At 44.3% G+C, this 144,179-nt stretch overlaps 3 protein-coding genes and 2 long non-coding RNA genes across 12 annotated transcripts in view; 2 read left to right on the top strand and 3 right to left on the bottom strand.

The window, feature by feature from the left end:
* The window catches only part of DMPK (DM1 protein kinase), a 60,560-nt gene extending 18,810 nt beyond the window's left edge, over window positions 1–41,750 (bottom strand). For 2 of the 5 annotated variants that reach the window (XM_056541072.1, XM_056541074.1), the window contains exons 1-8: window positions 34,148–34,650; window positions 28,995–29,086; window positions 10,004–10,087; window positions 9,794–9,889; window positions 6,491–6,639; window positions 6,304–6,397; window positions 6,012–6,212; window positions 1,136–1,399 (exon numbers count right to left, since the gene is read on the bottom strand). In XM_056541072.1, the coding sequence (XP_056397047.1) occupies window positions 1,136–1,399; window positions 6,012–6,212; window positions 6,304–6,397; window positions 6,491–6,639; window positions 9,794–9,889; window positions 10,004–10,087; window positions 28,995–29,086; window positions 34,148–34,280 (1,113 nt within the window). In that variant the 5' untranslated portion in view covers window positions 34,281–34,650. Of the gene's footprint in view, window positions 1–1,135; window positions 1,400–6,011; window positions 6,213–6,303; window positions 6,398–6,490; window positions 6,640–9,793; window positions 9,890–9,975; window positions 10,088–28,994; window positions 29,087–34,147; window positions 34,651–39,940; window positions 40,147–41,713 lie in introns of those variants that run through there. The other 3 variants (XM_056541076.1, XM_056541075.1, XM_056541077.1) reach the window with 3 other exon arrangements.
* Window positions 41,751–47,320: 5,570 nt separating this feature from the next.
* On the bottom strand, window positions 47,321–77,942 carry CCDC61 (coiled-coil domain containing 61). Its single transcript, XM_056541078.1, has 14 exons — window positions 77,824–77,942; window positions 75,797–75,953; window positions 72,317–72,399; window positions 70,399–70,559; window positions 70,168–70,320; window positions 69,289–69,499; window positions 63,125–63,207; window positions 62,354–62,547; window positions 61,562–61,640; window positions 56,836–56,894; window positions 54,471–54,546; window positions 54,243–54,312; window positions 54,050–54,122; window positions 47,321–47,798 (listed from the first exon to the last, which is right to left on the bottom strand). The coding sequence occupies exons 2-14, from the start codon at window positions 75,942–75,944 to the stop codon at window positions 47,704–47,706; spliced, it is 1,485 nt and encodes a 494-aa protein (XP_056397053.1). The 5' UTR covers window positions 75,945–75,953; window positions 77,824–77,942; the 3' UTR covers window positions 47,321–47,703.
* A 72-nt stretch (window positions 77,943–78,014) lies between these two features.
* Window positions 78,015–110,937, top strand: LOC130291799 (uncharacterized). 4 transcript variants are annotated; one of them, XR_008848035.1, is made up of 6 exons: window positions 78,015–78,124; window positions 90,478–90,608; window positions 91,231–91,281; window positions 93,956–94,028; window positions 107,037–107,198; window positions 110,159–110,937. It is a non-coding gene; the product is annotated as an uncharacterized LOC130291799 (long non-coding RNA). The 4 variants fall into 4 exon arrangements; XR_008848037.1 differs by lacking the exons at window positions 107,037–107,198; window positions 110,159–110,937 and adding an exon at window positions 109,504–110,152 and having other exon boundaries at window positions 78,017–78,124; XR_008848036.1 differs by lacking the exon at window positions 107,037–107,198 and having other exon boundaries at window positions 78,018–78,124.
* On the bottom strand, window positions 94,186–95,777 carry LOC130291798 (uncharacterized). Its single transcript, XM_056541079.1, has one exon. The coding sequence runs from the start codon at window positions 94,912–94,914 to the stop codon at window positions 94,234–94,236; it is 681 nt and encodes a 226-aa protein (XP_056397054.1). The 5' UTR covers window positions 94,915–95,777; the 3' UTR covers window positions 94,186–94,233.
* A 2,456-nt stretch (window positions 110,938–113,393) lies between the features above and the next one.
* Window positions 113,394–133,470, top strand: LOC130291819 (uncharacterized). Its single transcript, XR_008848039.1, has 3 exons — window positions 113,394–113,478; window positions 132,935–133,020; window positions 133,386–133,470. It is a non-coding gene; the product is annotated as an uncharacterized LOC130291819 (long non-coding RNA).
* The last annotated feature ends 10,709 nt before the right edge of the window (window positions 133,471–144,179 follow it).

The following is a 144,179-nucleotide window of genomic DNA, read 5'->3' as shown; positions in this document are numbered from 1 at the left end:
GATGCATGGCGGAGGCTTGTGACGTCACGGTCACGCCGCTCCCAAAGACTTGCATTGGGGGGCATGGCCGTGACATCATGAGTGGGGCACGACCGCGACGTCACGAGCCTCCGGCGCTGCACCTGATGCTCTAAACGAACGCCGGGTGCAGCAGGGAAGTTCCTGGGGGTCTCCAGATACAGGACACCCGCGATCAGACATCTTATCAATATCCTTTGGATGGGGATAAGATGTCTAGGGGCTGAGTACCCCTTTAAGGGCATTTCATTTCCTTGTTCTTTATTGCATAATCTGACAGCAGGTGCTCAATAGCCCTACAGCATCCCCACAGGATAAATAAAGTATTACATAGTTCTCATTAAATTCAATTGTCTATTTCTTCAATACATGGATGCTCTGAGTCCTCCAGAGAGGGAAAGAAATTCTGTTTGCAGTCATGCTCCTCTCTGGATATATGATGAGGATCAATCAAGAACAAGCTGCGCTCTTATATTAAAGGAGTAGTCCAGCAAAAACATTTTTATATAAATGTGCCCAGGCCAGCCTTTCTTATCAGGGCACCCAGTCTCTGTTGAACTGCACTTCCCAGAGCTGGAGGTGGCACAACACACTTTTAGCCAATCACTGGCTGCAGCATTGTTCTGCCTCAGCCAGCGATTGGCTAAGTGGCAATGTGTCGTGCCGTCTGCAGCACCAGGAAGTAAAGCAATTGCTGGCGATCACTAGGACCAGGAATCTAGGGCACTTGCCTTAATTTTCTGGCTAGTAAGCACCGCTTCCAATTGCAAAAGTATCCTTAGGATGTGCTTGCAGGTGAAAGCTTACCCGCAGGTGGTCTTGGGCCTCCAGTGTAGAGGATGCTGGAAGCAGCACAGGACCTCTGCATGTATTTTCGGTAAGGTTCTAATTGTCTGATCTGCCTATGGCACCAAAATACCTTGTCCTGGTCCTGACCGACCGAGCTAGCGGGGTATTGTACTTCGCTATCTCTGTCAGTACCATAGACTTTTAATAGGGTAGCAATGTGCATTGTTTTTTTTTGTTGTTTTTTTGTGTGTTGCTTGGTTCAATGCAAAGCTTGCCCAATAAGAAGAAATAAAAATTATGTAATACAATAAAACATAAAGATACTTACTCCTCCCCCACTGATCATTTCTGATAGCTGATCCTCTACAACATCAAAATTGGAAGTGTCTGTGGCACCCACTGACTCAGGGGTAAAAGGTGGCATGCTTTCCCGTAATCTTTCCCAGTCAATATCGGCAAAGAGGGGATGGCTTGTAAAATCCTGAAGTCCACCAATGCCCAAGCGAGATTCACGATCACAAAGTAGGGATGAGATGAAGTCTAAGGCCTCTGGTGATAGGTCTGCCACTGAGGAGGGAAAGTTAAAGTGCTCCTGTAAAGGAAATGAAAGAGTCAACTGGGCCTGCTCTTTGGCCTGATATTTTATAAATGTCACATTAAAAATGAATTATGTTATAGAACAGAAGTAGTAAAGCATTCTGTAAAGATTCTGTGTAACTTGTATCCTGTTGATCTAAATCCCTTTTCATTCTGGGCTTGGGAGTTTTTGGGCGGTCCTAATCAGAGATTGACAGACTCCTCTGTTTAGGAGATACTTGTCAATCACTGATTAGGACCGCCCACTCATGAGCCTAGAATGAGAATAGATTTAGATCAATAAATGACAAGTTATCCTATATCTTTTCCCATAAAACAATATATTAGTCTACTCATGCTCTATAAAACGGAGCCGGCTAAATGGAGGTTATTTTTAACGTGACAGTTTCCCTTTAACCCCTTAAGGACTCAGACAATTTTATTTTACGTTTTCGTTTTTTCCTCCTCGTCTTCAAAAAATCATAACTCTTTTATATTTTCATCCACAGACTAGTATGAGGGCTTGTTTTTTGTGCGACCAGTTGTCCATTGTAATGCCATCACTTCTTTTACCATAAAATGTATGGCGCAACCAAAAAAATACTATTTGTGTGGGGAAATTAAAAAGAAAATCGCAATTTTGCTAATTTTTGATGGTTTCGTTTTCACGCCGTACAATTTACGGTAAAAATTACATGTGTTTTTTATTCTCTGGGTCAATACAATTAAAATGATATCCATTATAACATACTTTTCTATTACTGTTGCGCTTAAAAAAAATCGCAAGCTTTTTAACCAAATTAGTACGTTTAAAATCCTTCTATTTTGAAGACCTATAACTTTTTCATTTTTCCGTATAAGCGGCGGTATGAGGGCTCATTTTTGCGCCGTTATCTGTACTTTTTATTGAAACCATATTTGCTTATATAAAACTTTTAACCCATTTTTATTAATTTTTTTGGAATAAAATGTTATTAAAAAAAAGGCAGCTATTTTGGACTTTTTTTTTTACACGTTCACACTGTTCACCGTACGGTATCATTAACATTTTATTTTAATAGTTCAGATATTTAAGCACGCGGCAATACCAAATATGTATATAAAATATTTTTTTAACACTTTTTGGGGGTGAAATAGGGAAAATTAGACAATTTACGTTTTTATTAGGGAAGGGGGTTTTTCAAATTTTTTTTACTTAATTTTTTTACTTTTTTTACTTAAATTTTTACACTTTAATAGTCCCCATAGGAGACTATTTATAGCAATCATTCGATTGCTAATACTGTTCAGTGCTATGTTTAGGACATAGCACTGATCAGGGTTATCGGTCATCTTCTGCTCTGGTCTGCGGGAAGGTAGATCAGAGCAGAAGATGCCGGGAAGGCAGCGGAGGCAGGTGAGGGGACCTCCGTCTGCCGTGTTGGATGATCGGATCGCTGCGGGCAATCTGATCATCCATTTTAGTGACCGCGATGCTGCAGATGCCGTGATCTGTATTGATCACGGCATCTGAGGGGTTAATGGCGGACATTCGCGGGATCAGCAGCCGGGACCTGCCGCGCATGATGCGAGCATCGCTCCGATGCTCGCGGTTATGCTTAGGACGTAAATGTACGTCCTGGAGCGTTAAGTACCGGCTCACCAGGACGTACATTTAACCCATTTTCAAATACCCTCTTAGGACACTTTGATTTAGTAGATTGGAGTCCCTCTGTCATGACCGACTGGGGTACAGGGAGAGTGAACCCTAAAATGACCCTAAAAACACTCTCCGTGTCTACTTGACTCATCCATCCTAAGCAATGGATTGACAACTTGGACCCTGTCCCTGCCTGCGCTAAAGTGCAGTGTCGTAAAAACAAATAATATACCAGATATACCAGACAGGATACAAATACTAACAGGGCAGAATATAAACAGGCAAACTGATCAGGAACATAGGACACTGTTCACAAACAGATACAAGTACAAAGGACAAAGATCAGATCAACCAAACAGGATATAAATATAGAAGACTGTTCACACTGGAAACAGATAACTAACAAACAGATTAGGTCCAGAACACAAGACTGGGAAACGGATGAGTCAGCATAGACTCCAGGGACAAACAGGAATAAAAACTCAATCCTCCAGAAAACACGGGAATATCTTGATACTAGAACTCAATCTCCACCATGGATCATGGAGATATCTTGTACTAAATCTCAATTCCCCAGAGTCCCATTAAAAGGTAACAGGGATGTCTTGTTACAAAAAACTCATAAAACGGATACAATAAAACTCAGTGTGAACAGCGACTAGATGAACGGAAATACAATCCTAAAAACCGACTAATGAAACAAAGACTAAAATCTACTAAACAAGACTAATTAATCATGGCTAAAAAATCAAATAACAAGATAGATACAAGGTAAATGATCAAGCAGACATAATAGTATTATTGCACAAACAGACAAAGAATATTACACTAACAGACATCATAGTATTGCACTCAATAACCAGCACCGAATGCAGGAGAAGTCTGGCTTAAAATAGACACACCTGAGTTCTCAATCGTTCAGAGCATTAACCATTCCCTATCCAGGGAGAATAGAAAACTGCTCTGACCATCCTAGTGTGAAAATACACACCTAAACAGAAAAATACAAAAACAAATAAACAGACATTACACCCACACTTATATATTAGCCCGAGAAGAAATTAGCCACAAAAGTCTATTGCTCTGAAGGACTCAGCATGTCCATGCATTAAATAAACAATCCATTGTTGTTAATGGTAACATTGTGAAACACCATTTGCCCTGTGGAGGCACTGTGGAGAAATTCAAGACTTGCTTCCAAGTACCTATACAGTTTAGAGTTGATCGCTGTGTCAGGGAACACTTCTAACAAACATGGACAACTCCTTTAAAGGGGTATTCCAGGAATCAAAATAATAGGCCTTTTTTTCTTTCAAAGACCTCTTGCTGGTTGTCTCCAGGTTGTGTGTGGTTCTGCAGCTCAGTTCTGTTGAAGTGAATGGAGCCAAGTTGTAATACCACACCCAAAGTAGAGACAAGGAGGGCGCTGTGAAAAAATGCCTGTTTTTTGATTCTTGGAATACCCCTTTAAGTATTTCTTTTTATGTTTGTACCTCATTAGAGTCTACTACCCCAAGGTCCACGTAGGTCCAGATGACTTTTTCATTCAGGCATTTCCTAGACACATTTCTGTATTTTCTACTTCATAGACATAATATACCAAATCCCTACCTGTATCTCCGAAATACATTGAAAACACATTCCTCCGGTTCTTAGAATTTGTTATCATTCCGCAAATAAATTAAACTTCTTTCAGGCTTTTACATATCACCATGTAAATTAAACATGTCCATTTACTAACAAATCTTTTCCATATCAACAATTATATAATATAAGTTATATTCTAGTGTAGTATTCTCCAACATGCGGCACGCCTTCTGTTGAAAAACTACAATTCCCAGCATGTCCTGACAGCTCTATTTGGCACAGTTAGAGAGCCATAGGTTGGATACAACTGATATAGAACAGTAAATGGATGTAGTAAAATAATCCCTGTTCATTGACCTAGGAAACGGAAAGAACCAGTTGTTCATACTGGAGCAATTACAGGGGTATTTCTATCTCAACTTGTTATCCATTATCCATAGGAATGGGCGATAACAAGCAGAGCGCTGGGGGGTCCAACCATCGAACCACCACTGATCGCGAAAACGAGGATATAATTAATAATCAGCAACCCAGTTCCCCATTCTAAAGTGTCCTAGTCCCCACTCATTACCACTTTTTTCTTGTCAGCGAGAAGCCATGCAAGGTGAGTCTTAAAGGAGATATCAAGAATTGAAAAATTATCCCCTATCCTGGACCCCCCTGTGATCTCCCGTACGGGGCCCCCGACAGCCCGCGGGAAGGAGGCATGTGGACCACCGCACAAAGCGGCGGCTGACATGCCCCCTCAATACAGCTCTATGGCAGAGCAGGAGTGCTGCCCTTGGTAATCTCCGGCTCTGCCATAGCGCTGTATTGAGGGGGCATGTCGGCCACCGCTTCGTGCAGTGGTCAACACGCGCTATCTGGCCAGAGAGCCAGGGCTTCGTACGGGAGATTGCGGGGGGTCCCAGTGGTCGGACCCGCCAGCGTTCTGAAACTCATCCCCTATCTTTAGTATAGGGGCTAAGTTTTTTTAATCCTGGACATCTCCTTTAATTCTTTATTATTTTTAAACTACCCCCAGCTATATATATATATATATATATATATATATATATAATATTCCTGGAAAACCCCTTTACATCCCTACTTGTTAGAAGAATCTTTGACAAGAAGCAGATCACAGAGAGCTTCCGCTCCTTACAGCTGTAATCTGGGGGAAACCTGGCAGTAAATGCTTGCTTTCTCTACAGCGCCACCTCAAGGAATATTAGATATTACACAGTAGCCATTCAAATCAGTTGTTTGTCTAGGTAATGCAGGGAACAGCATGTCCTCCAGAGCCCGAACATGGAGGTCCCCTGTAATATCTAAATAAAAACCTTGTAGAGTGTATCAAAATAAGTTTTATAAACTGGACAATCCCTTTAGTAGTTATTGAAAATGCACAAAGTTTACTCACTTTATAATGAAGAATCTTTCCATATGTCTCCACAACGGATTCAGCATAAAAGGGAGGGTGTCCGAAGAACATCTCGTAGGCACAGGCCCCTATAGACCACCAATCACATTCAACACCATAGGATACTGTATCATCTTCAAGGGCATGAAGAATTTCTGGAGATAGGTAGTCAGGAGTTCCCACAGCAATAGAGCAGGACACCTTCAAGAAAAGTCAAAAGTCTTCAGTACAATCTGGTATATTATTGTGAACTATTAATGGCCACCAGTAGTGTGGTCTAGATTGAACATACCGTGCCATCTGGACGTAGTTTCAAACAAGAACCGAAATCTCCAAGATGGATATGACCAGACCGGTTTAACAGCATGTTGTCTGGCTTTATATCTCTGAAAAGAAAGAAAGAACATAGGGATTAATAATAATGATTTCTAGGTAAAGGAGTTATAGTAAAAGTCTGAAATAATTTGCACATTTCTCACCTATGTATATAGCCCAGAGAGTGGACGGAATTAACAGCCATGACCATCTCCGCCAAGTAGAAGATTGCCATTTGTGGAGGAAAACCCTCTGGGAACTTACTGAGCAGAGATAGAAGGTCACCTCCCACATAATAATCCATCACAAGGTACTAAGAAGAAGAACATATCTTACTATAGGACCAGTCTAATAAACAGTACTTCATATACCTTTCATTAAACACTGTTCAGAACCCCAAAGATTATGTAAGACTTCTGCCAATGCCTCCATCTTCATTGAGTTGTACTCACCAGGACCAGTATGTTGAGATTTAGGGTGCACATCAGTGGGAATACCTTCTCAAAGAGCACCATAGATCTCAGCTTCCCAGACTTCTTATTTGGGTGTTAGAATAGGGAAACTGGAGTTGAATAGCGTCAAATGAAATATCAGGTTTTGGTGAATCTGCGGTGCCATTAACCGTAATATATCCACAAAAGAAACGCTTGATGGCACTCACCACTGAAGCAGGTAAAATGTATTTTCAATCATAAGGGGGGAAAAGCAACCCATAGGAAGTGCTCTAAAATGTAACTTTTAATGGTATACATATAAAATCCACCAGTAGTGACCCATATAAAATAGAATTAAATATATTAATGCACCAATATGAATATATATAGGGCTTTGAACTACCGTATATTCATATTGGTGCATTAATATATTTAATTCTATTTTATATGGGTCACTACTGGTGGATTTTATATGTATACCATTAAAAGTTACATTTTAGAGCACTTCCTATGGGTTGCTTTTCCCCCCTTATGATTAAATATGATTGCTGGGAAGATTTATCATCTGAACCTTCTATAGGGTCCTCATCTACTATAGATCTATTATTTAAAATGTATTTTCAGTCAGGTATCAGGATGCATACAATGGCCGTCGGCCATCAAGAGTTTCTTTTGTGGATATTTTATAGAGCACCGCCGAAGATAAGCAGAGGGATAACAAGGCACGTGGTGTTTGGTATAATTGGGAATTGTTACTAGGAGAGGAGCAGTGCCGGCAGGACTTTGTTCTATACAGATTAACTGTAATATGGTTGAGTTGCAATAACAAAAAAACACTGCCCACAGAGCTTGTTTTTCAAGATTATAAATTTTGATCTTATGAATTTTGATCCAAATGCTGGGGCCCCCAAGATCACAATAACAGGAGTCATATTATAATCTAGCTGTGGGACTACTGAGAGCTGTACTTGGTTATCTTTGGCAGTCCCCTAGTGGAGAGGCAGCGTGCATGCTTGACCACTGCTCCACTCACTTAGGGGACCCACATTATTATGATTTATGAACATACTCCTGCTTCTGGTGCAACCTGTCTGCTCTATTGTCTTCATTGCCCCACTTCTTGGCTACTGTACATCCTGTAATGTGTAACAGTGTCTCACAATGACACCAATGGTTGAGCCTTCAAATGTAGTGCAGGTGTCTGTAGTATATGGTGAAAAAAAGAGCTATGTATATTACATATATACAGTGTATATATATATATATATATATATATATATATATATATATACTTATATATATATGTCAGGTCTGAAACATTAGATGATCAACCATGGAATAAATAGATAAATATTAGTATAATAATTCACATTGTATCCCGGGTGGTATTTCCTGAACAATGGCAGCAGATAGTAAATTCATTCCAGGTTTTTAGTTTTTTTTTGCTCATATAGAATGTGGAAGAATTAACCAATGTCCCCCATTAATCAAACTCTACTTAATGGGCACTCTCAGTCTCTTTACCTTTAAAGCTTGTTTTTATCGGATTAGTCAACCTTTGGTTGCCCCTGTTCTTGACATGAATTCCTATTTAACTTAGCTTTATTGGTCTTTAATTGGCCTATATGCACCTGTTCTACTGGTAATACTTTGCAAAAATTTATTTTTGTTTTTAGCCAATAAGATGTTGTCTTTTAACTGTGGCCCTTTTATATGTTCCACCCAGTCTCTCATTCAGACCCAGATCACAATTCCGGCTCCTTAGTACCCATGAAAGCCTGTGGCTTATTCAGCTACTTTTTAATCTATTCATGATTTTTATTAGTGCAAAGAGTCTGTGGTCATTAAAAAAAATGTTTGAAGGTAAGGGCAAGAAAAATAAATAAATAAAAGCTCAAGTTTATTCTGTTGGCGATCTGGTCTCCCATTCAAACTCTGATCACAATTCTAACTGCATAGCTTTGTTTGGACTCCTAAGTTTCACCTGCTGATAGGATAATTATTCTAGGAATTTAAAGGAGTACTCCGTCCCTAGACATCTTATCCCCTATCCGAAGGATAGGGGATAAGATGTCTGATCACGCGGGTCCCGCCACTGCAGTACCAGATGGTCGTTGCAGTACCCTACAGTACCCGATGGTCGTTAAGAATGCTAGGTGCGGGCGGCTGGGGTCGTGATGTCATGGCCAAGCTCCTCGTGATGTCACACCACGCCCCCTCAATGCAAGTCTATGGGAAGGGGCGTGGTGTCCGCCAAGCCCCCTCCCATAGACTTGCATTGAGGGGACGTGGTGTGACATCACAATGGGCAAGGTAGTGACGTCACAACCCCGCCGCTCCGCTCCAAACATTCAGAAAAATGTTCCAAACACTGGGGCAGCAGAGTAACCCTTTAAGTCTACTATCTGTTGCCATTGGTCAGAAAATACTGCCCAGGAAACAAAATGGACTTTACCGTTAATAGGCAGCACCCTATCCCTTCCACCAATTTGTATCTACTTAATCCAAGATTGTCCATCTGACCTGACAAAGTGTTTGATAAATACGTAGTCTACTATACCCATCCTGTAGGTCCAAAGGTTTGTATGTTAATACCGCAAAGTGTCGGCTTGGACGTTTTTTTTTCACAATAAACCAAAGACACCTACAATACATCTGAAGGCTTATCTTTTTGTGATGGTGTTATTGTGAGACCCCAGATATTGTGTATCACTAGACAGAATGTGGGGTAATGAAGACAACAAGGCAGACAATTTACATCAGGAGTAGAAGAAATAGCTGAAAACAATTGAGAATGGGTTTCATTGTCGGAAAACTCCTTTGGGTTGCGGATTCTGCTACGAACAGACACACAAGGCTACCCTGCCGCTGGCCCACCTCCAAACCTTACTGCACACACAAGGCTGTGGCTTGGTAGCCCTATGTGTGTCTGCTTGTAGTAGAATCCATAGTAGATTTCCGTGCTGTGTGTGACCGTACCCATAGGGCTCATTATCCTTCCCATAGTGTCCTTTTGTATAAATGAAAACTTACAAGATAATTATCATCTTGAAAGGCAAAGTGCAATTGTGTTATCCATCTCCTGTCTCCATTCACCAGAACTTCTCGCTCTTCTCTATAGCAGGCAACCTAGATACAGAAAATGGAGATGAACAACACGTGACCTCTTCACTTTCTATCGTTGGTCCATATTCTGCCCACTAGTCCCCACACACCATCCCTCTATATGTCCTCTCCTCTCACATCTGATCTTTTTAGAAGGTCCCACTTGTTCATTATCTTCAGGGCGTAAACTTGAGCGTTGCTTCTCTTACGCACAACTGCAACCTGAAGAAGACAGAACCACCAAAAAGAGAGAGATTTAGAAAATCTTCTAGTAACTAGATAATAACAGTATATACACTATATATAGAGCAATACAAAGTTTACACCTATTTGCTGGTGGGCCTCGGTAATTTTTCTTTGCATAATCATTGACTAGAATAGCACAAAAAAGATCAGCCAATGGTAAAGGTCAATTGAAGGCAATTTATGTCCCTAACTACAAGTATGAACAAAGATCATTTATAGGTCATTCCCTTCTAAAATCTCAATTTAAAGAGTAACCAGATAAGTCAATGGTTTACCCAACCCTTGTGCACTCACTTGCATAATTGTCCTTAGGGACTAACGTAATACTCTCCCTACTATAATCCATCCATTTAGGAAGCAATCCCAGGGATCATGAATGCTGTCCTGATGTTCTTTTGAAACGTGAAAAACATTGGTGACACAATAACTCTAGAGAAGCCCGGAAACTAGTAGCTTGAGGTGCAGATGTGCCCCAGCAATAGTGACCTTTGAGTGCCTGACACCACTGGGAATAGGATCCTTCATTTACATTAATTTCACTAACACTCTTTTGAGCACGACTACTTGCCCCTGGCAAGTAGCCGTGTTCAAAAGAGTGATAGTGAAATGTATTTAAATGAAGGATCCTATTCCCAATGGTGTCAGGCACCCAAAGGTCAAAGGGTTGTGGAATAGGTTGTGGCCCGTCTCGGATTGCGATAGGTTGTATCCTTGAAAAATGTTTTAGCACGTTGGGGACAAAGACATGTAGAATTTTATGAAGAAATAGGTCGCAATGTAAAAACCCATGCATAGAACAGGAGTGATTCATTTGTCTAGTCCTGTCCTGGAGTTAGGTTGACATAAACTTTCCCTACAACTCATAGTATTAGTGTCCTATGTCCTTATAGTAAACAGTTTATTGGAGTGCGGTAAATATCCCTTATAAATGCTTAGTGACACATAGTGAAAGGTCATAAGATCTGTTAATAGGATACTAAGGCATTTCAAAAGAATTAAGTCTGCTTCTTCTGTTCCTTTTTCCACCCTATTGTTCAGTCAGCTGGAAAAGAATGATGTTCTGGCAGTCAATGATTGCACAACAGGAACAACTGAGGACACATCTGGGATGTCACACACTCCAACACTACAGAAAAATTTCAATGGTTATGTCATGTCTAGGATGTGCAAACAAGAGGCATATTATAGGGGTTTGCACCTGATGAAGAGGATGATTCTTCCTCGAAACGTGTTGTTCGTGCTTGGAATAAAGAAAAACTTTGACTGAAGTCTGGGCAGCACTTCTGTTATAGTGGATTTTTCAGTGTCAAGGTTATGGCACATTTAGGATGTGCAATCCTAAGGGGATTACTATAGGGGGTATAGAGGTTGCAGTCAGTGGCATCTGGGCCCTGGTGTCTAAAGATACCAATACATCTTATTCTAAAATTGGCTGAACCAGCAGCTTTGGCCCACTGTCTAAAGTGTATGGGGACCTCATGAATCTCCATTGAAAGATGATGTTTGTGAAGAGAAGGGTCTGGAAGGGATAGTTCAGCACCAAAGCTGTCTGGCTCAAGCTCACTCTCTCCTCCCCATAGGGGAAATATATACTTTCAGCCATGTCGAACATTCATGTGTATGAGTAACTAATGATAGTTATTAAAAATGTTTGGCCACTTCTTAAGGGACCCAATTTACCTTGCTGTCTCAAAAGAAGGCACAGTACTATAGTAGCAACAGAAGAATGCAGCAGCACACTGCCAGCACAAAGATATAGATGAAACATGAATATGCAGTTAAAACATGGAGAGCTCTACAGCTATGGTGTAATAGATGCAAATGTGAAACTATGAAATAGTGAGGCACTTAGCTCGCAAATTTGTCTCCGCCGGCGGTCAAATAGCTTGGACCGTCCCCCACCGCGATAAGGTGGCCTCATTGGGACAGACCCTACACTGCCATGCTTACTGAACTGTTTACACAGAGGCATATTCACAGTGTAGGGTCCTTCCCAATGAGGCCACCTTATCGCGGTGGGATGGTCCAAGCTATTTGACCGCCGGCGGAGACAAATTTGCGAGCTAAGTGCCTCACTATTTCATAGTTTCACATTTGCATCTATTACACCATAGCTGTATAGCTCTCCATGTTTTAACTGCATATTCATGTTGCACCTATATCTTTGTGCTGGCAGTGTGCTGCTGCATTCTTCTGTTGCTGTATATCTAGCCTAGTAGCGTGCACCTGTAGGCCAGGTCCATATAATAGTTTGGTATCAACTAAAGTGCTGGCTGACTTATTCTTTGTCTGTATTGCACAGTACTATAGTAGATATATCCCACTTAAAGGGGTACTCCGGCGAAAAACATCTTATCCCCTATCCGAATGATACTCAGCTCCGTGCCGGATGACTGGCAACTACAACTGCCACGCCCCCTCCATTCATTAATATGGGAGGAGGCGTAATGGCTGTGTACGTAGACATGAATTTAGGGGGCGTGGCATGACGCCACGAACACAGAAGCTCCAAGCTTCCGTGTTCCGGGCGTTGCCGCTGCCGACTCAGAAATCGCGGTGGTCCCCAGCGGCAGGACCCCTGCGATCAGACATCTTATCCCCTATCCGAAGGATAGGGGATAAAATGTTTTTTACCAGAATACCCCTTTAAGGAGGAGCCTTGTTAAAGACTCCACAACGCCATATTGAGGTTTTATAGTTTCACAACCAGAGGTATTTTATTTTTCTTAGTACAGATTTGTACTGCTGTTACTGATATGTTGCAGGGATGTCTAGGAACGTTCTTGCAGAGTTTGTTAGGTTGTGTGATGGTCAACAAGTGGTGAAAGAGAACCGGTCAGCATCTTGGTGCCTTACACACCGACCCCCAGGACCTGACAGGTTAGAAGAACAGCGTTTTGAAGGTGGACTTTACAGAGGGAGGCTTTTTTGCTTCAGGGAAACTGAAGTATTACATAGTCATGCAGATGATTAGCCATGTATGTAACACAAGGATGAATCAAGTCTGCCAAAACAGGAGCCGATCTCATAGAATAGCTCTATAACTCATAGAGGGGGCCCCTGTATGATGTTCATCGGCCCTTATAGACAGGAGGTCTCATCAGTCACTGAGGTTCAGCAGCTCAAACCCCTAGCAGCAGTCCCACCAGCTTTCCTCTTATCTCCTTCTAGATAGTCTAAGAACTGTGGTAGCTAGGTACTACTATAAGCACTATAATATGGCATTTGCCAATTGGTTCAATCTTGAATTTGATATCCCTGAGCATTCTAAACCATCACCAATGTAGACTATGGCAAAAGTCATCTACCCTTTTTTTATCACCATTTCTTTACAACTTTCTCAGTATGTATCACCAGACTCTGCTGATCTACAATGGAAGTTATTCCATGTATAAAAGGGTCAATACATTAGTACTTTATGGCTTACTAAAAATAAAATTGACTTCAGGGTGGATAGTGTATTGAATAAAATGTGACATTTTGAGAGAGTAACCAACATTCAGCATTATTCATGCCAATGTAATGCTTGATATGCTGCGTTTCCGAGATACTCAAAGTGCCCACAAAAGGCTTGCTTCCTTTAGGAGTTGGTGGAGCTTATGAGGTTTTCCATAAACATGTAATAAATAAGTTATTTGGGTCTGGAATTGAAAACCATAAACAGGCAAAAATGATCCAAAACGAAAGATTTTGATGGGTTTGGTCAATGATCTAATGTGTATGGTTATGTTCTGACAGCAAATGTCAAGAGTAAGAAGAGGGCATGATGGATTTTAACATGGTTCTTCCTTTCTTCCTACAGAAGATAAGTGCTGTTAGGAGTATGAAAAGAAGGCTAAAGACATACGGTATTCACATAGAAGATTTATCATTCTTTTCAAACGTATGGCTTTTATATGACAATTTTTTTTAATTTACTTTTGTTTACATGCAGCCTATTTATAAAATAGTCGCACGACCTTGATAAATAAATCACACGTAAGCAAAACCCAGGAAACCCGCTTAAAAAAGCATTTTTTGAAGCAGAAAAGTTTTCCCTTATGTTAATAGCCGAAGTTCTTTATCTACCCTTTATTACCAGTAGCGTTGCTAGAGAGTGACAGGGAGGAGGGGGAGGGGGCGTACTGCATCGGGTGACACCCTGACTGGCCTGCCTGGCACTAAATAGCTGTACTCCAACTATCCTGCAACAACCCATCCACCCTCCTCAGAAACGAAAAAATATTAAAAACATACTATGCCACACCATGAATATCCATACTTTTTTGGTTAAATTTTGAGCCCGCATTTTGTGACGGTGGAGGGCGGAGTCTTGCGTCGCAGCGCTGAGGCCAGAGTTTATGTCAGGAAGGAAGACAGCGCAGCACTAACAGGCACAAAAACAATAGTGCAGCCACACAAAAAAAAAAAAAACGGCTCGGTGCGTTACCCACCCCAAAATGTGCATAAAGCTGTATTACTTTTTAAAGGAAAAATTTTGTGCCACATATGGGTTATTTTACATAGTCTGTAAAAATTCTTACACAATTATTTTGTGCCTTATTATAATTTAACACAACATTCATTTTAAAATTTAGTGGGTACGCCAGCATATACGTGTCCTAAAATTAACAAGGTGTGCAGTGTGTATTTTCAACCTTAAAATTTATAGTTATTAGTTATATAATGAATTTTTTCTATAATTAACATTAACATTAGAGTAGTAGTTTTCTTTCATGATGCAAAACAAGAACAGTTGTTAAAGTGGGTCTTAATGTCCTTTTCTGCAGACGTATGCACTTTTGGACCTGGAATACATATGCGACTTTTAAATGGAGATGCAACTTTTTTTAGTTCATAAATAGCGACTATCGCATTTGATAAATACATGACCACTGCAAAAAAATTACTATGTGAGCAGATTTCAGAAATGTGCTTTGGAATAAGCAAAAATTAAAAAGTCGCAGGGTGTATAGAAAAGTCACACGTGCACAAGTATGCACGTATGCCAAAAAAAAATCTACTACATAGAGCATATCAGTTGCAGAACATTCTACTATTCTGAATGAAGTTTTTTTTAACAGCTAGCACGTGGATTTCTGCAAATTCCATTCAGATGAATGGGACAGGACCGGAACTTTCTGTAACAAATCTGTTCTTCACACCATGATCAACTAAGTAGGGCTTTTGTTTTTCTCTCTATTTTAGATTATGCATACTGACTAATATTGTAACATTTGTGCCAAGCCAAAATTAGCATTGCCTTGTAAAGACTTGTCCTACTATTTCTTACTTCATAAGGAGATTATACATGGTCCTAACATGAAGGTTTCCTTGGTATAGTCAACGGAAGTCATGTAGAAATGAAAAATCACAATTTTATAAAATCACCTACAATACAATGTAAAATCTATCCAATGCTGTAAATTAGGGTACATGGCAATACAGCAGCAAGTACAAGTGTCCTCAGGGTATATTCATACAAGACATACTGTGTTTGTTGAAGACATTTCTACGATGGTCCCTTTCATCTGAATGGAACTGGTTGTTTGATGTCAAGACAACCACATTCAGATGAAAGGAACTAGTTTTCATTCACAGAAATTTAAGCACCAGATCTGCCACGAGTGAATATATATTCTAGAGCTGGAAAAAGACAGGGTTTTTTTTTTTCTTTCTCAAAAGCCCCCTACAAATTTGCCAAACTCACTTAAAGGGTTATTCCGGATTTATACATCTTATCCCCTATCCAAAGGATAGGGGATAAGATGTATGATCGCAGGCATCCCGTCGCTGGGAACCCCCGCAATCTCGGTGCACCCCCTGCCATTCTGTGTCGAGTGCTGCTTCTGAGATGGGGACGTGACATCACAATCACGCCCCCTAGTGACGTCACTAGTCACGCTCCCTTCCATAGACATGAATTGAGGGAGCGTGCCGTGACCGCGACGTCACGTCCCCGTCTCAGAAGCAGTGCCCTTGCGATCATACACCTTTACCTATCCTTTAGATAGGGGATAAGAGGTACAAACCCAGAATAACCCTTTAATGTCCTTTTTTTTTGGGGGGGGGGGGTCAAAAACACTGTGCCCAGATCTTAGCTGAGAGTCAATAGGGAAATACGGACTTCCATACCTACATGGTACTTTTTAACCCTTCTGTGATATTATTAGGCTAAGTGACAGTTTTTCAAAATCGCAGTATTCTGTGGCTATGGCGTTTTTTGTTTCCAAAGGAGGAAAAATGCCCAAAAAAAATGTACATGTATGTGGGTGTTTTACAAATTTTTTTAGAAAACCACTAGTTGCCGGCCAAATGCCTGTTCAGAAGACAGGTTTTCTTTTTGGCTGCCCCCACACATATGTATGCTCATTAAACCAAGTGTGCAAATGTTTTCAAGGTGGAGAATAAGACACCTCCTGGGGTGGCTTATCTCCTGTAAGAACAAAGGATAGGGAATGATGAAGTCCAACATTTCCCAGACTTCTTGTTCTTGACATCTGCAATCGTATAGAAAGAGTCAAGGCACCCCCATACATATTAGATGGTCCACTATTCCCACCGAAATTTGGTAGATTCGGCCAACTTTCATGTAATGCGTATGCCTTTAGAAACAAAGAACACAATAACTCAATTCATATAATAATAGATGACAAAATACAATTCTATTCTGAGAATCCAGCTATGTTGGTTGAAGTGATTCCTGTTCACAAAGACAACATGAGTCAGTGTCAAGCAGCAGTAACATTCCATACCCCTTATCACATTCCGTATCACTATACACACATCTCAGGTCTACCAATGTCAGGCCTACACTGTTATTATTACTACTCAGACATCGCTTTTATTTCATGTTGTCCAAAGCATCACGTTACAGCCTTCACCCAGACTTCCATTCACAATACTAAAAGCTACAGAACTAAAATCTTCCAACATTTCTCGCTTTTCCTCCCAGCATCATTCTGCTTTTTTGGAGGGGAAAGTACCAGTTATTTCAGTCAAACCCAGCAGTGGGTCCAAGGAGGAGAAGAATACGTCCTTCTTTTGTATTTCCCATTTCTTTTGAAACCACTTCTAGTTTTGGTGCAAAAAGTGAACAGTATTTTTCCAAAAATACCCTTAATATTCAAAATTTTTTGGGAAACCTCCCTTTTTCTCATCAGTCAACAATGCAATGCTTTTGGGTATCTTGAGGATATTTCCCGGGACTGCCCCATCCTACTTACTTTCTGAAGGCAGGAACGTTCCCTTGGCCAAAATGATTATACTAGGCTCTTTGTTACATTTTTTCTAATGCTTCCAACACAGGTTCAGTTGAAATTAAGAACCAGGCTGCTCCTCCAAGATTTTATTTATAAAGCGTAACAGTGGGTGCTATTACTTTACCAAACCCTGAGTCTCCAAATAATGGAGAGTCACAAATTTTTGGGTTAAAATAAAAGGGATTTTTATACCCCGTGATCCATTCATTTAGAGACTTGGGGTTTGATATAGTAGTTTGATTTCCCCGTCCCTACCTTGGGGCATTTTAATAAATATATATATAGCAGGTGCTATTGTCACAATGGCTGAAAGGCACCACATACTGCCATGTCGTTATAGTGTCTCTTGGCCAAATGACCAGAATATTGTGAAGCTTCTGAATGCTACATACACTCAGTAAGGCCACTCCAGCTATAAAAATACCTCAAGGCAAGTCAAAGCACCATTTTTTATTACTTCAATAATAGTATGCCGAAAAGTGGAAACAAATGTAGATGTAAAGGGGACATGAATCTCTTGAAATATACAGTGGAAAGAGGTCAGCTGAGCTAAACCTGATTCATGGCAAAAAATGCTACAGTAGAGAGGCAAGCAGGCCAGACAAGTTGTGCTGAACATAGATGGCTGAACTTGCCAATTTTGGTGGAGTTGGCTGACCATCTATATGGTAGCCTCTGAACTCTCTATCAACAGCAGATGTCAAGGGAGAGAAGAATCCGATTTTTTTTATCTCAAGGAAATAAGCCACAGGCAGAGGTGTCTGGAGGCGGCTTTCTCTCCTCTACCCATTGAGAACACACATGGGGGGGATCAAGAGAGATGCTGTCGCATTGGGGATTCCACAGCAGCATCGTCCTATTGATTGCATAGGAATTCTGCTGCGTGGTTCACATAGCAGAATTTCTGCTCCAGAAACATCTGGCGCAGAAATTGAAATTCCGGTGTCCGCAGAAAGAATAGACATGTGTATTCTTTCTACAGACAACGCACGGAATGCATTGCAGTCTATAAGACGGCGCATTCCCAAACGGTGCAAGCAGTCCTTAGGCTATGTTCACAAGGGCAATGTCCGCACAGAAAATCTCCATGGGGATATTGCACCTGACAATGATAAACATGTCAGCACTCCACTGTCAGGGGCAATGTCCGCACAGAGATTTTCCGTGTGAACATAGACTTGGTCAACTGATCCCACTGAAATTGGCTGGGGTTGTCAACTTTTTTCTCAGGTGTATGTGAGCTTAAAGGGGTACTCCTCCCCTAGACATCTTATCCCCTATCCAAAGGATAGGGGATAAGATGTCTGATTGCGGGGGGTCCCGTCACTGGGGACCCCCGCGATCTCCCTGTTGAACCCAGCATTTGTTTAGAGCATCGGGTGCAGCATCGGAGGCTCATGACCTCATGGCCACGCCCCCTCAATGCAAGTCTATGGGAGGGGATGTGACGGCCATCACACCCCCTCCCATAAACTTGCATTGAGGGGGCGTGGCTGTGATGTCACGAATGGCGTGTGACCGTGATTTCACGAGCCTCTGCCCTGCATCCGCCCCTTTTAGATAGGGGATAAGATGTCTAGGGACAGAGTAAGCATTTAAATCTCTTTCCTCATGAAAGTTATAGTGGCCAAACAACTTTCCACACAAATACAATACCTGCTCAGAAGACAGCTATTCCTCCCAGCTGCCCCATACATATGAATACTCACAAAGCCAAGCATGCAAATGTTCTCAAGGTGAAGAGGGAAAGAACCCTACACCACACACCTCTGTTGGTGGATTATGGTAGGAAAAGAAAGGACAGGTCATGATTAAATCAAGCATGGCCGATCCTTCTTATTCCTGACATCTGCAATCGTATTGAGAGTCAAGGCACCCCAATACACATTAGATGGTCAGGCACTCCTACTGAAATGGGCAGATTGAGCCAACTAATGCATGTGGCTTTAGAAACAAAGAAAGCAATAACTCAGTTCATAATAATAGATGACAAAACACAATTCTGAGAATCCAGCTATGTTGGTTAAGGTGATCCCTATTCACAAGGACATCATGAGTCAGGCCAAGCAGCAGTAACATTCCATAACCCTTATCACATTCCGTATCACTATACACACATAGTCATACAGGTCTACGAATATAAGGTCTACACTGTTATTACTATTCAGACTACAAAGCATCAAGTTACAGCTTTAGAGCTAAAATCTCCCAGCATTTCTTGCTGGCTTCATATGTTCACAAAGCATCTTACACCAGGCAATGTACAGAAATCTAATGTAGAGAAAACATAGTAAAACAGAATGTGTCGGCAGATAAGAACCATTTGGCCCATCGAGTCTGCCCAATGTTCTGAATACTATCAATAGTTCCTGGCCCTATCTTATATGAAGGAAACCCTTATGCCTATCCCATGCATGCTAAAATGGGCAATGTCAGAGCCCAAAACTTTTACATGTTGTTACTGTTGAAAATTAAAGACCTATTTTTTATTTAATAAAGAAAACGGGATTTAAAAATCCCACCACTAGTGGTCCCCATACCTACTGGGACACTGAAACTAGTTCTGCAGCAGCATCAGGCTTGTCCATGAGTCATGGACAAGGCTGCATGAGCAGACGGACCAATCACCTCCCACCACCACAGGGGGGGACATGCCCTCTTTCCCTGAGAGGATTTCTAACACTGAAAGAAGTATCACCGAAGTATCACCGAATATATCACCGGATTTCTAACACTGTGAGCTAATGAAAAGAGGGATTTTTTATAACAAATATAGGTGATATATGCATAAGAATTAGATGTACATGGTCAGGATTAGGTACTGAAGAACATATAATTTTTTTTTTTTTTTTTTTTTTTTTGTGGGATCTGACAGATACGTTTTAAACTCCTTGACTGTATTTGCCGTTACCACTTCTGCAGGAAGGCTATTCCATGCATCCACTACTCTTTCAATAAAGTAATACTCCCTGATATTACTACAGAAATCATTCCCTTCTAATATAAAACAATGTTCTCTTATGGCAGTTTTTCTGCTTTTAAAATCCTTTCTATACTATGTTGATTCTGTTTATGTATATGAAATTTTCTATCATATTCCCTCTGTCTCGTCTTTCTTCTATACATGTTAAGGTCCTTTAACCTTTCCTTGTAAGTTTTATCCTGCAATCCATGTACTAGTTTAGTTTCTTCTCTGAACGCTCTCCAATGTTTCTATATTCTTCTGGGAATACAGTTTCCAGTACTGCGCACAATACCCCACATGAGGTCTCAACAGTGCTCTGTACTTCCCTCTTTCTACTGCTTATACGGTATCTCTCCCTATACACCCATGAGCAACTTCCTCTTTCTACTGCTAATGCCTCTTTCTATACACCCATAAACACTTTCCTCTCTACAGCTAATACCTCTCCCAATACACCCATAAGCACTTAACTCTCTACTGATAATACCTCTGCCTATACACCCATAAACACTTCCCTCTCTTCTGCTAATACCTCTCCCTATACACCCAAGTATTATGCTAGCAAACAGCACCACTGAATTATAGAAGTTCAACCAATTTTGCAGGACTGGCCAACTGTCCAATGTGTATGGTGGTCTCCCAACTCTAACCCGACCGGGGACATCAGTAGAGAGAAGGATCTGGCATGTTTGATTTCAACTGCCCAAACTTTTTACTTAGCGAGATTAGCCACTGCCAGAGAAGTCTGACTACAACTTTCCCCTCCTCTCACCATTCTGAACGCATGGACACTTAGTCGAGCCAAACCTTAATGAGTATGAAGGAATCTGGAAAGACAGCTGTCAGCCAAACAAATGTTTTGGATATGGATGAGGAGAAAAAACCTTTGCCAGCAGACACTCAGAAGTCCATGGAAGATATCACACTTGAGTCACGTAGATAAAGTATATGCAACTTTATTGATGTACAGTAATGATGCATTTTGGGGTACACACTACACCTTCTTCAGATTGACATAGTACATGGACTTCTGAGCACCTGCTGGCAAAGGTATTTTCTCCTCATCCATATCCCAGTTATCTACAGGACACCGACTGGTACTCCTGGACCTTGGGCTGCACAGAATCCACATTCATTCCATACCTCTACACGGGGATTTCCTATATGCCTAAGGTGAGCGTCCACTCTATAGAGCCTGCACCTCCCTCCTGCTATCTCCCCCCCCCCCCCCCCCACCCACTGCTATCTGGGGTAACCCACAAGGCGCTGTCCTTCGGTCCTTTCCTTTTTCTACTATTATGCAAACAAATGTTTGGGTATCTGTCACATGTGTATAACCACCATAATACAGGCTGGAGGATCTATTCAAGATATATACTAGAAACTCATAAAAGGAACACCCCACTGTGCCTAAGAAATCCATACTTCTTCAAGTGTCTACACATAGACCACCAATATGTTGTGTTTCAGAACTTAAAGTATCTTACTCAAGATACTCATCACGAACAAAGCTTCTGAAATTGAGCTGTTAAACAATACTTGGGCACCCATATTAAAATGCAGATAAGCCAAAATTATCGTAATCCAATAAAAGGGACAATGAGAGCGTGATATATACCTAATGGTCATGGGAAAAGCCGTGCTGACCTAGATCTCGAAAAAACTAACTGTACCTGTCTAACCACCGATGGAAAGCTTTTCATTCTACTATACCAGCGCAAACAATAGGAGTTTATTATTTATTTTTATTTTAATAAAATAGTTTTATTGAAGGTTTTCAAAGCTATAAACAGGGACAAACGTACAATATTAGAGTCAGAGACAATGCAGTTTCATATACAAGAATGACAGTGATCATTTTTGGTATCACAAAGAAAGTAGACAACGGAATAACAAATAACAATACAGAACTTTCAGTGGTGAGCATGTGATAATCGCCCCTTGGGTGATGTAGTGAACATAAGAGATAATGCTCCAGTTGGCAGATAAACTGTAGTTATGAACAGGGCAAAGTACACAAATAATGAACAGCCGAAATGTATAGTTACAATATACAATACTGTAGAGTGTGAATGGTGTCTGCTGGGAGAAACAGGAAGGATATAATGCGGTTTGGGTATGTCTTGGGTTAGGGTGTAGATCGTAATAAATCAGATATCTTTACAATGTGTGGATTTCATCCAACATTGCCAACGTTTCTCAAAGGTCGCGTTTTTTCGAAAGAATAGGTGGTATTGACCTTTGCTATTACAAGAAAAAAGAAAGATAGCCAGCACAACAGCCTAATACACGGGTGCTCACTGCCATGGCATATACAGAGTATACAAAAAAAAGAGGATTGCAGCAGCACTCATTGGTCAAAAAATTGGAGGCTCTTAGCGCACTTTTTGATCAAAACGTGTCCCCCATCCACCACGGGGAGGTGGCCTCATTTAGGATGGGAACCTAGCACAAATTCTGAGCCTAACACTCAACTATCCACTCACCTCTGCTGGGCATATAGCCTCTGACTGGGTGACATGCTGGATCCATTTAAAACTCCACCTTTGAGAAAGGGGGAGGGGTGCACAGCTAAAGAGGGTGCCATTTCCCCCTGAATTGTACATACAAGAAAAAAGAAAGATAGCCGGCACAACAGCCTAATACACGGGTGCACACTGCCATGGCATATACAGAGTATACAAAAAAAGAGGATTGCAGCAGCACTCATTGGTCAAAAAACCTTTGCTATTATGTATTCTAGGGTCGGAATGTTGGTAGTCTTTCAATTGCTAATTATAGCTATTTTTGCTAAGATGCACACTATGCAATAGAGATCCCTGAGGTGGCGAGGTAGTGTATGTAGCTTGATAAATAGTAAGAAAGATTGGGCCGACCAGGGAGGATTGCAGCCCAGGTTTTTGTACAGTAGGGTCTTTCAGGAAGTCCAGAAGGGATTAACTGCTGGACAATCCACAAAACATGGTAGAGAGAGCCGCGTGAGCCACAGCCTCGCCAGCACAAGTGGGAGGTGCCCGGATATATGATGGATAGTTTGTCAGGGGTATAGATCCAGTGTAATACTGTCTTGAATGCCGATTCTATCTGTGAGGAGCATTGGAATGAAACATGAATAGTTTTAAAAGCTAAACGCCAATCGCCCGCTGAGAATTCCAGAACCCAGCTCCCTCTCCCAATGTCTAAGCGGATAAGATTTAGAGAAGGTGTTAGATCTTGGCAAATTGTCATACCAAGGTCTTAAACCTTTGAGTGGAGAAATTAACAGGCGTATGGCTGAGTAACTCCTAGGGCCATCTCTCAGATGCAAGTCTTGTAGAAAATGACGGATTTGCAAGTATTTATAAAAATCCGTGGAGGGGAGGTGATAAGTGGTGGCTAGTGTTTGAAACGTGTTAAGGGAGTTCCCAGTATACAGATCCCCAACTTTTGTAGCCCCCTGTGAGATCCAAGGATGTATATCAAGGTCAGGTATTGAAGCTTGTAAGGAGGGTAGTGGGAGGTCTGTATGGAGGGCAGTCCCCAGGCAGTCACCCAGGCTGCATAGGAAGCATGTACAAGGGGATTGTGAAGTAGTGGGACTGGGATATTCCAGAATGGGAGGTAGAAGTGTTCTTTGGTCGAGTAAGGTGCTATGGAAAAATGTTCTATTTCAACCCAAGGAAGGTCGGAGGAGCTGCTCCACCAATGCCGAAGCATAGAGACCAGTGTAGCAATATAATAAAAAGGGATATTAGGGGAACCTAGACTACCTTAAATTTCGTCCTGGTAAGGATACTCGCAGATAATCTTGGTCGCCCACCCGCCCATATGAAGGAGGAAAGTAAGGAGTGAGCCTCAGTAAAAAAAAAAAAGGGTAGAAGGAAGGTGAATAGGGAGGGTGCGAAAGAGGTAAAGAAATTTGGGAAGTAAGAAAATCTTGAAAGTCGCCACTCTGCCTACCTAGGAGACGTCAGTGGACTTCAATATATTGACTTCTGTGGTTATGGATGCAAGCAGTGGTTACATAGTTCATAAGGTTGAAAAAAGACCAGAGTCCATCAAGTTCAACCTATAACCCTAATGAGTCCCTACTGAGTTGATCCAGAGCAAGGCAAAAAAAAAACTCATACTCAAGGTAAAAATTCCTTCCCGACTCCAAATATGGCATCAGAATAAATCCCTGGATCAACCTTCTGTCCCTATAAATCTAGAATCCATAACCTGTAATGTGATTACTCTCCAAAAATGCATCCAGACCCCTTTTCAATTCTTTTACCGAGTTAACCAAGACCACCTCCTCAGGCAGAGAATTCCATGCTCTTACTGCTCTTACAGTAAAGAACCCCTGTCTGTGCTGGTGTAGAAACCTTCTTTCCTCTAAATGTAGAGGATGCAACCTTGTTATAGATACAGTCATATAGTAACAGGTTTGGAGAGGGTGGCTATGGTGGCCTGAAGATTTTCACTTGGGAAATCCCCACGGGAAATGGCTGTCAGGCAAAAGTCCCAGAGGTAAGGAGCTAATATATCTTAACATTTTTTAAAGTTAACAAAACCATCAGGGCCCGGGGCTTTTTCAAAAGGTAGAGAATTCTTCTAGTGTGATGTCGTTGTTTAGAGAAGATAACTGTTCTGAGGACAGAGTTGGAAGGTGAAGTCGAGTTAGATAGTCCTGAGTGATATCGGGGAGGTCTAATGGAGTGGGGATGATGTATCGGAGATTATAGAGGTGGGCATAAAATTATTTAAACCCGTTTGCAATATCCATTGGTGTGTATAGTTTATCCATCGCAATTGGGTTTATCAAGTATGGGATTTGAGACAGCCGTCACGCCCCCTCCCATTGACTTGCATTGAGGGGGCGTGGCCATGACATCACGAGGGGCGCAGCCGACCCCCTCAGCGCGAAAACAGCATTTGGAACATTTACTTTGGAATGCTGGCCAGTGGAGTACCCCTTTAACACTGAATACTGGCATTGGTTGAGGAGTCAAGGCATAAAGCAGTGCCTGTAGTACTGCGCAGCACAGGTACACAGAAATACAGTAAAAGTAATAACCAATAAATGTAATAAATACTGCCCTACTAAAATTGTTCATCACCTATCCTTAGTATAGGGGGTAAATATATGATCAGTTGGGGGTCCGAACACTGGGAATGTGAATGGAGCAGTAATACACCTACATAACCACTTGTCCATTTCCTGCCAATGGTACAAACCAAGATAGTCAAGTATTGGTCTTTGCCATCACTGTCAGTCACTGAAATACCCTAAAGATGATTCCATCCCACTAAAAAGTTATAAAATCAGTTTCTAGATGCTCCTTCTGACTATTAATAGGGGTATTCCAGGAAAAAACTTTTTTTTTTATATATATCAACAGGCTTCAGAAAGTTAAACAGATTTGTAAATTACTTCTATTAAAAAGTCTTAATCCTTTCAGTACTTATGAGCTTCTGAAGTTAAGGTTGTTCTTTTCTGTCAAAGTAATCTCTGATGACACGTGTCTCGGGAAACGCCCAGTTTAGAAGATGTTTACTATGGGGATTTGCTTCTAAACTGGGCGTTTCCCGAGACACGTGTCATCAGAGAGCACTTAGACAGAAAAGAACAACCTTAACTTCAGAAGCTCATAAGTACTGAAAGGATTAAGATTTTTTAATAGAAGTAATTTACAAATCTGTTTAACTTTCTGGAGCCAGTTGATATATAAAAAAAAGTTTTTTCCTGGATAACCCCTTTAAGGATTTGGTTTATCAATACAGTGATCCCTCAACTTACAATGGCCTCAGGTTACTATATTTTCAACATACAATGGTCTTTACTGGACCATTGTAACCTGAATCCAGACTCAACATACAATGGTACAGCCAGTCCAGATCTGGGAAACATGTCAATGGCTGGAAGAACCGACGAATCAGAATGGACATTTCACTGGTAAACACCTGTATTAATGAAGTGCATGCACTGACTGGTGTCTGGTAGCGCCCCCTACAGTACAAAGAGGTACTACATGTCCTACACTGCTCCTTTGGACACAAGGTGGGGACCCTGTGTGTACTGTACAGGACCCTGAAGAAGCTCCTGTCCTCTACATAGACAGTGATTACAGCTCCCAGCAGATCTTTATTATTTATATATATAAGGACTTGTTTTATCTATATTAGTTATTACTTATTTTTCTTTAATCCTCACTTTTTCTTATTTTTGGATGACATTTTGGTGGCTTCAGAACCAAATACCAGGTTTCCATAGAGTTTTAGTCTTAACATACAATGGTCGTCCTGGAACCAACTATAATTGTATCTTGAGGGACCACTGTACTGTATTAGTTTTGAGCCTATTTTTCTTTATTCTCCATGTGTTCTTATTTCAGGATGACATTTTGTTTTTTTAAACCAGTTACCAGTTTTCCATAGAGTTTTGGTTGAGGGGTTATCCAGGAAAAAACTTTTTTTATATATATATATCAACTGCCTCCAGAAAGTTAAACAGATTTGTAAATTACTTCTATTAAAAAATCTTAATCCTTTCAGTACTTATGAGCTTCTGAAGTTAAGGTTGTTCTTTTCTGTCTAAGTCCTCTCTGATGACACCTGTCTCGGGAAACGCCCAGTTTAGACGCAAACCCCATAGCAAACCTCTTCTAAACTGGGCGGTTCCCGAGACAGGTGTCATCAGAGAGCACTGAGACAGAAAAGAACAACCTTAACTTCAGACGCTCATAAGTACTGAAAGGATTAAGATTTTTAATAGAAGTATTTTACAAATCTGTTTAACTTTCTGGAGCCAGTTGATATATAAAAAAAAAGTTTTTTCCTGGAATAACCATTTAACATTCAATGGTTGGCCTGAAAATGATTAATATTGTATGTTGAGGGACCATTGTAACTGATAAATAGGATTCTTAACATGACACAATAAGACAACTCAAGGAATTATTTTAGGATTTTATTTTCTGTGCAAATCCCAATCCACTGGTTTAAAGGGGTACTCCGCCCCTAGACATCTTATTCCCTATCTAAAGGATAGGGGATAAGATGTCTGTTTGCGGGGGTCCCGCCGCTGGAGACCCCTGCGATCTCGGCTGCAGCCCCCCAGACATCCAGAGCACGGAGCGAACTTCTCTCCGTGCCGGATGACTGGCGATGCGGGGCGGAGGATTGTGACGTCATGGCCATGCTCCCTTAATGCAAGTCTATTGGGGGCGTGATGGCCACCACACCCCCTCCCATAAACTTGCATTGAGGGGGCGCGGCCGTGACACCAGGAGCCTCCAGCGCTCCGACGTTGCACCTGACGCTCTAAACGTATGCAGGGTGCAGCAGGGGGGTAGCGGGGGTCCCCAGCGATCAGACATTTTATCCCCTATCCTTTGGATAGGGGATAAGATGTCGAGGGGCGGAGTACCCCTTTAATATTAAGGTCAAATTCGCATTATGGATTATTTACATGGGAAAATCAAATGAGGATTTGTAGGAGAATCAGTGGCAGAAATCTGAGGCTAACCCTCAGAAACCTGCGTCAAAGGTAACCCTCGAGAAAGAGTGATCTGCTCGCCCCTTGGTGCCAGGATGGCACCCAGGAAACATGTACCGGCCGGTGTCCCATCAAAAGCTGATAGCAGAAGAGATCACTTATTGATATTTTTAGGAAGGGTATTTCAGGCCTAACTGCGTTATTAGTGCTTATTGATAATAGGAGATGAAAAGGGGCATCTTTGTGCCCTAAGCAGCTATGGAGGGGTCCTTCTGAGCCCAATGTATCTCAGATGTTCCCCATATAGCAGGAAGCAGCCCAGAGTCCTGGAGGCTATTTTACAAAGCAGGAACGTTAGTAAAGCTGGATATAGCTCAGTCCAATTCTACATTTAATTCTTAATCTACCGTGGTATTTCTAGAACATTCTCTACATGCCAACGTTAAACATTAGACACAGATTAGTCACTATATAAAGATCGACATACCGTATTTTTGCCGTATAAGACGAACTTTTTCTTCCCCAAAACTGGGGGGGGAAAAGTTGGTGCGTCTTATACGGCGAATACCTGCGGCCATCAACGGCCGGGACCCGCGGCTAATAGAGGACATCACTGATCGCGGTGATGCCCTGTATTAACCCTTCAGACACGGCGATCAAATCTGACCGCAGTGTCTGAAGCGAAAATAACACTAAGCCGGCTGCTTAGTCGGGCTGTTCGGGACTCCACCGCGGCGTCCCGAACAGCTTACAGGACACCGGGAGGGACCTTACCTGCCTCCTCAGTGTCTGCTCCGTGCTGGGATCCCCCGCATGGCCGGCGCTCTCCTTCGTCGCCATCACGTTGTCGCGCATGCCGTCCCGTCATCCATTAGGAGCGGCATGCGTAGTGACGTGATGGTGGCGACGGAGAGTGTGGATCCCGGGGAAGAAGACGTCTGGAGCGTCGGGGACACCACGGGGACGCGGTGACAGCGAGGGAGCGACATCCAGGGCAGCGGTGACGGGTCCAGAGCGGCGGGGACACGTGAGTATTACCTACTATACCAGTGGTCTTCAACCTGCGGACCTCCAGATGTTGCAAAACTACAACTCCCAGCATGCCCGGACAGCCAACGGACCTTTAAAATAGGGTGCGTTTTATATGCCGGTGCGTCCTATAGGGCGAAAAATACGGTACATATATATTTAAATATATAGATGAAGTGCAGCTCTTACCTCACTGAATGCTCCCCGTCCAATCACTTTGATGATGTCAAAGTCACTTCTCTTCATCCTCTGCTCTCGTATGTTCTGGACCAGGGGCTCAGCTGCCAACCAAGAAATGAGTAAAGATGTTATAGCGTGAACGTGGCATCTCTCACATGTACATATGATGGTATGGTATATAATTGTATATATTGTCCATGTCTGGATCTAGGGGAACTCTACTCCGCATGATGAAGTATCCTGTACAACAGTGGTCTCCAACCTGCGGACCTCCAGATGTTCCAAAACTACAACTCCCACCACTGCTGTACAATATAGGAATAGTAGATTTTACAAAGGAGTTCGGTGGCCATAGAAAACCATAAGGCCCCAGATAGAGCTTAAATGACTACTCTGGGATAGAAAAATTGATCCCCTATTCTAAAGATAGGGTTTAACTGTGAGATCGCAGGGGGTCCAACCGCTGGGACCCCCCACCCACTTTCTCCCGCCTGGTGCCTCAGCTCTGCTCCTGAATAGGGCATGTAGGGGATGAAGTTTTCTATCCCGGAGTGCTTCTTTAAAGGATTACTCCAGTGGAAAAAAAAAAATATTCAAATGAACTGGTGCCAGAAAGTTAAACAGTTTTGTAAACGACTTCTATTAAAAATCCTAGTCCTTCCAATACTTATCAGCTGCTGTATACTACAGAGGAAGTTGAGTTGTTCCTTTCTGTCTGACATCAGTGCTCTCTGCTGACACCTCTGTCCATGTCAGGAACTGTCCTGAGCAGGATAGGTTTGCTATGGGCATTTGCTCCTACTCTGGACAGTTCCTGACACGGACAGAGGTGTCAGTAGAGAGCACTGTGGTCAGACAGAAAAGAACAACTCAACTTCCTCTGAAGTAAACAGCAGCTGATAAGTACCGGAAGGATTAAGATTTTTTTTAATAGAAGTAACTTACAAATCTGTTTAACTTTCTGAAGCAGGTTGATATGAAAAAAAAAATGTTTTCCACCGGAGTACCCCTTTAATCATAGAAATGTATGAAAATTGTTTGGCATATCCTGTAGATAGGCTATAAATGTTTGAGATGAAACATGCCTTTTAAGTGTACCTGTCACTTTAAAAAACTCTTGAGATGCCCTAGAGACGTGTGAAAAGTTTTGATTGGTCTGGGTCTGAATGTTCAGACCCCGACCAACTGTTAGAACGAGCCAGGGGGAAAGTGCAGCTGACTGAGACAATCTCATAGACTTACATTATAAGTTTATATTGCTTAGCATGCTCTTCTCCCAACCAGTTCTAGCTATTACTGCATAACTGAAAGCTCTTTTGGCTTCAATGTACACAACCCATTGAAATAAAACGTAGGTATAAAAGTTGCAACATAAATTAGCAATGAATCTATTGCCCAAAATGTGCAGCAATTGAACACCAATAAAAAATAAATAAAAAAAACACAGGCTAAAACCAATGATATATTCCCGCCCCAAAATCTTTCCTCTAATTATTTTACACCACTATCTTAACCTTGGATTTTTCCTGGACAAAGTGATAAGGAATGCAGGTGCTATGGCTAAGTATTAGTTTGTTTAGTTTTTCCTTTGTTGGAATTTGAAAGAATAAAATCCTCTAGATAAGTTTATCACTTACCGCTCCCTATGCCTCAGCTAGAATAGAGTTACCTAAAATATAGACAAACCACATGGCTCGAAAACTAAGTTGGTGCAGGGTATGTGGAAAGAAAGAAGGACCAGAGAGAGAGCAAAGAACACAGTTAAGTAGAATTTACCATACAGTTCCAGTAAAGGACATCTGCATTGAAAACAACCTATCCCCTATGCACAGGATAGGGAATAAGTGTTTGATCACGGGGGTCCGACTACCCCCCAACCCCCACCCCCCCAGCGATCTCCCAAACGGGCACTGGCATTGCCGCTCTGAGAGAGTGGCTAATGAGCGTAATGTTAACCTCAGTGAGGTCGACAGTACGCCCCCTCCCCATACAGCTCTATGGGAGAGGCGGGGAGGCAAGAAACGCTGCATACCCGTCCCTCCCATAGAACTACATGGAGGAGGCGTATCGGCCGCGACATCATGCTAAGGCCGATATACCTCCTGCAGAGCCGTGGCCCTGTGCAGGAGATCGCGGGGGTCCCAGCGTTCAGAGCCTCCGCGATCAAACACTTATCCCATATCCTGTGGCTAGGGGATAAGTTGTTTTTTCTACAGATTTCCTTCCTTTAATACTCTTTGCTTATTTAGGGATGCGATTAATTTAGCAAAAATTACATTTACACAAAAGCATATAAAAATCCAAAAAGTATCTTAATTTCACCGACGTGGCACAGCTAGGCCTTAGATCTTGTAAATGTGTCCACGGTCAGATGATAAAATGTCATTTACATCTAATTTGTACTGACCGGTTATTGTTACACTTTTACTCATTACAGTGGGCCAATATATGCATAAATACGGTCTACAAAGCATTATTTGAATAAACCTTAGACATGTTGACCAGACACATCAAAAGTTTAGATCGCACCAGGTCTCAGCCCTGAGACCCGCTGCGATCTCAAGTTATAACCCTGTGTAACCACACTTTAATTCACCCTATCCCCCCCCCCCCCCCCAATTCCTCCCCCCCCCCCCCCTTCCAGCTGGACGCTCTGTCTGACCTTTTCCCTCCATGCAGTGAAACAGTCTGGTTTGGGTGACACTAGGGTAGTGACACATGCCCCCGCAATGCACTTTACCCGGCTGTAAATCGTGATCGCAGCAGGTCTCAGGACAGATACATGGTGCGATCTAAACTTTATAATGTCAAAAGTGAATCCAAATGACGGTGCCGCTTTGATTGTAAATAGGAAGCATCATATAAGGTGTGACAGTAGGTGTGAGGGCCAATAGGACTCTCATCAATACTATGGATTTCCCTTATCCCGATTTCTATGAAGGATAAGACAACATCACATACTACTCCTCCGTAAAGGATTTACAGAAACATCATAAAATTGTTGTACTGGAAACCCCTTTAGGAAACACTAAATCCAAAAAAGAAAGATGATATAAACAAGCCATGTTGGGGGGTTTACTGGTTATCGCACCCTACGTAAGCAGTTCCATGCAAAGTATTGCAGTGATTTAGTCTTTTTCCATTCGTAACCACCCGAGGTATGTTTGGTTGCCCCACCAGTATCACTCATAACAACATCTAGCGCTAGTGCCAAATCTATTCCTATGAGATAGTGATGACAAGCACGATGTGACTGCTGCCAAGTTATTTCCCCCTTGTCTGAGAAGTGTCAATCCCTCATTGAGCGGATCAGCTGAGTCATGGCTGACCATCTGATTTCTAGGGTAAACTGCCTAACAACCATAGTCTTTTCATTAGTTTGTTGGATAGCCTGCCCATTACAACCAGTCTTGTTGAAGGAGCAGATTTTAGTGGGGGTAAAGCCCTGGACTGATACACCATTACCCTCAAGACAATGATGGAAGAAAAGATCCCTCTTGAGACTGAGCATTTTACATCGTAACCCAAAGAGTAGGCTCTTACCGAACATCCTAATTGGAACAGACAAGGGCTCCGATTCTGAGCACCTTATGTCCTTAGTAGGCCATCCATTCCTAATCACACAAATAAGACTATGCACACACTTTGCACACCTAATCTCACTTGCTCACACATTTAAGGGAGCGTTGAGAAGTACAATCTGTCAATGAAGAATGAAGTGGGGAATCTTAAGTGAAGTGTTCTAGCCAAGGAACATCTTAACAAGTTGAGATAACAATGTATGTCTAAAGAGAGTGCATGTCCGGAACTAATGAACATGGTGCAATATATCCAGATGTTGGTGGTCCACAGGGGTAGCTTAATAATACTAAGGAATAAGAATGCAGCTACTGATGGCCAATGGGCAACCAGTGCAGTGTGCCCGGGGAGCAGTGAAGGATGGCTGGGTGTGGGGACAGTGGTATGAGCACTTAGTCCAGGGGGGGGGGGGGGTGAAGCATAAGACCTCTTCCTTATATGGACTGTGTCAGTCGGTACTCTTACAGACTCCACATATGGCTAATGTAATAATGTTACCTCCCCGTCTGTGGAATTAACTCGTTCCCACTCTCTAGGAGACAAGAGACTGTATGGTCACCTCTATCTGAGGATCTAGTCGTCAGTATAAGACTCATCTTATAAGGAGATGGGATAACTCATTGGACATACTCCTGTCATTGTCATTCGCTCGGATGGGACTAAGAGAGGAGGGACAGAAGCCTAGTAGCTGTTTTCGCTGGCAGGTGGAGGTACTTTCTCGCACGCTTTGGCCTCCTGTCATGGTACAGGGACCAACTCCCAGGAGGTATTTGGCATGAAGCACTAGAACAACGCTCCAAAGTACCGATTAAGTGTGCCAACATGAAAAACATGGAGGCCACCCTCTGCTCTTGTTGCCCTGTGGAAGGTGTGCCAGGCCATGAATCCTAAACTTTACAACTATCATCTAGGCAGATATGCCCGACTGTTACCCTGTTAGGGGAACGGACTCGGATTGTGTCAGTCCATGCAGCAGCCAGACATGTATGTATAATTACAGGGCGTTCTGCTGCAGACACCGGCACTCCCTGTGTTATGAACCAACCCTTCCAGTCAGACTAGTGTACGTATAAACATATACAGATTATATACCGTAACTATGCATGCGATAGTTAAATGGGTTATAGAAGCAGCTACTACATATAGGGGGCAAAGATCATGTACAAAAAAAATACTGCATGTCTACCATGTTCGGATTATGGCAGCAGTCTCAAACTGTGGCCCTCCAGATGTTGCAAAACTTCAACTCCCAGCATGCCCGGACAGCCAACGGCTGTCCGGGCATGCTGGGAGTTGAAGTTTTGCAACATCTGGAGGGCCTCAGTTTGAGACCACTGTTTTATGGAGAATGTGTAGAAGAGATAAAGCACAAGTAAGTGAATCTATGTGAATTGCCGGCCCAAAGTAAATCACAGCCGGTCTATGGGCATGTTCACACTGGACTGAAATACCGCAACAATCCCGCAACATTTCCGTTGTGTCAACATACCCCAGATCACAATTTACAAGTTGGCAAAAAGTCAGTTTTGGAGTTCGATTTTCATACATTGCTACGACATATATTTATAATAAAAGGCACTCACCCCAGTGTAGGAAATCTGCTATATGGGTCTCACTGACCAATGGCGACGTGACCAACTCGTGACACACGCAGAGCATGAGATCCAGCAGAGCATCCAGACTCAGGAGAGCTGGTGGCAGGAGCGTCTGATCCATCCTGTAAGGACTGGTACTCGATGTTCACGGCCACCTGTCCATGTCACATCGGCTGACGGCTCATCTTATGCCCATAAAGTCTATACCCCAGGCTAAATAACATAGGAGACCATAGTCAATGTGCGTTGCGAACTGCCCCTTGACAAGGATGGACTCTAGTTCTTCCTTAATAAACTCTAATAGACAACGTGACTTCTTCTCATGGCTACCAGATAATACTTCTTACTATAGCGACAAGCATTGTAAGTTAGTCGTGCCGTGGAATGTCCTCACAAGTTCTGTGTCAGAGTCTTCACACCTCTCGCCCTTTGGTGTTCCTCAGATCTAGCAGGTTCTCTCACACCTTATTCCTTGACTTGGCAATCCTCATTCTCCGCTTCTCTCTCCCTATCCTCTAAATTCTGCATTCTGTCCCACCCTTTTCTCCCTCCTTCCTGTCACTATCCAACCCCCCTTTTCTCCACCTCCCTTGTCCCTTTAACTCCTCCAAGCTTGAATTACTCACTTCTTTTTCTCAAAGTCTACTCATTCTCTTTCTCCGGTTCTTCCCTGTCGTACCCAGTCAGGTTTTTCCAGTCATCTCTTTTCCAGTCTCGCTGTTGTATCCTTCTCCTTGGTGTCCATTCCTTCTTTCCCTCTTCTCCTCATGTCTTTTCGCAGTCCTGATGTTCCCCATCTCCCCTCTTCCTCCTTTAGTTCCCACCTTGCTTTCCCATTGACCATAATTCTCATACCATACAAGTGAAACTCGAAAAATTAGAATATCATGCAAAAGTCCATTGTATTTCATTAAAGCAACTTAAAGGGGTACTCCGGTGGAAAACTTTTTTTTTTTTTCATTAAATGAACTGGTGCCAGATAGTTAAACAGATTTGTAAATTACTTCTATAAAAAAATTTTTTTACCCTTCCAGTACTTTTTAGCAGCTGACTGCTACAGAGGAAATTCTTTTCTTTTTGAATTTCTTTATTGTCTTGTCCACAGTGCTCTCTGCTGACACCTCTGCCCGTGTCAGGAACTGTCCATAGCAGGAGAGGTTTGCTATGGAGATTTTCTCCTGCTCTGGACAGTTCCTGATACGGGCATCAGGTGTCAGCAGAAATTCAGCAGAAATTCAAAAAGAAAATAATTTCCTTTGTAGCATACAGCTGCTAAAAAGTACTGGAAGGGTAAAGATTTTTTTTATAGAAGACATTTACAAATCTGTTTAACTTTCTGGCACCAGTTGATTAAAAAAAAAAATGTTTTACACCGTAAGCATGAAGTGCTCCAAAATCCCCTGGTAGATGGATGCGTTGACCCTGGACTTAAAGGGGTACTCCGGTGGAAATTATTTTTTTTTTTTAATCAACTGGTGCCAGAAAGTTAAACAGATTTGTAAATTACTTCTATTAAAAAAATATTTATCCTTCCAGTAATTATTAGTGGCTGTATATTACAGAAAAAGTTCCTTTCTTTTTGGATTTCTTTTTTTTTCTGTCCACGGTGCTCTCTGCTGACACCTCTGTCCATATCAGGAACTGTCCAGAGCAGGAGCAAATCTTCATATCAAACCTATCCTGCTCTTGACAGTTCCTGATACGGACAGAGGTGTCAGCAGAGAGCACTGTGGACAGAAAAAAAAAAAAGAAAGGAACTTTCTCTGTAATATACAACTACTAATAAGTACTGGAAGGATAAATTTTTTTTTAATAGAAGTAATTTACAAAGCTGTTTAATTTTCTGGCACCAGTTTATTAAAAAAAAAAATGTTCCACTGGAGTACCTCTTTGATGAAATACAGTGACCCAACACCAGCAGATGACATGGCTCCCCAAATCATATAATATATTGGGTATTTGGGGTTTTCATGAGCAGTAACCATAATCATCACAATTATGACAAATCACGGCTTGAACTATGTTGCTTTGCCTGTAATGAGTCTCTCTTACATATTAGTTTCACCTTTTAAGTTGCATTACTAAAATAAATGAACTTTGCACAATATTTTCATTTTTCGAGTTTCACCTGTACAATGGTGGACTTTTGAAAGAAGACATTGATGAGAAAGTACAGATTGTATGTGCTCCTCAGTGTCTTCTTCTTTCAGAAGTTTCATCGCTCTACATTATCTCCCACGACCCCTTTTTATTCTTTTCTTTCCTTCACAATTTCTATTTGTTCTGTATTTATGCCCTTTAAAATCTACCAGAATATTCATGATGCCTTTTTTTCCCCCTTCTGTTTTTGACCTGTTCCAGTTTCTCTACCCATCTGTCCTTCCAGACTTTGTATGTCCCTTCCACTTTCTGTTCACACGTTCACTTTTTTGGTCCCTTTATCTATTTGTTTGATATAATACTTAAAGGGGTACTCCGGAGGGAAAACATGATTTCAAATCAACGGGTGCCAGAAAGTTAAAAAGATTTGTAAATTACTTCTATTTAAAAATCTTAATCCTTCTAGTACTTATCAGCTGCTGTATACTACAGAGGAAGTTGTGTAGTTCTTTCCAGTCTGACCCCAGTGCTCTCTGCTGACACCTCTGTCCATGTCAGGAACTGTCCAGAGCAGGAGAGGATTACTATGAGCATTTGCTCCTACTCTGGACAGTTCCTGACAAGGACAGAAGTGGCCGCAGAGAGCACTGTGGTCAGGCTGGAAAGAACTACACAACTTCCTCTGGAGCATACAGCAGCTGATAATGTTTTAATAGAAGAGATTTACAAATCTGTATGACTTTCTGGCACTGTTTGGTTTTTAAACATTTTTGTTACTCAGGAGTGCCCCCTTTAAAGGGGTTATCCAGTCTTACAAAACTGACAGCCTATCCTAAGGATAGTAAACAGGGTATTGATAGGGTGTAGTGAAGAGGCTGCAACGCTCGTCTCGCGACAGCTGAAATGCGAGGGTGTTAGAAGTCGGACCCCCACCAATTTCATATTGATGGCCTATCCTGCGGATAATTCTTAAGGTTGGAATATCCAGCATTAGAAAAACAGAGTTGATTTCTCCAAAAAACAGCAACACACCTGTCCGCAGGTTGTGCGTGGTATTGCAGCTCAGTTCCATGAGAATGCAGACAAGTTGTAATACCACACACAACCTGGGGACAAGTGTGGCGCTGTTTTTTTGAAGAAATCAGCTGTTAATCTAATGCTGAATAAACCCCTTTCATTTTGCCTGTGGTGACGCCGCAGAGAAGTTGAACACTAAGGCTGGTTGACATATTGCTCCTATGGGAACAGAACACGGTTTACCGCATGTTGCAAAAAGTACCTGTCAAGCACAGGAGAAGCACATACTTCCCACAAAATGGCGGCAACTTGCAGTAAGCCACATGTGGTGTTACCCAATGGTTCTCGACCACGTGGCACACTACCGCCCTGCGAGAGCAACATGTAAACCCGGATTTACTATCAAGTTCTTCAGACAGATGACTGTAATCAGCTTATTGGTAACAAGTAGAGATTGTCCAAAGTGGAGAACCCCTTTAATGGTCCATTTGACAACCATACATAACCTGTAATATAGAGGAGAAGGGGGCATTTTTATAAAAAAATAAGGATATATTTTTTTTTCTTTAATAGAATCAGAACTTATTTTTGATAAAACCTTAAGATATAAATGGTGCCGTAGGCTATGTTCACATTACCGCTGAGCCCCGCTAAAGCGAGCTCCATCGCGAAAGGGCGGGAGTTGAGCAGAGGAAAAAAAATATACTTCTTGTCTGAAAGTTTTCTCCACGCCCCTAAAATAACAGAATTTTGACAGACCCCATTCAAGTCAATGGGATCTGCCGGGGCCCTGCGATGTCTGCTGAGCAAAGGGTACGATCGGTTTGGCACAGAACGGATCCTTAATGGGATGGTGCGCAACGCTAATGTGAATGTAGCCTTAGATTGTTTCCCAACCGGTGTGCCCCCAGCTGTTGCAAAACTACAACTCCCAGCATGCCCGGACAGCCGTTGGCTGTCCGGGCATGCTGGGAGTTGTAGTTTTCGAACAACTGGGGGCACACTGGTTGGAAAATACTGCACTAGAGTATTACAGACTCTTCGCGGGTCCGATGACCCAAACGGACAGCTGTTCGTGTCATCACACATGAGGTTTAGAGATGAGCGAACTTACAGTAAATTCGATTCGTCACAAACTTCTCGGCTCGGCAGTTGATGACTTTTCCTGCATAAATGAGTTCAGCTTTCAGGTGCTCCCGTGGGCTGGAAAAGGTGGATACAGTCCTAGGAGACTCTTTCCTAGGACTGTATCCACCTTTTCCAGCCCACCGGAGCACCGGAAAGCTGAACTAATTCATGCAGGAAAAGTCAGCAACCGCCGAGAAGTTTGTGACGAATCGAATTTACTGTAAGTTCGCTCATCTCTAATGAGGTTCGGTCCTAATACGGCTGTAAAATGCACCAGTGTTATCCTAGTGTGAAACCAGCCTTAATTATTATTACCGTAATTATTATTATTATTATTAATAATAATAATAATTAATTATTCTAACTATTATAATATTCTTACTACTACTACTACTATTATTATTATTAATAACAATAATAATATAATAATGTTATTCATAATTATGATAATTAATTATTATTTTGATTATGATTATAAATATTTTTATAATTAAATAACTGCAATATTTCATTTTCCTTTTATTAGTCCATGGTGCCCCTCCACTGCACACCCCTCTCCCCCATCCACGTTTACTATGTCTATACTCACCTATTAAACCTTGCCCATATATATATATATATATATATATATATATATATCCACATAAATGTGTCAACACTAGAAAACGTTTATCGCTTTCTCCCTAAAAACTCCATTAAACCTAAAGTCTTCAGCTCGTAAACTGCTCCGGGAGATAAGGTTCGATCACTGGAGGTTGACATTGGCTCCGTGTCAGGAGAAGACTGCCTAAGACAGGGTTTCCTCAACTAGGGTTCCTCCAGCTGTTGCTAAACTACAACAGTTGGCTGTCTGGGCATGCTGGGAGTTGTAGTTTTGCAACAGCTGAAGGCGCCCTGGTTTGGGATGAATGGGTGATAACAGGGAAAATAGCACACTGAGGGAGACAAATAAGGGGGCAGATGGATGGACAGATATAGATAGAAATCTCATTCTTTCCATGTCTCTCTCCCTATTCCAGAGTTCCACACGGCTCTAAATATAAACATCCGAAAACTCTCCGCGCAGGAATGTAACCAAACATAGTGCAGATCAGCGCACGACGTTTAACCCTCCCTGCCAATGCCGGACAATGCAGGCGCAGCTTGCGGAACGTTTAACCCCGTGCCTGCGTGCCACCCAGGCTCAAACCTGTCCATTTCTATCACGCGCCAACAAACTGGCCTATGCCCAGCAAAGCCACCGCCATAAATGATTAATCCCCTGCCAGTGTCATGCCCCGCAGCGAGCGGGCGGCGTGCCAGGGAACGAGCCTTTATAAGTGAATTAAACTCAGCCCTTGTAAGATGTAGTTCCTAATGATGGTGCATAATAGCTATTTGTCCTGACAGTGACTCCTAATTTCGGAATCATCATCACCCGGAGAGCTCATCTCTGGGCAGGACTTTGCGATGATGACAGCCTATTATTTTTACACGGGCATTTTAAGGACATTTGGTGGTATCGAAGATGCCCCAGAGCTGTGGTCGCCTACTTACCAAGACACCTGTCTGAAATCCGTATACACAAAGGAAAGAAGCGATCTGATTGGTTGCTATGGGCAACTGGTCACCTTTTCCTTTGCACAGGTTTTGATAAATTTCCCCTATGGGCCCCAGTGACAGATTTTGCATTGGGGCCCAGAAGCTACAAATTACACCTCTGAGTGGGGCCATTGAGGGAGATTTATCAAAACCTGTCCAGAGGAAAAGTTGCCCATAGCAACCATTCAGATTTCTACTTTCATTTTTGAAAAGGCCTGTGAAAAATGAAAGAAGCAATCTGATTGGTTGCTATGGGCAACTGGACAACTTCTTTTGCACAGGTTTTGATAAATTTCCGTGCAGACATTCCAGCGACGGTGGAGCGCCAGAACATGCCGGTGCTAGGACCGCTTATAGATGGCAATGCATTTCCGTGTGGACGCCGTAGAAAGAATAGACAAGTCTATTCTTTTTGCGGACTTCGGAATCTGGATTTCTGCGGCAGAAACATCTGCTGCGGAAATTCCGTTGTGTGCACAGAGCAGCAGAATCTCATTGATAGTTCCTGGAAGCCCTGGTGCCTAAGGGGGCCCCAAAGCACATCTGCCCCATAAGTAGGGTTGCCACCTTTCTTGTAAAAAATACCAAGCTGATTTGCATAATTATATATGCGTAACATCACAGGATACACATATGCGGGGGAAATGTTGTCCTATTCTGACCCCTATAACTTTATTTCTCCTTATACGGGCCTGTATGAGGGCTCCTTTTTTGTGTCCCCCGATCTGTAGTTTTTAGCAGTACCATTTTTGTTTTGATGGGACTTTTTGGTCGTTTTTAATTTTAATTAAATTCGGGAGTTGCTGTTAGTTACTGACTACAACTCTCAGCATGCCCTGATACAACCTGTGGCTCAACATCTGCCCCAAACGAAAACTCCCAGCGTTGGACTATACAGTAGTATATAGTTTAGGTCAGTGTTTCCCAACCAGGGGTGCCTCCAGCTGTTGAAAAACTACAATTCCCAGCATGCCCAGACAGCCAACGGCTGTCTGGGCATGCTGGGAGTTGTAGTTTTGCAACAGATGGAGGCATTCTGGTTGGGAAACACTGGTATAGCATATAGGACATTATGGGAGTTGGAGGATTGGTTGGATAAATACCGGCCATTGCATAGCTGGTATTTTTAATATAAAAGAACCGGCAGGGTGGCCAAAATATCGGCCAGGTGGCATCCCTACCCATAAGAGAGCAGTATTATAATAGGCACATGGGGAGAGAGTTATCAAAACCTGTCCAGAGGAAAAGTTGCCCATAGCAACCAATCAGATTTCTACTTTCATTTTTGAAAAGGCCTGTGAAAAAGGAAAGAAGCGATCTGATTGGTTGCTACGGGCAACTGGTCAACTTCTTTTGCACAGGTTTTGATAAATTCCCTGCTCAGAGGCAGATTTTGCATTGGGGCCCAGAAGCTACAAATTACGCCTGTGAGTGGGGCCATTGAGGGAGATTTATCAAAACCTGTGTAGAGGAAGTGTGGTGCCGTTGCCCATAGCAACCAATCAAATGGTTTCTTTCACTTTTGAAGAGCCTGTGAAAAATGAAAGGAGCGCTCTGATACTCTCAACACTGTTACATGACAAAGCCATACAAGGCTGGAAGTTTTCATAGTCCAGGCCATGCCTATCGACCAGACCTAATTCAAAGTGTTAAAAAAAAAAAAAGAATAACTTGAGTATCGGTCGTAGCGCAGAAGAAAAGAAAAAAAGGCTTCTATGTGTTACTTACTATATCATGCAGATGCTTTACATATCTTTTCTACGTGTCTAGCTCACAAATCCCTCTGTTCTGCTGCCCACTCATTCTGACATTCACTGCTCAGAAAGGGGCGTGTCTGAGGAAAGCACTAAGCCCGTCCTCTCTCACCATGCATTCACTTCCTCCCTGAGTCTGCTGTGCATCTTCATCCAATCACTGCAGGCTGCTCTGTAATCTCCTCCTCTGTTTTTAGACAGGACAGGAGTGAGCACAGAGGAGTGCTAGTGCCACCCTCACTTTCTGGACTTTGTCCCATAATGTTCTGGATGGTATGGATACAAGCCATGATGTCCATAAAAAGGGATAACATTTTTTATGAAGTTTATTAGAAAATATAAATGTCCACCAAAAAAACAACAACAAAATAACCTTTATGTATGGACCAATAGGTGTTGGATCCAGTAACACAGTCATGGTTTATCCAATACAACACATAGAACAAGCTCCCAAATAAAAACATTTGGTAGCTTATGAGCACTTTCCAACACTGCTGCCTGGCTCTATACAGATCTGACATTGGGCATCTGCAGATCACATATCATGGGAGAGGGGTTTACCTTCAATCCCATTGCAGTATATGGCCCTACCTGTATACTGGTCTGTGCCGAATTACCTTGTTATACTACTTAGACTTTGAGAGACCATAAAGTCTTACAGGTTCTACATCTTCACTGGAAATGCTACATTTTGTTGGAGGAACCCTTAAATCTCTAATGTATCTGTTGAATGGATTATAATAGAATCAGCATTCAAATGTAACAAGCTGTGAGAAAACACATGGGATGTATGAGAGGTAACTTTACATGCCGTAATCTGTCTTTTTTATCGGTACCATTTTTGTTTTGATTAGACCGAAAATCAGCAATTCTGGAATTTGGTATTTTTGTTATATATATTTATGCCATTCACCCTGCAGTTTCATTATATTTCATCTCAATGGGATTGTGTTGCTCAGTGCAAACTGTTCTGTTTCCTGACACAATTAATACAGTGAGTTTGGTCTCCTCTCAGCCTGGCAGGAGACCAAACTCAGGAAGTGTTTCTCTGCACCGAGCTTGATTGACAGCTGCACAGAGCCTCACTGAAAGCTGCACAGAGCCTGAGGTCTTCTATTCATCACAACACTGCAACAATGTGAGGGCGGAAGTGGTCCCCCAGCAGGCTTCAGTGGTGTCATGCCTGCTGGGAAACGCCCACTTTCTCCTGCTGGGAGATGTGAGCAAGAATAAAAGGTAAGATACAGAGCTTTTTAAAGGGTGGGAGAAGTGTTAAAAAAAAATATATATATATATATATATATATATATATATATATATTAAATAAAAAAAAAAAAAAAAAAGGGAACTCTGATGAAAACAAGTAGAAAAATAAATGTTTTCAAATCAACTGGTGCCTGAAAGTTAAAACAGATTTGTAAATTGGAAAAAAAAAAAACATTCACCTCTAGACTAATATCAGAAAGGACTGATAAATGATGGTTGTAATATATATTTAAAAAAAAGAATAAGAACTGTGCTCCAAATTTATGTGAATATGAATGATATTTTTAATAGCCGCTAATATAAAATATATAAGGTAATCAAACAACAATATAATAAATAATAAATGATAGTAATATAAATGAAATAAAATGAGAGTGAAAAATATCTCCTTCCACAGGGCCCTTGTGGGGAGATTGAAATAACTTCAATGTAAAATGTGCTTAAAATATTGTAATACCGCAATAAGTCTCTATTCTGATAATCCGGCAAGGATGTAAATTCATAGACAAGATGGATCTTTTTAGTCCCAGTCCGCACGCACAATTATGCAGTCAGCATAGATATTTACTGGCTTCAAGGAGAAGGTAGGAGCTTTCCTCCTACTGAGGAAAGGGTTAATATATGAAGTACCCTGAAACGCGTCTAGAGGTTCTACAAAAATCGCCATAGAGCAATTGCCGCATTAATACCGCAATATACAAAGAGAACTCTAATCTCATCTGTTACTAATCCAGCCGCTTGCTCCAGGAATCACAGCTTTCACCAACTACACTGGTTAACTTCCATCTTCACTGAGCTGACGTCACACGCCAAGATCCCCTCCCACGAGGTTTGCTTACCATCTCCGGAGCGATCACATCTGCCTCAGTGTACTTTCCATTCATACCTCGACTAATTTTTTGTGAGCTGCACTTCCATATTCTTTTTTTCTATTAGATTTGTAAATTACTTCTATTGAAAAATCTTGATCCTTCCAGTACTTATCAGCTGCTGTATAAAACAGAGAAATTTGTGAATTTATTTTCCGTCTGATAACAGTGCTCTTGGCTGACACCTCTGTCCGTGTCAGGAACGGTTATAATTAGAAGCTAATCCCCATAGAAAAACTCTTCTGCTCTGGAAAGTTCCTGACATGGACTTCAGCAGAGAGCACAAATTCACAAATTTCTCTGTAGCATATAACAGCTAAGTACTGGAAGGATTAAGATTTTTAAATAGAAGTAATTTACAAATCTGTTTAAACTTGCTTGCACACGTTGATTTGAAAATTCCACTGAAGTTCCACTGGAGGTTCTTTTAAAAAATTCCAAAAAAAGTCAGAAAAAATTACTTTTATTAAACAAAAACAGCCCAAAAGAAGTCTCTTGCACCACATGTGAACTGACAGAGGCTCAATTTTTTGAGACCTAAAAAGCTTTGTATTTTGTGTCTCATTTTGAGATGTAAAACAGAGTTTGTGTGTGAAAATAGCCCAATATTCCACAGAGTTATCTGTTATTAATTTCAGCAATGTAAAAATTAGAATAAGTAAAAAGGAGGATAGCAGTAAAACACAGAAAAATATAACCGGAGTGAAAGTCACATAGACCAAATAAAGACAACAAACTGTATTTTGGATTATATACAAATATATTTTCAAAACAAAATGTTTCATCTCACATTCAGAACATTAAAACTGAAGTCAAATAAATAAAATCTGTCACATTATATATATAAAAAAAATCCCGTCCACCCACCAAAACATGGAAACAAAGAGGATCCAACTGCTCAGAAGAGAGGTAATGGGGGTTATAGAACAATAATACAACAGACCACTGCAGAACTCCCTCATCTCATATAGGCCAGGGGTTCACAAACTTCTCTGCTCCAAGGTCCATACTGAACCACTCCCAAGGTAATAAAACTTAAGGTTATTACCAACTGAGAAATTAAAGAAGCTCTCCGGGATTTTCCCCCCATTCCAGCAGAGCTAAAATGTAGGAAGCATTACAAAAAAGGGATGAAATTGGAATCAATATGGCTGAAAACCCATGTCTGTCACATGGCACAAAGAAGGGAGTTTATCAATACTTTCATAATTAGACTGATTTTATAGAAGATTTTTCTAGAATAGCCTATGCTGCACTAGATAGGAGGGAAACAATTATTGGAGTGCTCCTTTAAACAGCATACATAGTATATATACCCCCATTATTTTGGGAGAATGGGGACCAGAGAGACCTTACATGTGGCCCTGAAGATTATGGGTGTTGTAGTGCCTGGCATTTCACCACTCCTATAAACTACAATGGGGAGGGGCACAGGCACAGATGATCACCTCTTTAAAAGGAGTTCTGTAGTGAAATATAACATTTCCACTATACCAAAAGGATAGGGGATAGGTTATAGATGAAGGGGGGGTCCACCTGCAGGGACCCCCACGATCTCCTGAAAGGGGCCCGGCAGTCTGCTGGAAGGGGGTGTGCCGACCCCCACACGGAGTGGCAGCGGCTTATCCCCTATAAGTTATATTTCACTGCACTACTCTGTTAAGTTATATACTCATGGGCCATATTCACATGCCCGAAAATGTGTGGAATGTCTGTCTGAAAAACACAGGTGGGCATTCTGCACATTTGAAAGATCCGGGGGCCGCTAGGAACTCTCAGAAATGTGCCCTCTCAGATGGCGCATTTCCCTGCCAGAAACATCTGCCGTGAAAATTCTGCCGTGTGCACAGTGCAACAGGATCCCATTAAAATCAATGGGACTCTGCTGCAGCAGAGTGAGCATAGCATTTACCGACAGCCATACATGGGTGAAATCACCCCATTCTCCTCATATAAAGGAGACTCAGAGACGGTCGTACAGTGCACCATCACAACTCGCCCGTTCCTGAGCTGTGCGCCCCTACTTGCTGGCATGGAAAATACATAAGAGCAGCGACGCAAACAAGTAATTCTGTGTTTAGACAGTCAGGGGGTATAAGGAACATTGGAATGTGCACAACGTCTAAAAACCACGAACAACAGTGGTGCTGGAATCCTAAAAGATCACGTGGTGAAAGCGAAAATATATATATACATGTCTGGTTACCACATGCAACATCAAGGAATTTGCTGCAGATGATATATAGATATATATATATATCTATCTATATATATATATATATATATATGACACCACAGTTATCTGCAGTCATACCACGCAAGCAAAACAGCTGTGCAACACGCGCGGCCTGGAATAACCTTCATCTGGCCTGGAAATCACAATTACATCAATATAATACAGTAGGAAAACTAGGGTTAAAAAAAGGGTTATCCGGAATAAAATAAAAAAAAAGGAGCTGCTTTCTGCCAAAAAACAGCGCCACACCTGGCTATAGGTTGTTTGTTGGTATTACAACTTGGTTCAGTTCACTTTAGTTGTATTCACTTTATTCATACTGGATTGCAATACCACGTCCAAACTGAGGACAAGGGTGGTGCTGTTTCTAGAAGACAGCAGGTAAGTTTTTCTAATCCTGGGTAACTCATTTAGGACATATTAGGGAAGCGTTAGAATAGCAGCTAAAATGCCCTAACAACATGGAAAAAGCATCAAATGTCACTTGCTTGACCATGCATGCGATCAAACTAGGGCTCGACACTATCCGGGTCCTAGTGTATCTCCCAACAATGTGATTGACTTGTGTGATCCTAAAGCAGTGTTAACCAACCAGGGTGCCTCCAGCTGTTGCAAAACTACAACTACCAGCATGCCCCCACAGTCTTTGTGTGATCATAAAGCAGTGTTTCCCAACCAGGAGGCCTGCAGCTGTTGCAAAACTACAACTCCCAGCATGCCCGGACAGCCAACGGCTGTCCGGGCATGCTGGGAGTTGTAGTTTTGCAACAGCTGCAGGCACCCTGCTTGGGAAACACTTCAATAAAAAAAAAAGGATATCGATGCTCAGCCCAACATCATTACTGGTTTGCTTTAACCACAAACCTGGTTTCATTGGATTTTATATCTGTATGCCAGGCTCTGATATCACTGAAAGCCATGACACTAGTGTGAACAGAGCCTCAATGTTTATGTATAGCCAGCTCACATACAGATGATATTCTGTCTATACACACAAATACATTATACGCACACGTCTATAAAAACAAAAACACGAGCAGAAGTTATATTATATATATATATATTATATATATATATATATATATATATATATATATATATATATACACACACATACATACACACACACACATCATTTTTATATTTTTATATATATATATATATATATATATATATATATATATATATATATATATATATATACACATATATATATATATACATACACACACACACACAAACATAATTTATTTTTATTTTTAACAGGATTTGGCGTGACCTTACATCACTGAGAACAATGGGCGATTGAATCCTTATTGCCTCTCCATTACAGCTCACTTCAGTAAGTGCTCTCAACCACTCATACTCAATTCGCCACAGGTGGAGCAGGAAGGAAAAAACCTTCAGAGAATTCGGACTTCTCTCCAAATTGTCCTCCCTGATTACATATAACTTAGCAAAAAGTTAAAAACACACTTCATATACATTGAGTGCCTGGAATCCATTGGCACAGCCTTCCATTTCCACTGTAATGCCTTGAATCTGGGAGCCAGCAGATTGTCGAAATTTGGTCCCTACTTCAGAGCTGCAGTCTTAGGTGCGGGTGTCCAGATTCCTCATGTAGTCTTGCAACGCTTGAAGTCGAGTATCGATGTCCGAGAGGTCGGAGAGTGGGTCGAAGCGGTTTTCTGGATTAGGGAGACATGAAATGCGTGGTCGTTAGGAGGGGAGTGGTTCTTCGCTAGTTACAGCAACTTATGAAAACACAGTAAATAGAAGAGAGTTGTAGTTTTGCAACACCTGGAGGCACCCTGGTTGGGAAATACTGAACTAGATACCTGGGGGCACCTTACTCCGGACTATAGGAGTTTCCCCCTAGCTGAATTAGTCCCAAATGTCTCAGGTTTCCACTGTACAATGCGTATAAATCATATGAATCAGCCTTTTAATACCTAAAAGCTCCAATAGATTGATTACATTTCTCTATGTTGCAGAGTCTATGTTTGAAGGGGTTTTGCCATCATGGAAGTTTTTTTTCTCTATCCACGGGACAGAGGTTAAGGGTCTTACTGTGTGGAGCCCGCCCAATGGCATTCCTTGCGCACATGATTCCTGATGCTGTTTTGGATGCGTTCCAAGTGACCGCTCTAGGTTGATGTCCTGAGACAAATTAGATAATACAGTAACCCCTCCGACATGCGATGGCCCCGACATATGATAAAATCGACATACAATGGCCTCTCAGATGGATCCATTGGGGGACACAAACTGTGCTGCTGTCTCTAGGAGATGTGACACTATGGCAACAAAAACAGCTGGCCCCTCCCAGCCGGATATACCCGCCTTCAGGCTCTGAGCTAATCAGTTTCAGAGCAATAGGAGGAGACTAACAGGTCAAGAAAAACCCCAAACTGTCAGAGAACCAGAAGAAAAAAACATAACTGAACACACCCTCAGAGAACCAAGGAAAATCCCAAGAGGGTGGGAGCTGTGTCCCCCAATGGATCCTTCGAGAAAGAGATTTTACGGTAAGTGTTAAAAAATCTCCTTTTCTCTATCGGCTCCACTGGGGGACACAGACCGTGGGACGTACCAAAGCCGTCCCTTGGGTGGGCAGATAAGCAGTCAGGCAGATGGCCGTTCCACTGCCGCATGCAACACTTTACGGCCCAGACTAGCATCAGCCGATGCGAAGGTATGAACTCGGTAGAACCTCGAGAAAGTGTGCAAAGACGACCAGGTAGCCGCCTTGCAAATCTGCGAGGCAGAGACCCTATTCTGGAGAGACCAGGATGCCCCAACAGAACGGGTAGAGTGAGTCACAACCCTGAAAGGAGGAATCTTCCCCTTACAGTGATAGGCCTCCGAAATGGCAGACCGAATCCACCTAGAAATGGTGGCCTTGGAAGCAGGTTGTCCCTTACAACGACCTTCTGTAAGGACGAAAAAGGAATCACACTGAGGAAACGAAGAAGTGATGGAGAGATAAGACCGAACAGCCCGAACTACATCCAGCTTGTGTAGTAAGCGCTCCTTAGGATGAGAAGGAGCCGGACAAAAAGACGGGAAGACAATGTCCTCATTGAGATGAAAGGCCGAAACCACCTTAGGCAAAAAGGAGGCATCTGGCTGGAAAACGACCTTGTCTTGGTGGATCACCAGAAACGGAGAACTGCAGGAGAGAGCTGCCAATTCAGACACCCTCCGGATGGAGGTGATGGCAACAAGAAACGCCACTTTCCAAGAAAGGAGGCGGAGAGACACCTCTCTAAGGGGCTCAAAGGGTGCACCCTGGAGGGCACTCAGAACCAAATTCAAGTCCCAAGGGGGAGAAGGTGAGGGAGAGAAGGTGACCGCTAAGGAGGAAAGGCGTGCTTGCAGGAAGGTCCGGACAAGCAAGAGGATTAGAAGCCAGGGGCCACTGGAAAGAACAGTAAGGGCTGAAACCTGACCTTTAAGGGAACTGAGAGACAACCCCAGTTCCAGCCCCGACTGCAAAAAAAAAAAAAAAAGAGAAGACGGAGAACCAAGAAGGTCACCGGGGAGAAGTTCTGAGCTTCACACCAACAAAAATAAGACCGCCCAGTACGGTGGTAAATTCCTGCGGAGAGCTATCAGAATGGCGGGGACGTCCCCTGTTTTGAGCTTCCTCAAAACCCTGGGAAGGAGAGCAAGGAGAGAAAACAGAGAGGACAGAGGAAACCCACCCCAAGGAATCCCAATGGCAGCCACGGCTAGAGCCAGGGTGTCCCGGGACCTCGACACAAATTAAAAAATCTTCAGATTGTGCCAGACACGAAAGGGCCTCCGTCTAGAATGCCCCAGAGGATGCGGGTCTGCGCGAAGGCTACTGGATGTAGAGACCGCTCGCTGGGGTCGGCTGAGGAAGTCCGCTTCCCAGTGAGCACACCTGGAAGGAAACCGCCGAAAAAGGGCGGAAACATACGTTACGTCCAGAGGAGACTCTTTGACACCTCGACAACACTGCCAAACTGCGAGCGCCGCCACGCAGACTGACGTTGAGGCGTTATCCGACTGGATGCGGACAGAAGATGGGACTCCCCACGAAGAAGACAAGAAGAATCGCCCCCAGGTCCGGAAAGTGTATTGGAAGAAGGGCTACCGGGAGAGGCCAGAGGTCCTGAACCGACCAATCCCTGAACATGCCGCCCCAGCCCGACAGAGTGGCAGCAGTCATGACTACCTGCCTGAGTAGGGAAGTAATGGTCACCCCTGAAGAAGAAGGGGGGGGGGGAACAGAGCCACCAGAGCAAAGACTCAGGGATCCGACGAGGGAGAGCAACCTTGCAACCGAGAAACAGAGGAGATCTGTCCCATAGAGAGAGAGAGAACCGCCAGTTGAAGGGGACAATAATGAAAACTGGGCAAAGGGCACGGTCTCCATGGCCGCTACCAACCGACCCAAGACTTCCATACAATTTCGTATGGAAACCGGGGCCATGGGCCGAAGAGAGCGGACACCAGACAGGAGTGTCAGACGGTTGTCCAGCAGAAGACAAATCCGGACAGGGACAGCGGAAGTGAGGTCCCAGAAGATCAGAGACTGGGTGGGAGAGAGGAACGATGGGATGAACATCCACCAGAAGTGATTCAGGGTCTGGAGTGTAAGATCCACAGTCCTTTGAGTCTAGACTCTGATGAGAGCCTTGACGAGAAGGTCGTCCACATAAGGAATCACCGAGACTCCGCACGATCACAACAGGACTATCACTGGTGCAAGGATCGAGGCGAAGACCCGATGAGCAGAGGCCAGACCAAAGGGATAGGCTACGAGATGAAAAAGCCCCTCCGGAACCGGAAGGTGAAGGAACCGCAGATGGCCAGGAAATATAGGAATATGAAGGTAGGCATCCTTGATGTCCACCGAGGAAGAAACTCCTCTTGTGCCCTGGATGCCACGGAAGTGGCAGCGAAGATGGCAGTGAGACGCTTGAGGTCCAGAAGCGGCCGTACAGAACCGCCTTCCAGGGAGACCACAAAAAAAGGTGGCATAAAAGGCCCCGCAAATATTCCCCTGTAGGAACGGAGACAATGACTCCCTGAGCAGTCTGACTCCTAGAGGGTCTCCTGAAACTGCTTCCCGGGGGAGGAGACCGTGGTGTTCGGGACTTCCTGAATGTGTGTGGTCCCGATGTCTCGAAAAAGTAAGAGATGACCTCCCACACGAGAAAAACCTGTGGGTGGTGGCTGCACTCCATGTGGAAGTGGGATTCCGGTTACCTGATTCGGTCAGAACGGTTGGTGTCCGCCTTCCAAGGTGAACGCGCCCGGAACGAGGGGGACCTCTTGTCCCGCGAAGGTGCCTGCCGAGATCCCTTGTTGGGGCCAAAGGTCCGAAAGGAAGAGGACTTCCCCTGGGAATAAAAGCAAGCCTTATGCTGAGACAACAAGTAACTTTTACCCCACCGGCGCCACAGAGATAATCTCGAGAAGGCGCTTGTCAAAGAGACGGGTACCAGTAAAAGGCAACTCGGTAAGAGACCCTTTTGGAGGCGGCATCCACATCCCACGCCCAAAGCCACATGGAGCGGCGGAGGGCCGCTAGGGAAACCACAGCAAAGGCAGCACCACGGACTGACTGCATGGAAGCAGTGCACAGAATTCCCCAGCATTGGAGAACCAAGCAAAATAGACCCTCCGGGAGAAATCCCGCCAAGATACCCAGACTGAGTTGTGTGCACCACAACAATAGGGCCTCAGACCCCGAGCCTGCTGCGTCCGAGGCAAACTCCGCCAAGGACTCCACCGTCTGATCCGTCGAGTCTTTGAAGGCAGCTGCCTCTACCAGCGGCAGTATAGTAGCCTAGAGAGGCAGGAAATTGGTGGAACTATTGAGAGAGGGGAAACCACCTTAGAGGCAAGGTCCTTGGCGAATGAGTAACGCACTTGAACCCTCTTCATTCCCGTGAACCTCTTGTCCGGATGTTTGCATGCAGATTCTAGAAGGATGTGAAGTTCAGCGTGAGAACTGAATCCTTGAGGTGCTGGTTAAGCACGATGAAAGGATACTTCAGGAGTAACGTCCGAAGATCCTGGGTCCTCTAAGTGAAGGGTGTCTCTTATGGCCGCAACCAGTGAGTGCACTGTTTCAACCATATCCGAGCGGTCCTCTGAGTCAGATGCCGATTCGTAAACCTGATCCGCCAGTTCACCAGGCGAAAGTGAATGCATGAAGGCAGCCCTGGAGGGGGGCAACCCTGACCGGGTACGCGGCTCTGGCAGGGCAGAGCGGCGATTCCGTAAACGTCCTCTGGAGGAGCGAGGTCCGTGACCAGATGACACGGGGAGGCGAGACCCACGGAGGGCCGCCCACGTCTACATGGAGACTCAATGTGTAAAAGTCAGACAAACACACAGAGTTAACCCCTGAGAGGGGCGTTCCCAGAGCAGGGGCACTGGCGATCGGCCCCTGCCACCAGACACGCACGCGCATCGCTGATTGGAGGGCGATGCGCGCCACCAGAAGCTCCGGCGGCCCTGTGGGCGGAGTTACCGCGCCCCAGCCGTCGAGAAGAACCAGAGTAATGGCGCCCGCCCCATGCCCCGAGCGCACATGCAGCCGCATATGCGCACACGGGGAAGTGAGCGGGCTCCGCACATATCTCCTCCCCCCCCACCCCCCAGCAGCCATCAGCTGCCGAGGTGAAGGAAGACGGCGCTTCAAGCGCCCGACAGTAAAAATCACCACACACACTGCGAGAGAGCGCCCCCGAGAGTTCTGGCCCCTAGGGGCGGAGCTAAGTACAAGTCGGGGACGAAGGAGTAATGGCGCCCGCTCCCTGTCCCGAGCGCATGTGTAAGAACATACGCGCTCGGGGTAAGTAAGCGGGCGGTAGAAAATGAAAGTAAGCCGGCGCTCCGTGCGCTCGGCTAGAAAAAGCGCCGTGGCTATCAGCCGCATAGAAGGCACTGCTGCATAGTAAAACACAGTCTCACACAGAGCACTTACATACAGTGTAATAAAACACAGTCTCACACAGAGAGAACTTACAAACAGTTTAATAAAGAAATTATGCCCCCAAAGATGCCACTGCTCGCCCCAGTACCAGCCAGCCCCATAAACCTGAAACGGTGGGTAAAAACAGAGGGTCTCCAGAGGTTGCAAATCCTTGCACCTAGGGGAGAAAGGGAAATGTACTTACCTCAGAGTCAGAAGAACTTACCTAATCGAGTCTTCAGTGAAGTCTTCAGTCAGCTTTAGTTACCTGCATCACGCCTGGCTGCTATGCGCGAGCGAGGCGAGCAGGTAAATAGGGGGACCCGGACCCATGAGGTACCACCCAAGCGCTGACCGTTGGCGAGGGGGGGGGTTAACAGCGCATATACGCAATGTCTGTGCCCCCTCACTCGCAATGGGGAAACGGGGAACCGCAGTCCCTGAGTCCCCACCTGAAAAAAGAAAAACTAACACGTCCCTATACTGGGAAAACAAAAAAACAGAAGACCTGGTCTGGAGCAAACCAGACCATGTCCATCTCCTTCAGACACTAAGCTTAAACGGATTAGCTCAGAGCCTGAAGGCGGGTATATCCTGCTGGGAGGAGCCAACTGTTTTTGTTGCCATAGTGTCACATCTCCTAGAGACAGCAGCATACACCCACGGTCTGTGTCCCCCAATGGAGCCGGTAGAGAAATACCAAGTTATGTAATAGCCAGAAATAGTGCTGCTCCTCATGTACACACAGAGTAACTTATCCTGAAAAGTCACCTGAAATGACAGGTACACTTTAAAGGATGCAACTAGAGCTGAGTGAAGTTACAGTAGTTCGATTCTGCACGAACCTCGCGGCTCGGCGACCCATGAGGTTCGTGCAGAATCGAACTACTGTAACTTCACTCATATCTAGGTGCAACACTAGGGCATGGAATCTGCAAGAGAGACAAATATTGTCTATTAAATAGCAAGATGAACAGATACCTTTCTCAATTTTTCGATCATAAGTTGGGGTGCTGGAAAGCCTCTTCTTTACAGGTAATCTATCTTTTTTGCCCTGTAGAGCGTGAAAGCAAAGAAAAAAAGCACAAAGAAATACATTAAAAAGGAAGACTTGGCTAAATGGAACCGAAGGAAACCTGTAAATACTTCAAGTTGTGGGGGTTTGAATACTTACGCTATTTCGGCTGTTCCAGGATGAGTGAGTGAAGGGTTTCTTTCCACGTGCTGCTGGTTTTCTATCATCACTGTAACATGGTTAATGCAGATAGTGAATAACATGGAAATTCTCCATCCATATGTACACAGTTAAATAGCCTAGTGGAGAGATCTGCCACATCAGCCTATGCAAACCCAGTAAAAGGGAGGAAGGTGCATAATATACAGCAATTTGAGCTTCCCGTACCTGCTGCGTAGATGTTCGGCATAATCCATTTCATCCCCTGAGCTTTGATACGATCGATGACTTCGAATACTTTCAACTGTTAGAGATTGAAAAATGTACTATGTAATAACAAATCAGAAAAAATAAATAAATGGCTATTCAAGTCAAATATATTTATCTTTTCTGAGTTCTATATCTTCAACAAATGAGTTTTTAGGTCAGTTTGTCTAAGGCTGCATTCACACTACATTTTTGCAATACAGTTCCCGTATCAGGTTTTTGATGAAAGACGGATTCCTCAAAACCGGACTAAACCGTATCAAAACGTGTGCACAAATATTAACCCGTATACAGTTAAAAACCGTATACGGTTTGAAAAATGATGTCCGGTTGCATCAGTTTTTTAAGAAAAGAAAGAAGTTTTTAACTTTTCACTCCATTATAAATTAAAGGGGTTCTCCCTTTCTTATACTGTTTTTTGTTATTATGTGTTAGGTGTGTATAAGTATGTGTGTTGTGATTATGTATATATGTATTTTCTTACCTTTTGTGAAGATCCGGAAGCTGGCCCCTTTTTCTTCCAGCGGCTTGCTGTGCACCTCGGCCTCCGCCATGTTGTGTTTGGTAAGTGGGATGTCGGGGGGTGTGTTCTTGCTTCTGTCCTTCCTATCTTCTGACGTCCGAGGCAAATCTTTTGTTCCCGTTTCTTCCGTGGCTCAACGACGAATCTGCGGCCTCTTCCGGCGCATGCGCAGGTAGTTTGTTTTTTTACCAATAAAGTTTTTTTTGTCTAATTGACAAACTGTCTGCGCTTGCGCGAAGCTACGCTATTAGCGTAGACCTAACGTACGCTACGCTGTTAGTGTAGCACTTGCGTACTCGTGCATGTGCAGACAGTTTGTCAATTAGACAAAAAAATACTTTATTGGTAAAAAAAAAAAAAAAAACTACCAGGGCATGCGCCGGAAGAGGCCGCAGATTCGTCGCTGAGCCACGGAAGAAACAGGAAGAAAAGATTTGCCTCGGACGTCAGAAGATAGGAAGGACAGAAGCAAGAACACACCCACCGACATCCCACTTACTGAACACAACATGGCGGAGGCCGAGGTGCACAGCAAGCCCCTGGAAGAAAAAGGGGCCAGCTTCCGGATCTTCACAAAAGGTAAGAAAATACATATATACATAATCACAACGCACATAAAAAAACACATACTTATACACACATAACACACAAATATAACAACAAAAAACTGTATAAACAAGGGAGAATGCCTTTAAGTTTCACTTGTTTGATTGAAATTCCAAGAAAAAAAAAACTGTGCAAAGTCAAAAACCGTATGGTGTAAACCGTATGGAACCGTACTCACATACGGTTCTGTACGGTTCCCATTGACTCCCTGTAAAGAAAAAAAAAATGTATATGGTTTAATACGGTTTTTCACCCGGACCAAAAACCGTGGTAGGCTACAGTTTTGGGTACAGGGAAAAAAAAAAAAAAAAAACGAAGGAAACCGTACAAGACTCAAAACGGACACAACCGGTATCAATACAGTTCCGTACGGTTTTCACATTGAAAAAGTATACGGGAACTGTATTGCAAAAACGTGGTGTGAATGCAGCCTAACGTTAAAAAAACCTCAATTAAAATAATTTAACCCTAACATGTCCTGAAAGCAATTTGCATTTAATTGTCCTTTTAACTTACACAGAAGACAATAAGCAAAGTAGAGGGTTCCTTCAAGGTTACATTAAAATTTAAAGCAGGCTGTACAAAATGAGAAAAAAATGTAAGCATTCTTCTAAAAACAGAGCTACATCTGTCTATGTCACTGTTTCCTAACTAGGGTCCCTCCAGCTGTTGCAAAACTACAACTCCTGGCATGCCCTGACAGCCAAAGGCTGTCCGGGCATGCTGGGGGTTGTAGTTTTGCAACAGCTGGAGGCATGCTGGTTGGGAAACACAGGTCTGGGTGTTGTAGAGTGGACAAGGGACGTGACAATTGCCGAAAACTATTATCTGTCATCAAGAGGCCATATAGGGGAATTTCTCTGATGTACACTGATCTGAAAAAGCATCAACTGATGAAAAAAAATGTTATCCGTGATTATGAAATAAAGGATCTACAAGAATCTAAAGAAGTTCTACATGGTCTGCCTTGTGGATTTGTTGAGATATATGAATGTTACCGGTGGGTTCTGCATATTTTCCCCCACTAATTGTTTTCACTTTCACTGTATTCTGGCTAAAAAAGGACTGACAGAAGTGTGAACGAAGCATTATTCTCTATTCTGGCATGTGTTTTTCATGCATCACGTTGGCTGACAAGCAATAGTGCCCCTGAAACTTATGTTTGCATACAGACTAGCCTTATATTTTTTGGCTTACTTGATGAGCTACGTCTCTGGCCTCTCACACTAGAGGGGGAACTGGAAACCCGTCGACATCTAGGAAAAAATTTAAATAAAAAGGACATCATGTTTTACTGAATTAAAGTGTATGCTATTTTATTTTTAATATGTTTCATTTAATTATAAAACAACTTTACTTTTATGGTTTTTTTTTGGTCCCATATGGGGACTACAACCCTTTAACTCCCCCCCCCCCCCCCCAACAATATGTTGGGATACTGCTGCATGCCAGCCAACAGATTTGCTCAGGTGCCTATTAGGGCACTTTCTGTTGGCGCCTTTACAATAATTGGTGCAGCAAATAGACAGAAGAATGCCAATCTCTCTAAGGGAAACAAATACAATATTAAAGACGCCTGCCATTTTGGCCTTGAGGATATAGCCAATTTTTTTTTTGTTTTTTTTATCTCCTCGCCTATTAAAGAGCCATTACTCTTGTTTTTCCATTTACAGACTCATATGAGAACTTGTTTTTTGCATGACCAATTGTACTTTGTAATGAGACCTTTCTTTTTAATTCCCCCCCAACAAAATATATTTTTTATGGTAAAATGAAACTAATCGAACCCCTGATGAGTGCCACCATACCATCTGCAATTTATTTTCTTCAGCATCGATCACAGAGTCTAAAGGGTTAATGATGGGCAGCAGCAGGATCACCCCTGTCATTAGCAGGGGCCGGCTACTGATTGGAGCAGTCAATCACTGCCTATGAAGTGAGTGCAGCTCCTGGGCTTGCTTCATAGAGACATTTAACACTCCAGGGCGTACAGGTACGCCCTGGTGCGTTAAGGCCTCGACAGTAAGGGCATACAGGTACGCCCTGTGCCCTCTAGGGGTTAAACATTAGCTTTCAAATTACTAAAAAAAAAAAAAAAAAAAAAGTTTACCATAAAATCTCTTTCTCAGAGGATCCATTGGGGGACACACAGACCACGGGTATATGCTGCAGCCACTAGGAGGCTGACATTAGGCAACAAAAAGAAAGTCGCCCCTCCCAGCAGGATATACCCAGACTACAGACTCTGAGCTATCAGTTTAGTCCCAAAGCAGAAGAGGACCGACCCAAGAAACTCAGGTGGAAGGCTGAGCCACAGCCTCCTGCAACACCTTGCGACCAAAACCAGCATCAGCGGACGCAAAAGTGTGCACCTGGTAAAATTTTGTGCAAAGACGACCAGACTTGCAAGGCCGAAGCCCTGTTGCGGGGATGCCAGGAGGCCCAGACGGAACGAGTGGAATGAGCAGAGACCCGGAAAGGCGGAGTCTTCCCTTTGCAGCTGTAAACTTCCGAAATAGCAGAACGGATCCACCGCGAAATGGTCGCCTTCGAAGCAGGAAAACCTTACGACGACCTTCCTCCGTAGGCACAAAGAAAGTCACACTGACAAAAGGATGAAGTGACCAAAAGGTCAATCCGAAAGGCCCGTACCACGTCAAGACCATGAAGCAAACGTTCTCTGGGATGGGACAGAGCTGGGCAAAAGGACGGGAGGAAGATATCCTCATTTAGGTAAAAGGTGGAGACCACCTTAGGCAAAAAGGATGGGACCGGACAGAAAACAACTTTGTCCTGGTGCAAGACCAGGTAGGGGAAACGGCAGCTCCGAAACTCTCCTAATGGAAGTGACCGCAATGAGGAAGGCCACCTATCAGGAAAGGACACAAAGAGAAACGTCCAGGAGAGGTTCGAAGCGAGTACCCTGCAAAGCACTGAGAACCAGATTCAGATCCCATATGAGCTACGTATGAGCTACACCCTGCAGAAAAGTGCGGATGTGAGGGTCGGACGCCAGGGGGCTCTCAAAGAGAATGGAGAGAGCGAACGCCTGACCCTTAAGGGAACTGAGCCTCAGCTGAGACTGCAAAAAGAAAAGAAGGCATGGAAGGGAGAAAACAACTAGGGAGAAGGATTGAGACTCACACCATCGAAAGTAGGACTGCCAAGTACGGTAAATTCTTCGCAGAGGAATGCTTGCGCGCCCTGATCATTGTGCGGATGACCTGAGGAGAGAACCCCCTGGCCCTTAGAACCGCGGTTTCAACCGCCATGCCGTCAAATGCTAAGACAGTAAATAGGGGTGGCAAAGGGGACCCTGAGAGAGCAGGTCAGGACAAACTGGGAGATGCAATTGTATGTCGGCCACTAGGCGAACAACGTTGCCGTACCACGAGCTTCTGGGCCAGTTCGGAGCCATGAGAATGGCTGGGACGCCCTCTGCTTTGAGTTTCCTCAGGACCCTGGGAAGGAGAGGAAGAGGTGGGAAGAGATAGGGGAGGACGAAGTGCAACCAGGGGATCATTAAGGAGTCTACGGCTAGGGCCAGAGGATCTCGGGACTTCGCGACGAAGCGAGGAACTTTATGGTTGTGGCAAGACGCAAAGAGGTCCATGTCCGGAGTGCCCCAGAGGTTGCAGATCTCCGCAAACACCTCTGGATGAAAAGACCACTTGCCGGGTTCGGAATGTGAATCGCCGAGATGGAGGGAACTCTGAGTTCCGCCCAGAGCAGGATCATGGAGACCTTGGTCATCACTGTGGGGATGCGAGGGCCACCCTGGCGATTGATATATGCCACAGCTGTGGAGTGGTCCGACTGGTCCTGGAGAAGGCGCTCCCAATGGAGGAGGCAAAAAGGTAAATTGCCCGAAGTTCCAGGATGTTCATGGGGAAAAGAGCTTCCTGGGGAAAAAAAAAATACTCCCCCAACCGCTGAGGCTGTCATGCGTCGTTATAACCTGCCAGTGGAGGGGCAGGAAAGAAATCCTCTTCTTCGACAGGGGCGACCGAAGCCACCACAGAAGGGACTGGTGATTCCTAAGGGGAAGAAGAATCCTGCAAGGGATAGCGGAGACTTTTCCCACCGGGACCGAAGAGACCGGGACCGAAGTTGAAGAGGTTGACAATGAAACTGGGCGAAGGGAACGGCCTCCATGGCCGCCACCATCCCATCCAGAACATCCATGCAGAACAAATGTAAACTGGAACAGGACGACAGAGAAGACGAACTCCTGTTGACAGAGCGCAGCGCTTGTCCGGCGGGAGCCGAACCTGGGTGGCCCCAAGAAGATCAGAGCCTGAGTGGGAATCAGGTTGGACTTGTCCTGATTTACCACCCAACAGAAATGGGACAAGGTCTGAACAGTGAGAAGGAGACTCTCCTGATTGTGGTCCCTGATTGGAGCCTTAACCAGGAGGTCATCCAGGTAGGGGATCACGGACACACCCCTGGCTCGCAGGATGGCGATCACCGCCGCCAGGACCTTGGTGAAGACCCTTGGGGCCGTGGCCAGGCTAAAAGGAAGAGTCACAAACTGAAAATTGCCCCCTGGAAGGGTGAAGCGGAGATAAAGCTAATGTGCCAGAAAAACTGGAATGTGAAGGTAAGCATCTTGTATATCCACAGAGGAAAAAACTCCCCTTGATCCATGGATGCCACCACAGAAAGAAGTGACTCCATACAGAAATGACGCAGGAGTAGGTGGCGGTTGAGGAGCTTCAGATCCAGGATCGGGCGGACAGAACCCCCTTTCTTGGGGACAACAACAATAGAATCCCAAAAAATGCAACCCGAAAAGCGAAGGAAAGCGAGGAGGCGGGATCGAAAAAAAGCGGTCCCTTGGAAGGGAAGCAAACTCAATCCGATAGCCTTCAGAAACGACATCTCGGACACAAGAGTGCTGCACGGCGACCAGAAGAGCGGCCCTTGGAATGGAGGCACTGCTGAACCGTGATAGGACAGGGGGGGGGGGGGGGGGAGATGGGCCAGGACCCCACCAAAAAAGCCTGCCGGCGGGAAGTGGGCGGAGCTACAGGCCACGATTAGGCTGCGGCCTAAATTAAAGACCCCCCCCCCCCGATGACCGGGCGCCGTATACAGAGGCGGCCCAAAGCTACCGGCTGTGCGCGCACAGGAAAAAAGTGGATCAGCACACTGCCAGGCTATAGGCAGCTGAGGAAGGACTTCGGCGCTGCGGGGTTCCGGGAGAATGCACCCAATACAGAGTGCTAGCCCTGGAGACTAAAAAGACGACCCTGGAATTCAGGATGGCCAAGCAGGGAAAACCTGGTCCCTTAAAATGCTAAGGTACAGCAGAGTGGGCACAAAACAGGGGTACTCCAGAGCCCTGAAAAAAAAAAAAAACCCAGGGGGGGGGGAAGAGGCTATACTCACCCTGTCCCAGAACAGAACAAACTTACCTACTGAAGTCTTCAGCCAGCTATTAGATACCTGCATCATACCGGGCTGAGACAGCGAGACGAGCAGGGAAGGTAGGGGGACCTGGACCCAAGGTACAACCCCAGGTCCTGGCCGGTGGCGAGAAGGGGTTGACAGTGCATAGCTCTATGCCTGTGCCCCTTCATCACATATGGAGGAACAGGCTCCTGAACCCCCACCTAAAAACAAGGAAAGAAAAAAAGGAGAAAAAAAAAGCTAAAATTACTTCCCTGAACTAAAAAATAAAGACCAGGTCTGGAGAACTCCAGACCTGTGTCTGCCTCCTACGGACGCTAAGCTAAAACTGATAGCTCAGAGTCTGTAGGCGGGTATATGCTGCTGGGAAGGGCCAACTTTCTTTTTGTTGCCTAGTGGCAGCAGCATATACCCATGGTGTCTCTGTGTCCCCCAATAGAGCTGAATGAGAAATCCTTATAGATTTAACAATTTACAGTTATATTTAAAGTAGCAAGTATTCACTTACTTTTTTAAATCCACCTCTTTCAGCTTTCGTTCCTTGTCTCGGACATAGGCTGTTGGATCAAATCGAGGTGGTCGGATAGCTAAGCATTTTCAAATAGAGAGAAAATTAGAAGAAAAAAAAATATCTTTGTGCAAGCGCTTCATAAGTGTGCAGTCTGTATACCATTATATCCAACAGTGTAAAAGCTTCTTGCTTCCTATTCATTTGAAATAATATAATTTAGCAAAAAAAATGTTCTGAAACCATTTAAACCGAGTCCAGTTTTGCTATCTTGTCAGTTACTTTAGCAATCAAAGATCTTGTGTCTGTCTACAAGAAGCCCATTGTGTTGTTTTTTTCTATTGGACTTATGGTATCCCTCAGAAGACAAAAATAAATAAATTAAAAAAAGCCCACAGTCTCATGCTTTCCGGTCAGCAGATTTAGGACATACAACGCAGCTAAAAAATAAAGAGAAACACTCAATGTGGCTGAAAACAAAGCCGGCATTGTGGCCATTTCCTCGACACCAACCATTCATATTCCTTTATCTGTTTAGAGGAGGCAAACATTCAGCTGGATGCTGGGGCCTCTATGTATATTATAAATTTCATAACTCACTCTTGAACAAAAAATAAATAAAATCAAGACAATGTGATTCATCACAGTCACTGTCCCTCAGAGGTCTTTCCCTAAGTGCCATTTCTGCTCAGCAACTTCTCCATTGAGTTCTATGAAGATATCAGATTGCATAAATGATGGTTTCAGAGGCCATGTCCCCATGTGCAACATAAGCCAAGAGAACCCACTTACCCACAGGGGAAGGCGATAATCTTGGCTGCCTTGTGAGACTCCTTCCCTCTCGGGAGTTAAGTTCACTTCTGTCCCGTGATGTGGACCTCTCTCTTCTTGAGGAAGCCTCTCCCCTAGATGAGCTACGATGAGAAGGCCCCCGGCCTGCAGAGCTGGAGCGACTCTGTGAGGAGGGGCCCATAGGTGTCACACGTCTGCAAAAATGAAGAGATTACTAATGGGTCACTAATTAAAATAAAAAATATATATATTTTATAATAATATATATATATATATATATATATATATATATATATATATATATATATATATATACACATATACATATACACACACACATTATATATAAAAATTTGACAAGTCAAAATTTCTGATGGGTCGAGGTCTGGGTGCTGATCCTCGCTGATAGCTAGAGCAAATGGAGAGAAGTGCCACCCTCCACATCACTCCACTAGCTGCAGGAGACCGCTTAAAAGACATTCTTTAGTATTGTTTTCCCAACCAGTGTGCCTTCAGCTGTTGCAAAACTACAACTCCCAGCATGCCCGGACAGCCAAAGGCTGTCCGGGCATGCTGGGAGTTGTAGTTTTGCAACAGCTGAAGGCCTGCTGGTTGGGAAACACTGTTCTATAGAATCTGTCTTTATAGAGAGAAGTGCTTAGCTTCTCGCAGCTTATGCTAGGGATCCACGGGGTTCAGCACCCAGAACTGAACTTAACAAAACTTTGGACCTGTCTTTAAGACAGGTAAAACAAATAATGGACCTCTCACCCTCTTTTGTACATAGCCAGCTCTGTGCTTAGACTTTTTACTTTCAGACGAAGGGTCCGCTCTATCGCTCGCAGTTCTTCCAGCTGAATAAAAACATAAGTAATAGACTTTCATGCTAGATCTGCCAACAGTCTTTTTTTTTTCTGTACACATAGTAAACTGTGTAACTAGTTAAAAAAAGGAATAACCCATGATTATAACTTAACACCTATCCAGAGGACAGATGATAACTATCTGATCGGAGTCTGGCTGCTGGAACCTCAATGATCATGAAATAGGGGTCTCCCTTGCCATTTGAGTAAACAGAACAACAATATGCATGTTTGACCGCTACTCCATTTATTTGCTATGCAACTACTGAAGGAAGTAAAGTATACTGTGTCAAGAGTCCAATAGCAAATACATTAAGTGGGGTAGTGATTAAGGCTCCCCTGTACAGTGCACAGGCTCGCTGGATTTATGTAGAGGTAGAACCCGCAAACGTGTGCCCATACTGAAGCAGGCTAGCGGAGATTTCTAGTTAGCGGAAATTTTTACAGCAGTTTGCACTGTTTTGGTAGCATAAACTAATGTAAATCTTGCGGGCAGGGATGGGCATGCTCCTTTGCTCCCTTTTTTTTCCTAGGTCACGCCCCTTGTGTGTATGTAATTAAAAAAATAGCACAACCTCTGCAGCGCATAGATCGTGTCGTATTTTCGCCTCTTTTTGGGAAAAAAAATAAAAAATATCAAACATGATAACCATCTGCCAGAGTGGCAATGTAGCATGTGCACTGCCAGTCCATTCACTTGAAAGGCACAAGGCCCTTGTTCTTGTGATTGGTAGACGTCCGTGAAGTCAGCCCCCCATTGATCAGATACCCGTCATCACCTACCATGTGGATAAGTGATAAATTCAGTTCCACTGAAGTGAGTAGAGCCAAGTTGTAAAACCACATATAACCGGAGGACAGGAGCTGGTGCTGTTTTGCAAAGAAATTGGCTCTATTTTTTTACTTTTTATTTCTGAATAACCCTTTAACGTTACAGCGTGCAACTATACATACACTTTGTGGCAACAATCTGGACCATGCCCTTCTCTTTTACAGCATGACTGTGCCCCTGTGCAAAAAGGAGGTTTTTGTTTACTCACCGTAAAATCTTTTTCTCAAAGGATCCATTGGGGGACACAGACCGTGGGTGTATGCTGCTGTCTCTAGGAGGTGTGACACTATGGTAATAAAAAAAGTCGGCTCCTCCCAGCAGGATATACCAGCCTTCAAGCCCTGAGGTAATCAGTTTAAGTTCCAGAGCAATAGGAGAGGACCGACAGGTCAAAGAAAACCCAAACGGTCTGAGAACCAGAAGAAAAAAAAACATAACTGAACACACCCTCGGACAGAGAGCCAAGGGAAACCCCAAAAAAGGGCGGGAGCTGTGTCCCCCCAATGGATCCTTCCAGATAGAGATTTTACTGTAAGTAAACAAAAATCTCCTTTTCTCTATCGGCTCCATTGGGTGACACAGACCGTGGGACGTACCAAAGCCGTCCCTTGGGTGGGCAGATAAGCAGTCAGGCAGACGGCCGTTCCACTGCCGCCTGCAACACTTTACGGCCCAGACTAGCATCAGCCGATGCGAAGGTATGAACTCGGTAGAACCTCGAGAAAGTTCTACCGAGTTCATACCAGCTTCCTCAGAACCCTGGAAAGGAGCAGAAGGGGAGGGAACAGATAGGGTGGGGCAAACCCTGCCCAAGGAATCACTAGGGTGTCCACGGCCAGAGCCTGAGGGTCCCGGGACTTGGACACAAAAGGAAGGATCTTCCGATTGTGCCGGAACGCGAAGAGGTCCACGTCCGGAAAGCCCCAGAGGTCGCAGAGTTGCGCGAAGACCTCTGGATGTAGAGACCACCGCTTCCTAGTTGAGCACCCCCGGAATGTGAACCGCCGAAATGTCCGGAACCTTGCTCACCTCGGCCATGGCTGCCGAGCTGCGAGTGCCACCTTGTCAATTTATGTACTCCACGGTCGTGGCGTTGTCCGACTGGACGCGGACAGGACGGGACTGAAGCCGGGACTCCCAATGAAGAAGACAAAGAAGAATCGCCCGTAATTCCAATATATTTATTGGAAAAAGGGCCTCTCAGGGAAACCAGAGTCCCTGAACCATCCAATCCCTGAACACGCCGCCACAGCCCGACAGGCTGGCATCCGTTGTAACTACCTGCCAGTGAAGGTGAAGAAATGACAAAATGACCGCCCTTGGAGAAGCAGGGGGGAGCGGAGCCACCAGAGCAGAGACCGACGGACCCTGCGAGGGAGAACAATCTGACGATCGAGGGACAGAGGAGACCTGTCCCACCGAGAGAAAATCGCCAGTTGAAGAGGGCGGTAATGAAACTGGGCAAAGGGTACGGCCTCCATAGTTGCCACCATCTGACCCAGGACTTCCATACAAGTGCGGATGGAGACTGAGACCTGGGTCCGAAGGGAGCGAACCCCCGACAGAAGCGCCAGACCTTTGTCCGGCGGGAGGCGAAGTCGGGCAGAGGCCGTGTCGAAGCGAAGTCCCAAGAAGGTTAGAGACTGGGTAGGAGAGAGGACTGACTTGTCCCGGTTGACCATCCACCCGAAGCGATCCAGAGTGTGGAGAGAGACGTCCACATTCTCCAGAGTCTGGGCTCTGGTTGGAGCCTTGATGAGAAGGTCGTCCAGGTAGGGTATCACCAAGACTCCCCTCGACCGTAACAGGCCCATCACTGGCGCAAGGATCTTGGTAAAGACCCGAGGAGCCGTGGCCAGGCCAAAGGGGGGGGGGCTACGAATTGAAAATGCCCCTCCAGAACCGCAAAGCGGAGGTACCGAAGATGGCCTGGATGTGTCGAAAAAGTAAGAGACGACCTCCCACCCGAGAAAAAAAACCGCGGGTGGGGGCTTCACTTCATGCAAAAGTGGGTTTGCAGTTGCCCGATTTGGGCGCAAACCGGCCGGACCGGTTGGTGTCCGACTTCCAAAGACTGCGCATCCGGAACGAGGGAGCCTTCTTGTCCCGCGAAGGCGCCTGCCCGGACCCTTTGCTGGAGCCAAAGGTCCGAAAGGAAGAGGACTTCCTTTGGGAAGTAGGGCCAGCCTTATTTTGAGGCAACAAGGAACTCTTACCTCCTGTCGCCTCAGAGATAATCTCATCAAGGCGCTTGCCAAAAAGACGGCCACCCGTAAAGGGAAGCTCAGTGAGAGACCTTTTGGAAGGGCATCCGCATTCCAAGCTTTAAGCCACAGAGAGCGGCGGAGAGACGCTAGGTGACCCACAGCAAAGACAGAACAACGGGCTGACTGCATGGAAGCTGCGCACAGGAAGTCCCCCGCTTTAGAACATTGGAGAGCCAGAGCAGACAGATCCTCTGGGGGGGATCCCACTAAGATACCCTGGTGGAGCTTTAGGCACCACTCCGACAGAGCCTTGGACACCCATGTCGAGGCGAAGATGGGAAGAAGAGAAGAGCCAGCTGCTTCAGAGGCAAACTTCGCTAAGGATTCTACCTTCTTGTCCGTGGAATCCTTAAAAAGGCAGCGGCAACTGCCAGTTGCAGTGTGGTCGCCTTAGAGATCCGGGAGATTGGTGGATCCACTGAGGGAGGGGAAACCACCTTAGTGACAAGATCCTTGTCAAATGGATAACGTTCTTGAATCGTCTTGATTCGCGGGAACCTCTTGTCTGGATGTTTCCATGCAGATTCCAGAATGGCGTCAAAGTCAGCGTGAGAGTTGAACCTTTGAGGTGCTGGCTTAGCATGATGAAAGGATACTCCTGGAGTGGCATCCGAAGATCCTGGGTCCTCTAAGTGAAAGGTGTATCTTATGGCGGTCACCAATGAGTTCACCATTTCAACTGAATCCGAGCGGTCCTCTGAGTCAGATGCCAGCTCGGAAGCCTCGTCCGCCAGTTCACCAGGAGAATGAACGAGTGGAAGCAGTCCTGGAGGGGGGCGACCCTGACTGGGTACGCAGTTCTGGCGTGGCAGAGCGGCGACTCCGAGAACGTCCTCTGGAGGAGCGACGTTTCTGCCCAGATGACAGGGGGGGGGGGGGGCGGGACCCACGAGGGGGACGCCCACGTCTATCTGAAGACTCAATGGAAGAGTCAGACGAGGCACCCTAGCATGCTTGTGAGAGCGTGAAGCATGTGGAGACGAGGAGCGGGCCCTCTCGGAGGCCCTGCGCAGGGTAGACCCCTTCAAGGCGGACACCACATCCCGGGAGGCCTCAGCCACCGAATGGGAGACTTGGGTCAAGTCAGCCATATACTGGGTCAGGGAAGAAACCCAGGCTGGTGGAGCGCCTGAATCCACCAGAACCGAAAGGGGATCAGGGGGTCTGGGGGAGCAGTGGAGCAGGCAGGGCAAGTGGGCTCAGTAGTGCCAGGCATCTTGGTATTACAGTGGTTACAGACAAAATAAGTCACTCACGTCAGGAACTTTCTCACCTTAGTCTGTGTCCCCTGGCAGCTGCGGTGAGGAGAACCCGGCTCCGTGCAGCTAGAGTGACAGAAACAGGCCAGCCAATAGCAGAGAGGGGCGTGCCTGAAGCAGAGGCACTAACTAATTGGCCCCTCCTAACTGAAAATCCCGCCCACGGTGCTGATTGAAGGCTACTTCGGGCCTCTGAAAAGCTCTGACCACCCTGTGTGCGGAGCTACAGAATGGCCGAGAAGAAGCTGTAATGGCGCTCCTTGTCCCGAGCGGACATGTCAGCCGCATCTGCACTCGGGGTAATAGAGCGGGCGGCCTATACGCCGGCAGAGACTGCTGGAGAAAGTGAAATAAGCCGGCTCTCAGAGCGCCCGGCCCGTACAAGCGCCGCGGCTGTCAGCCGTATATAAGGCGCTGCGGTCAAAGTAACCACACACACAGTAAAGTAAAACACAGATTACATGCCCCCTAAAATGCCACTGCTCCCCCAGAATAAAAAGTCCAGCCCCTGTATAAGCCAGCCCTATAACCTGAAAAGGTGGGCCAAAAACGGGGTCTCCAGAGGTTGCAAGTCCGCACCTAAGGAGAAAAGGGGGGGAAAGTACTTACCTCAGTCAGAAGAACTTACCTAATGGAGTCTTCAGTGAAGTCTTCAGTCAGCTTTTGTCACCAGCATCACGCCTGGCTGCTATGCGCGAGCGAAGCGAGCAGGTAAATAGGGGGACCCTGACCCATGAGGTACCAACCCAGACGCTGACCATTGGCGAGGGGGGGTGAACAGCGCATATACGCAATGTCTGTGCCCCCTTACTCGCAATGGGGAAACAGGGAACCGGAGTCCCTGAGTCCCCACCTGAAAACAGGAAAGAAAAGGAATAAAAAAACTAACACGTCCCTAACTAGGAAAACAAAAAATCAGAAGACCTGGTCTGGAGAATTCCAGACCATGTCCACCTCCTTCAGACACTAAGCTTAAACTGATTACCTCAGGGCCTGAAGGCGGGTATATCCTGCTGGGAGGAGCCGATTTTTTTTATTACCATAGTGTCACACCTCCTAGAGACAGCAGCATACACCCACAGTCTGTGTCCCCCAATGGAGCCGATAGAGAAAGTGAGCTCTTTAATACTGGGTGATGGGTTTGGTGTGATGGAACTCGAAAGGTTAGCATGGCCACTCGTATTTCACCAAACGGCCAAAAATTCCCAAAGACAACCTCTAAAGTCATACAGAAAGTCTTCTCAGAAGAGTGGACGCTGATAACACTGCAACATGGGGCAACAAACAAACACCCTTGATTTTAGAAAGGGTCGCCAACAAGCTCATGTAAGTGTGATAGTAAGGTGTTCACATACTTTTGTTGCCAGATTAATAAACAGTACCCATACCCTGTTGATGAATATACTGAATCATGTTTGGCATTCATATGAATATCATATTGTATGGCATTTGGCCTGAATACTATGGGGGAGATATCAAAACCTGTGCAGAGGGGGGGAAAAAAAATAAAAAAAGACCATTTGCCCATAGCAACCAATCAGATTACTTTGATTTTTAAAAAGGCCTGTTAAAAAGAAAAGAGGCTATCTGACGAGTTGCTATGGCCAACCTTTCCTTTGCACAGGTTTTGATAAATCCTCCCCTAACATTTCGCCCATGAAGACTAGCATAAATAGATAGAGAAATCTGTTTTAAAACTTTCCATTTGTTTTACCTCCTCTGTTAGTTGCCTGCTTTCTTCCTTCCTCTTGCTTGCCAGTCGCTGACTCCTGCTCCTTTCTTTCTGAAGTTCTAACTCTAAAGTCTGCACCGCTCTCTTCAGGATACGTATATGACTGGTTTCTTTACCATTAGGGACTTCAAGGTCCTGCAGCCTCTGTAAGGCAAGATCGGCCTCTTGTTTTTCCTGTGTCACTCGTTGGAGCCTGGTAATTGAGAAGAACACACACAGAAATATTTAAAGCGCAACTGTCATGAACTCTGGGTGCTATAACCTGCTATGTACTGTGTGCAGATTGTGTGTACAGCAATGTTTGTACCTTATTTTTGCAGGCTTTTATCACCCCGAAAAATGCTTTTGATCACAGCCACACACAGTCGGATAGGCTTGGCACAAGGTACGCTATGCCCCGCCGCCACCACGCCCACCCCGTGTCAGTGCTGGGACCACTGTGTGATTGACACAGGCACACTGAGGAGGCATTCAGCGGCGGGAGCGAGCGCTTGCCTGGATAACACGCCGAGGCGCGCACGTTAGATGAGCTGAGGGGCGCACGCACTGGGACATGTATGTCAATCACACAGCGGTCCCAGCGCTGACACGGGGTGGGAGTGGCATAGTGTACCTCGCACCACGACTATCTGACCGTGTCTGGCTGTGATCAAATGCATTTTCTGGGGTGATGAAAGCCTGCAAAAAAAAAAAAAAAGGTAAAGGCATTGCTGTATACACAATCTGCACACAGTACAAAGGCTGTGTGTAGGTTATAGCACCCAGAGTTCATGACAGTTGCACTTTAAAAAGTGATGTAACAAGATGTCATAGAAAGGCAAGAGCTGGCAACTAAATCCCTTAAATTATTTGTATTCTTACTCTTCCTTCAGCCGTCGGACCTCGGTCTCCCTGCTTTCCTCACTTGGTGCTAGTTTCAGAACAGCCAGCTCGTCTTTCAGCCCCCGAATCACTTGTCTTAAGTAGACAGGATCCGGTTTGCCAATGTAGGGAAGAGGGAGGGGATAATGGATCCTGCAAAAAATATGTTCCATTAGCAAAGAGAATGTAACAAATAAAAGATTTATGAACTGGAGTGTCCATGAGATTCACCTGTCAAATTCTACAGAGTAGATAAGTATCAGGTATCGCTTGGAGGTAAGAGATGAGCTTTTGGCCTGAGGAGCTGGACGCTGCACTCCTCCGGCTTTCCTGTGGCGAAGCAATTCCAGGTCAGCGTAAGTCAGGAGATCTAGGGTTACCGATTCACTACTCTAGGGAGAGGATAAGATAGGTGTATGAATAAAGCTTTAGTAACCAATACATAAATAACCCATGCATTCTGGTCTCTCTGAGGATATTGGTAAATAGAAAATGCCTGTATTTAAACCTATGTCAGGCAGTTGCTGCTGTCAATGATGCACGACAAGAACTTTGTTTTTTCCTCTACACAAATCACCAGCCATACTGCACATCAAATACTGTGTACAGTTTGGCACTACATGGAAACACATTGATGATTTTGATTAATCAGAAAATCTCTTTAACAATAACAGCTCTTTGTGAAAAAAATACTCGAGACATCTAAAAAGGTGTTCTAAGCGCCCACCTGACATAGTAGTTACTGTTTGTGTCTACAATGTCAATGACACCAGAATTTGACTCAAAAATGGCCCTTTTAAAAGGGGTACTCCGGTGGAAAAACTGGTGCCAGAAAGTTAAACAGATTTGTAAATTATTTCTATTAAAAATATTAATCCTTCCAGTACGTATTAGCTGCTGAATAGTACAGAGGAAATTATTTTCTTTTTGGAACACAGAGCTCTCTGCTGACATCATGACCACAGTTCTCTCTGCTGACATCTCTGTCCGTTTTAGGAACTGTCCAGAGTAGGAGAAAATACCCATAGCAAACATATGCTGCTCTGGACAGTTCCTAAAATGGACAGAGATGTCAGCAGAGAGCTCTGCGCTCGTGATGTCTGCAGAGAGCACTGTGTTCCAAAAAAGAAAATAATTTCCTCTGTAGTATTCAGCAGCTAATAAGTACTGGAAGGATTAAGATTTTTTCAATAGAAGTAATTTACAAAGCTGTTAAATCAACTGGTGCCAGAAAGTTAAAGAAAAAGAAAAAAAAAGTTTTCCACCGGAGTACCCCTTTATGAAATTTTTCCACAATTACACAGCAGTGAATGAAGGAGCAGTGCACTTATTTATTACTGTCCATTCAAACATGGCACTCATAATCCCCATTCTTGTAACTGGTGAGGGTCCCAGTGGCTGGACCCCCACCGATCAGAATTGATAGTCCATTGTATCCAAAAACTTTAACAATGCACGGTACAATTGTTTTAAGCTTAAATTAAAGGGGTACTCCGCTGCTCAACATTTGGAACAAACTATTCTGAACGCTGGAGACGGGAGCTCGTAACTGCCGTCACGCCCCCTCCCATAGACCTGCATTGAGGGGGTGGGGCGTGAAGTCATGAGGGGGTGGGGCGACGACGTCAGGCGCTCCCGGCACCGGCTCCAGCATTCGGAACAGTTTGTTCCAAATGCTGAGTAGTGGAGTACCCCTTTAAAGGATAGGTGGCATATTGTTAGACCTCTGCAGTACCAGGCATGTCCTTTATTGTACTGACTGGTAGAAGTCACAGAGGTCATTAGACCCTCACCAATCAAACACTAAAATGCCTATTTTTACCCAGATAACCCCTTTATAGCATTATTATCATTAAAAACTACTTTTGATATGCTGCTCAGACACGTCAAAAGTTGTTGACTGCACTGGGTCTGACTCCTAAGACTGATAGCAATCGTGAAAAATAACCAGGGAAGTAGACAGGATTGAGCTCCACTCCCCGATCGTCCGATTTAACCTTATTTTTGCATAGACTTCTACGGAGAGAAAAGATCAGATCTATCTGCTTGTTGGAAAATGGAGCTTATTGACGCCAGCTTCCCTGGTTATATTTTAGGTTTACTTATTATGAGATTAGTCTCTGGGTAATAAAAGTGCAGAAAAAGTTACCTGAGTGAGTGCGGAGTGCAGCATATTGCAGAAAATGGAATATTGCTTAAAGTTTCCCGTCTTGTGAGTGAGGTCTTCTACAACTAACAACAGATAGAGATTGAAACAACATTAGCTACAATCCAACAAATTGTGAAGCAATAGCGAGTGCATACAGCAGACTAAAGTTCTGAATATTTATTAGGGCATGTTCACCAGGGACAAGCTGGGCTGGCATAACAGTGTATCAATGGGCAAGGGAACGTCCCTAGTTTACCAAAGGGACCGATTTACAAAATGTTGATTTCTGTAGAACGATGTTATGTAGGAGGAAAAGGTAATGCCCCTTGTGGAATCAGTGGGTTAGTGCAGGTGATGATGCTGTCAATTTCCCTTTAAAGGGTTACTCCAGTGGAAATTTTTTTTTTTTTTTTTTTTTTTTTAAATCAACTGGTGCCAGAAAGAATTTCCTCTGTAGTATACAGTAGCTGATAAGTACTGGAAGGATTAAGATTTTTTAAATAGAAGTAATTTACAAATCTGCTTAACTTTCTGGCATTAGTTGATTTCACCCCTTCTCACTATAGGACGTATGCATATGTCCCAGCACCCAACACGTTCGCCCGCTGGGACGTGTGCTTACATCCTAGCGATCTCCTGCACTGACGCGGGTAGCACAGGAGATCGGTGGTGGGACCCAGTGGGCCGGTCCCAGCAGCATTAAAGTTGACTGGGGAAGCGCGTTCACCATGACCTCCTGTCTGCCTGCTACGGAAGCCTGCGAGATCCAGCCACAGGCTAGATCGCATAGACTGCACTGTGTGCAGCTGATCAGGTCATTCTGTGCTGTAGTACAAATGTATTGCAGCATAGTATAACCTGTAAAAAATTTTATAAAAAGTTCTTCAATAAAAGTATGAAGTGAAAAATGAAAAAAAAAAATGTCCCTTTCCCCATAAAAGCCCTATACTATCATCAAAAACACAAATCATATACATAATAGGTATTGCCACGTCCGTAATGACGTGTACTATAAAACTATAATGTAAATTATCCCGCACGGTGAACGCCATAAAAATAAAATATAAAAAACAAAAAAGCGCAAAATTTGCCAATTTTGGTACAAATAACGGAATAAAAAAAAAAGTTCAAAAGGTAGCGTGTATTGCAAAAATGATATCAATAAAAAGTACAGCTCATCCCTGGAAAAATAAGCCCTCACTCAATGGCGTCGGAAGAAAAAAGTTATTGCTATTGGAAAACGAATGGCAGAAAGAATTTTGCTCAGAAACAAAAAAGAACATAGAAAGCTATATAAAATGGGTATCGCCATAATCGTACTGACCCACAAAATAAATAAAACATCACTTTTACCGCACAACGTACACCATAAAAAAAAAATTTAAATTAAAAAATCCAGAAATCTTCCATTTTTTCACAAAAAATGCTGCATGTGTCAACAAAAATGTACCAGTTATATTAAGTACAATATGTCACGAAAAAACCATTTCAGAATCGCTCCGCTCAGAAAAATCTTTCTAAAGTTATTACCATTTAAATAGACACAGACTTTATCAATCAAACGCGGAGCACACAGATCAATGTGGTTCTATGGAACCACATTGTCCCCTAACACACTAACCCCTTCCTTATTAAAAGTTTAAATAACCCCCCTTTTCCCAAATTCCATATAAAAATATATAAAACATAATAGAAATAAACATATGTGGTATCGCCGCATGCGTAAATGTCCCAACTATAAAAATATAAGGTTAATTAAACCGCACGGTCAATGGCGTATAAGTCAAAAAAATTCAAAGTCCAAAATTGCGTATTTTTTGTCACTTTGTATACCAAAAAATAATTTTAAAAGAATTCTTAAAAACGATTAAAACGTCTGATCAAAACAATCATGGTACCGATAAAAACTTCAGATCATGGTGCAAATGAATAAATAAATGAATGAATGAATGAATGAATGGATAAATAAATATTAGACCTCATACCACCCCGTATACAGAAAGAAAAAAAAAAGAAAAAAAAAAGAAAAATAAAGTTATAGGGGTCAGAAGAGGACAATTTTAAACATACAAATTTTGGTGCATGTAGGTATACCGTATTTATTGGCGTATAACACGCACTTTTTAGGCTAAAATTTTTAGCCTAAAGTCTATGTGAGTGTTATACGCCGATACACCCCCAGGAAAGGCAGGGGAGAGAGGCCGTCGCTGCCCGCTTCTCTCCCCCTGCCTTTCCTGGGGTCTAGAGCCCTGCTGCCGGCCCTTCTCTCCCCCTGGCTATCGGCGCCGCTGCCCGTTCTGTCTCCCGGACTATCGGTGCCGGCGCCCCATTGCCGGCGCCGATAGCCAGGGGGAGAAAAGCGGCACCAACAGCCAGGGGGAGAGAAGGGGCAGCGGCAACCATTGCCGGCGCCGCTGCCCCGTTGCCTCCCCCCCATCCCCGGTGGCATAATTACCTGTTGCCGGGGTCGGGTCCGCGCTGCTGCAGGCCTCCGGCGTGCGTCCCCTGCGTCGTTGCTATGCACGGCGCGGCGCACTGACGTCATGCGCCGCGCAGCGCATAGCAACGACGCAGGGGACGCACGCCGGAGGCCTGCAGCAGCGCGGACCCGACCCCGGCAACAGGTAATTATGCCACCGGGGATGGGGGGGGAGGCAACGGGGCAGCGGCGCCGGCAATGGGTGCCGCTGCCCCTTCTCTCCCCCTGGCTGTCAGCGCCGCTTCTCTCCCCCTGGCTATCGGCGCCCGGCAATGGGGCGCCGGCACCGATAGTCAGGGGGACAGAACGGGCAGCGGCGCCTATAGCCAGGGGGAGAGAAGGGCCGGCAGCAGGGCTCTAGACCCCAGGAAAGGCAGGGGGAGAGAAGCAGGCAGCGACGGCCTCTCTCCCCCTGCCTTTCCTGGGGGTGTATCGGGGTATACACATGCACACACACGCACCCTCACTTTACCATGGATATTTGGGTAAAAAACTTTTCTTACCCAAATATCCTTGGTAAAATGAGGGTGCGTGTTATAGGCCGGTGCGTGGTATACCCCGATAAATACGGTAATTTTTTTAAGGTAGTAAAATAAAGAAAACCTATAAAAATTGGGTATCATTGCAACCGTATGAACCAACAGAATAAATATATGGTTTTGTTTTTACTGAAAAGTGCACTGGATAGAATCGGAAGCCCCCAAAATTTACAAAATGACGGCTTTTCAAATTTTGCCCCACAAATATTTTTTTGTCTGGGTTCGCCATAAATTTTGTGGTGACATGATTGAGGTCAGTACAAAGTACAATTGGTGGCTCAAATGAATAAGCCCTCATATGAGTCTGTAGGTGCAAAATTGAAAGCGTTATGATTTTTAGAAGGTGATAAGGATAAAATGAAAGTGCAAAAACTGAAAAACCTGTGGTCCTTATAGGGTTAATCATAGTGAACCTTTAATGAGGTGCTCTGCTCTAAGGTGCTAAATAAAGGCCATACTTACATTCAGCATCAAACTCCCCTCTCCACTGATCAGTGGTCAAAGCATCTTCAACCTCAACCTCCAGCCGATCCCCTGTGTTACGGATGCGTAGGATGTGTTCAATGCCTCTGAAGACGCAGCGGGCTTCCGCCACCTCTGTGTCGGTCATGATGGGATCCTGAGAAAGCAGAAGAGAGGGGTGATCATGAACTGAATGCTTATAGGAAGAGACAGACATGTGACATGGTTTTATATCCAGAACTCCCACATATATACCATTACTGGCAACACCGGTGGTCTCCAAACTGTGAACCTCCAGATGTTGTAAAACAGCTGGGAGTGGACAATGGGGATGGCGGCCATAAAATACAGGCTGACACTTCCAAAGGATGCATTCTGGTACCTGCAACTGTCAAATGTATTTTGCTAGGCCGGTGTTTGCTAACCAGGGTGCCTCCAGCTGTTGCATAAACTACAACCCCCAGCATGCCGGACAGCCAAAGGCTGTCCGGGCATGCTGGGATTTGTAGTTTTGCAACAGCTGGAGGCACCCTGGTTGGCAAAACACTCAGTACCTAATCCTGACCATTCAAATCTAATTTGTATGTGTCTTGCACCTTTATTTATTTTATTACACTTTTAATTTAGCTCACTAGTCTGAATTCCTCTCACTGTGCAGGTCTCCGCCCCCTCCCTCAGTATACTGTCTGCTCACATCTCCCCTAGCATTAGCAAAACTACAACTCCCAGCTTGTCCTCACTGACAGTAATGGGACACAAGCTGACAGTGGGAGGATTTTTCCTCCAGCTATGAGCCCTGCGCTCACAGCTGTCAATCAAGGAAGTGTGTCCATGACATAGGTGATGATGCATGGACACAGCAGGACTAGTATGTGTCCAAGCAGGCATGGGGGGGGGGGGGGCAGTTGTTTGACTGGCTTTTTCACTATGAAATACTGAAAATTCTCTAATGAAAGTAATTGCAAAACCTATTGGTTCTGCATGCTTTACAACATATCAAAAGTTTATCTATCTGACAGTGCCCATTTAAAGGAGATACACAGTGCTGAAAAACTTATCCCCTATCCTAAGGATAGGGGATAAGTTTCAGATCGTAGGGGGAGGGGGGTCTGACCACTGGGGCCCCCCACGATCTCCTGTACGGGGCACTGGCAGCACGCAGGAAGGGGGCGTATTGACCACCGCAGGAAGCAGCGGCTGACACGCCCCCTCAATATAACTCTATGGCAGAGCCGGAGCGCTGCCTTCGGCAATCTTCGGCTCTGCCAAAACGCTGTATTGAGGGGGGCGTGTTGGCCGTCACTTCGTGCAGTGGTCGACACCCACTATCTGGTTAGCGAGCTGGGGCCCTGTACGTTAGGATAGGGGGGGATACATTTTTCAGCACTGGACTACTCCTTTATGGTCTATTCACACGTACAGTATTCTGCGCAGATTTGATGCGCAGGAATTTCTGATGCAGATTTCAACGTAAACTGAACACAGCTTGAAATCCTCGCATCAAATCTGCGCAGAATACTGTACGTGTGAACAGACCCTTAGAGGGATTATCCATTAAAGACAAATCCACTCCATGTGCAGTCTTATGGATGCACACGCTCGCTCCAAAAGACGCTGCACAGTGTGAACATGTACGACATCTTATTTTTGACTACGGTGTCCAGGTTGGGTCAACCCAGAACTGACAGGTATTAAAATGCACTGGACTGGTGTCCGCCAACTTGCAGTTCTCCAGGCATGATGGGAGTTGTAGTTCTGCAACAGCTGAAGAGACCACAGATTGTGGTACATTGCAACAGACCAGTGTTTCCCAACCAAGGTGCCTCCAGCTGTTGAAAAACTACAACTCCCAGCATGCCCGGACAGCCAAAGGCAAAAGACAAAAGTCAGAAGATTGTAATAGGATTATACAGAGGATTAACCCACAAGAGGGAGGACACAGTAACCGACTGCTGTACCTATGGCAGACGTACATAGAATATGAACGCCACAGATCCAGCAAAAGACACACATACGGCCTCACTTACCTTCTTCTCTTCCCCCTTCCTTCAAAAACTACCCCCTTCGGTCAGTTAAACCGCCGGTCTCCCCAACAACACCGCCCTCCACTCCCATTGGTTCCTTCCAGCACAACGCACTCTGCTATTGGCCCAGCCTCACGCTCATCAGCCGTAATCCCGCCTTTTTCCCTCATTGCCGCCTTCCTATTGGTCGAACGTTCGGGGGTCAGCGGCGTCAGCAACGTTGATCAGGTGCCGGAAGTGTAACTATGCCAACCGCGAGGCCCTAGTGCGGATCACGTGACCCATTCCCGACGGTGGATGTGTGGTAGGGGAAGCTGGGATTGTTTTTTCTTTCTTTCTTTATAAACTACATCTCCCAAGAGGCTTTGCAAACTAAGAGAATGGCGCCAGGGGGGTTGGAGCTTTATCTCAGAACAGTACTAGAGGGTTATTAGTTGCAAAGCAGATTTCTGCAATCTGAGCCTCCAGCTGTTGCAAAACTACAACTCCCAGCGTGCCCTGACAGCCTTTGGCTGTCAGGGCATGCTGGGAGTTGTAGTTTTGCAACAGCTTAAGAACCACAGGTTGGGGGAAATGCTGCAAACAGTGCACCTTAGAAATACAATGCAATATTAAAGGGTTTTTATTCTAATTTTTAATGAACTGGTGCCAGAAAGTTAAACAGATTTGTTAATTACTTCTATAAAAAAAAAAAAAAAATCTTAATCCTTTCAGTACGTATTAGCAGCTGTATACTATAGATGAAATTCTTTTCGAATTTATATTCTGTCTGTCCACAGCGCTCTCTGCTGACACCTCTGTCTGTGTCAGGAACTGTCCAGAACAGGAGAGGTTTGCTATGGGGATTTTCTCCTGCTCTGGACAGTTCCTGACATGGACAGAGGTGTCAGCAGAGAGCACTGTGGACAGACAGAAAATAAATCCAAACAGAAAATCTTATCCTTTGTAGTATACAGTAGCTGATAAGTTCCGGAAGGATTAAGATTTTTATATAGAAGTAATTTACAAATCTGTTTAACTTTCTGGAGCCAGTTGGCTTAAAAAAGACCTAAAAAAAAAAAAATTCCAACGGAGTTCACCATTAACAGTATACGGCAGTGCATCATAATATTACATTATAATGTTATAATATATGGAAAAAAAATTACCGGTAAGTATTTTTTTTTTAACCTTTATTTAAATGGGCACTGTCATGAAGTAAAAAAAATTCATATGTTGTAGTACTTAAGTACTACAACATATCTCTAATATACTTTAATAAAAAAAAAAAGTCATTTTAAACAAGTTTAAAATCACTTTTAAATTCGGCCACTAGGGGTCGCCCTCCTAGTGGCCGAATGCATTCAGCAGTGACGTCACTACTGAATTTTGACTCATTTCAGCCTGGCAATGAGTCGAAATCCAGTCACTGTGGTGCTCGCTCCCGCCTGTCAATGAAACAGGCGAGAGCGAGCACGCTGATAGCTGGGGCTGCACTACCCACTGTCAGGCTGCTCCACTAGCCTCGCCTGCCCCCGTTACCCTGTCCGGAGGCAGCGCGCGCACTTATTGCTGTGCTGATCCTCCGGATGGGCAAGTCTGATCTGAGGTCTTATAAGGGGAGCGGAATGTCTTCTTTTCGGGCAGTCGGAGGGAGGGGGTTGTTGCACGGCGGGGTCTGGGGGTGATGGAGTTTGGGGGAGCGGAATGTCTTTTTCGGGCGGGCGGAGGGAGAAGGGTGGGGGGTGTTGCGCGGCGGGGCCCGGGGGAGCGGGATCTGTGGCAGCTGCGGCTGAGACTGTTTTCACCACAGGGTGCCTACAGTTGTTTCCCCACTACAACTCCCAGCATGCCCTGACAGCCAATAGATGTCAGGGCAGGCTGGGAGTTGTAGTGGTGAAACAGCTGGAGGCACCCTGTATAGTTGAACTAAGGGCGGAAGTCAGGCCCCCCCCCAGCAGGCGTCAGTGACGTCATGCCTGCCAGGGGGAAAAAAAGCATTTTTAATATAGTAAAAAAAAAATGTAAAGGCAGGGAGGTGGTTAGGGATAGATGGGCAATAGGCAGGGACAGAAAAAAAAAAAAAGGGATGGTGGGAGCTACCCTTTAACTTCTTCCTTGTTCTCCTGATTTCTCTCCTACCTCGATGGTCCACAACAAGCCTCGTCACCGGGAGGTACTCGTGTTCAGCGGCAATGCAGAGCATAAGCAGCGAAGATCAGCTACGCATGCGGCTCTTCCTTCGTTGCATTTGGGACACTACCATAAAGACAAACTAGGGGCCCCTTTCATAAGTTATCTCAGCACCATTTATTTTTTTTTAAAGCTCAATTTAGCTCAAATCTTGCTATGAGGCAAGACAGACTAACAGCTCTCTGAAGGATTAGGTTACATGCTGCCCATTGAAGTCTATGGAGAGAAGATAAGTTGCTGGATTTACAGTTTATACTCTTTAGGACTGCTTTATAATGTCCTCCATGCTGCTGCTTCTGAGGCTATGCTACAGAGATAGAGGGAGTCAATGAGGAAGAGAAAATCCCAGATTTTTGTCTTCCTCCTTGACTCTGCATCTCTCGGCTGGCAAGATCCAACGCTAATACCTGGAAGGCTGTACCATCTATACCAGTGGTCTCCAATCTGCAGCCCTCCAGATGTTCTATACCATACCTGCAAAGTGGTTGCGTCGGTTCACACAACCAGAGTAGGTGAGTAGTTACCCTCAGGGGGCTTTTACAACTTACATACACGATTGTGGTTTTTATATAGTCCCATGAAAAGCTCTGCTTCTTTTTCATTTTTCTAGATATACAGAGATATAGGGGAGTAGGATCCCCTCTTCTGTATGCACAGTGTATGGCAAACACCATAGATATTAGACTTCATTTACTAGCTCAGGCTCAGATTTGTGCTGAGAGGAAAGACAGACTAGCAGGTCTCTGGAGGATCAAATTACGTGCTGCCCATAGAAGTCTATGAAGAGAGAATACATGAGCCTATAGTGGGTATTAGCTATCACCCTATTGCTGGATTCGTAGTTTACATTGCTTAGCACTGCGCTATAATCTCTAGGCAGGGCCGGTTTTAGACTAAGTGTGGCCCTGGGCAAAAATGAAAAATGGGGCCCCCAGATTGCGTGACCAAAGATCACTATGTTGCGCCCCCTGAATTGTGCTGCATCTCGGCTAATGCGAGTAAATGAGACTGCGCTGCAAACCACAAATGGTTGTGACTACAACATGAGAAACGTAATAATTCCATCCAGGATGAATTTGTGGCTGTGGTAATTTGGGGTTGCAATGTGACACCATTTAGTGCAGATCAGCTCCTCCCTTTGCAAGAGCGAAGTGCACGGACAGCTGTGGAGCAACAGCAACAAGGACACACGTAGAGAAATCCAGCACAAAACGGCATCATAAAATGTATGGTCACAGGAAAACACAGGGTCACAGAAAGCCATACATTTTATGATGCTGTTTTAAGGGTTTAACCTCTTAAGGACGTGGGGCGTATGCATACTCCCGTGGGAATTCCGGTCCCCGCCGCTAGCCGGTTGGGGACCGGACCGGAATGCCGGCTGGAATCATTCAGCAGGCATCTCGGCACATCGCCATGTCGGTGATCGCAGAAAATCGCATGTCAATTCAGACATGTGATTTTCTGCTATTCCGGGCTGATCGGGTCTCTGGTGACCCGATCACCCGGAAAATAGGGCCCCGATCATCCTGAGGGATAGGAGCGAGGTCGCAGTGCTGCAATCTCCTCCTATCCCCTACCATTGGTCAGAACAGATTCTGACCAATGGCAGTGCAGGACAGTGGATTGCCATGGAGAAGATGGAGGTCGGTACCTGGAGGAGAAGATCCGTGAGGACCGCCGATCATCGCTGGAGACAGCGGAGATCACAGCGCAGGTAGGGAAGCGATGGTTGGGGGGGGGGAGGAAGGGGGCAGTAAGCGATATTTACTGCTGCCCTTCCTAGTGGGTGCCAAACTGCAACTCCCTCTGGGCATACTGGGAGTTGTAGTTTTGCAACATCTGGAGTGTCACAGTTTGGAGAACACTGTTACAGTGGTGCCCAAACGGTAGCCCTCCAGATGTTGCCAAACTACAACTCTCAGCATGCCTAGACTGCCCAGGCATGCTGGGAGTTGTAGTTCTGTAACATCTGTCCCTTCAGATTTTGCAATTTTCATGAAATTTTTGAAAATTGCTGCTCTACTTTGAAGCCCTCTAATTTTTTCAAAAAGTAAAAATATGTCCATTTTATGATGCAAACATAAAGCGGACATATTGTATTTGTGAATAAAAATAAAATTTATTTGGAATATCCATTTTCTTTACAAGCAGAGAGCTTCAAAGTTAGAAAAATGCTACATTTTCACAATTTTCATGAAATGTTGGGATTTTTCACCAAAAAAGGATGCAAGTAATGCCGAAAATTTACCACGAAAATAAAGTAGAATATGTTACGAAAAAAACTATCTCAGAATCAGAATATTCGGTAAAAGCGTTTTAGAGTTATTAATGCGTAAAGCGACAGTGGTCAGAATTGCGAAAAAGGGCTCAGTCCTTAAGGTGAAAAAGGGCTGCGTCCTTAACCCCTTAAGGACACAGCCCTTTTTCACCTTAAGGGCTGAGCCCTTTTTCGCAATTCTGACCACCGTCGCTTTACGAATTAATAACTCGAAAATGCTTTTACCGAACATTCTGATTCTGAGATTGAGCAGTCTAGGCATGCTGAGAGTCTCAGGACCCCCCTGGGTGATGTGCCGGGATGCCTGCTGAATGATTTCAGCAGGCATCCCGGTCCGGTCCCTAGCCGGCTAGTGGCGGGGACCGGAATTCCCACGTCCTTAAGGACTCGGGATGCAGGGCGTATGTGTGACCACATTTACTTACATTAGTTGAGATTCAGCACCATTCAAGGAGAACAACATGGCGATCTTTGACTGTGCAGCCCATTTTTGCCATGTAGCCCTAACCTTGTATTGTAACCTTGTTCTTTATACAGTAATAGTCACTGCACACAGATAAACAATGATCTCAATGCTGCCTATCAGTAATAGCGCCCACATATACTATAATGCTAAGTTCACAGACAGAATGTCCACATGGAGAATCTCCGTGCAGATATTCCGCAAACTGCAGGACACCGACATAATATGCCGGCACTTGGAATGCACAGGAATGCAGCGTCTCATAGACAGCCATGCATTCTGTGCGGACACAGAAAATTGAATTTCCGTGCCAGAAGAATCTGTGGATCCGCCCCATTTTGTGCCTCCAGCTTTTGCCACCCCCCTTCCCCTGCCTCACCCGCCCCTGGCCTGCTGAAAATGTTCAGAACGCTGGGGCAGTGGACTACCCCTTTAAGTACGCAGCATAGTTTCCCCCCCCCCATATTAAGTTGGCAGCACAGTTCCCCCCCACATTGGCAGTATAGTTCCCCCACATTAGGTGCAGTATAGTTCCCCTACATTAGGTGCAGTATAGTTCCCCCACCTTAGGTTGGCAGTATAGTTCCCTTTCATTTGGTTGGCAGTTTAGTCCCACCACATTAGGTTGGCAGTATAGTTCCCCCACATTAGGCTGGCAGTATAGTTCCCCCACATTAGGTTGGCAGTATGTTCCCCCACATTAGGTTGGCAGTATAGTTCCCCCACATTAGGTTGGCAGTATAGTTCCCCCACATTAGGTTGGCAGTATAGTTCCCCCACATTAGGTTGGCAGTATAGTTCCCCCACATTAGGTTGGCAGTATAGTTCCCCCACATTAGGTTGGCAGTATAGTTCCCCCACATTAGGTTGGCAGTATAGTTCCCCCACATTAGGTTGGCAGTATAGTTCCCCCACATTAGGTTGGCAGTATAGTTCCCCCACATTAGGTTGGCAGTATAGTTCCCTTTCATTAGGTTGGCAGTTTAGTCCCCCCCACATTAGGTTGGCAGAATAGTTTCCCCACATTAGCTTGGCAGTATGTTCCCCCACATTAGGTTGGCAGTATATTCCCCCTCAGACATACAGCCTACAACCATATACAGTGTATGGCTGGAGGCTGTATGTCAATGTATTGCCCTGCTTCAGTGCTCCGACCACTGCTCCTCCTGGCTTATAGGCCACAGCAGTAGGTCCCGGGACCGGAGGAGCAGTGGTCGGAGCACTGAAGATGACGTGCCGCTGGTAACTTACCATGATGGCCAGCGGGCTTCCTCCTGCTCTATGCTCCGCGCCTCCGTTCCTATGGGCGCACGCACAGGATGTCAGTGACGTCCCGGCGTGCCCTATCTCCCGGCGGCCCCACCGTTTTTAAAGTTAATGCAGGGCTGCAGAGAGTTAATGGGTCATAGGGATGTCCTTAATAGTGATGGGGGAAAGTAATCTGGGGGAGGGGCAATTTTCAGGGGTGCCAATATTTATGGCCATGACTGTATATCCCTCGAGGAGTGATGAAACCATACTGATATACAATAGTAACTTCAGTTCATACCAACTCCAGTTCAGGGAGAGAAAGTAAGTAAAGAATTTTGGTAGAAACGTTTAGCACCAGCAAATTATGTCATTGCACTTTGCAGCCTGTGAATAGAAAAACCAACCACATTAAATTAGGAAGGACCTAGTGTGGGTTGTGGGTGCGGAGAACGTGGTCACTGCTTTCAGCCATGGAATGTTGTCAGGCAGCCAGTGGATTGGCTCTCAGCAGTAAGGTTATAGGTAACTTGATGGTATCTTATTAAGCTGCTGCTGTAATTAATCTGTATTTTGTGTAAGCAGATAGGTAAAAGCAAGCAGCAGTCCACACAAGCTACAAAGATGTGTAATGAAAGCCTTATTGCACAAGTATAACATTAAGGAGTACCTGTCACCAAACTAAACTTTTAATATATTGTTCCTTATGTTATTATAGAACGCTTGCTGTTAAAATTCTCAACCTTTATATGTTTTTAATGTGATTGAAAAAGCGGCCACTTGGTGGCTCTGTTCTGTTCCCAAACAGTTCATTTGGTCTCCATCCGGACTTGCAGAAGTCCAAACTCAGGAAGTGCGTGCAGGGCATGGCGAGTCACAGCTCTTGCAGGCTTCAGTGACGTCACCCCTGCTAGGGAATGCCCACTTTCTCCTGCCAGGAGCTCACACAATGTGAGCCAGGAGAAAGGTATGATACACAGCTCTTTAAAGCTTGGAAACTTTTTTTTAGGGCAGTAGGGTATTAGGAGTAATTAGTGAATATAATCTGAGTTAGTTTAGAAAATATGGTTTGATGACAGGTACTCTTTAACCTTATGAAGCAAGCTCAGCTCCTCAGCATCATACCCACACGGTCCCGGCTAACAGCAGCCAGGACCCATGGCTAATGCCAGACATCACTGTACAGGCAGATGTCCGGCACTAACTCTCTTTAGACGCAGCAATAAAAATTGATCGCCACATCTAGAGTGAAAGCTTCCCGGCAGCTCAGTCAGGCTGATCGGGACCATCACGGTGAAAACGGGATGTCCCAATCAGCCAGGACCCATCAGGAAGGGTGCCTTACCTGCCTCCTATGTGTCCGATCAGCGACTGATTGCTCCTAGCCTGAAATCCAGGCTTGAACAATCGATTGCCAATAACACTGATCAATGCAATGCAATGGCACTGATCAGTGTGTTGAATCAATGTACTGCATGTTATAGTCCCCTATGGGGGCTATAACATTGCAAAAAAAAAAAAGTGGAAAAAAAGTTAATAAAGAGGATTAAACCCCTTTTTCCCCATAAAAAAAAAAAACAGTGTAAATAAACATATGTGGTATCGCCGCGTGCATAAATGTTCAAACTATAAAAATATATTGATAATTAAACCGCACGGTCAATGGTGTATGCGCAAAAAAAAATCCAAAGTCCAAACTAGCGTATTTTTGGTCACTTTTTATACCATAAAATTTTTTATAAAAAGCGATCAAAAAGTCAGATCAAAACAAAAATGGTACCGATAAAAACTTCAGATCACGGCGCAAAAAATGAGCCCTCATACTGTCCCGTATGCGGAAAAATAAAAAGTTATAGGGGTCAGAAAATGACAATTTTAAACATATTAATTTTCGTGCATGTAGTTTCGTGCATGTACTTTTCCAGAAGTACGACAAAATCAAACCTATATAAGTAGGGTATCATTTTAATCGTATGGACCTACAGAATAAAGATAAGTTGTCATGTTTACCGAAAAATGTACTGCGTAGAAACAGAAGCCCCCAAATTTTACAAAATTGAATTTTTTCTTCAATTTTGTCACACAATTATTTGAATTTTTTTTTTGGTTTCGCCGTGGATTTTTGGGTAAAATGATTGATGTAATTACAAAGTAGAATTGGTGGCGCAAAAAATAAGCCATCATAGATTTTTAGGTGCAAAATTGAAAGGGTTATGATTTTTAAAGGGTAAGGAGGAAAAAACGAAAGTGCAAAAACGGAAAAACCCCATGTCCTTAAGTGGATAAAGTAAAACTGTCAGCCTGTTCACCCACACTAAACCCAATAAACTGGGTTATAGGGTGAGTGAACAGGAGTCCAACGAGGGGTCACTTACTTAAATATGTCCAGTAGATCCTGAGATATGTCCCTCAGAAAATCCTATGCTAAATTCAGTGAATCGCGCACTGGGGGTGGGGCTCTGCCTACTCAATTTACATATTCATTGTCTGTGACTCCACTTCATTAAGATGTGGAGTCACAGACAATGAATATGTAAATTGAGCCAGTGAAGCCCCGCCCCCTGCACATGATTCACTGAATTAAGCAGAGAATCTTCTGGGGGACATATCTCAGGACCTACTGGACCCCTCATTGCACTCAGTGTATTGGGTTTAGTGTGGATGAACAGGCTGACAGTTCTCCTTTAAAGGGGTTCTCCGGTGCTTACACATCTTATCCCCTATCTAAAGTATAGGGGATAAGATGCCTGACCGCGGGGGTCCCGCAGCTGGGGACGCCCGTGATCATGCACGCGGCACCCCGTTTGTAATAAGTCCCCGGAGCGTGTTCACTCCGGGTCTGATTACGGGCGACTACAGGGCCGGCGGCATGTGACGTCACGCCTCCGCCCCCGTGTGATGTCACGCTCCGCCCCTCAATGCAAGCCTACAGGAGGGGGCGTGATTTGTCTCAGCCGGCGGTCAAAGCTAGCCTAGTAGCGTGCACCTGCAGGCCAGGTCCATATAATAGTTTGGTATCAACTCCAGTGCTGGCTGACTTATTCTTTGTCTATGTATATACATACCTGCACTGCGGTGGGGACAATATATATAAAAGCACTGGGAAGCCAGACATATACATTCCCCCAGCAATTCTATATATCTTTCCCCACCGCAGCTCTTCTATTTGAGAACCCTGCCGGGATCCCTGAATGGCTCCTCAGTATCGGCCATTCAGGGATCCCGGCAGGGATTTTGAAAATGAAAGTAAAATACATCGTACATCGCTGGGGAGTGGAGCATGCCACCCGCTCCCCTGCTTAATAACTTTTGATCGGATCGGGTCTCAGAAGCGAGACCCAATGCGATCAACCCCTTTGCCCCTGTACTACTACCCCCAACATGGAATAGACACTGTTCCATGATGGGGGTAGGATTTAGTCAGTTTTGAGTCATTTCAGCTCTGAGCTGTCGGGTTTTGGTGAAGAAAAATTCACAGATTTTCCTGTGAGTTTTTCATCATACTGTGAGTGTTTTTTCTTTTTTGTCGAACACGCCCCTTTTTGAGATAACCACGCCCATTTTGACGGGTTTAAAAAAAACACTCGGAGTGATGATAGCATAGCATAGTTAGAAGAAAAAGAGGCTTCATCTTGAAGTTGCAGTGTTATCGCAGCATGGCCGGACCACTTTATAGGTTTAATTGTAGTCCTGAGAGTGTGGTCAATAAGGAGGCCGGAAGAAGCGCACCTGTGTGCGTGAAACCGCCGGCAGTCGCCTCTGAGCGCCCCACTCTATCTTTGCCTGATGTGCCGGACAGACCAGCCCAAGATGGGAGCTGTTTGATCAGAATTTGGACGGTGAGTGCAGGACGCCTGTTTTTCTTTGTACTTTGTGTCAATAAGAGATCTATCAACAAAAAACATGTCTATATGGGAATACAAACTATGTACACCCGATAGAAATGTATAATCCATCTCAGAGAAATGGTGAATACGCCAAATGTCATATAGATCCTCATCACAAAGTACGGAAGATAATGTGGTTGAAGGAAAAAGAGAGGAGGAAGTAGTATCAAGGGAAGAGTCAGATCGGGTATTGAAATTGCCACAGAGAACTAAAGATCCCCAGGCAGACAGCCACAGAGAACTAAAGATCCCCAGGCAGACCCTCGAGCAATAATCAGCAAGCGTTTCAAGAATCTTATTTGACCTGAATTTGGAGCATATAATGAGACTATGGTTAGACAGGTGGCATTGATAGTACAGCGAAGAATCACATACCTCCCATGTCGGTCCGAGGTTACTTCATTCAAAGTGAATGCAACAGTATTCTTGACAGCAATCATAACACCTCTGGATTGGAGCTGTAGTGCGAATGAAAAATATGTGAGTATGCAGGATGTTTAAGACGATGGGCATCTCCGGAGAGAAGGTGTGTTTCCTGACCGCACAATATGTCGCACTTCAGGGACTGCGCCTCTCTCCAGAGGTGGGAGCTTCTGTGAGGGACATGAAGTCCGTTCACATTTATGCTCACAATAGTTATAGCCATATTAGCATATACAGAAAAATGACAGACACAGAATGCAGGTTATGAATCGTAGAAAGACAGGACGCATCTCCCAGCCAGCGTGCATCGGTAAATTGTGTGCAGAGTATACACCTGAGACCTAGTAGAGAAAAATCGCCATTGCAACAGAGGAACAAAAAAAATAAAACAGACATCAAAACATCCGTAGAAAAGCACAAGATGGAAAAGGTGGCTTGCAAGAGCAAAAGCTAGCCTTCAGTGAGTGGGGGTTAGAGTAGAGTCCATTCTGTAACTGAGCGTCATGGACACAGCACCGGAGCCCGCATACTAGGTAGGTATCGACACACCGCCAAGAAAGTCAAGCAGTAGACCAGTCTTTCTCCACTGTAACAGGTCGAGAGGCCCTGGATGGACCATTTGGGTAGACAGGAGTAATGTCCCAGGACCATAGGTGAGATTCCCATTCCTTGAGAGTGCGGACAACATGTACAGAGTTGTCAAAACTAATGAGCAGGCGGACAGGAAAACCCAAATTATACTTCACTTTCGCAGAGCAGAATGCAGAAGTTATGGGCATCAAAGCACATCTGGCTTGTAGGGTTGCAGCAAATAAATCAGCATAAACTGAAATGCGATGATACGGAGCAGGGAGGCCATTGTTGAGTCTGGGAGATTCCATAAAGCGTTCCTCAACATGAAAGAAGTGAATACGCACCAGAACATCGCGTGGTACAGAGAGTCCTCCAAATGTTTAGAACTATGAACTCGTGGGCCCTGTCAATGATAAGTTCCTGAGATGGGCAGTCGGGCAGGGCTGCTTGTATCAGAGCTCGGACATAGTCCAGTATATCAGCAGAAGACGGTTTCAGGAACGCCACGCAGCTTAACATTATTGCGGCGGCTTCTGTCTTCAAGGTCTGCCACCTTGGATTTCAGGGCACCTCTAAATCATCACGCAGGTCGATAAGAGCGCTATGGGATTCAGCAAATTCCCCAAATTTCCTTTCAATATGATCAACCCTCCCGCCGATGGTATGTACAGTGGCTTGTATGGGGTTAACCATTTTATGCATTTCTTGTAGAAATGTAAGAGGAGCAGCATGTGGTGTCAGTAAGGGAATGATTGGTGACTGATTGGTGACCGTATGGCTGCCAGTGGGTCCTCTCCAACTGTACCCTCATATATGGAAGCGTCCCAAAGTCCTACCTCTGCCTCGGAAGATGGTGGGGTGAGCCGCGGGTGTTGCTTCGCCGGGGTTTGGGAAGAAGAACCAGCTGGAGTTTGCTAGAAGGAGAAACACCTTCATCTTGGCCGCCTCCGTGCAGTGACAGAGTTTCTGCTTGTGGGCTCGGTAAGCAGGATGAGGCAGGCAATGTATGGATTGCAGGGTCCAACGTGGATCTGCGGTGCACTGGCTCTTCTGGTAGAGAGAGACTGCACTGCAGTGCGAGGCTCACAAGCGCCGCTGGCGCCATCTTGAAGCGAGGCCTCACAGAGAACAAAATTTAATTTCTCCAGCGTACCGAGCCGTGTCTATTTCCTACGCTTCCCAGGCATTCTTGGAGGTCCATAGAACTCGGTAAGGAGCGGATTATCATGTTATTTGGCTGTCGTATAGTCGCTTAAGCAGGCTGTTATGCAGAGCTCTCTCAGTGTGCGACCATGCGCCTCAGCTGCTAGGCCATGCCCTTCGATGCTCTATTCTTAAGTTGTCTCCTAGCCTGTGGATATGGGATATCCTTGCTAGATAACAACACATCCTCATTAAACATTAGCATTTACAGCTCAATTCAATATCTGATTTGGTCTTTCTATTGCAAGTCCTTCCTGCTGTAGTCGCTCTCTAGATTTAGTCCGGGGCGGGGGGGGGGGGGGGGGGATGGGTCCCTCCTTCTTGTCGGTTTTTTAAATTAAACGTTTTTTACTTTATCACTTGTGGCTTCCTTGGTTTTTGTAATACACTGAGGTGTGTCTTCCCAGGTTACCTTTACCTCTCCAGCAGAAGAAGACCTCTCCAGGAGGGTGCTGCCACGGGTTGGAGAAAAAAACATTTAGCAATGAAGACATCCAAACACTTTCAGACAACTTCAATCAAAACGACCATTATTCAGGTGACATTTAACAACGAACATTTATTTTACCACACCAACGTCAGACTGTCATTGTCTAGAAAGAAGTTGGCCGTGTTTAAAATTGACTAGTCCTAGGATGTTTATGGTGCACTTGTCCTTTATCCGAAAGATTGTTCTGTAGAACAGTGTTTCCAACCAGTGTGTCTACAGCTGTTGTTGTATATAACTCCCAGGATGCTGGAGGTACGCTGGTCGGGGAACACTGTTCTATAGTGAAAGATTCGTTATCTTGTGTCTGCTGTCATTGTTCATGTTAAACAGGTTGAGTGACTGTAATAGCCAATATGGACTAAGATATTTATGAATGCTTTGTCAAAACACGCCAGCTGATGGTTCATTCTAATCACTTCTATCTTATTTACTCTATGGGCCATTCTTTTCCTCTTCTCTCCTGTGTGCCATAGTTCTCCATTACCAGTTTGTCTCCAATTCTCGTATAACCCAATTGCTGTGGAGGGGATTTGGTTCTGCGTATTCTTCCTTCAGGGATCGTATAATAATTCTCTTCCCGCCATGAAATAAATATTCTATAAAAACCTACCGACACAAAATTGTCTAATGTTCTATATCGCTATCTGTTATACAATGCTTTATTTTCCAGGGAGAACGTGAACTCATTTGCTAAGAAAGAAATATCTGAGAACCATAACTTGTAAGTGTATTAGTCTGATGGTGATTTGCACAGTTTTTTTGTTATTGCCTACTGACATATTTATTGCAGAGCATCTGGAATTCCTTACATCACCGTTTTCTATCATCTTTGTTCTTATGGCTAAGACCAAAGTTTTGTGGATGAGCAAAACCCACTGATCGGAGGAGCTAGGCATATGTTTACATGGTTCTTACCATGTACTTGATAAAGGCCCTATACACATTAGAGAACAGTTGTTGGGACCGGTCAACTTTCTAATGTATATGGGGGCCTCCTGACTGTCCCCTGAGTTAAAGGGGTACTCCGGCCCTAAGTTAAAGGGGTACTCCAGAGGATAGGGGATAAGATGTCAGTTGGTGGGGGTCCCGCCGCTGGGGCCCCCCGCAATCTCTCATTCAGCACCCACCTGTCTCAGCTGCACGAAGCGATGATCGCTCCATGTCTGAAGATTCACAACCCCCAGGGCCGGAGTATCATGATCTCACAACTCCGCCCCCTTGTGATGTCATGCCCCGCCCCCTCACTGCAAGCCTATGGGTGAGGGCGGGACAGCCGTCCTTTGGATAGGGGATGAGATGTCTTAGGGCTGGAGTACCCCTTTAAATTTCAATTGCCCAATACTTTAAGATAAACTGCTGCCAGAGGAGTCTGTCTGTGGTTTATTTGCCTTCTTCCCATACAGGAGAGATAGGTGTCACCCGAGAGAATGCTTAGTCTACACCTGTTGAATGTGTTGCTACCATAAAGGGAATCTGATGGCTCTAGATCATGCTCAGAGCTCAAGTGTAAAATAGGTAGTACTGAGCCGCAGGATGCACGCCTCCTCCCTTCCCCACATCTCTTTGATTGATGTACAGCAAGCATGTCAAACTCAAAGGCTAACATGGGCCAAAAAAACAAGGTTTAAGTTTATGTGGGCTGCATCAAAATAAAAAAACATGCCCTCCCTGCACAACACCCCATGTCCCCTTTGCACAACAACCCATGCCCCCTGCACAATATCACATGCCCCCTTTGCACAAGACCCCATGCCCACCCTACACAAGACCCCATGCCCCCCTGCACAACACCTCATGACCCCTTTCACAAGACCCCATGACCCCCCTTCACAAGACCCCATGCCCCTTTTGTACAACACTCCATGCCCCCCTTTGCACAAGACCCCATGCCCCCCTGCACAAGACCCTGCCCCCCCCTGCACAAGACTGTGCAGTACAGTTCCCCCACATTAGGCGCAGTATAGTTCCCCACATTAGGTGCAGTACAGTTCCCTCACATTAGGTGCAGTACAGTTCCCCCACATTAGGTGCAGTACAGTTCCCCACATTAGGTGCAGTACAGTTCCCCCACATTAGGTTGGCAGTATAGTTCCCCACATTAGGTGCAGTATAGTTCCCCTCATTAGGTGCAGTATAGTTACCCACATTAGGTGCAGTATAGTTCCCCCACATTAGGTGCAGTATAGCTCCCCCACATGAGGTGCAGTACAGTTCCCCCACATTAGGTGCAGTACAGTTCCCCCACAGACATACAGCCTTCAGTCATATACAGTGCATGTCTGGAGGCTGTATGCCTGTTTACTGCCCCACTTCAGTGTTCCGACCACCACTCCTCCGTTCCGGGGTTACGATCTACTGCTATGGCCTATGGGCCGGAGGAGCGGTGGTCGGAACACCGAAGATGACGTGCTGGTGAGTGGTGACTTACCATACCCGCACATCCTCCTCACTGCTCCGCTCTTCTCCTATGGGCGCACGCAAGGGACGTCAGTGACGTCCCTGCGTGAGTTACCTCCCGGTGGCTTCTGCGTTTTTAAAGTTAATGCGGGGCCGCAGAGTGGTAACCGGGGCATCCTTGTGTCCTGAAAGATTTTTTGGGACACAGGGATGCTCTGAATGTGACGGGAGCCCCTTGCGGGCACGGGGCCCGGAGCAGGCACTCCAGGAGCGCCAATGATGGTCCAGCCCTGACCAGAGCAATGAATATCTTTGCTGGGCCGCAAAGATATTCACTGTGGGCTGCATGCGGCCCGCAGGCCGCATGTTTGACACCCATGATGTACAGGGTTTAGCTTTTAGCTGAGCCGTGTACGTCAATCATTCAAAGAGAGGGAGGAGGCGTGCATGCTGCGGCTCAGCACCGCTTCTTTGACACTTAAGCTCAGAGCATGATCTATTGCAGACAGATTCACTGTAAGACATTAAATACGCCAATTTATATTTATATTGAAGTTTGTAGGTAGGATCGTGTAAATGTTGAGAAGAAGGTTTTTTTGTGTTATGATTTCCCTTTTTTCCACTTATTTTTACTCACCAGATATTTCTTGTCAGCACATAGGAATTGATTTTATTTGATACCGGTAAGTAAATAATGCATACAAATTAAACTCAGTATGTGATGCCAGTTAACATAATTTGACCCAGTTAGACCACTTGGCATCACCTTGACTTTTTTTTTTTTCTTATTAACCAGCAAGGAATTAAATGGCACACTTACTTCTGGGATCTGTTTTACCATAGATTGATACTTATGTCTGTGAATATTGTATTTCAAGCTACAAATAAAAAATAAAAAAGCATTTGCGAGAAAAAAATATTATTTTTATTTTTACACAAAAAGTAAAAGCAGACCTAGTTTTTGCAAATTTTTACATTTTCCATGTTTCTTTTACAAGGGCCACAGTGAAGAACCGTCACAAATCAAAAAAGTCTCTATGAACATAAAGGTGACTTCTCGTCATAGTCCAGGTACAGTCAACTAAAATATATAAGCTTCTCCTAGCTATATCCACAAAAATAAAATAAAAACTACAATGGGCAACTCCCATACAAGAAATAAAATGAAATGAGTCCTGTCCTGGATCTCTATTTGCAAATCCTTTTCTTTCAAGGAGAAAACAAAACTGGCCCCACAGACAAAGAAACAGTCAAAAGCAGGCATTGCTGGTCCAGCTTAGTGTTTCAGCCCATGGCCAGCAGAGGTACGTTCAGCCTTTCTGTAGAGATTATCGTTGTTCTTGTTCATGGGGCAGTATTTCTTAGTGTGAGCTGACTCTCCAGTTGCCCCACACAGTGAACAAGTGTACATTCTAAGAATGGGGCAGATGACTTTCCCCTGCTCATTCTTCAGGTTATGGCCAGTGTAAACATGGCGTGACTCTCCATTGTGTTTGCAGAAATGACACATAGCATTCCGGGATCGGGCTTCACGTTTCGTCACCAATGAAGTGGGATGGACTTGAGAGGACTTGTATTGGAGGGCATCTGGTTCAGTCTCAAAGTTGTTGTCAATCATTGGTTGATATTGATAATAAGCAAGATGCTTGTTAGAGTTCAGGTTGTGAGATGAGTAAAGTCCAGCTTCATAATAGGGGTCATGTGGCTTAGAGCTGACTGAATGTTCGTACTCAGAAGGGGTCAGGTAGGTTGGGCAGTCGGAGTAGATGGGGTCATCTCCTTTAGCCTGGCTTTCTGTAGACTCAGCAGAATATCTCAGGGAAGATGTGTCAGGCTCTTCTGCGGCGGCATTCATGCGTGCCATCTTTTGGACCAATGAGGCCAGCTGAAAGTAGTCTTTCCAAGGCTGAAACTCCATGGTGATGCTTCTGCATAGGCTTGTGTCATGATTCATCATCTCAGTTATATTTATGTGTCAGGGTAAGTAGGTGGGATTTTTGTATAAGTCCCCGCCCTAGTATATGCCTTTTGCTACCTATATTTTGTCTGTCATTAAAATATCTTTTAGGAAAAAGAGAGACCGTTTGTCTTTTCTATATGGAGAGAAAATGAAGCTTGTTTTTATCTCAAAAGTGGCAGGGAATCCCTGTTTGACGTTGAAAACATAACCTAATACTGCAGGCCATGTTAGGACAGGGATTAAAAAAACACTCAAAACATCGCAAGTAGATTTCCAAAATGATGGAAAGTGTCCATAAGTTCTGAATATGCTCTTTTCCCATTGCAAAACAGAAAATGTTGTCCATGTCTGACAGATAAAGGTCCAAAGGTGGTCATATACTTTCAGAAAGAGTCAAACACTTATTCATCTATTCCTCCCATCCTCTTAATACACATGCATGCTTTGTTTGTCTGAATGTGCGTTTGCCCTCAGGAGAGGGGAGACAGTAGCTACCAGACACCTCTGACAGGGGGTTATCTCCCTGAGAACAAGATGAAACAAGGGGCATTATAATTCAACATGCCCAGTACTTCTTTGTCCAGACATCATCTGTCAAGGTAGAGTTATCAAATTCACATAAAATGTCAGTCCCATCAAAATTGGCAGGCTCAGATGATGGAATTTGCCCACCATCTAATGTATGTGGTGGCCACTCGACTCTCATATAACAATATATGCTGGGGGAGTGAAGGGTGAAGCACGTTGGATTTCACCATGCCAATCCTATTCTTCTCAGGGTGATGTCATTACCAGAGGAGTCTGTCATTGGGAGAGATAGCTGTCAGCTGAATGTTTGGCTGACATCTTTCTGAAATGTATGACCAGCTTAAGATTTAAAGGTGACCGCCTTCTGTCATGATCTATGAACTCTGAAGCAGCTTGGCAGTTCTAGATGTGCCAAGGATGCCTGATTCTTAAACAACTTTGTTAGGAAATTTGAGTCTGTGGGTGAGTAACGTTGGGCTGGAGTGCAGCATTTGGGCAATGGTTCCTACCAGAACAACAGGCAACATCCACATGGAGTTTGTATGCTTTTCTGGTGATTTCTTTATGAATATTTTGTTGAGCCCCCGTCTCTAATACTATTCTAAGTATGCTTGATTTTATGCTAGATTTTAGGGTCACAAGTCTACTTTCATCTCTAATAAAGTTGCTAGTGTTTGTAGATCTGGATACTGAAATCTTGTTTTTGTAGTACCCAGTAAATGTAGGTATGGAGCTGTCGACATACCTATACTTGTTACATTTCCATTACTAATGCATGTATATGCAGCAATGAATAATCCCTTTAGTGCGTCAACACCACCACCATGGTTTGTTAATAGGGTTGTTATCTGATCGGGATAAACCTTATATCCTATAAAGCTGGCTGATCGAAACAGGACTGGCCCTGGGTTATATGGCCATACACTACCCCTACTATGCTGCGGAAATATGCTATTTCTGCCAGGCAGTCAGATGAATGGCCAAGAGGTGATTTCCCCCCATATGATGCCTCCTAGGGAGATGCTGAATAGCTTTAGCTTGTTTCATTTCGGTTCCAGGGGCGACATTCAGCTGGTTCTTTAGAGTTCAGCAAAATTGTCCAGCTCCACTGCTTTGCTGCCCTTTAGCAAGTGGAGGCGATGGCATAGTGTACCTCATTAGACTGTGTTTCCCTCTTCCTCTCACTACTTGTATGCCTAGTATGGACATGGCTACCAGGTAGAAGAAACTGGTAGCTAAAATGTCAACATGTAACCCTTGCATGCTTCCATCGTCCTTGATAGGCACAGGAGCGTTTTTGCACGTTCTACCTGGTGAAATAAAAAGCGTAAACCTGACGGCCCTTAAATGTCTTACAGGTTTACACAAGGATAGTTTCCATAATGTCACAGCATGGAGATGATCCTTAGGTCACCCTATAAGAATCTAATACAGGAAGACAAGACGGTGTTTGTGACTGTCGGGCTTCGTCTGAGCTGCTCAAAACTCTGCTGTGTAGACAGAAGAAAGGATTGTAGCCATTCCAAGTCTGTCAGGTTGTTCTGTTTGGGCTGGTGCCACCTTGTCTACGATGTTGTTTGGATGAGTGTCAATTTTAAAGTTATGAAAAAAGAGATTGCAGCAACTTTGCTAGTATAGAGTCTTTAAAGGTCCCTATACACCTTAGTGAAAAGTAGGCTAACCCCTCTGATTTGTTTGGTGATGTTCTGTGAAATGTTAGGCAGCTTTGCAGTAATAGATGTTCCAGGAGAGCCTAATTTCTATCAATTTAAATATGTTGCCACTTATCTGGATTGCACCAGTTGGGCAATGGTTTCTATTAGAGATGAGCAAACTTACAGTAAATTTGATTCGTCACAAACTTCTCGGCTCGGCAGTTGATGACTTATCCTGCATAAATGAGTTCAGCTTTCAGGTGCTCCCGTGGACTGGAAAAGGTGGATACAGTCCTAGGAGACTCTTTCCTAGGACTGTATCCACCTTTTCCAGCCCACCGGAGCACCTGAAAGCTGAACTAATTTATGCAGGAAAAGTCATCAACTGCAGAGCCGAGAAGTTTGTGACGAATCGAATTTACTGTAAGTTCGCTCATCTCTAGTTTCTATCTGCACAACAGGCAACATCCATATGCAGTTTTTATGCCCTCCTCAGGATTTCATTATTAACATTTTATCCCAGTCTCTAAAACTAACCTGATAGTGGCTTCATACCTATTTAGATTCATATGAGATTGGCATTAACCCCTTCCCAACCCATGACATACATGTACGTCACGGGTCGGCTCCCATTCTATAACGGGTCATAGCGGGTCGGGCCTGGTACCTAGCAATGGCTGGGACCCGTGGCTAATAGCTCGCGGCACTGATCACTGTGCTGCGCGCTATTAACCCTTTAGACGCGGCGTTCAAAGTTGATCACCGCGTTTAAAGTGAAAGTTAATAAGTGCCGGTTAGCTCAGGGGGCTGTTCGGGGTCGCCGCTGTGAAATCACGGCATCCCGAACAGCTGTAGGACACGAGGAGGGTCCCCTTACCTGCCTCCTGGTGTCCGATCGCTGAATGACTGCTTAGTCCCTGAGATCCAGACATGAGCAGTCAAGCGGCAGAATCATTAAGCAATGTTATCCTATGGGATAACAATGCTCAATGTAGAAGATCAGTGTTTGCAGCGTTATAGCCCGCTATGGGAGCTATAACATTGCAAAAAAAAAAGTTAATAAAGATCATTTAACCCCTTCCCTAATAAAAGTAAGAATCACCCCCCCCCCTTTTCCCATAAAAAAAAAAACTGTGTAAATAAAAATAAACATATGTGGTATTGCTGCGTGCAGAAATGTCCGAATTATAAAAATATATCATTAATTAGAACTGCACGGTCAATGGCGTTGGCGCAAAAAAATTCCAAAGTCCTAAATTGTGTATTTTTGGTCACTTTTTATATACCGTATTTATCGGGGTATACCACGCACCGGCCTATAACACACACCCTCATTTTACCAAGGATATTTGGGTAAAAAAAGTTTTTTACCCAATTATCCATGGTAAAATGAGGGTGCGTGTGTGCGCGTGTATACCCCGATATACCCCCAGGAAAGGCAGGGGGAGAGAGGCCTTCGCTGCCCGCTTCTCTCCCCCTGCCTTTCCTGGGGTCTAGAGCGCTGCTGCCGGCCCTTCGCTCCCCCTAGCTATCGGCGCCACTGCCCGTTCTGTCCCCCTGACTATCGGTGCCGGCGCCCCATTGCCGGTGCCTCGTTGCCTCCCCCCATCCCCGGTGGCATAATTACCTGGTTCGGGTCCGCGCTGCTGCAGGCCTCCGCCGTGCGTCCCCGGCGTCGTTGCTATGCGCTCGCCGGAGGCCTGCAGCAGTGCGGATCTGACCCAGGTAATTATGCCACCGGGGATGGGGGGAGGCAACGGGGCAGCGGCGCCGGCAATGGGTGCCGCTGCCCCTTCTCTCCCCCTGGCTGTCGGCGCAGCTTCTCTCCCCCTGGCTATTGGTGCCGGCAATGGGGCGCCGGTACCGATAGTCAGGGGGACAGAACGGGCAGCGGCGCCGATAGCCAGGGGGAGATAAGGGCCGGCAGCAGCGCTCTAGACCCCAGGAAAGGCAGGGGGAGAGAAGAGGGCAGCGACGGCCTCTCTCCCCCTGCCTTTCCTGGGAGTGTATCGGCGTATAACACGCACATAGACTTTAGGCTAAAAATTTTAGCCTAAAAAGTGCGTGTTATACGCCGATAAATACGGTAATGAGAAAATGAATAAAAAGTGATCAAAATAAAAATGATCAATATAAAAATGGTACCGCTAAAAACTTCAGATCACAATGCAAAAAATGAGCCCTCATACCGCCCCATAGGCGGAAAAATAAAAAAGTTATAGGGGTCAAAAAATGACAATTTTAAGCGTATACATTTTCCTGCATGTAGTTATGAAGTACGACAAAATCAAACCTATATAAGTAGGGTATCATTTTAATTGTATGGATCTACAGAATAAAGTAAAAATGTACGGCGTAGAAACAGAAGCCCCCAAAAGTTACAAAATTGTGTTTTTTCTTAAATTTTGTCACACAATTATTATTTTTCCGTTTAGCCTTAGATTTTTGGGTAAAATGATTGATTTCATTACAAAGTAGAATTGCTGGCACAATGACTATGTGAATATGCATATCTATTGGACTAAAAAGCCAAGTGTGCTGGGCTTTTGAGTCTGAGTCAGTACACATATACATTTGAAAAATGACCCGAATGTAGTCACTAGTTGACTATGTTCGGGTCATTAAAGTCAATGGGGCTCATCCCTGTACATGCACGTTTACATACATGACACAGAGGGCACAATTGTAATGTGAACCAAGCCTGCGATGTATTTTAACATGCCAATGCTTTTTCTGCTTCTTAGATAAAAGCAGAAATTTGGAAGGACTTCATTGACTATTTTCTTCTTTTCTGATCAGCACCCTCTGATCTTAGACTGTTTTCAGATCTAATGGACATTTTCAGATTTTTCATTATTATTGTGTGTAAGGGTCCATCAAGGTTCTTCTGATCAGGAACTCCCTTTAGTTTCCAAAAAGTTTTAAGGTAAATTGTAGACAAGGTATTCTGGGAAAAAGTATAGGCTAAGTTGATGGACCACAGAATTGTACAAACAGAATTCATTCTCGTAACACCCTTTTTATCTGCTCTTTAGAAAGACCAGTTAAAACTACTTGGCCACAGGGGCGTGGCCTGAATGTCGAAGTGAGCGGATGGTTGTGCTGAGGGCTCCTGCTAACCCCGCTCTGTAACCCTGCTTTTCCTTACTCTGAGTGGCCAGTCTTCTCCTGGTGGGTCCCTCTGGAGTGGAGGAACACCCGGGGCTGGTTCTGGTCCAGTTCCGGAGGCTGTCAGTGGAGCAGGCGGCTTCCTCCTCTTGCGGCCCTGGCTGTAGACAATCGCGCTGCGAAGCTCCGGTGGAGATCCTGGTAGGTGACATGATTTCTCCTGGTCCCGGAACGCTCTGTGCTGTTGGGCAATGGTCTTCTCGGCCCTCTCTGGCTGGGAGCGCTATCACGGGCCTTCGTGGGTGTGGCTTCCAGCTGTAGGCCTGGTTGATGTGGATACTTCCGCCGTGGAGTGCGGCCTATGCTGGATTCCTTGCAGCAGCACGGACCCTACTTCTCCTCTGCTGCTCCCTGGGGAGGTGAAGCTTTGTGCATGCTGGCACCCTGAAGAGACTTGCTGGAGTCCTGGCCTCATTCCTCTGGGTCTATTGCTGGGCTAACTGCTGACCTGCAGATACAGCTTGTGAGTACCCTGGTGGGAGACATCTTGCCTTAGTGGGACTTGATGTGTAGTGCATGCTCCATGGACATATCTGCAGTGCTGTTGTGTTCCTTGATCAGTGGACTGTGTGGCTAGTGACTTTCTGCCTGCTCTTTGTGAGGCCCTGTCTGCCATGGGGGGGCTCTCATGGTAATAAATGGAACAAGAAGTCCAAACTGAATACCGAGGCCTCTCGGCTGACCTCTGAGAAGGATGCTTCCTCTGATGATTGGTCCTCTTGCTCGGATGGCCCCTCTCAAAGAAATCCTGGTGCTCGGACCCCTCTTGCTTCCAGAGTCTCTATCCAGGACTCCGGACTGTTCTGGGGGAGATTCTCTTGATCCTCCGCTGTTGATTTTTGAATGGTCTACGACACCACCGCAGCAGAAGTCCCCTGAAAGGCCTGTCTATGATGCTGCGCTTATGGATCAGCGGTTTACTGAACTTATGGCTGCCTTTACCTCCTGTCAATCTATTATGGTGACCAAAATTGACGAACTGTGACAAGAATTTGTTATCCTTCGACATGAAACCCAAAAGATCAGTGAGCGCAGAGAGGTGGAGCACAGGGTCTCAACGGGGGAGGACACCTTGCACCCCCTACTGGGATTCTGAACCGCATGGATGACATGGAGAACCGTCTGAGACGCCTTGTGGGCTTTCCTGAGAAGGTAGAGGGGAATGATCCTGTGTTGTTCCTAGAAACGTGGCTGAAGGAGATTCTCCCTTTGGATACTTTCTCTCCCTATTTCTCGGCTGGCTCTGCCTCCTCCTCCTGGGGGCCCTCCACGTCCCTTCTTTGCCAAACTTTTACATTTCAAGGACGGAGATGCTATTTTCCAAGCTGTACGTATTAAGGGAGTAGTCATTTGTGATGGAAGCAGAGTGTCCTTTTATCTGGACTTTTCTGTGGAGCTTTGCAATCAGCGGGTGCAGTTCACAGAGGTCCAGGGGAAGCTACGTGCCAAGGGCTACCGCTACTCGATGTTGTATCCGGCTCGCCTGAGAGTAGTGGATGGAGCATCTGCCAAGTACTTCACTTCTTTGACTTCTCACTGGGTGGATGCGGCCCCACCTGTTAGATGACGGCCTTTTTAGTTTATGGCAGGGTGGTGGGAGGGCGTTTTTAGTATTCGTGGTTTAGTCTTATTTGGTGTTCTTTTGACTCTCCGTAATAGTTGTAGTTTTGGGTCTAGGTTGGCACTGTGTTAGGGTATAGAAGGTTACTATGTCCCGTTTAGTGTTAGACAGGGTTTTCTTGGGGATGTTTTGGTTATGCCATGTTTTTTTTGTATATATGTTTTGTGTCTGTGCCCTGTTTGTTTTGTTGTCGTATGTGTGAGGTGTGTATTGTCCCGGTGCTCTGTCCTGCTCTGTCCCGGCCCTCCTTGGGTCTTTCCTGTTTTTAGCTCATGTTTTCTGTTCTGATGGGGACCCTGAAGGTGGTTAGTTGGAATGTTCGGGGGCTTATTTCTAATTTTCAAAGGGCCTTGTGTCTTAACTTTGTGAAATGCCAATCTCCTCATATTATTTGTCTACAGGAGACTTATGTTACAGGTCAGGAAGTTCTTGCCCTAAAGAGGGCCTGGATAACGCGGGGTTATCATACCTCATTCTAATTATGCTAGGGGCGTTTCTGTGTTAATAACTAAATCCCTGCCATTAGCAGTTTCTCAGGCAGCTTGTGACCACTTTGGGAGATTTGTGATTCTACATTGTTCTCTGGGTCCTTTCTCCTTTGTCTTGGTCTCTGTGTCTATGTCTCCCCTGCTTTCCGATGTTTCTGTGCTTGAACTCATCACTAATAAATTGTTGGCTTTTCCCTCTAATCCTGTTCTTTTTCATAGATTTCAATGTGGTTCCTGATCCAGCTCTCGATCACACTGCCGCTGCGGACCCTGGCTCTTCCTCGTGTAACAACTAGCACTTGGTGCTGGGCCTGACTGACCTCTGGAGGTGGAAATACCTAAATACATCTTCCTTCTCCTTCTACTCAGCAGCCCATAGGTTGTTCTCTCGCATTGACCTCGCTCTAGCATCTGATGACCTTCTTCAGGCGGTAAGAGGCGTTTCCTACACCACTAGGGGTATCTCAGACCACTCAGCTATACTGGTAGCCCTTCATCTAGGCCCCTGTCCTTCTTCCCGTATCTGGCGCATGCATGCCAGCTGGTTACAGGCAGAAGCAGTTGTGGACGCTCTGGGGGTTGTCCATGCTGAATATTGGGAGCACAATGATTCTTACCCTGACCCTTAAGTGCAATGGGACGCATACAAAGCCACGGTTATAGGTGCCTTCATAGTGGGAGTAGTGGGCCAGAGGAAAATTAGGTCGGCTATGGAGGTTAAGCTGTTGCAGGAGGTGGGGGTATTGGAGGCAGCGTATGTTCGGGACCCTTCCTCTGAGAATGAGAGGGCGTGGGCCGGGGCTCAGAGGTCTCTGCTGGTCATTCAGAAGGATAGGGTCCAGTTGCGTGTGGCAGATAGGGAGGCTGCCTTGTTTGCATTTGGGGACAAAATGGTAAACTGCTGGCATTTTTATGGGGGCTAGTTGCCCTGCTGCCTCTATCCCTAGCATCAGGGACCCAGATGGTGTGGTGGTGACTGACCCTTTGTTGATTAACACGGTCTTTAAGGACTTTTACTCCTCCTTGTATGCTGCCCCTTCTAAGCCCTGTCATGGGGAGATTTAGTTTTTCCTTTGGAATTTATCCTTCCTACGCTTAGTCGCTCTCAGGCATTAGATGCCCCCTTTTCGGTCAAGGAGGAGGAACGGGCTCTCAGAGATCTTCCTCATGGGAAGACCCCCAGTTTAGATGGGATGATGTGGGAGGCGTTGATTGTAGTGCTTCCTAAGCCTGTAAAAGATCCGTTACTGCCTGACTCCTATAAACCTATTTCCTTATTGAATGTTGATATTAAGATTTTGGCTAGAGTATTGGCTACTCGCCTGTACTGGGTCGTCCTGACCAAACTGGGTTTATGCCGGGTAGGGCTACTGATGTTAATGTGAAGCGTCTGCAACTCAACATAGCAGCTGTGGGGGAAGGCTTTCCTACAAGTGTGATGGTCAGCCTAGATATTTATAAGGCCTTTGATTCAATACAGTGGCCCTATCTATGAGAAGCATTGGGTGCGTTTTGGTTTGGACTTCGTTTCTGTGCTTGGGTTTGTTTACTGTATGATAGTCCTAGGGCACGCATTCACACTAATTTGACTGTGTATGCTCCTTTTAGCCTGGGTCGTGGGACGTGGCAGTGGTGCCCGCTCTCTCAATTTCTCTTTGTGCTGGTGATGGAACCCTTGGCTGCAGCTGGTCGTAGGGCACCTGATATCTGTGGTATCCCCAGGGGATCTATTGTAGAGAACGTTTCCCTTTATGCAGATAACACTCTGGTGTACCTGGCGGATGCTGAGGGCTCTCTCCTGTCCCTCATTGACCTACTTGACCGGTTTAGTGTAATTTCAGGCTTGCGGGTCAACTGGGCCAAGTCCTCATTGATGGCTCTGTCGTCTGGAGTTCCCCTTCCTTCACATCCACAGGTCGGGGTACAAATGGTTTACCGTTTCAGATACTTGGGGGTGGAAGTGACTACGCCCTTACTAGACTATATGTCGTTGAACTTAAATCCACTCTTGTGCTCCACTGTGGAGCGATTGAATGCCTGGTCCTCGCTTCCTCTCTCCTTAGTGGGTAGGATCAATATTTTTAAAATTATATACTTTCCTAGATTCCTTTACTTTTTTCATTTAGCGCCTGTGATTCCCCCTAGGTAATATTTTAATACATTGTGTGGTGCTCTGGGATACTTTTATTGGCAGGGGAAGTCTCCCAGACTTGGTCGGGCTCTTCTCCAGGCTCCTAAAAGGCATGGTGGCCTGGTGGCCCCTGACATGTATAATTGTTTTCTTGCCTCCCAACTGGTCTATGCAGCATGGTGGATCGACCTTGATCTGTCGAACTCGGGAATGGCCCTGGCTGGTGCGATTATGGGATCCTATAAATCTCTCACTAATACGATCTACATGTATCACTCTACTTCTTCCTTTCCTGTTCCTCTTCAGTCTATTGCTAAAGTGTGGTCTGTGGTGTCGAGCAAATTTCCACAACCGCCATAACATGGGTTACAGGTTTTTGGGGTCCTCATGGTGTCAAATTTGTGCTTCACCAGTTTGGGGAGGACCAAGTTTTCTTCTCCTTTTCAGATATGAAGGAACGTTATGGCATCCCTGGAAATTCCTTCTTTAGGTATCTCCAGCTCCGACATGCGATTCAAGCGCAGTTTGGCTCCCTGATGTTTACACCTGTGTTTTCTGAGGTGGAGCTTCTCCTAGGCACTATGGACCTTTCTAAACCCCTTACTCAAGCCTATGCGCTCCTCCTGACACTGGGACCTAAACCTTTCTTACAAGCCTTCCATAAATGGGTGGCTGACATCCCGGATTTGTCTGACAGTCAGTGGAAGGAAGTTAAATGTTCCTATTATGCTACTGTGGTCAATAGTCGAGATATGCTGATACAATCAAGATATGTTCTGAGGTTGTATCATAACCCTGCAAAGCTTAAACGCATTTTGTTTCTCAGTCTGATTTATGTTTCCGATGCTCTGTGGAGGTTGCCACTTTTCTGCATGCGGTGCATGCGGTGTCGGAGTGTCATGTCATTGCTGTCTTCTGTAGGGAGGTTATGGAGTTTCTTGCTGATAATCTGGACTTTCCTTTTTTGCTTACTCCAGTGGTATGCTTTCAGGGAGTTATTAATGACATGGTCTCTAGCTCACACAGACGTTTGCTGATTCGCTTCCTGCTGTTCTGCGTCCGTAAAGTGGTAGTGATGACCTGGAAGGATACTTCCCCTCCCCCACTGTCTCGTTGGCTAAATATGGTCAATAAATATGTCCCATTGTATCAAGCCCTATATGTGAGTCGCAAATGCCTTAAGATATTTGACAGAGTATGGACCCCTTGGCTTCTGCTGGATGTGTCAGCGGACCCTCCAACTAGTTTAAACCAGTAGGTTTCAATGGTATACTGTTGTCCTATAGGGGGAGGGGCTGGGAGGGGTTGGGGTTGCCGCGAAGTGTGTTTGTGTCTGTGTGTGTTTGTCTTTTTTGGGCCTCCTCGGGTTCTGTCTCAGATGTGCACTGCTGGCGCTCACATTTGTAGAGCCGATTCCCTGTCTGTGCTTCACAGCTGGTCCCTGAGACCAGTTGTTGTTCAAGTTTATTATTCCACCTTGTTGGTGGTGTATGTACATTAAAAATGAAAAACTTTAATAAATACTTGAAAAAAAAGTAAAATAAAAACTACTTGGCCACACACACGCTAATCTCCTGTCCTAACTGCTTAAACCAACCCCCATGTAAATACAAGACACAAAATGTTGAAAGTATAACTCTAACACCACCAATTTTGTTCTGTAAACATACAATTTAAAAGGGTATTCTGGGCAAAAACATCTTATCTCCTATCCAAAGGATAGGGGATAAGATGTCTGATCGCAGGGGGCCCACTGTTGGGACCCCCCGCGATCTCCCTGCAGCACCCGCATTCTATGCGGGACTGCGTCTCCAGTTTCGGAAACCTCAGAGTTTCCGGAACTGGGGACGTGACATCACGCCACGCCCCCTCCATTCATGCTCCCAGATATCCAGCCAGCCGGACCACATCTGCACACCCCTTATGAGTACCAGCTGCACAGCCATGTCCTCGCCCACTAATGGTTGTCTGGCTACACCTCCATGCTGGGCCCACCTCCCGTTTTAGTGCCATCTTGGCCTACCTAACCTTTACTACTCCAATTATACCATGTCCCCTAGGGTGGAATTATATTGGCCCCTTTTAGTATCTTGTCCCATGTGGTCCTCACTATTCGATAGGTTTGCTGGGAGGAAAAAAAAATGCAAGGTCTGATGAGCATAGCATGGATAAGCAATGTGCAGACATTTCTTATTAGAAATGCCCTGTCTGCAAAAGAGTTACAGTAAGTAGAGTGGCAGTGCATTCCAACAATGGGATTAACACAATAGAAAAGTGGAGTGTGTTCCCATTGCAACCAATAAGTTGCATTTGCTGGAATGTGATTGGTCGCTACAGGCAGCTCGTCCACTTTTCTTTTTTATAAGCCTAAATAAAAAAATAAATAAAATAAAAAAAGATTTTTGGTGAATTTGCTCATTATGCTGGAATCGCCATTTTAAAAGAGTCCAAATCTAGTAGCACGTTGGACCTCAGAACATCAGTAATTCATTGTCATAATTTTCATTATGTGCTGAATTGTTCTGTAGGAATACCGGCCCCATGGAGACAAGATCCCACACCATAACGCCATTTTCACCAGCCTGGACTGTTCATACCTGAAAGGAAGGGTTCATTGATCCATCTTGCTTCTGCCAAATTGTGACCCTCCCATCAGCATGGTACCACAGAGATTTGGGTTCATCTGACAGGTGATAACATTTTAGTTTTTTTGGGCTGCTGGAGTCTTTCTATTGCCTTTAGACACAATGGTACTAGAGCTGGTTGTCTGCTGTTATAGCCATCCTTGCTAAGGAACGACGAGTTATGTATTCGGACACATTAGCTGGACACCAGTGTTGTATTCAGTTGACTACCCTTGATGGTGCCCAGCCTGTTCATTAGAACAATTCTGACATACTCCTCTTCGAAAACCAGGCCTCATTCAGAGCCGCTCAGATCATTCCATTTTCATATTCAAAGGTGTATTCACATTGGAAGTGATCCACAGAAAACTGATCCCTGGATTTTATGCTGCATTTTAGGATCGAGTGTGTAATGTTCATGCTATAATCCTACAACCTTTAAGGGGTTACCCCCTATCAGGAAAAACCCTTACTAGAGATAACCCTTAAAAACTTTTTAAAATGTATTCTGCTTCTTGAGCTGCACTCACCATAAATAACAAACTTCTTTATTGTTCAAATCATAGCAGGTACAGCAGTCAGAAACGCAGGGGCGCCTCATTGGGACGGACGCTGTTTCGTGTGGCACAGCACACTTTGTCTGCCGACGCTTCGGCAGACGAAGTGTGCTGTGCCACACAAAATGGTGTCCGTCCAATTTTGAAAGATGGGGGACGGGGTATGGCAATGCTTTTCTTCCAGTTTTAGGGGTGGCATTCAGCTGGTTCATTAAAGTTAAGCCCATTTGGTTGTTAAGATCACAGCAAATTTGCTAAACTGGGGAGAAGCATTGCCCAATCCTTAGTTAACCATCACTCCTTTAGGGATTAACCACCCGGGCAACCCTAAACTAAAGGCCCTTCAAGAATATATCAATAATAAAACTTAACCTTTATTCCTATAGTTTAAAATAGGTGCTCAGTGGCCAATATGTGGCATTTGTGAATTAAAACTCAGTCCACTGTATCATGTATTTTTGGTATATATAATTTTCTTAATAGTGTCTCTTACTGGACTACTATTATAATGCTGCTGTTTTTTTTTATCTCTCACGCAGGTACCCCACGCCTTTGAGAATGCAAGTGTAACTGGCAAAATGTAAGAAGCGAGGCTAGATAGTTTTTAGACCGCCACTTAGTTGTACCTGTGAGTACACAGAAAATAGGCCCACACAAGACAGCTAGTATATATATATATATATATATATATATATATATATATGCACATGCAGAAATATATTGTTTGCACAGGTCCTAATAGTGATTAGGTGTCTTGGTTAGTTTAGTTCGCCAGGCAGTATCATATTCTTTATGAAGCTAAAAATCAACAATTAATAATGCTGGGATATAAGTGAAAGTCTCAATAGAGACAAATAATATCTCTGAAAAACAGAGAGATAAAAACAGCAGCATTATAATAGTAGTCCAGTATGAGACACTATTAAGAAAATTATATATACAAAAAATACATAATACAGTGGACTGAGTTTTAATTCACAAATGCCACATAGTGGCCACTGAGCACCTATTTTAAACTATAGGAATAAAGGTTAAGTTTTATTATTGATATATTTTTCGGGGGGCCTTTAGTTTAGGGTCCTTGAGACCCTCTGGGGATTATGGTTATATATTGCCCCAATCCTTTCTTGTTAGTGGTGTTTTCCTCCATCCAGACCCACGGTTTTGCTGCAAAATAAGCAAGTGGATGAGAGTGTGTAATGTACCTTATGGGGCTGTGTTCTCCACCTCCTCACATTTCTTCCCACCACTTATATGTCTAGTATGGGACTCCAGCAGCTTCACCTCTCCATAGGGATTATATTCAGGCGCAATAGGGCACCAACGATAAAATGATGATCTTGGACACTGTTTATTATTCAGAACAATGCGTTTCAATGCCAGAACTGGTGTCTTCTTCAGGTTCATAAAGAACCTGAAGTGCATTGTTCTGAATAATAAACCGTGTCCAAGATTCTCATTTTATCGTGGGTGCCCTATTGCGCCTGAATATAATCCCTATGGAGAGGTGAAGCTGCTGGAGTTCTTTGATACACCTGTATGGTGGAGGGATCGGCTGCATTTGGTTATCTATATGCCTTACCAGTGTTGTGCCTGTTTGCTGCACAACTTAGCGGGTAAGTGCTTCCAGTATACTTGAAATAATCTACTAAAGGATTATTGCACTATGGAGCGCTCCTTGCTTTGTATCTTGTAATGTGTAGTATGGGCACAGCTACCAGGTGAATGGAACCAGTAGCTAAAAATGTGAACAGCTCCATTGCACGATGGCGAAATAAAACACCTAAACCTGACAGCCCCTATATGTCTTGCAGGTTCACACACAGATATATTGTGAATATTAACAGCATGGAGATGATCCTTAGGTCATCACATGAGAATTTAATACATAAAAAATAAGATGGTGTTTGTGTGATGACTGCTGGACTTCACCTGACCTGTTCACAACTCTGCTGCTGTTTAGACAAAAGTCAGGATTGTAGCAATCTCCAAGTCTATCAGGATGTCCTACTAGGCTGGTGCCACCTGCTCTATGGTGTTACATAGTTACATAGTCCATCACATTCAACCTATTATCCCTACTGTGTTGTTTGGGTGAGTTTCAGTGGTCACAGTGGTGTAGCAATTGCAGCAACATTGCTAGTATAGAGCAATGTATAAAGAGAACCAAAGGAAAGAAAAAACATGAACCACCAGTGGAGTACAAAAATACACCAGCAAAGGTAGTACAGGATTAACACACTTACCCTGCACAGTTGTGTTAAGAGCACAACATCTACCGTATAAGTGTTTGGTAAATATGGATCCGGTCCTGCAGCTATGTTCCTCCCAATTACAGGTTGCAACTGGTCCGGTATAGACAAATGGAGGAGTAAAAGATAAAAATAGGAACTAGTATAGTGCTGGACCTGGTTCCAGGGTAATCACTTGTGACATAAGGCAGTATGTAACTTAAACTATTTATTATAGGTACACATCTACGCATTTTAGGCCCGGATTGAGCCCTTTTTCCAGCATAATGATCATCACCCCCACCGATCAGAAGAACGAGCCAAGATAAGTGTATTACTCCCCAGATCTCAGCAACCTTTGTCTCACTTCTACATTATAAGTCTAAGGGGCAAATAGACAAAGATCAGAGACCCCGACTGATCAAAACTTCTTACATTTCTCTTTGACGTGTCAAAATTCTTTTTAAGTGACAGTGCCCATCCAGCTGCCCATACACATTAGATTTAAATCCTCTAAATCTGCCAACTAGAAGCGCTAGACTTGGTATTGTCATCCCCTAAGTAGTGACAATTCATCCCAGATCTATGTAAGAAAATTCAACATTGCCACTCTACAAGCTGCACCCAGTCTTCAGCTTCTAAGCTGATTTATGACCAAATCAAAGGAGACCTTTTGATCTGGTCATAAATCAGCTTAGATCAGGGGTTCTCAACCCGTGGTTCGCGTACCCCTAGGGGTACGCCACAGGTTGTTCGGGGGTACAGCAATGCGCTGACAAATACCGGCCATGCATTGTACCGCGGCCGGAGCTGCTGCTGTGGCTACTTTATGTAAGCTGCGTGGTTGCCGGGCCTGACGTGTGACATCTCTGACGTTGTGCGGAGGTGCCGCACAGCGCAGGATGACATCACCCGTCAGTGCGGCCCCGCTGAACAGGACATTCAGACAGAGACACAGGCCGGGTAATAATGTTAAAAGTAAAGTGTATGGGAGGGAGGTATGTTATTGTATGTATGTGTGTGTGTATATATATATATATATATATATATATGTATATATATATATATTGACCCAGAAGGATCAGAGGGGGGATGGGGGGAGGGGAGGGATAATGGCAAAAGGGGATTAAGATGGAGGGGGGGGGGATAGTGGCAAAAGGGGATCAGAGGGTGGGGGGAATAATGGCACAGGGGGATTAAGATGGAGGGGGGGGGGTTGAAGGTAATGATTATCCCCCTCCCCCCGCCCTCCATCTTAATTCCCATGTGCAACTATTCCCCCTCCTTCTGATCCCTTTTTGCCATATTGAATAAAAATTGCATTACAAAGGTAACCACACGCTGTTAGGAAAATAAGTAATTTTATGACTTATTTTGACCGCGGGTACCCCTCGCGCGTAAGTTCCGCACGAGGGGTACCTGCGGACATATTTACACCCTTTGGGGGGTACAGTCGCAAAAAAAAGTTGATGACCACTGGCTTAGATGGTCATTCAAGAGGAGATATAAGGGCTGGAGACCGAGCTGTCGTCAATCAAAGTAACCTGTTATGTTTATGAAAGCACGCAGGCTGCAGCAGAAAATTTAGAACATTTTTTATAAAAAGAAATTGAAAAAAATATATATATGTTTTTCACCAAAATAACTACAATGTAATAATAATAATAAATTATTTAGAAGTGTTCATGTGGACAGTCACTGATCTTAAAAGGGTTATCCAGGATTAGAAAAACATAGCTGCTTTCTTGCATTCCTGAATAAATCCTTTAGGGTGCGTTCTCACCTGGCGTATTTTACTGCATATTTGCTGCTGCATATTTTATTTCCCATTGAAGTTAATGGGTAGGAAAATACGCAGCAGCAAAATACGCAAGGTGGGAACGCACCCTTAAAGGGGTCCTCCGGTGGTAAGAAAAAATTCTCATCAGTTGGTGCCAGAAAGTTAAACAGATTTGTAAATTAGCGTATAGATAAGTAGTTCGGCACTGCTAACTTCTGTACCTGAAGGCGAGTGGACACTAAGTCACTATAGCGGAGTGAGGATACGGTGGTGCTCTGACTCACGTAGATATACCATCAGTGCATGAGGAAACAAAGAAAAGTCGGCACTCACCGGATTTCCAATTCAGCAGATTTTATTGCACATTACTCACAGCCGTAGTACAATTCTCGGGGAGACGACGGATGGTACAAGGGGGGTACCACAGAGAGGCGACACCTGTGTTTCGCACTTAGTAGTGCTTCAACGGGCCTGTTTGTAAATTACTTAATTCTTCCAGTACATATCAGCTGTTGTATGCTACAGAGGAAGTTGTATAGTTTTTTTTTTTGTCTGACCACAGTGCTCTCTGCTGACACCTCTGTCCATGTCAGGAACTGCCCAGAGAAGAAGTTTGATTTTTCCTGCTTTGGACAGTTCCTGACATGGACAGAGGTGTCAGCAGAGAGCACTGTGGTCAGACAAAAAAAAAACTATACAACTTCCTGTGTAGCATACAGCAGCTGATATGTCCTAGAAGGATTAACAGGCTGCAGCAGAAAATTGACCTACACAAAATATTAAAGGGGTTATCCAGGAAAAAAACTTTTTTATATATATCAACTGACTCCAGAAAGTTAAACAGATTTGTAAATTACTTCTATTAAAAAATGTTTATCCTTCCAATAATTATCAGCTGCTGAACAGTGCTCTCTGCTGACATCTCTGCTTGTCTCAGGAACTGCACAGAGTAGAAGAGGTTTGCTATGGGGATTTGCTTCTACTCTGGACAGTTCCCGAGACACGTGTCATCAGAGAGCACTTAGACAGAAAAGAACAACTCAACTTCAGCAGCTCATAAGTACTGAAAGGATTAAGATTTTTTTAATAGAAGTCATTTACAAATCTGTTTAACTTTCTGGAGCCAGTTGATATATAAAAAAAGTTTTTTTAAATTATGTAAATGTCTAGCGATATAAGGAAGAGTTCTACGTTAAACCTGTGTAGCGGGTTGTGCCAAACATCATGCCACATATCCCATTTTGATAATTACTGACAACCTACAACATTATTGCTTTGGGGTCGCTTCCCTCCTATACTCTGGGCTATACCAAGACTGGGTGACTGAACTTTCATTCTGCACCTTGTTTTGTTCACTTTTTATAATGTGGATATTTTGCAGTATTGTGACCCTTTAGCAATGTGTAATATCCAAGTCACTTGCCACTGCAGTGCTATATTTCCATCTATAATTGATTTTACATATTTATCTGGTGTGTTATGTTTTATTTTTTAGCTATATATTTGTTCAATAAAGTTTTTTTTTACATGTATTGATTGTTGTGCACTTTTTTTTTCCTTGTTGTCTTTATCTTTTTTTTTTGTATTTTTACAACAGTATTTCTTCACCTTTCTGACTATTTTATATCAGATTACTGATGAAAGAAGCGTCGTCGTCGTCCCCCCCCCCCTTTCCCCCTTTAAGAGAAGTCAATACAACTAAGAGACCTGAAGGAAAATCTGAATATTCCGCAGGAGATCAAAAAGAAGGCAGAGGTCCAGGAGAGGCACTTGTGTCAGTGAGTTATCTGTGTACAGACATCTCCGCTGTCTGCAGTGCTAAAAGTTCCAAAATCTTTACCTACAGCCATACTACAACACCAAACAGTTGGCGCACAGTGAAAGCACTTGCCATGCCAAGCCTTACACCAGTGTTTCCCAACCAGGGTGCCTCCAGCTGTTGCATAACTACAGCTCCCAGCATGCCCAGACAGCCAAAGGCTGTCCGGGCATGCCTGGAGCTGTAGTTTTGCAACAGCTGGAGGCACCTTGGTCTGGAAACACGACCTTACACCAAGACACGATAATCCATATACTTCTCCACAATAAGCCCAAAGGATCAGTAACTATTTCCATCTTATATACATATACTCTCAAAACTGCTTTCTTGTTCATGCCAAGATTTACAACAGGGTTTCCCAACCAGGGTGCCTCCAGCTGTTGCATAACTACAACTCCCAGCATGCCCGGACAGCCTTTGGCTGTCCGGGCATGCTGGGAGTTGTAGTTTTGCAACAACTGGAGGCACCCTGGTTGGAAAACCCTACCTTACACCAAGAGATGATAATCCATATACTTCTAAGAATAAGCCCAAAGGGTCTGTATCTATTTCCATCTTATATACATATACTCCCAAAACTGATTTCTTACCTTAGCTGTGGCTAGCCATCCCCCAGGTAACTAGGTGTAGTTTTGCAGTCCATGAAGTGTCACACACCCATCACCATCAGCTTCTAGTAGCATCTGTACCCATACATCTGCTGGTCTTTTATAGGTTTGGGTCTTGAGATTTTCCATGAAGTGCACAAGCCACACCTCCTTATATTTAGTCTGAACCAAGGTTAAATGGTGTATATCATAGAACAGATGGCAGCATTGCCTCCAATTACAGGTGGCACTTTCATGCCATGTGTCTGACTATACCCAGAATGTGTGCTCAGCTTTACATGGATGTGTGAAACACACTGGTCGCCAACCTATGCCTAAAGATGTTATAGGATGCTGTGAGTTGTAGTTCTGCCACAGGATGCAAACCAGTGAATAGGCTGGACAAGCACTATTCTCTGGCTAATTGAAGGGGGTCTCGTGCATTAAAGGGGTACTACCGTGCTGACAACTTATCCCCTATCTAAAGGATAGGGGATAAGTTTCCTGATCGTGCGGGGTCCCGCTGCTGGGGACCCCCGCAATCTCGCATGCAGCACCCCGCTCTCATCAGGCCCCGGAGCGAACATCGCTCAGGGTCTGATGAATGTCGATCACGGGGCCGGAGTATCGTGACGTCACGGCTCCGCCTCCATGTGACGTCACACTCCGCCCCTCAATGTAAGTCTATTGCAGGGGGAGAGACAGCTGTCTCACCCCCTGCCATAGACTTGCATTGAGGGGCGGAGTGTGATGTCACACGGGGGCGGAGCTGTGACGTCACGATCACCGGCCCCATCATCAGACCCGGCCTGATGAGAGCGGGGTGCTGCGTGCAAGATTGCGGGGGTCACCAGCGGCGGGACCCCGCGCGATCAGGCAACTTATCCCCTATCCTTTAGATAGGGGATAAGTTGTCAGCACGGTAGTAGTTAAGCCCCTTTCTATTACCTTCAGTTACCCTTACTTGGCATATGTGTAGGAGTGTCAAAGGGAATGTTCACATGGTGGATTATTACGCACGGATATTCCGCTGCAGCAGAGTCCCATTGTTTTCAAAGCAGTTCTGCTGCACTGCGCACACGGCGGAATTTCCAAGTCAGATGTTTCTGCCATGGAAATCCCAATTTCGGCATCCGAAAAATAAACTTGTCTATTCTTTCTGCAAATTCCGCTCAGAAATGCCTTGCTGTCTACAAGACAGCGCACTTCCACGTGGTCCTAGCGCCTGCCGAATTTTCTTAACGTGTGGAATGTCCGTCCGTGTTTTCTGGGTGGACATTCCACACATTTTCAGCCGTGTGAACCCGGCCTAAAGCAGATATCCACTTTAACCTCTTCCAACCTCAACCTCTTTGGCAATGCCGTTTGTTATAGCTCTAGCTTCTTAGAACCGTAACTAAGGCTGGGTTCACACCACATTTTTGCAATACAGTTCCCGTATGAGGTTTTTAGATGAAAAACAGACTCCTCAGAACTGGACTAAACTGTATCAAAATGTGTGTAAAAATTTTAACCCATATACGGTTTGAAAAATGATGTCCGGTTGCATCCGATTTTTAAACAAAAAAAAACGTATACGTTTTTAACTTTTTACTCCATTATGAATAAAGTTTTGCTTGTTTGATTGAAATTCCAAGAATAAAACTGTGCAAAGTCAAAAACCGTATGGTGAAAACCGGATAGAACCATACGCACATACGGTTCTGTACGGTTCCCATTGACTCCCATGTTAAAAAAAAAGTTTTACGGTTTCCATACGGTTTTTCACCCGGACCAAAAACCGTGGTTGGCTGCGGTTTTGGGTATGGGAAAAAAAACAGACAAAACCGTACAAGACACAAAACGGATGCAACCGCATGCATCGTTTGGCATATTGTTATCAATGGAGAGTCAATGCATACGGTTTTCAAATTAATAAACGTATACGGGAACTGTATTGCAAAACGTGGTGTGAACCCAGCCCAACCATAACAAGTTAAAGTGTTCCTATCAGTAGAATGAGTAGAGAGAAGCATGGGGTTAGGCGCTTTACTCGCCGGCTCACAGCGATCTCCATCCAGCTTCACTAGATGGGCTCTGCTATGTGGCCGTCCAATGAAGCTGGACAGAGATCGTTGCGAGGAGTGAAGCGCCTCAGTGTGAACTGCTCACCGCTCTTTCTAATGATCGGTGGGTGTCTCAGCACTAAGAACCAATCAAAACTTTTGATGTGTCTCTGTGTAATGTGAAAAGTTTTTTTTTAATGGCAGGTACACTTTAATTTTATATAGTTCATAGAATCGGGTGGACTTGGCGGCTTTGCCTGATATTAAAAATTCAATTCCGAAATTTTAAATAAGTTTAATCTCAATTTCAAAATTCTGAAAATGATTTTAATCTTGATTTTCTTATTTTTACTTATTACAGAATATGGTAGCGACACAGCGCCTGATATTTGATCAGATGTCATCCTTACACTGCGGTGTTAAATTAGTTATTTGGGAGGTAAAAAAATGACGTGGCCGGGGGCAGGGTAAGAATAAAAAAGAACATCCTGGTGTCTCATCCTCTCAGCTACTGCCTGTTACCTGGTATTGTATTGTCCCCACAAGGACATTGTCCCCACTCAAACAATCACGGCTGTGGCCAGTCATTGGACAGGGCAGTTCCTGCAGGGATAATGCGTCAACCACAACCAGAAATTATCCAAGAGGATGAGGGAACAGAAGCAATGGGTTGTTGACTATGGGGAATTGGGGCAAGTGAGTATAGGTTCCTTTTTATTTTTACCCAGCCCCATATTCCTTTATCTTTTTATCCCCAGATAACCCTATTAGTTGGAACAGTATGAAAACCAGTCATATCTTTACAGATTCTTGCTATATATTACCCCTTCAATGATCAGCATTTTGATGCAGATTGCTAGTTAAATCACTTGCATGGGCTGTGTCTGTAGGACATGTTTGGTAGCAAAAGGAAAGATGTTTTTGTTACTAATTAAGGACATCAATGTTCCTGTGACTATATCACTGATAGTGACTATGCCATTATAGTGTGCCAGTCTCAGATGCCCCCTATAATGCCTATGCCGGCCACAGATGTTCTCCATAACAGTCACAGTTACAGATACCCCATCCAAACAGTGAGAGCCACAGCCCAACATAACAAATATGCCCCCCCTTCTTACTGTTGGCTGATACCCCTGGTTTCTGGCTTTTCTGCCATCTCTGTGTCCATCTCTGCCAATTGCCTCAGCAGGGTCTATGGGGGAGAGCAGGACGTGAGGGTACAGTAGAATCTCCCAATAGCTGACACAAAAAAAGTTTCCATTATTGAGAGATTATTGGGAAAAAGGGCTCAAAAATCTTTCTAAATGACGGAATCCTGTCCTGTACTCACTCCACAGTGTAATTACCTATAAAACAGGATAAAAAAACAATATTACAGTAGAATCTCCCAGTGCTGTTTAATCACCCCTTATCCCTCCCCCATATCATTTAATCCGCAGTTTTTACCCTGTGCCACCTTATTCCCCCCTGTGCCTTGTGCCAAATTATCCACCCCTTACCCCCTGTGCCACATCATTTCCCCTTGATTCCCCTGTGCCATTTCATTCCCCCTTTATTACCCTCTGTGTAAATTCATCACTTCCCTCTTTATGAAGTGGCCCAGGGGGATAAAGGGGGAATGGAATGGCATGAGCCCCCCCCCCCCCCCCCCCTCATGCCATTCCATTCCCCCTTTATCCCCCTGGGCCACTTCATAAAGAGGGAAGTGATGAATTTACACAGGGGGAGAAGAAATTGCACAGGGGGTGGTAAAGAGGGGGAGATGAATTTGCACAGAGGGTAATAAAGGGGGAATGAAATCGCACAGGAGGGGGATCAAGAGAAAATGATGTGGCACAGGGGGTAATAAAGAGAGGGATTATTTGGCACAAGGAAAATAAAGTGGCACGGGGGGGATCAGGGAAGGAGGGGGGTGAATGATGTGGCTGGTGAACGGTCTTCTGCTTCTGTGCTGGGGCTTCTGAAGGGGGTGCAGCGGGGGCCAGGGCCCATTACTGGGGTATTCGCTGTACCCCCTGTCGCCGGCCCTGTGTACAAGGTAGGGCCAGCACATAAGCCTGGTTGGCCCCTATTGTGCAACATGTGCAACAATTTATTAATACATTAACGCATTTGATCATTTAAAATTATCAAATTTTTTAGGAGTCTTAAGGAGTTTTGATAAAATTATGCAAGGGGTGTGAAAACAAAACAGTTTGCGCAGATCGTCATTTGCGACAAATGTGTACCAAAAAAAAGCTGTGTAAGGATTCTTTCACACTAGTGAAGAGGCTCCGCTACAAACAGACGTTAATGGGACCTTTTTTTTTAAATTTATTTCTACTTTGTCTGCCATTAACGTCCCGAAGATAGCGGGAGAAAAAGACGTGTCATGCACAAATTTTTCTTCCGCTACCTTCCAAACGGACATCACCTACGGGGTGAAAACGGTAGTGTGAAAGGAGCCTAAGTCTGCGTTTATACATTTGTATTTTCTGCTGCAGATTTTGTAGCCCAATGGGCAGCAAAATCTGCAGCAGCAAATCTGCAGCAAAAATATGCACGTGTGAACGCACCCTAAGGGTACGCTCAAACGGGCGGAATTATTTGCCGGTTTCCGGCTGCGTATTTGAAAGGGGGCGGGCTCTTCTTGGCTGTCCGCAGCAGATTTTCCGCTGTGGAATTTCCATTGACTTAAATGGGCAGCAAAATCTTCTGAAGCAAATCTGCAGCAAATCTGCAGCAAAAATACGCACATGTGAACGCACCCTTAGGGCTCATTCACATGAGCAGATTTTCTGCTACAGATCTGCTGCAGATTTGCTTCAGCAGATTTTGCTGCCCATTGAAGTCAATGGAAATTCCGCAGTGGACAGCAGAGAAGAGCCCGCCCCCTTTCACATACGCAGCGGGAAACCCACAAATAAATCCCCCAGTGTGAATGTACCCTTAGGGATCATTCAGCTGCTGCAGATTTTGCTGCCAATTGAATTCAATGGGCAGCAAAATCTGTTGAAGCAAATCTGAAGCAGATCTGCAGCAGAAAATAGGCATGTGTGAACGCACCCTAAGGGTATGTTCACACGTACAGGGTCTTGCGCAAATTTGATGCGCAGGATTCGTAACTGCAGATTAGAAGCTGTGCTCAGTCATTTAGTTTACATTGAAATCTGCAGCAGCAAATCCTGTGCATCAAATCTGCGTATGTGTGAACGTACCCTATGGTTTGCAGCAGATTTGCTGTAGCAGATTTTGCTACCCATTGAAGTCAATGGGCAGCAATATCTGCTGGAGCAAATCTTCAGCAGAAAATACGCACGTGTGAACGTACCCTAAGGGTACGTTCACACGTGTGGATTTACAGCGTATTTTACTCTGCAGATCCGCCGCTGAAGGACTTCTGTATGGTGCTTTTAAACGTGCCTGCTCGGAGAGGCAATACGTTGCTCCGAGCAGACACACTGCGTGTCGCCGCGCATGCGTGGTCTACTCGCACACATCGCGGCAGCTCTCGGTCTAGCTCATTGAGCAGGCAAGTGCTGTCCCTGTCATAGCGGGATGGTCCCGGCGCCTATTCACAGCCGGGACCCACGGCTAATAGCGTGCGGCTGCGATCGTTCGGCCACACACTATTAACCCTTCCGATGCGGCGCTCAAAGCTGAGCGCCACATCGAAAGTGAAACTAAATGCTTCCCGGCTGCTCAGTCGGCTGATAGGGGTCATCGCGATAAAAACGTGAGGCCCCGATCAGCTACCCGGAGAGAGGAAAAGGTCTCTTACCTTCTCCGGCGGCGTCCGGGCTCCGATTGATTACTCCCAGCCTGAGTTACAGGCTGGAGCAATCAATCACCGATTTCACTGATTGTTGCCAGGCAGCAGTCTGTGAATGAAATCAGCCTTTGCAAGCTGATAGGTCTCTATGGCTCTATCAGCTAGCAAAAAAAAAAGTGTAAAAAAAAAAAGTTAACCCTTTCAGGTATTCTCTTCTGAATTAATAGTTTAAATCACCCGGCATTTCCTAGTAACAAAATAAAACAGTGTAAATAAAAATACACATATGTGGTATCCCCGCGTCCGGAAATGTCCGAAGTATAAAAAATATACCGCTTTTTAAACCGCGTGTTCAATGGCGTACGCGCAAAAAAATTCCAAAGTCCAAAATAGCGCATTTTTGATCACTTTTTATACCACATAAAAGTGAAAAAAAAGTGATCAAAAAGTCTGATCAGAACAAAAAGGGTACCGCTAAAAACTTCAGATCACGGTGCAAAAAATTTGCCACCATAGCGACCTGAACACAGTAAAATAAAAAAGTTATAGGGCTCAGAAAATGACAATTTTAAACGTATAAATTTTCCTGCATGTATTCATGATTTTTTTCTGAAGTAATACAAAATCAAACCTATATAAGTAGGGAATCATTTTAACCGTATGGACCTACAGAATAAAGATAAGGTGTCACTTTTACCGAAAAATTTACTGCGTAGAAACGGAAGCCCCCAAAATTTACAAAATGGCATTTTTTCTTCAAGTTTGTCGCACAATGAATTTTGTTTTCCGTTTTGCCGTGGATTATTCGGTAAAATGACTAATGTCACTGTAAAGTAGAATTGGTGGCGCAAAAAATAAGCCATAATACAGATTTGTAGGTGTAAAATTGAAAGGGTTATGATTTTTTAAAGGCAAGGAGGAAAAAACGAAAATGCAAAAACGTGAAATCGCTCAGTCCTTTAGGGGTTAAGTGGAGAAAGCAAGCAGAGGTCTTTCTGGGACAAAGGTTGAGGGACACACATAACTGCAGCCTCAGACAGACTTCTAGTCTACAGTTGATCCTCTTGTGTTTTGCTTCCAGTTGATACATATTAAAGTGTTGTGTCTGGGGAGGGAGGGACCACCTACATGGCACTGGCCAGACATTAGTAGTCATGCAATCCCATGTGACATGTTACTTATATGTCCACTAAAAATATAGGATAGTTAATTTAACCCTTAACTACCCCCATTTGTTAGGGTCGGGATTTTTGTTTAAAGTCTCTTGCAAATCCTACGGGAAATGTATGTTCCCACATAACTTCCATTCGGCTGGAGATATTTTGGTAATACTTGGTCACATGTTACTTATATGTCCACTAAAAATATAGGATAGTTAATTTAATCCTTAACTACCTCCATTTGTGAGGGTCGGGATTTTTGTTTAAAGTCCCAAGCAAATCTACGAGAAATGTATGTTTAAATAATACCTGGTACACATATTACTTTTATGTCAAATAAAAATATATGATAGTTAAATTAACCCTTACCTACACCCTTATATAAAAGATGGGTTTTTGTTTTAAGTCCCATGCAAGTATATGGAACTTCCAGTACCTTACTCCACAAGCTCCGCTCTGCATCTCCTGGTGAATGTGTCAGTCCGGCTTGCAAGCCACACCCCATCTCACAAATACATGCCCGCTGTTTAAGCCCCACCCCTTTTAATATCTACCCTTTTTGTGCCTCTGTCTAGATTGCAAATCACGCCCAGTCCCACAAAACCACGTCCCCTTCTATTTTCAGCTTACAATATCTTCATGAAGACGGGACATGAGGTCGGGATATGAGGACGGGATATGGGGTTCGGATATGACAACAATATATGAGGATGGGATATGAAGTCAAAAGCTTCCTCCTTTGTTGATTTTCTTCCCCAACAAGGATTAGGAAGGAAAAACCGGGCAACGCCGGGTACTGAGCTAGTTGGGAGCAGGGGCCTGGAAGTTTCTTAGTATATAGTGCTCTGGGCATCTAACAAGTATATGCCATCTTCAAGGACCCTTACAGTGGACAGGACCTTTAACAATATTTATCTTTATATATATATATTTATCTATGTTTAACAGTGTCCAGGAGTGTGACCATGGGGCTGCAAAGTCTCGCTGCATGATGTCATGCCGCTTTGATCAACACATTGCCTGCTGCATACGCTGTCAATGAGGATAGCTCCCTGCATCTAGTGACAGGTCTTCCTCTCTGCCTCTAGGGCTTTCAACACACATACAGTGTGTTTGAGGAGGGCACTGACTGACCACGCGTGCACTTCAATCCTCATTGGTGGCACATGTGCCGTCGGTAGGCGAGCCCTAAGTGTCAATCTTACCTAACTGGCTCCTGTACATGGTAGTCCTAAGGGGCCATTGTTAAGCTCCCGATTACCATGGGAACCTTTACCACCTTTAATCACCACACAGACAAAACCGATTCCATGAAGGCTATGTGGTGTATATAAGAATAAATAAATGGGCCATTTATATGGATACACCTTACTAAAATGGGAATGGTTGGTGATATTAAAGGGGTATTCCAGGCAAAACCTTTTTTTATATATAGCAACTGGCTCCGAAAAGTTAAACAGATTTGTAAATTACTTCTATTAAAAAATATTAATCCTTCCAATAGTTATTAGCTTCTGAAGTTTTCTGTCTAACTGCTCAATGATGATGTCACTTCCCGGGAGCTGTGCATGATGGGAGAATATCCCCATAGGAACTGCACAGCTCCAGGGACGTCAGTCATCAGAGAGCAGTTAGACAGAAAACAACAACTCAACTTCAGAAGCTAATAACTACTGGAAGGATTAAGATTTTTTAATAGAAGTAATTTACAAATCTGTTTAACTTTCCGGAGCCAGTTGATATATAAAAAAAAGTTTTGGCCTGGAATACCCCTTTAACTTCCTGTTTATGGCACATTAGTATATGTGAGGGGGGAAACTTTTCAAGATGGGTGGTGACCATGGCGGCCATTTTGAAGTCGGTCATTATGAATCCAACTTTTGTTTTTTTCAATAGGAAGAGGCTCATGTGACACATCAAACTTATTGGGAATTTCACAAGAAAAACAATGATGTGATTGGTTTTAACGTAACTTTATTCTTTCCTAAGTTATTTACAAGTTTCTGACCACTTATAAAATGTGTTCAATGGGCTGCCCATTGTGTTGGATTGTCAATGCAACCCTCTTCTCCCACTCTTCACACACTGATAGTAACACCGCAGCAGAAATGCTAGCACAGGCTTCCAGTATCCGTATACACTGCTATATACTACTATATACACCGCAGGAGAAATGCTAGCACAGGCTTCCAGTATCCGTATACACTGCTATATACTACTATATACACCGCAGGAGAAATGCTAGCACAGGCTTCCAGTATCCGTATACACTGCTATATACTACTATATACACCGCAGGAGAAATGCTAGCACAGGCTTCCAGTTTCCGTATACACTGCTATATACTACTATATACACCGCAGGAGAAATGCTAGCACAGGCTTCCAGTATCTGTATACACTGCTATATACTACTATATACACCGCAGGAGAAATGCTAGCACAGGCTTCCAGTATCCGTAGTTTCAGGTGCTGCAGAATGGGCAAAACAAAAATTGGAACAGGACCCTCAGTTTACGCAGAAGATTCTGTTCAGTGATGAGGAAACTTTTATGTGAATGGTGAAGTCAACAAACAAAACCACCGCTATTGGTCTTACACTAACCCACATTGGATAGATCCCTCCAAGACTGTTGGAACACAAAAATTGATGGTATGGTGTGGTATATGGCGTACAAAGATAGTGGGGCCATTCTTCATCAATGGAAACCTCAAGGCCACTGGAGATGTGAAATTGCTACATGATGATGTGTTTCCCTCTTTAAGCACTGAAGCTGGAACGTTCCCTGAGTTTTTCCAACAAGATGGTGACCACCAAATTATGGGTGTCAGGTCCGAGCATTCCTAGATGAACAGTTTCCTGGAAAGTGGATTGGTCATCGTGGGCCAGTTCAATGGCCCCCAAGGTCTCCCGATCTGACCCCCTAAGACTTTTATCTTTGGGGTCATCTGAAGGCAATTGTCTATGCTGTGAAGATACGAGATGTGCAGCACCTGAAACTACGGATACTGGAAGCCTGTGCTAGCATTTCTCCTGCGGTGTATATAGTAGTATATAGCAGTGTATACGGATACTGGAAGCCTGTGCTAGCATTTCTCCTGCGGGGTATATAGTAGTATATAGCAGTGTATACGGATACTGGAAGCCTGTGCTAGCATTTCTCCTGCGGTGTATATAGTAGTATATAGCAGTGTATACGGATACTGGAAGCCTGTGCTAACATTTCTCCTGCGGTGTATATAGTAGTATATAGCAGTGTATACGGATACTGGAAGCCTGTGCTAGCATTTCTCCTGCGGTGTATATAGTAGTATATAGCAGTGTATACGGATACTGGAAGCCTGTACTAGCATTTCTCCTGCGGTGTATATAGTAGTATATAGCAGTGTATACGGATACTGGAAGCCTGTGCTAGCATATCTCCTGCGGTGTATATAGTAGTATATAGCAGTGTATACGGATACTGGAAGCCTGTGCTAGCATTTCTCCTGCGGGGTATATAGTAGTATATAGCAGTGTATACGGATACTGGAAGCCTGTGCTAGCATTTCTCCTGCGGTGTATATAGTAGTATATAGCAGTGTATACGGATACTGGAAGCCTGTACTAGCATTTCTCCTGCGGTGTATATAGTAGTATATAGCAGTGTATACGGATACTGGAAGCCTGTGCTAGCATTTCTCCTGCGGTGTATATAGTAGTATATAGCAGTGTATACGGATACTGGAAGCCTGTGCTAGCATTTCTCCTGCGGTGTATATAGTAGTATATAGCAGTGTATACGGATACTGGAAGCCTGTGCTAGCATTTCTCCTGCGGTGTATATAGTAGTATATAGCAGTGTATACGGATACTGGAAGCCTGTGCTAGCATTTCTCCTGCGGTGTATATAGTAGTATATAGCAGTGTATACGGATACTGGAAGCCTGTGCTAGCATTTCCTTCGGTGTATATAGTAGTATATAGCAGTGTATACGGATACTGGAAGCCTGTGCTAGCATTTCTCCTGCGGTGTATATAGTAGTATATAGCAGTGTATACGGATACTGGAAGCCTGTGCTAGCATTTCCTTCGGTGTATATAGTAGTATATAGCAGTGTATACGGATACTGGAAGCCTGTGCTAGCATTTCTCCTGCGGTGTATATAGTAGTATATAGCAGTGTATACGGATACTGGAAGCCTGTGCTAGCATTTCTCCTGCGGTGTATATAGTAGTATATAGCAGTGTATACGGATACTGGAAGCCTGTGCTAGCATTTCCTTCGGTGTATATAGTAGTATATAGCAGTGTATACGGATACTGGAAGCCTGTGCTAGCATTTCTCCTGCGGTGTATATAGTAGTATATAGCAGTGTATACGGATACTGGAAGCCTGTGCTAGCATTTCTCCTGCGGTGTATATAGTAGTATATAGCAGTGTATACGGATACTGGAAGCCTGTGCTAGCATTTCCTTCGGTGTATATAGTAGTATATAGCAGTGTATACGGATACTGGAAGCCTGTGCTAGCATTTCTCCTGCGGTGTATATAGTAGTATATAGCAGTGTATACGGATACTGGAAGCCTGTGCTAGCATTTCCTTCGGTGTATATAGTAGTATATAGCAGTGTATACGGATACTGGAAGCCTGTGCTAGCATTTCTCCTGCGGTGTATATAGTAGTATATAGCAGTATATAGAGAAGAGGGTTGCATTGACAATCCAACACAATGGGCAGCACATTGAACACATTTTATAAGTGGTCAGAAACTTGTAAATAACTCATGAAAGAATAAAGTTACGTTAAAACCAAGCACATCATTGTTTTTCTTGTGAAATTCCCAATAAGTTTGATGTGTCACATGACCCTCTTCCTATTGAAAAAACTAAAGTTGGATTCAAAATGGCCGACTTCATAATGGCCGCCATGGTCACCACCCATCTTGAAAAGTTTCCCCCCTCACATATACTAATGTGCCACAAACAGGAAGTTACTATCACCAACCATTCCCATTTTATTAAGGTGTATCCATATAAATGGCCCACCCTGTATAATCGGTAGACTAGAGATATAGTAAGTCACACCCTAGGATTGCCCGATAAAAATGAAAATAGCCTATGTTGGCCCACTGAAATGGCCGTTTTGGGTAGGGTTACATAATCCTCACCCCTTTTGCGGTGCAGTTTGCTAAATTATCTCAACAAAGAAACTGTTGGCAAGTATGGGCCTGGCTGTTCTGCTATGTCTGTGGTCCATATAGACCATTGGTGTCATTGCTACCTACATTATGACCATGGCTAAAGGTCACTGTGAGACAGCATCAGGTAAGAGACTGCTTAGAGATTATATATAGACAGATTACAGGATGTGTACATTATCTTTTTAGAGTATGTTAACACTGAGGAATTAATCCTCCTCTCCAGCTCTATCTATATACTGTTGCTGCTATCCCTATGGGATCAGGATATATAGTAGTTACACACCTCCTCTCCAGCTCTATGCTGCTGCTATCTCTATGGGATAACGATATATAGTAGTTATACACCTCCCCTCCAGCTCTATCGGTATACTGCTGCTATCTCTATGGGATGAGGACATATATGGGGAGATTTATCATTGCATTTAGAGGTTTGTTTGCTTTGTTTTTTTTGTTTTGTTTTTCGCTTACTCAGGGTGCACAAAATGTCGCACATAAGTCTAAGATTTTTTTTTTTTTTTTAGCCTTTGTAGAGCACTTTTGAAAAGTCTTACTAAAAGACAAAAAGTCACAGAGAAGAGGTGGAAACCTACAAAATAGTGTTCTGAAGTGATTTATAGTTTTTCGCTTATGTGCACCAAATTTATCAATCCCCCTTGATAGTATGATAAATATGTTGCACATAAGCAAAACCAAAGCAAACAGAAAATTACTTCAAAACTCACTTACCAAAGAAAACAATGATAAATGTCCCCCATAGTAGTTATATACATCCCCTCTAGCTCTAGCTGTATACTGCATCTGCTATCTCTATGGGATCAGGATAAATAGTAGTTATACACATTCCCTCCTGCTCTTTCTTTATACCGATGCTGCTGCTATTTCTATGGGATCAGTATGCATAGTAGATATCCTGATCCCAAAGAGATAGAGCTGGACAGAAGGTGTATAAATACTATACAGTATATCCTGATCCTATAGAGATATCAGCAGCAGTATACAGATAGAGCTGGACAGAAGGTGTATAACTACTATACAGTATATCCTGATCCTATAGAGATATCAGCAGCAGTATACAGATAAAGCTGGATGGGAGGTGTGTAACTTCTTTATATCCTGATCCTATAGAGATAGCAGCAGTAGTATACAGATAAAGCTGGATGGGAGGTGTATAACTACTATATATCCTGATCCCATAGAGATAGCAGCAGTAGTATACAGATAGAGCTGGATGGGAGGTGTATAACTTCTTTATATCCTGATCCCAAAGAGATAGCAGCAGCAGCAGTATACAGATCTCAAGATTGTGATTTTCACCAAACCTAGTAATTTTAATATCATTCCTTTATTCTTCTCCCATATGGGCACTCCAAAGACTGCCACTTTGAAATTCTATGGTAATTTAAACCTAAAAACGTCCTCAATTTTTTCAAAGGCCTTCTTCCATAGGATTTGTATCTCTCCACAATCCCAAATCATATGATATAAATCCGCGTCCTCCATTTGACATCTGGAACATTTTGAATCATTTCTTTTTCCCATTCTAAACAGACCCTCTTGTGTATAGTGAGCGCTATGGACGAACTTTATGTGACATATTCTATGGTTGGCATTTATAGAGCATTTCTATCAAGATAAAGCATTTCATTTATGTGTTTAGTTTAAGGACAATGTAGTTTTAATGTTATTTATTAATAAAGTGTGTACTAGGGGGCTGCCATTACGGTAGCCTCTTTGTGGTGTATCACTTCACAGCACCTACACAGTTGCTTTATGGCAGGCACAGGGCATAAAAAAGTTAAACGGGTATTCCAGGAAAAAACTTTTTTTTTTATATCAACTGGCTTCAGAAAGTTAAACAGATTTGTAAATTACTTCTATTAAAAAATCTTAATCCTTTCAATAATTATCAGCTGCTGAAGTTGAGTTGTTGTTTTCTGTCTGGCAACAGTGCTCTCTGCTGACATCTCTGCTTGTCTCGGGAACTGCACCAAGTAGAAGAGGTTTTCTATGGGGATTTGCTTCTAAACTGGGCGGTTCCTGAGACACGTGTCATCAGAGAGCACTTAGACAGAAAAGGACAACTCAACTTCAGCAGCTCATAAGTACTGAAAGGATGAAGCTTTTTTAATAGAAGTAATTTACAAATCTGTTTTACTTTCCGGAGCCAGTTGATATATATATTAAAAAAAAGTTTTTTCCTGGATAACCCCTTTAAGACTGAGAGTGTCTCATAGAAAAGCATGGGCTGCTTACTGCACATGTGCATAGCACAGGTTAGGTGAAATGAAAGGGGAAGCCAGCACCATTTTCTTGAAGTCTCTGAGGAGCAGTGACCTGTCAAGAGACATCTAGCCTGTTCTTTACCACTCTTCAGACACCAACAAAACGGTGACAGTGGAATTGAAAAAACTACAAAACCCCCTCTCCTTTTGCACATAGACAGAGGAAGGTAGACGGTCAAGATCTAATTTGCAGCAGCCAGTCAAGTTGCGTGTTTTCACAAGATTCCTCTTGTTAGCTCCCTCTGCTGGTCAACAATGAGAGACATGTTAAGTTATTATTTAATTTTTTATATTTTGTGACAAGTAATATATTTTTTTTAAATATTTACAGAAATATTTTAAAAATGTGAAAAAAAATTTTTAACCTTAAAAATAATCATATTTGGTGACACATTCCCTTTAATTGCGCCGCCATATAGTAAAACCTGAAATTGGGAATGCCCATTCTTCCTAATTTTACCGAAGGTTTAAGGAATTTCTGTTTTATCCTCACATGCTTTCGTCCCCAAATGAGCTCATTTATTTTCCTTTCTAGCCCTTTAAGATTATCATTAATCCATATCGGAGCTGCTTTTAACCCCTTAAGGACTAAGTCCATTTTGGCCTTAAGGAACAGGCCAATTTTATTTTTGCATTTTCGTTTTTTTCTCCTCTCCTTCTAAAATCCATGGCTTTTTATTTTTCCATCCACAGACCCATAGGAGGGCTTGTTTTTTACACAATCAATCGTACTTTGTAATGTGATATGATTTGTAATATGAATAGGTGTATATATACGCCAGTGCAGGGGACAATAGAAAAGCATACATTATACAGGAGGATCACAGCAGGTGTCAGGAGTGACATCCGCTGTGATCTTTCCTTAACTGCAGGAACTACTACTACTCCCAACACGGAGCACACTCTGCTCCATGCTGGGAGCTCTAGTACCTGCATTAATAGACAGATCGCAACAGATGTCAGAAGTTACACTTGCTGCGATCTGTCTATTAATGCAGGTACTACAGCTCCCAGCATGGAGCAGAGTGTGCTCCATGTTGGGAGTAGTAGTACCTGCAGTTAAGGACAGATCACAGCAGGTGTCACTCCTGACACCCGATGAGATTGTCCTATCTACTGCAGAGAAGTGGAGCGGCTCTATACAGCACTCGCATCTCTGCACTATACTCCGGCCAGTTACATGAATAGAACATTACTCATTCATATTTCCCTCTGAGAGCGGTGATTGGCTGCAACCATCAGTCCAATCCCCACTCTGGGCGGAAAATATGAACGAGTGATCACTGGCCGGAGTATAGAGCAGAGATGCGAGTGCTGTGTAGAGCCGCTCCACATCTCTGCAATAGATAGGATGATCGCATCGGGGGTCAGGAGTGACATCTGGGGTGATATGTCTATTAGTACTGGTACTACTGCTCCCATCATTGAACAATCTGTTCCATGCTGGGAGTAGTAGTACCACCTAAAAAAAAAAATATAGGGGGAAAAAGTGAAACACACACACTTTATTAAAAATGTATAAATATTTCATTCTTAAAAATAGAAATTTTGTTAAATACATTTCTTTCCATCACTATTGCATCCTTTTTTTTCTTTCTTTTTTTTTTTTATTGGTACCCAACAAATTTTGAAAAAACGACAAAGGGGCCAAAAATGCAATTTCCACTCAAAGGCAAAAAAACGCCAGAAAAAACACAAGAAAAAAACACCAAACACTGGAAAATGCTGTGGCGTTTTTCCTTACGTTTTTTTGGGCCACAAAAAAACTAGCCTTACTGTCTTTATATTCTTGGATTCTACCTGATTTTTAACCCCTTGAGGACCAAGCCCATTTTGACCTTAACGACCAGGCCATTTTTCATTTTTGCATTTTTGTTTTTTCCTCCTCTTCTTTTAAAATCCATAACTCTTTTATTTTTTCACCTACAGATCCATATGAGGGCTTGTTTTTTGTGCAAACAATTGTACTTTGTGATGACATCTTTTATTTTAACAAAGTGTACGGTGCAAACAAAATAATATTATTTGCAGGGGGGTTTTTACACATTCCACTTTAAGGTAAAAATGATACATTGGGGGAGTTTTATCAAAACCTGTGCAGAGGAAGAGTGGTGCAGTTGCCCATGGCAACCATCAGATTGCTTATTTCATTTTTAGCCCATTAAGGACTCAGCGTTTTTCTGTTTTTGCATTTTCGTTTTTTCCTCCTTACCTTTAAAAAATCATAACTCTTTAAATGTTGCACCTAAAAATCCATATGATGGCTTATTTTTTGCGTCACCAGGTCTACTTTGCAGTGACATTAGTCATTTTACCCAAAAATCTACAGCGAAACTGAAAAAAATCATTGTGAGACAAAATTGAAAAAAAAAACGCCATTTTGTAAATTTTGGGGGCTTCCGTTTCTACACAGTACATTTTTCGGTAAAAATGACACCTTATCTTTATTCTGTAGGTCCATATGGTTAAAATGATACCCTACTTATATAGGTTTGATTTTGTCGTATTTCTGGAAAAAATCATAACTCCATGCAGGAAAATTTATACGTTTAAAATTGTCCTTTTCTGACCCCTATAACTTTTTTATTTTTCCGTGTATGTGGCGGTATGAGGGCTAATTTTTTGCGCCATGATCTGAAGTTTTTAGCAGTACTATTTTTGCATTAATAGGACTTATTGATCGCTTTTTATTCATTTTTTTCTTGTGACCAAAAATGCACTATTTTGGACTTTGGAATTTTTTTTGTGCATACGTCATTGACCGTGTGGTTTCATTAACGATATTTTTATAATTCGGACATTTCTGCACGCGGCGATACCATATATGTTTATTTTTATTTACACTTTTTTTTTTTATGGGAAAAGGGGTGATTCAAACTTTTAATAGGGAAGGGGTTAAATGATCTTTATTCACTTTTTTTTGCACTTTTTTTTTGCAGTGTTATAGCTCCCATAGGGACCTATAACACTGCACACACTGATCTCTTATACTGATCATTGTTATCCCATAGGGACCTATAACACTGCACACACTGATCTCTTATACTGATCATTGTTATCCCATAGGGACCTATAACACTGCACACACTGATCTTTATCATTGATCACTGGTTTCTCATAGGAAACCACTGATCGATGATTCTGCCGCTTGACTGCTCATGCCTGGATCTCAGGCACTGAGCAGTCATTCGGCGATCGGACAGCGAGGAGGCAGGTAGGGACCCTCCGGCTGTCCTGTAAGCTGTTCGGAATCACTTTAGACGCGGCGTTCAACTTTGAACTCCACGCCTAAAGGGTTAATAGCGCTGTTGCAGCGCGATCAATGCCGCGCGCTATTAGCCCGTTGTTAGAGGCCGGGCCCGACCCGCTATGACGCAGGGCCCCGCGTTATAGATCAAGAGTGGACTCATGACGTTCGGGTACGTCATGAGTCCTTAAGGGGTTAAAAAGACCTGTGACAAATGAAAAAAAGCAATCTGATTGGTTGCCATGGACAACTGCACCTCTCTTCCTCTACACTGGTTTTGATAAATATCCCCCATTATCTTTATTCTGTATATTAATGCAATTAAAATGATACCCCATTTATATCGTTTTTTTTATTATTGTACTATTTAAAGAAAAAAAAAAAAAGGCTAACTTTTTTTTTTTAAACAAAATTGGTATGCATAAAATTGTCATTTTCTGACCCCTATAACTTTTTTATTTTTCTGTATACGGGATGTATGAGGGCTCTTTTTTTGCGCTGTGATCTTTAATTTTCATTGGTAAATTTTTGTTTTAGGGTATGTTCCCACCTGGCATATTTTTCTGCGTATTTGCTGCTGTGTATTTTATTTCCCATTGAAGTCAATGGGTAGGAAAATACGCAGCAGCAAATACGCAGCAAAATACGCCAGGTGGGAACGTATCCTTAATGGGATTTTTTGATCGCTTTTTATAAAAAAAAATTCCAATATCATGTGATTAAAAATCATTATCTTTGGTATTTGGTATTTTTTTTACTTTTACGCCATTTACCGTGCGGGATAATAAACATTATATTTTAATAGTTTGGACATTTACACAGGCGGCAATACCAAAAATTTAATTTTTTTTTATTTTTGGGAATATTAGAGAATAAGGGAGAAATGATTTTTTATTAGGGGATGGGTTTTTATATAATTTTAGAAACTTTTTTCTATTTTACACTTTTATATGCAATCATTAGATTGCATGTACTGTATAATGCCATGCCTATGGCATAACATTATACAGTGTGATCGACCACTATTTGTGGTTTTCCCAGGGGTTCTATTGTTGAAAAGTTATCCTTATATGCAGATGATACGTTTACTTGGCGGATGCAGAGGGTTCTCTCCTGTCTTTAATTGACCTACTTGACCTTTTTGGTTTGATTTCAGGCTTGCGGGTCAACTGTGCTAAGTCCTCCCTAATGGCGCTTTCACCCGGGGTTCCTATTCCCCCTGCCCTTCCATTGGGTCTGCAGGTAATTCCTCGTTTTAGATATCTGGGGGTGGAGGTTACTGCATCCCTTGCAGAGTATCTCTCACTGAATTTGGAACCACTTTTGAGCTCTACTGTGGAACGTTTCAATGCCTGGTCCTTGCTTCCCTTGTCCCTAGCCGGCAGAATGAACATATTTAAAATGATTTATTTCCCTAAGTTTCTCTATCTTTTCCATTTAGCTCCCCTTATTCCTCCTAAGAAATACTTTAGTACGCTATGTGGTGCTCTGGGATCCTTCTATTGGCACTGAAAGCCTCCCAGACTTGGTTGGGCTCTCCTCCAGGCCCCTAAACGGCAGGGTGCCCACCCCTGATGTCTATAACTATTTTCTTGCCTCCCTTGCAGCGTGGTGGATCGACCTGGATCTTCTACTGCCTTGGCTGGTGCGCTTATGGGTTACTACAAAGCTCTTATTTACTCACTCTACAGGTACCATACTCTCATCATCTTTTCTTATTCCCCTTTAGACAATAGCTAAAGTGTGATCCATGGTGTCGAGTAAATTTCCCCTGGTATCTCCTAGGGAAACCTTGTGGGGGAATCTGCATTTTCCACACCTGCATGGGCTACAGGAAGCCGGTTTCTGGGGACCTCATGGAGTCAAATTTTTTATCCATCTGTTTGGAGAGGATCGGGTTTTCTTATCCTTTTCGGACATAAAGGAACATTATTGCATCCCTAAAAATTCCTTTTATAGGTATCTTCAGCTTAGGCATGTGGTTCAGGCGCAGTTTTGCTCTTTGACATTTACACCTGTATTTTCTGAAGTGGAGCTTCTCCTGGGCACCACTGACCTTTCTAAACCTCTTACTCAGTCCTATGCTCTCCTTCAGTCGTTGGGTCCTAGCCCTTTTTCAAGGCTTATCCTACACTAAGTGGGTGGTTGATATCCCGGATTTGTCTGAATGCCAATGGAAGGAGGTTGAGGGTTCTTATTACTCTACTGTAGTTAGTAGTAGAGATATGTTGATCCAATCTAGATATGTACTTAGGCTGTATTATACCCCTGCTAAATTGAAGCGTATAGGTATTTCCCCTTCTGATCTGTGTTTTCGGTGCTCCTCGGAGGTAGGTACTTTTTTGCATGCTGTTTGGGACTTTCCTGTTGTCACCCCCTTTTGGAGGGAAGTGATGGGGTTTTTAGCTGATAACTTAGACTTCCCCTTTGTTCTCACGCCTGTGGTGTGCCTGCTGGGAGTTATTAATGGGGTTGTTTCTGGTTCCCATTGGGGATCGACCGATTATCGGTATGGCCGATATTATCGGCCGATAATCACGATTTTGGGCATTATCGGTATCGGCAATTACCTTGCCGATAATGCCCCGCCCCCCCCCCCCGATCCGCTGCCCCGCACCGCGACCGCCCCCCCCCCCACCCCCCGTAGTGCTGGGCGGTGTACCGGTATGGATTTTTGCCCATACCGCTATACCGGTCGGGCCCCTCCCCCACCCTCCGAGTCAATAAAAAAAAATTAAACTTACCCGTAATGGGGTGGTCCGGGCCATCCATCCTGTAGTGTCCGGCGGCATTCCGGGTGGAGGGTGAACCGGTCCGGGCTGTCCTTCTTCTCCGGGGGTCCTCTTCTCCACTCCGGGCAGGCTCCGGCCTAGTATGCTGCATAGACGCCGCTACGCCGTGACGTCAGGTGCGTCGCTGTGCACGGGCGTCACTGCGCAGCGGCGTCTATGCAGCGTACTAGGCCGGAGCCTGCCCGGAGTGAAGAAGAGAATCCCCGGAGAAGAAGGACAGCCCGGACCGGTGCACCCTCCCCCCGGAATGCCGCCGGACACTACAGGAAGGAAGGATGGCCCGGACCACCCTGACAGGTAGGGGGAGAGAAGCGGGTGGTGGCGGCCTATGGCACCGCAAAAGCCACCGCAGTGCATTGATTTAAAGCGCCCGCTTTAAATCAATGCTCTGCAGCGGTGTCGAGGGGGGATAAATAGCCGATAACTTATATCGGTATAAGTTATCGGCTATCGGCCCTAACCTCCACCGATTATCGTATCGGCCCTAAAAAAACGATATCGGTCGATCCCTAGTTCCCATAGACACCTACTGATCCGTTTTCTTGTCTTTTGTGTGCGTAAGAATGTGGTGATGACCTGGAAGGATACCTCCTCTCCCCACTTATCCATATGGCTTAGTCTGGTTAATAGATATGTCCCATTGTACCAGGCATTGTATGTGAGTCGCAAGTGCCCTAAGAAATTTGATAAGGTCTGGACCCCCTGGCTCTTGCTGGATGTGTCAGCTGACCCCCTGGCTAGATTGTCCCAGTAGGTCTCCTATGGAATGTTGCTCTTGTATTAGAGGGGTCAGGGTGTGTGTGTGTGTGTGTGGGGGGGGGGGGGGGTTGATGGGATGTGAGCATGATGTGTGAGTGTCTATTTTGTCTGTCTGTGTTGGGCCTTTCTCCAGTCTGGTCTCAGATATAGCCCTTTTATGCTCATGGCATGTGCTTAATGTGCTGGTCTCTGGGACCTGTGGAGACTGTTGTTTCTCTTTCACCTTGTTGGTGCTGTATGTTCTTTAAAATTGCAGAATCTAAATACATACTTAAAAAAAATAAAAATAAAATACAGTGTGATTGGTGATCCACGGGGTTAAAAGCCAGGTTAAAGGGTTAAAAGCCGGGCAGCTGCATGATCGCCACTGCCTGGCATTAGCAGTGAGTGTAAGGCTACTGATAGTAGCCGACACTCACTGCTCTGAAGCGAGTGCAGCTCCTACACTTGCTTCAAATTGGCTTAAGGATCCAGGGAGTACAGGTACGCCCTTGGTCCTTAAGTACCAGGACGCAAGGATGTACCTGTATGCCCTTGGTCCTCAACAGGTTAACAATACCTGAAATCCATTTATTTGTCTTACCACTTTCCGTATAATGTTTTTGACCCTTAAAAAATAACAAGTGTTGTGCTTTCTCTTATGTGAAGTCTTAAAGGGGTACTCCGCCCCTAGACATCTTACCCCTATCCAAAGGATAGGGGATAAGATGTCAGAACGCCGGGACCCCCGCTGCGGCACCCCGCTATCATTACAGCACAGAGCGAGTTCGCTCTGTGCGTAATGAGGGGCGATACAGGGGCCAGAGCAGCGTGCCGTCATGGCTCCGTCCCTCGTGACATCACGGCCCGTCCCCTTAATGCAAGTCTATGGGAGGGGGCGTGACGACCACCACCCCCCCTCCCATAGACTTGTATTGAAAGGGGACAGGCCGTGACATCACGAGGGGCGGAGCCATGACGACACGCTGCTCCGGCCCCTGTATTGCCCGTCATTATGCACAGAGCGAACTTGCTCTGTGCTGTAATGATAGTGCAGTGCCGCAGCAGGGATCCCGGGGCTCCCCAGCAACCGGGACCGTGGCGATCTGACATCTTATCCCCTATCCTATGGATAGGGGATAAGATGTCTAGGGGCGGAGAAACCCCTTTAATACCTATCTTGTGCCAAAACCAACCTATACCAATTCTTTACATCCTTATTGTGCCACCTTAATATCTTCAAACATTTGCCTTTCTTTTTCACTACACTTTTTAAATGAGGCAATCTTTTTAATTAATACACCTTTTAAAAATGCTTTTAATGTATCCCACACTATATGCAAATTGTGGACCCTTTATTCATTTTCCCAAAAATCTGTATCTCTTCTTTCACCCCCTGAGTGATATCTTTTACGTGCAGCCAGTGAGGATTTATATACTGTATATGCTAAAGCCCTTTTCCCCTATTTGACAATTTTGAATATAACCTACCAACAACGCATGATCTGATATGGGTTTTGCTTCATACCCCACTTTTATTACTGCTAATATTGCAGTTTCATTAACTAGTAATAAATCGATTCTATGGGCGGTTTTATGAGTCAACTTAAAACATGAGAAAGTTCGCCCATAATGGTATAAGTGACGCCATGCGTCCTTCTACCCTACTCCAGAAGGGTTCTCCAGAAGGGTTCTCTGCCCCGCCAATATTTTACCTTATCCATGATGCAATTAAAGTCATTAACCACAAAAATATCCCTATAACTTTTCCTTTCCATGAATTCATTTAATTTCTGCAAGACTTCAACTGAAAAGGGTGGGGGAATATAAATAAATGCTAATATAGAATCCACTCCCTCCCATCTACCAAACAAAAATCACTTCCCTAGCGTCCCTCAGCAGCACAATGTGGGGTGTGTCTCCGCCCCTGTGAGCAAATGGGACCTGGGATTTTTTAATGATTTAAATAAAAAAATACCCCGGGACCTCCCCCCCCCCCCCTGGTATAAAGCACCAGGATCGCACTAGAACAGTGAGTTTTTTGTCTGTCCTAGTGTGAGCATGGATGTCCACGCTCCCCCTACCTACTTTCTCTTTTCCTTTCTTGCAGGTGATCCGCCGGTTTGGTGCACGCCGCCATCTTTCCTGGGTCCGGGAGGATTCGCGGACCCCACGCTAGCCGCACTTCCGGTTTCAGCGCCATTTTCCTGTAGCCCGAGGATTGCGGGACGTCACTTCCGGCGGATCCGTACAGAGCAGTATAGAGTCGGTTCTTATTAGGGGGAGCCCAAATATGTTAGAGATCAAGGGTGCTTAGGTGATATGGTTAGGTAAAGGTTTCCTAGAGTTGAGGTAAGAGATTTGATTTATTATTAAGTTTCCGGGCACAGGACCCGGAAGTGGGAGGGGCTTATATTTTTTGGCGCAATTTGCAGCTATTTAAACGCCCCCTAGCCTGGCTCTGGTCTCTTGGAGCCAGAAGACTATTGTCTGAAAGCTACTAGACGTTTACCCTATTCGGTGTGTTGTTTCCACACTTAATATACCTGAGAAATAGGTATTCTTACTGCCCTGATAGGAGGAGTCCATTTATACTTGCGAGTTGATTTTTTTCCTTACATTTTAAATCCTTTCTCTTACCTCTTAGATGTCTTCTATGGATTCAGCAGGTTCAGGAGGGCGCAGGGAGACCCATGGGAAATCCTCCCACAAGAGGAAGCATTTGGAGTGTAACTCATGCAAGACTCCCCTTCCAGACGGATACGATTATCCTATTTGTTCCACCTGTCGCCCCAGATTACCACCAGACACTGAGCCTTCTATGCAGGACATGTTCTGCTGGGTTAAGGATTTCGTTTTTTCTTCCATCAAAGAATTGAAGGATTCATTAACCACTGCTCCTCCTCCTAAGAAGAAGCCCAGACTAAGCGATAGGCCTGTAGTTGTACACTCTGATGAAGAATTCAGGGTTATAGATGAGACAAAATCATCTAGTTCAGAGGAAGAGGAGTACAGGGGAAAGTATTTTTCCCTATGGAGAAGTTTCTGAAATTTATCAGAGCTGTGCAAGCAGAGAATGCACCAGCCACCCGCGAGGACGCTCCTTCTACCTCCAAGGGGCCTAGAGTTTTCCCGATTGAGGACACGGTCCTAGACTTAATGAAGGCAGAATGGATCAACCCAGAGAAGGCACCTGTTATAAATAAAAGGTTTAAAACTCTTTACCCCATGGATCAAGAAAGATCTAAGGATTGGGTCAACCCACCAAAGGTGGATTACGCCATCGCCAAACTTTCTAAGAGAACCATTATCCCATCTGATGATGGTTCTAGTCTCAAGGATCCCATGGACCGACGCATGGAGGTCACTCTCAGAAGATCGTATACAGCATCTTCCAGCCAGTGTGCTGTAGGGAATGCCTCCTTTGAGGTCATAAGAGCTATGAGATCTTGGCTTTCAAGAATACAGGATGACGTAGACTCTCGGGTCAGTAGACAGGACTTACTTGGGTCCTTTAAATATGTTAACCTAGGTATGGACTACCTATATGACTCAAATTGTCAACAGGTGAAGTTAGCTTCTAAAAACATGGCCCTATCTTCAGCTGCTAGGAGGGCTCTTTGGTTAAGACCATGGCCTGGAGACAGTCATTCCAAGTACATTCTTGGTAATCTGGAGTTCAATCCGGCTAAATTATTTGGTCCTGAACTTGACAATTATGGAGGAGCTCTCCAATAAGAAGGGGAAGAACCTTCCTTTATCAGAGAAGTCCTTTCGCGGGCGCTATAATCAACCCAGGAGAGATCGATCTCCACAAGGTAACAGGCAATATAGAGGTTCTGGACGTGGCAAGGCTTGGAAAACTCTAATAAAAGATGTTTGGGTCATAAATGTAGTAGAGAATGGTTATTTCCTTCCCCTAACGTATCTCCCTCCAGAGAGGTGTCTAATATCCCCCTCTCTAGCTTCTGCAAAACAGGAGGCTTTAGAGGAAGCCATCCTAGAGCTTATCTCAAGTTCTGCGGTAGAACCTGTTCCCATACACGAGAGGGGCATGGGGGTCTATTCCCCAGTGTTCCTAGTACCCAAGCCTGGAAGAAAATGGAGGCTTATAATAGACCTCAGGTTTCTCAATCAATTTATAGTCAAGAAGAAATTTCGGATGGAGACTATAAGATCAGTAAAATCCCTCATTCTGAGAGACGATTACATGGCGTCATTAGACCTAAAAGACGCCTATTTTCACATTCCCATATTTCCAGGGCACAGGAAATTCCTAAGAATTGCTGTCTTTATCAAGGGAATTCTCCATCATCTCCAGTTCAAGGTTCTGCCATTTGGCATTTCCACAGCCCCGTTCGTATTCACAAAGGTGGTTTCATCCATGATGGCGATTCTCAGAATACAGGGCATCAGAATCATACCCTATTTAGACGATTGGCTTTTTCTAGCCAAAACTCAGGAGGAGCTCAGCCATCACATCACCACCACACTAGACTTACTCCACAGTTTAGGTTGGATAGTGAATCTTCAGAAATCCAGACTATTCCCCACAAAGGAAATAACTTTTTTAGGGTTCTCCTTGGATTCCCACAACATGAGAATCTATCTGTCTCCAGCACGGAAGGACAGGATATCCAGGGGATATCAATTCCTTCGAGTCCCCCGCAAAGCGTCACTGAGGACTCTCATGAGATTCCTAGGACTCCTATCCTCCTCAGTAGAAGCTGTCCCTTGGGCACTCTGGCACATGAGACCTCTCCAGACAGAGGTTCTCCAGGCCTGGGACAGGAGGAGTTCCTCTCTAGAGAGGTATCTAAAACTTTCTCCCACAGTCCGCAGATCTCTAAACTGGTGGGCGAACCCCCAGGACGGAATGTCCCTGGTAGAACCTCAGTGGTCAATCCTAACGACAGACGCCTCAGGGTCAGGATGGGGAGCCCACCTGCTAGGGAGAAAGGTGAATGGCTGGTGGAGTACAGAAGAACTTCCTCTTTCTTCCAATATAAAGGAACTAAGGGCAATATATTATGCCCTTCTCCACTTCGCCCCCTCTCTCCTGGGACAAGCCGTCAAAATAAGGACGGACAACATGTCGGCTGTTTACTACATAAACAAGCAGGGAGGGACAAGATCAGTTCCACTGCTTCAGGAGGTGGCAAAGATCTTTCGATGGGCCGAGACTCGAGTTCTCAGGCTCTCCGCAGTCCACATAAGGGGAGTACACAATATCATAGCAGACCGTCTAAGCAGAGGTCTTACGGTACCGGGAGAATGGACTCTAGACCAGGATATATTCCTTCAGCTCATAGACCGCTGGGGTCTCCCGGAAATAGATCTTATGGCCACAAGATCCAATCGCAAACTAGACAAGTTCTGCTCCCTTTACCAGATGGACAAACCTCTTTATCTGGATGCAATGTCGATTCCATGGAATTTCAAACTGGCCTACATATTCCCTCCTATCTCGATGATACCCAGGGTATTAATGAAGATCAGGCAGGATCAGGCCTCGGTGATTGCCATCATTCCCTTTTGGCCAAAAAGATCCTGGTTCTCCCAGCTCATTCAGATGAGCAAGGGAATATACTGGAAACTTCCTGTCAGGCAGAATCTTGTGTCTCAGGGCACTCAATTCTGCCACAATCTCAAGACGCTCAATCTGACAGCATGGAAGTTGATAGGTCCTTATTAAAAGCCAGAGGGTTTTCGGACCGCATCCTTGAAACACTATCTCACTCTAGGAGTGAGGCAACCAACAAGGCCTATGCTAGAATCAAAAGGATTTTTATCTCCTGGTGTGTCACCAAGAAGATCAATGCTTCTTCTCCATCCACTCCATCAATTCTCGAATTTTTACAGGATGGATTTGACAAAGGTCTCTCTCCAAATTCCATCAAGGTCCAACTAGCCGCACTGTCGGCGACCTTACAAAGACGACTGTTTCAGGAACCAGTGATAAGGTCATTTATCAAGGCCATCACTAGAATTCGTCCTAGAGCGGTGAAACCAGTGACACCCTGGGATCTGGCGTTGGTCTTGCAACAATTGTGTGTTCAACCCTTTGAACCTTTAGAGGAAGTGGAACTTAGGTTCCTCACTCTTAAGGTGGTGCTACTTCTAGCTGTCACCACCGCCAAGAGAGTTGGTGAACTTCAAGCATTAGCTGCGGCAGAACCTTACACAGTTTTCTTGCAGGACAGAGTCCTTCTGAGATTCCTACCTTCTTTTTTGCCTAAGGTCCCCTCCTTCGCAAATATTAACCAGGTTATCTGTCTCCCAAAGTTTCCTGACTCTGAATCTTCCCAGAAGGACCTTACCTCCCTGGATCTGGTAAGATGCCTAAGGGTCTATCTAGATAGAACCAAACCATTCAGGAAAGCGGAGAATCTCCTCATTTTATTCCAGGGTGTAAAGAAAGGTGCCAAGGCATCTAAACCATCCATTTCAAGATGGATATGCGAATGCATAAATTTATGTTATACCTCTAGAGGGTTAACTTCACCAGAGTTCACCAGAGCGCACTCTATGAGATCTGTTTCTGCCTCTTGGGCAGAGCGTAATTCTGTTCCCTTGGAACATATCTGCCAGTCCGCAACCTGGAACTCTCCACTCACTTTTCTAAAACATTATAGAGTGGATACCTTTTTGTCTAGCGAAACTACTTTCGCTAAGTCTAGTATACAAACTGCTATGCAGGAAAACCCTCCCTAGGGGTGATTCTTGCTAGATCCCCACATTGTGCTGCTGAGGGACGCTAGGGAAGACTAAATTTAGAAAGTTAATTTGTTTTCCCTTAGTCTCCTCAGCAGCACAAGCTTCCCTCCCTTATTTTCTTTTTGCTTTATAATCTACTCACTGTTCTAGTGCGATCCTGGTGCTTTATACCAGGGGGGGGGGGGAGGTCCCGGGGTATTTTTTTATTTAAATCATTAAAAAATCCCAGGTCCCATTTGCTCACAGGGGCGGAGACACACCCCACATTGTGCTGCTGAGGAGACTAAGGGAAAACAAATTAACTTTCTAAATTTAGTCATATCTCCCCCTGGGGTCTGAAACTGATATATATATACCTGCAGATCTACCTCTTTATGGACCAAATCCGAGACTCCAGAGGAGTAGTTAGAAAAAGTAGAGTGGTACGATGCCTTCACCCATTTCCTCCTAAGGAGTGTCAGTGTTGTCTCCACCAAGTGAGTCTCAACTAATCCAATAATGACCGGGAGAAATTTTGCAATCCTATCAAAAATAGCAACCGTTTCCTTTTTTCCTTAAACCCTCTAATATTTCATGCTATCATTTTCTTCTCCATTAGGCTGGGTACACACCACATTTTTAAAATATGGTTACCGTATACGGTTTTCCGCTAAAAAACATATGGCAAAAACCGTATGCAACCGTATGACTCCAAATTAAAACGTATACGGTTTTTCCCCGTACGGTTCTATCCGTTTGCATCAGTTTTTGCCAACGGTTTTGCTATTTTGTTGTAATTAGTTTTCCAGCAATTTAATAAAGTTATTATTGTTCTATTGAAATTCCAATCTGCGCATGTGTCAACTCCAAAAACGGATTCGAAAAACCGTGTGCAACCGTATTCTGAAATTCTGTGTACGGTTCTCATAGACAACAATGTTAAAAGAACTGCATACGGTTCGCATACGGTTTTCCAACCGGAGGCAAAAACGTGGTCGACAGCGTTTTTGCCTACGGTTGAAAAATCGGCAAAACCGTATCCGAGGCAAAACGGATGCAACCGTACACAACATTTGGAATATGGTTTACAATGCATTCTCTATGCATACGGTCGTATAAATTTTTTTGCGGAAAACTGTATACGGTTACCGTATGTGAAAAACGTGGTGTGAACCCAGCCTTATCCTCCACTTACACCTTACTTCTTATTATATTCCACTTCCCCTCTGTACTTGGGCAACAGACTGGCCCAGGCTGGTTTCCTAGGGTGGTCTGATTTTTTGTACGTGTCCTCATGGTGTCATGCGGGGATTGAAAGGGGTACTCCGGCCCTAAGAAATCTTATCCCCTATCCAAAGGACCCCCGCAATCTTTCATTCCGCACCCACCTTTGTGAGCTCTCCGCAGTGCTGGAGGCTCAGAGTGTGAAGTGTTACGACCACCTAGCCGGAGTATTGTGATGTCACGACTCCGCCCCATGTGACGTCACGCCCCGTCCCCTCAATACAAGTCTATGAGAGGGGGCGTGACAGCCCCGTGGTCGTAACACTTCACACTCTGAGTCTCCAGCGCTGCAGAGAGCTCACAAAGGTGGGTGCGGAATGAAAGATTGCTGGGGTCCCCACGATCAGACATCTTATTCCCTATCCTTTGGATAGGGAATAAGATGTCTTAGGGCTGGAGTACCCCTTTAAAAAAATGTATCCAGCTTTGTCGCAAGTGTAGCTTCTGCCCCAGTCCCACCTGACCTTCTGTGGTGTTTTAGGCGGCATTATTCTCTGACTGATAATAAATGTACCAAAGTGCAGGATCATTGTAACGTCCGTGTTCTTAAAAAAAAATGGGATACAGTTATAGATGTTACTATCGTCTGCTAATGTGTACCTGTGACTGAGACAGGAATTGTATCCCCCACAACTCATGGTTAGCTGTTATGCTATAGCGATATTAGCAGCAGTATACAGATAGAGCTGGAGGTGAGTTATAAAACTACTATATATCCTGATCCTATAGAGATAGCAGCAGTATACAGATAGAGCTGGAGGGGAGGTATATAACTACTATATATCCTGATCCTATAGAGATAGCAGCAGTATACAGATAGAGCTGGAGGGGAGGTATATAACTACTATATATCCTGATCCTATAGAGATAGCAGCAGCAGTATACAGATAG

This window comes from Hyla sarda, chromosome 9, assembly GCF_029499605.1.
Source record: "Hyla sarda isolate aHylSar1 chromosome 9, aHylSar1.hap1, whole genome shotgun sequence".
Taxonomy (NCBI): Eukaryota; Metazoa; Chordata; class Amphibia; order Anura; family Hylidae; genus Hyla; species Hyla sarda.
The sequence above is the reverse complement of the archived record's forward strand: the minus strand, read 5'-3'. Positions and strand labels throughout refer to the sequence as shown.

What these genes read in the sequence shown, in the direction of transcription:
- CCDC61 (XM_056541078.1), bottom strand. Translation starts at nt 75,944, where the DNA reads ATGACCGACACAGAGGTGGCGGAAGCCCGCTGCGTCTTCAGAGGCATT. An exon ending in GCAGGCAACTAACAGAGGAG is followed by an intron (nt 63,208 to 69,288) that starts GTAAAACAAATG and finishes GTTTTTATTCAG; the next exon opens with CTGGAAGAACTGCGAGCGAT. An exon ending in CCTGGAACAGCCGAAATAGC is followed by an intron (nt 54,123 to 54,242) that starts GTAAGTATTCAA and finishes CACGCTCTACAG; the next exon opens with GGCAAAAAAGATAGATTACC.
- LOC130291798 (XM_056541079.1), bottom strand. Translation starts at nt 94,914, where the DNA reads ATGATGAATCATGACACAAGCCTATGCAGAAGCATCACCATGGAGTTT.